This window comes from Eucalyptus grandis, chromosome 5 (genome assembly GCF_016545825.1).
Source record: "Eucalyptus grandis isolate ANBG69807.140 chromosome 5, ASM1654582v1, whole genome shotgun sequence".
Taxonomy (NCBI): Eukaryota; Viridiplantae; Streptophyta; class Magnoliopsida; order Myrtales; family Myrtaceae; genus Eucalyptus; species Eucalyptus grandis.
In genome coordinates, this window is record NC_052616.1 from 62,695,768 (window position 1) to 62,829,834 (window position 134,067).

The 134,067-nt window shown below is 39.9% G+C and overlaps 3 protein-coding genes, 1 long non-coding RNA gene and 1 pseudogene across 8 annotated transcripts; 1 reads left to right on the forward strand and 4 right to left on the reverse strand.

Moving 5' to 3' along the window:
* Positions 1–7,994, reverse strand: part of LOC120286444 — a 12,501-nt pseudogene extending 4,507 nt beyond the window's left edge.
* A 3,671-nt stretch (positions 7,995–11,665) lies between these two features.
* On the reverse strand, positions 11,666–13,993 carry LOC108957193. The gene is made up of 4 exons (XR_005551227.1): positions 13,905–13,993; positions 13,646–13,769; positions 12,484–12,619; positions 11,666–11,753 (listed from the first exon to the last, which is right to left on the reverse strand). It is a non-coding gene; the product is annotated as an uncharacterized LOC108957193 (long non-coding RNA).
* A 25,529-nt stretch (positions 13,994–39,522) lies between these two features.
* On the reverse strand, positions 39,523–54,826 carry LOC104441104 (ubiquitin carboxyl-terminal hydrolase 26-like). 5 transcript variants are annotated; one of them, XR_005551226.1, is made up of 11 exons: positions 54,463–54,826; positions 53,312–53,395; positions 51,937–51,987; positions 50,064–50,793; positions 48,571–48,679; positions 47,456–47,634; positions 46,433–46,717; positions 46,059–46,266; positions 45,571–45,743; positions 40,170–40,685; positions 39,523–40,092 (listed from the first exon to the last, which is right to left on the reverse strand). XR_005551226.1 is itself a non-coding variant. In XM_039312667.1 (10 exons), exons 4-10 carry the CDS (start codon positions 50,486–50,488, stop codon positions 40,637–40,639), a joined length of 1,428 nt encoding a protein of 475 aa, XP_039168601.1. In that variant the 5' UTR covers positions 50,489–50,793; positions 51,937–51,987; positions 53,312–53,395; positions 54,463–54,826; the 3' UTR covers positions 39,523–40,636. The 5 variants fall into 5 exon arrangements, 4 of the variants coding, with proteins under 4 accessions (XP_039168601.1, XP_039168598.1, XP_039168599.1 ...); XM_039312667.1 differs by having other exon boundaries at positions 39,523–40,685; XM_039312664.1 differs by lacking the exons at positions 39,523–40,092; positions 40,170–40,685 and adding an exon at positions 40,798–40,945.
* Positions 54,827–63,610: 8,784 nt separating this feature from the next.
* Positions 63,611–64,845, forward strand: LOC120294110. Its single transcript, XM_039314044.1, has 2 exons — positions 63,611–63,835; positions 64,444–64,845. The coding sequence occupies exons 1-2, from the start codon at positions 63,611–63,613 to the stop codon at positions 64,843–64,845; spliced, it is 627 nt and encodes a 208-aa protein (XP_039169978.1).
* A 2,172-nt stretch (positions 64,846–67,017) lies between these two features.
* On the reverse strand, positions 67,018–68,132 carry LOC120294111. The gene is made up of 3 exons (XM_039314046.1): positions 68,123–68,132; positions 67,294–67,738; positions 67,018–67,126 (listed from the first exon to the last, which is right to left on the reverse strand). Exons 1-3 carry the CDS (start codon positions 68,130–68,132, stop codon positions 67,042–67,044), a joined length of 540 nt encoding a protein of 179 aa, XP_039169980.1. The 3' UTR covers positions 67,018–67,041.
* Positions 68,133–134,067: the final 65,935 nt, after the last annotated feature.

Consider the following 134,067-nt stretch of genomic DNA (forward strand, 5'->3'; position numbering starts at 1 on the left):
CTTGGAAGAGGAAAAAAGAAACAAAAGAAAGCACACCAAGATCCACAGTAATGCATGCATAAGTCAGTTTGCTGGATGAATTCTTCTGGTAGCTTTTTAGCACTTGTAGCAATAAACACAGCAATGCTTCTGGTTATTGTCTCACTGTGAAGTTTTGACAGCTTATAAACACTTACTTAGACATTTCAATATTTGCTCCAATTGGAGAAGGGCCCTAAAGAAAATATAGAAGAATCAGCAGCTACTTAGTCTAATTAAAGATTCCCAACCACATTAACAGGTGGAATATATTAACATGGCAACTGGTATAATGAGTAGGAACACTTAACTTGTGCCCCTAAACAGAGAATATGGTTAATGAGTCCATTGAAGCTACTGATTGTTTGTGGAGGGCTTTTCTCTAATGAATGATAGATCCTCAAATCTGAGACTTAGCACTTAATTTTTTTTGTGTGTATTTTTTTTTGGAAGGGGGAGGGTAGCATCTTAATATCCATAAACCGTGTTCCCAAATTAAAAAAGATGAGTCACTCCTTTTTCCTTCGAGAAGGTGAAAGAATTTGATTGACAAAAGAAAATATTCAAGTAAATAAGGAATGTACAACAGCAATTAAACTGACCACCCAACACTAATTCATAGTAAAATTATAGCAGTTAGGCAAGAGGTAACCTCATGAAAAACAACTAAGTACCTTTGAGAACAATTTCACCCAAGCACTGGCAGACAATCGCTTCAGAGCCTACTTCTGCCATGTGAACTTTTCCATGAGAGCATTGAATGAGAGTGTTATCCAGAACACTGCCAGACATCACAGTAAAGCCAGGAAAATACACATGATGGTAATCCTCCCAAAATGCCATGGATAATGATAAGTAAAATATAAATAGTAACTAAAACCAACTACAGTATCCTGCTTTCCTCTTTTTAATTTTTGGATTGGGCCTTGGGATAGCGATATAGAGTTTTTGAAGGTACCAAATCACGAGTTATCTTCATGAGGGAGGAGTGACTCATGTTTGATTTGTTAAAACCACTTCTTTTAATCAAGTTCATTCTTCAATGTCAATTATCTTTTGACATGGCTCATCAGATCAAACGAGTTGATCATTGTCAAAAAAATTGACATGATAACAAGGTTTTGGTGAAGACTTACCGTTTCATCAGTCCATGATTCCAATAAGAGTCCTACTACTGGTAGAATTCTTCTCCCAGTTGCTACTTGTTTTGTCTGTAAGTTATACTGGAATTTCAAGTACAAATTCTACTTTAAGCAGGTATTTTTAGTCAAATTGGAACTCTACAGTTTTCCTCTCTCCATGGACTAGGATTTCAATAGACCCTGCAAGTACAATGTTCATCTAATTGAGAAGACAGACACTTATCATTCAGTTTTCATCAATTGTTCACTTTTGAGTTGTGTGGCGTGATCATTTCCTCGACTTTCATGCTTAAGAATCCTTGAGTTGATCCTTATTAGTTACTCCATCAGAAATACTGTATACCAAACCCTTCTACTAAGCTTATTGATTGCTTATAATATCCCAACATATTTCATCTTGACTTACTGTTTGAATCCCAGAAGCGGTATTTGTCTCTCTGATTGTAATAGTCAGATTATCAGTCAGATTATCCTACACCATTTTTGGTATGAGCGTATGCTACAAGTCATGGCAACGGATTCAGTGAGTCATTTTTTGTGCACAAAGGAGTAATTACCAACAAGACAGTTCTCTTTATGATCTGATGGCAGATCAAAGTCATTCATAGTCAAATGAGTTCATTTGAAGCTGAATCTCCCAACTTGAATCCACTAATGCTTTTAAAAGGGCCAAAAATGAGCATAATTCAAGGAATGTTAACAAAGAGGTCAATGAAGACGATGATAATCAACATGTAGAACACAACTTGTCAAACAGGCCAGTGTGAAATATAAAGTTGTCCCAGATGTTCAAGTTGAAGAACTAGCCATGCTTGAGAAAGAGTCCTAAGGAAATGTGAAACCAGTCATACTGAGGAAAAGAGCAAGGATGTCGGTGCTTCAGGTCACAAGGAGAACACAAACTCTATGAACTTAATGTACGAATACTGGGGTGAAGAAGTAAGTCGGTATTTAAGAAGGATGCATGTCAGAGTGAAAGGGAGAAGCACATGGCTATGGTGGTGAAGCTAGAGCATCTGTACTTACGGAGGCATAATATTGTCAACCCACAGGCGGAGCCAATTTGCTGATATCCAATAAAAAGGTTCCTCAAATGATTGAACAGGAGCTTCTGAAAGAATTAGGCGCACCTCTTGCCTCCTTTCTTCAATAAGACGCAATGTTGTTTCCTTCCGTAGTTTATACTGGTGGCATGCTTCCACATATGATGCATTCAATTCATCTACCTCATCTCTAAGGTAAGATGGAAGAGAAGTGATATCATTTGATGTGCTGTCCGTGCGTTCAGTTTCTGTATTATTGGCATCCAGAACCATGGATGTCTTCCGGAGATGCACATTGGTTTGCCGCAGATTGTACATAAGCATGTATGCATCAGCAGATGAAAAGATCTCAGAATGTTCTGAATCACCATTTTCTGCAAATTGTGGCAGCACATCTGTAGCATCACCAGCAGCAGAAACTGGCGAAGAGTGCACAAGTGGCTCCTTTTGTGGAGGTTTACTCTTGTGACCTGATGAATCTTCTCCAAATGGGTGATCACCTAAATTTGAGACATGCTCGTCATCAAACTCCCACCACTGCCCTCTTTCTCATCTCTTATATGAGCAATGTAATGCCCACTGTTTACAGCAGTTCCTTTGTGTATCAGGATTGCTGACAAGTCATATATTAAATCAACCTGAGCTGGGTCACATAATCTCTTCCGCATATCAAGTTCCCGAGGAAAAGAAAATGCAGAAGTGATTTTTTCTTTGTTGTAGTCTACAATAACAGAATTAAAATGTATCAACAATAAGTAAATGCAAACTAAGTAAATGCATATACAAGAGAACAAACAATCTATCCTACCACACGGGGAGAGAGAGAGAGAGAGAGAGAGAACCAAGGAATACAGAGACACTATTATCAATTTTAACTATAAGCCAAAATGGAATCTTTACCAAAGAGAAGGGTCAAACACTTGGAGTCATCCAACATCATTGGTTCTAACATTGTTGAGACATCAAGTGTGAGAAGTTACAGGAAGAAATTATTTTCAACAGTTCCAGCTTTAATCTTTCAATAGACCCTATAATGACAAACTGACAAAGCCATTCCCACTCAATGGTGTCTTCTAACACAGACAATCTTACATCAGTGCGATTTTTGTAATAAACTCTTCTCTCAAGTTCCAAAAGTCTAGTTGACTTTCTAGAGACATAATCAAGACAAAAATATATATATATATATATACAAAATATATCTATATACATTGTTGTAATTGTTAAAAAGTACCTTAGGAAGGAAAACATAACGCTTAAGCTGGATATTAAGTACGCGAGGAAGTGTCCGGCTTTATGCTTCGGCTAGCATCAACTCTTGCTTCACAGGATTCACAAAAGTACTGATTTTCCCCATTGAGCTCCTCTACCCGTAGATAATCGTCTAAACTTTCATCCAAACTTTTCAAACCCAACACATTCAGTTCCAACTCATAGAAGTCTTCAATCTTTGAAGAGGCCTCTGAATCTTTCCCACATCTTGAGCAGCTGTAGGCAGAAATTTGGTCCAAAGGCAAATGTCATGGCTTTTGTAACTTAAAGCAATAAGACTTTCAATTATTTTGTGAAAAGTAACTCCTACCACAGCATCCCCTAATGAAAAAATTAAGAATCTCTCCAATTGAATTTATTTCAAACAGAAACATTACAGAAAGGCAAATAAGGCCATATGGCCACGTCACAAGATGCCTACACAAAAACATGCCCGTGGCTTTAGAAAACAGCTTCACAAAATGATTGTTAACATGCAAAGTATCGAATGTATCAAAGCAATGTCAAAGAAAACCAAACACCTGAGAGAAAGGTAACTAGAACAAGCTTAATCAAATGTAACTAAATTACAAGAGTTGAGCAAAAAGAAGCAACTGAAATATTAAAAGAGCTTGAAAAGTATTAATAATTTCACTTTCAATCCCATACATTTATGGTCACTTTCCTTTTTTTTTTCTTTTTTTTTTCATATAGGTACATTTATGCTTACTTTCAAATGATTCTAAAATTTTAACCCTCTAATTGGAAGTCCAAAAAGTTGGGGGATGGGTGAGGAAGAAGAGTGGGTAGAGAGTTAAATTACCTTGTTTAGAAGGGCTAGTGAAAAATAAGGTAAAGATGTAAGGTGTGGGAAAGAATCCATTGCCAACCCCCCCCCCAACAAAAGGTTTCACACCAAATTGAGAATTAACAGATGGAAAAATGGTCGGACACCTTGCCAATTCCTCAAAATGCCCTTGTACTCGCCTCAAATATACACCTTTTTACTAATTCTTATCAGCATGACATTTTACAATCTAGTCAGCGAGAATCATTTAAAACATATCACTCAAGACATTTGGAAAATAAAGAGCACTACAACTTATTCTGCTCACATGTAATTAGCCTGGTTATTCAGGTGTTATTTTATACCTATATCTTCACCAAATCTAGGGGAAAATAGTCATTTGCTACATAAATATTTTCTTTCCTCCCAATTTCTTTTCCTTTCCAAACAAGTCAACTCTCAAATCTTCATCTTTTCTTTACTCCTAATCCTCACCCTTCCAAACAACTTCAAAGGAAATCATTTCTTTCATATATTTCACTTCAAATTTCTTCACTTACATTTTCATTACCTCCCACTTATTTCTTCTGAAAAAAGCACCACGAATAACTTGATCTACACTTTTAGCTTTGCACCATTCTTACAAAAATTGATTTTTAATCATCTGCTCATTGCTGAATGCCATTGCTCTCATGGTTATTTTACTAATTAGACGATGGAGTATAATAGAAAAGAAATAGGAATAACACAACTAAATATCCTTACGTTGTCACATGGGACACACTGCCACGAAAGAGATCTTGAACAATAGTCCTAGGCACAACACTCCGGGAATTGCTGAGGCATCGCTCCAGCAGAGAAAGAAGTAAGGTTAAAAATTCATGGCTATCTTGTTGAACGCCATTATCCAACTCCAGTGTCTTTATAAATGGAGCAGAATCCACAAATGCTCTTTTACTTGAATGAAGCTGAGCAAAGAGCCGGGCAAGCTGATCCAGCACAGGTTGTTTTCTCAGTACATCAACTTCAATGGACAAGACTCCTTTTCGAAAAGTAGTATTCATGTAAAGACATTGAAGGATACTGTTAGCATAGCATGTTGCACCCAAATTAGTTAATCCAGCCGGCGAGTCGAGTGAAGCACGAAGTTCCTTAAACGGGTCCGGACCCAAAGACTGTATAACATCTGACATCTTCTGCCATATTCCAGATTTCCGGCTTCCATTGGGAGATGGAATCAGGCCACAAAAGCAATTTGGGTTATCTTTAGCATTTACTCGGCAGCCCTGGCATACTGGCTTCCCAATATTGTATAACTGGTTTATGTCATCCTGTGTTATTTCACCAGACGCATGAATTTTCCTGCAAAGTATAAAGCAAGGACGACCAATTATTAATGTAAAGAGGCTTGCATAGACGTAAAGTGAGTTCCAATTACCTCAATGTGTCTGAAATCTTGTCAACATCATCGGATGGCTTGGGCTTTTATTTTTACTTCGTGTGGTTGGGCGATTCATGTTTACATACACTAGCTGAAGAAGACATGTAACATGACATCAATTACAGCAAGAGTACCCAGTAAATAAGATCCAGAAATGTGAAAATTGGGGAAACATCATAAAGTCACTGATGCCATTCACTTGAACATGATGCCATTCTCAGCCTAAACTATACATCAACTGATTTCAGGTATCAAACAGATTCGGCAAATAAAGAAGATAAAAACCTTCCAGATGAGGCACTATTACATGGGCATTGGGCAAGGAACAATCAATAGTCGCAAATTTTCATTACATTACATTACAAGCAAGCACCACCAGCAAGGTTGAGAATAATACAAGTCTCACGGCAACCGTAAGCGTGGCAAGCTAAATAGTCATGGCAGGCTAAAATGTCTTGGACTTGCAAGCATGGTTTCTCCCAGACTATTCAGATATTAGGAATGCTAATGAAAGCAAAAAAACCTGATTACACTATCTAGCATAATTGAAAAGCATACCGTTAATGCAAGGGTTGGAAAGAATCCATTCAATTCTTTGAGAGGATCTGTGTGGAATTGAAAATACAAATGAGATATAAACAATGGAATTCTAGGAGTAGCAACAATCAAATAGTTTTTGCTGAATTTTGTTTCAGGGAAATGCGTGAAAACACCACATGGACGTGCATGACATCACCAGGATCAGAACAAACTGCACTCAACTTGTAATCATCCTACATAAATCTTCTTTGTCTATACCAACTTCCCAGCTCGAACATGAACTTGGGTTTCAGACTAGTCCCAATACCCTTGGTATCTCAAGACAAGTCTACTAATTGTCAAAAATTAAAAAAACAGATTCATCCAACTCTTCTCCACATATAATTTCTTACTTCATTTTCTCCTAGTCTAAAAACTTCAACAATGGAATGTATCAGTATAACACCTGTCAAAATGTTCCACGTCATCTGCTTATAAGGTTTCAATAGGCCTTATACACATGAATCCTTCTCCGCATAATGCCTTACATTTTTATATTTTCAGTACTTTTTAACGTGGTATCGTAACCAGACGGATAAATGCACATGTGTGGCTCCCCCTTGGTCTCTTCCGTGTGCCGTTCTTAATTCAATTTGCACATGAGAAGGGTGTTAAAATATTGCATATCCTTGTCTACAACGTTTCCAATTCGCCTTCTATAGGTATAGTCTCATTTCAACTAATGGCTCAAGTTCTCGGTTGGATTTTCTGACATCATGTTAGAGTCAGGCTTCACCCTAGGTTAATTCACGCATGTGGCTTCCCATTTACCATCATCGATTCCACATCAATCAGTCCAGTTCCCACATGAAAGGAGCTATTAAAATATCCGACATTACCTTTTAGTGAGGCTTCAAGGGTTGGTGCTAAGGATTATGAGTAGCAGAATGGCAAACATATGATCAGCAACCACTTTACTTGTCCTCTCTTAGTGCTACGTCGACAGAATTTGGGCTGCACAAGGTCCAAACTTCTAACAAAATTTCTCGTTGGGTAGGATTTAGTGTCACAGAGAGCAAGAGAACGTCGACAGAGAGACTCTTGATGCGGGTCTACCAAAAACGTTCTCTTTCCAAAACCAAAGCACGATTGGGGAGAAGCCACTTCCTCCGCTATGCGAAAAGCAAAACACCAACAATTACAAAGCTTTAACACGGTGCGGGCGTTCGGCAAAACAGGCAATCAATCGTGAAAGGTCTCGCTCATGCGCATCGAATCAAGTAAAACACAAAAATCAAAACCGGCATTCGGCGCAAAACAGCACAACAAAAGGTCGACAGAACAAGGAACCCCGACGGATTACCTCGAGAAATTACCTAAGCTTGGGAGAGCGAATGAGACGCGGGGAGAGAGTATTTAGGGTTCGTAAGCAAGAGGTGGAAGGCCCGGAATCGCACCGGAGCTCGACATTGGATCGACAAGACTCCGCAAGAACCGCGAACCGGCAAAATTCACGGAGACGACGACGACGACGATGGGATTATTGATGGGGGCTGATGGATGAGGGTCGGTCACACACACTCGCCTCGACTGCTGCTGGGATCGTCTGCTGGATGAGAAGCAGGCAGCAGCAGCAGGAAGCAGCAGAAAGAGAGGGAGAAGGCGGAATCGAAGCCGACGACGAGAGGAGACGAGGGGCCGTACTTCCCGCTTTCGTCCGATGGAGGACAGAAGGAGCTTCTTCACTCGATCGATGACGGACACGATACCCCTCCCTCCCTCCTTCAATTTCTCCTCTCTTTTTCTCTTTCTTTTTGTTTTTTCCTGTTTGTAATTTTTCTTCTTGAAAGTCGAAATGCTTTTTAATTGATAGATTGCCAGCACTCGAGAAACGCCCCGTTTGGTTCGATTTTCTTCACCAGTAATTCTAAAAAGGACTGGTGCGTAATAATAAATATATATTAGAACATATGATTAATTTGTTTCCGCAATTCATCTATAAGTATGAGCAATATATCCATCTTATTCATTATTGAATTTGGTAATCTACAATTTTACATCGAATAATCAACTTATATCCTTTTTTGGTGGTAGCATACTAGCATGAGATCATACCAATTGCTCGGATGGATGATCATCATATTAGGATATATGTAACTTGGTCACTCCTAGTTTTTCCTAAATACGCATATCATGTGTTCTTTCGTCTTTTTTTTTTCTCTCTTTTTACCTTAGCAATGCTCTCACTTTTGATTTTCATGAACAACTCCTTGTATACCCTATAATTATTATCTCCAGTAACCATTGAAATAGGTTCACAGGAAAATCCAATTTAACAAAAATAGCCCTCAAAGAACCCACGTGTAATGCAAGGATGTTTATATTATGTTTGGTAATCTTGAATTTTAATCGAATAGAATTCGATATAATACAATAAGAAATCCAAGAATTTTGTTATTTTATATCTAATGTTCATTATAATAATAAAGTCGGATATATTAACATCATATTATATCATATCATGTACGTTATTTGGTATAAAAGCATATTGATATAAATGAACAAAAAAATTTGCAAACAAACATAGTAAAAATCTCTCGTGTCATTCTTGCATACTTTAATTTTATTTACTTATTTTATTTTATTTTCCTATCTTTTTTAATTAATTTATTTTTGATTTCTTTCTTCCCTTTCCATCATTTTCCAATAAAATTTTATCAAATAGTAAACTATACTAATATACCTAAAATACTTACCTAAAATACGTAATGAATATGATAATATATCTATATCTATATTTATATATTGATTTTATAATTATAAAATATAATTAAATTTGAATGTATAAATAAAAATATTATTAAATTAAATAACTATTTTTTTGTAATTTTGAATTTCTTATATTAAATTCAAATATTATTCGTATTGAAATATAATTTTATTTTGTTAATTTAAGAAGTTTGTTATGCGAAAAAATAATTTTCTAATTATGGATATTCAAAATCCTATCCACATTTATTCGACACCTCTCATAGAATAATTATATTATGTCTATATCCCTTTATATTATATTTTATCGTCTTAAGCGGTAGTAATGGAGGGTAGGATAAATTTTATCCCATCCTAAATTTTATACCGTCTACCAAATGTAACCTTATGGTTTAGGGTAATTCCAAGGATATTATGGGTATAGGGGTCAAGGGTTATTTGGATTTATTGAATGCCTAATTAGGCTACGTTTGGTCGTCCAGATTTCTAATCATAGATATGATAGAATATAAAATCTTGAGATTTTCCTATATCCTATCAATTGTTTGGTAAATTGTAGTATTAATATTGGATATATTCACATTATATCATTTATATAAATGGCATATCATTGTAAGTAAACCTAAAATTCATGAACTGAGATGATGAAAATCTTATGCGACACTATTCTCTAATTTATTTTATTTTATTTTTCCTCTCTTTTTAAATTATTTTCTTTATTATTTCTTTTTTTCCCTTCATCATTCTTTAATTTTTTTATCAAATAGTAAACTGTACTAATATACCTAAAATACAAAAATACCTAAAATATGTAATAAATACATACTCAAACTCAATGCAATAATGCACATAATGGGGAAAAATTATAGCTACAGTGCCATTTCACGTTTTTTCTGCACAGTTTTTTTGTTTGAGGCCTTCATCTTGAAATATTATGTAGAGTCGAAAGAAATTTCAGGGGAAAAAGCCCGCAAAAAAGGAGGGATGCCTACCACCCACCTGGGTGGTGTTGCTAGCTTTGGGCCCTCTCCTCCTTGTGAAGGGGAGGGATTCGAATCCCCAGTGCGTCGTAGGGTGATTTAACTGCTAGCGTGAGTGTGGTGGCCACCAACTGCGTCGGCCTGGGTTCTTTCACCTATTTGTTGGCTTTCGGGGTTTCTGGGTTACAAAAAAAAAAAAAAAAGGAGGGATGCCTCATCATCAAGGTTTACCTAGTCAAACTCAATGCAATTGTCACATAACAGGAAAAATGTAGCTATAGTGTTGTTCTTCGTTTTTCTGTGCAATTTTTTTGTCTTGGGTCTTCGTCTCGAAATATTATGCAAACTCGAAAGAAATTTCAGAGAGAAAAGCCGCAAAAAGGGGGAGATGCCGCATTATCAATGTTTGCCTACTCAAACTCAATGCAGAAGTGCACATAATGGGCAAAAAATGTAGGTACAGTGTCGTTCCTCTTTTTTTCTGCGCAGTTTTTTTGTCCGAGGCCGTCATCTCATAAAATTATGGAGAGTCGAAAGAAAATTTGTGGAAAAAGCGCGCAGAAAAGGGGAGATGCCGCATCTACAAAGTTTGCCTACTCAAACTCAATGCAATAGTGCACATAACGGGGAAAAAATGTAGTTACGGTGCCGTTTCATGTTTTTTCTATGCGGTTTTTTTGTCCGAGGCCTTTGTCTCAAAATATTATGTAGAGTCAAAAGAAATTTTGGGGAAAAAGCCGGTAGAAAAGGGGAGTAGCCACATCGTAAAGGTTTGTCTACTCAAACACAATGCAATAATGAACATAATGGGGAAAAAATGTAGATACATTGCCGTTCTTCCTTAATTCTGCGCAGTTTTTTTGTCCAAGGCCTTCGTTTTGAAATATTATGCAGAGTCGAAAGAAATTTCGAAGAGAAAGGACACAGGAAAGGGGAGATGCCGCATCATCAAGGTTTGTCTACTCAAACTCAATGCAGTAGTGCACATACCGGGGAAAAAATGTAGCTACAATGCCGTTTTTCGTTTTTTCAGTGTAGTTTTTTTGTCTAGGGCCTTCGTCTCGAAATATTATGCAAACTTGAAAGAAATTTCGGAGAGAAAAGCCGCAGAAAAGGGGAGATGTCGCATCATCAAGGTTTGCCTAGTCAATAACCTACAACTTAAAAGGATAGTTCAGTGAAAGTATAAAATGTTGAAAAAGCAGCAAATTTCATGAAGCTGAATATCTGAAGGATAGATTGCGAAAGGCAAATGGAAACTCCGGTCTTCAACACTTCCCAAACATTGTTTGTCCAAGATTTCTCTGTAACTGGCCTCCATACATCACTACGTAAAATCATGGATATGGAGATTGGCCTGCATGACCATAAACACTTAATCTATTATGTCAAATAAAATGCATTCTAGTTCAAAATTTGATCAATAAGATATTGAAGAATTTACTTGATGAAAGGAAGAAAACTGAAATTGAGTTCACAAACCTTAAATAAGGTTCTGATTCGTCGTTATCACCCTTGAACTCAAATGGGGTTTCTGGCATTGGCGGCACAAGCCCAGTCCATGTAAGCAATTTCCTTAAAAGCCTTCCACGAGGTCCAGTTGATGATAAGATTTCTTCGTAACGTGTCACTGCCTTTTGGGCCGCAAGCCAGATAGGGAGCTCCTGATTTAACTGTGACCCACTTCAAATGTACCATCAAGGATCTCTAGAAAATCTGCAAGTCAGAAGCTTCTAAAACCCAATGCTTAAACTTCTTTGTCCAATCCTTGATTTCTTCGGTGGAATAAGAACCTTTCAATTTCTGTTTAACACAATAAAATTAAGCCATATTCTCTGAAAGGAGAAAAGCAGATGATGCATTTACGGTAAGGCAGTACAGCTTGACATAAGTAAAGATAATAATAATAATAATAATTTTTTTCACATCTTGAAGCAAATTCCTATAGAAGAATTGCACTATGTAGAATTTACATGTTAAAAAAAGAACCGCATTTCTTAAATTGCAGAACCCGAAGGACGAGCCTCAAAGAACATTTGGGTATGTCCGGTTCACCAAAAATATTACAAACTATCATCTTCTCTTTTCATGGGAAATAATAGGTTACAGGAAGTGCTTGTGACATAATAAAAAGATTGTTTTCGTTAAAAACAAAGAAACTGTAGTCTACTTTCACCTAAAGCTTGGATAACAGGCACAATCAACTTTTCAGAATTTTCAGCACCAAAAGAAGAAAAAAGGAGAAGATTCCTATCAAATTAGTTTTGCTCCAGAACTTCCATCTCAAAACCGTTCTCCTTAATTTTCTCTTTCTGAAACAAGATTCATCTTTCAAAATTTCCAAGCTTCACTCTATATTCTTGATATCCAAAATGTTCTTCAGATTTTATTGTTCTGTAGAAAATAGATTTCCGGCATGAAAGGCATATTTCTATTGAATTAAACCCATACAGCCTTCATTTATATTTAGGCATTCAGTAATGAAAAGATGAGGTCCTTGGGTGTAGAAACATGCTGCAGAGAAAAGAATGACCTCAATCACCCACGCGCCAAGCTTCCCCAATGGTTTTGATATGGTAACGAGAATTCCTTGCAGAAGTTTGGACTGTATGTAATCCAATTTTTCAACTAGCAGTAGGCCCTTCTGCCTCTCAGTTGCATAACCCCGCCTGTATGATATGAGTTGATAATGATAGACTGGAAAGAAAATTTAAGCCAATAGCAAGTCATCCACATAGATTCACTGAAGAGATCACAAATGAGAAAGACAACATCCTCATATAGCATCTTCATATAGCACACTGCTGTAGAGAATTTTCAAATTTTTCTCACAACTAAGGTAAAGATCCATTGACTGCAAACAATATCCAACTGATGTCCTCACTTAGTACAATTAAAAATATCCGACAAACAAAATTTTACTGTCAGTATATTAGTAAAGAAGCTATTTAAGACGTCCAAAAACATTCTTCTTCTTTACTGGACTGTATTAATATAAAAGCAATTAGCAGTACAATCTAAATTTCTTCTACACTGGCAGAGTAAAAATCTAGATAACTTGAGATATAGTGGCAGAGCTCTACGATGGAAACCCAAATTAATAGAAGTATAGCCAAACTTCTCGGTTGCTTTAGTTGTAAAAGAAATTAGCCTCTTATTCCACTAAGTGGGATCAGCAACAACACACTTGTACATGTAGTTATCTGTTTAGCATTACGAATATGCTTTGTATCAGGATTCCACAGTCCCAATTTGTCCAAGCGATTGTATGTAAGAACAGAAGCATGCACTCTCATCTGAGCAGCTTTTTTTTTTTTTTTATCAAATCCAAGCAGCTTCTTCACACGCCTGATAAGCTGATATATAGCAAGAACTCTAGTACATAGTGAGTCAAAGGCAAATAACTGCACAATTCAGTGCTTGCAATCAAAACACATATAGAACAAGAATAAAACAAAATTGACAAAGAGAACACAATATAAGCACCAGAAACAATGGCATGCTGCAATCATATGTCATGTCATCAGCATTGTACATCAGTTGAAACCATGCAACAGTTGGATTACGTTGCAACAAGGTCATTGGAATAAAAAATGTCCAACCGTAATACATCTTCTCAGTAGGCAATTCGAAACTCGGTATAAAGATAGGTGAAAATATCAAACTTTCAGCACCATTATCTGGGATGTGTTTACCTGTAAATTATAGCATTGGCCTTAGAGGCTCTCTTCCATTAAATCGCTAGCCGATAGCTCTTCAAACTGTGCATTGCAAAGAAGTCGCATGAAAGCCCGCTGGAAACGAGTGGCCACAGCAACTCTAACAAAAATGGTCGTTGGGAGTCAGATTTGCCTGAGCATGAACTGGAATAACAAATGAACGGGCGACTCAATGAGAAACTTAATTCACTTGAATTCTGAAGCACGTTTGCTGCTATGTGGCACCATAACTAACCTGGATGGATCACCACCGCATTTCCTCCCATTGTTTACGGAAGAACCAACCAGTTTCTTCAACATAGTAGAGGACATTAGAGGCAATTGCTCCTCAACTTCTATCTTACCCTCCTTGCCTCTCATGGTCGCGTCGGACTTCATCTCATCGGCGACGAGCTCGCTATGCCTCCCATCATCAACCGTTTCCTCCTTTTCCGTGAAACCTGAAATGATGGAATAATCAGCCCGCATGTCTTCTAGAACGACCTTATGTTCAGCATGAATAATGGCGTCCAAACACCTGGGTCGGCGTCCAACGGAAGTAAATGAGTGAGGTAGTACCATCGAGTTTTCGCGATTCGGTTAGGACGGTGAAGATGATGAGTAGAGAGGAAGTCTTACCGAGACACATCGAGGAACTGAAGGGCTTTGTCCGGGTCGTCGAACACGGTCGTCAAAATGGCGTCCAAAAGCTGCGCCTTAGGCCCTGTTTGTTAACTTCTTTATTTTTGTTTATGAACAAAATTTCTGTTTTTTTTTCCAGGAAACAAAAAAAGAACAGAAATATGTTTGTTTGCGTTTTTGTTCCAAATTTATTTTTTTGTTCCCAAGAACACATTTGGAACAGAAACAAGAAACAAGAAACAAGAAAAAGTGTTTCCCTTTTACGGAACAATTTTTAAGAACAAATTTTCTCTCTCTTCTCTTTTTTTTTTCTTCTTTTCTTTTTCTTTTTTTTTGGCCGGTTGCCGACCTCGGCCATGGCCAGCGATCGGCGACCTCGCCGAGCATCGCCGAGCATCGCCGGCCCTTGCGAGGCTCGGCCTCACCGGCCAGCGGTGGCCCGACGAGGCCGAGCCTCGCCGGTGGTTGGGCGAGCTCGGGCTCGCCGGATCTGGTGAGGGCTGAGCTCGCCCAACCAAGGCGAGGCCGAGCCTTGCCGGCGTGGGGCAAGGCCGGGCGAGCTCGGCTCGTCGGATGCGGGCGAGCCCGAGCTCGCCCGGTCAAGGTGTGGTCGAGCCTCGCGCAACCATCGCGAGGCTCGGCCTCGCTATGGTCGGGCGAGGCCGCCGGCCCTCATTGGGCGATCGCCGACCATGGCCGAGGCGGCGACCGGCCAAAAGAAGAAAAAAAGAAAAAAGAAAATAAAAATAAAAATATTAAAAAATTAAAAGAAACAAAAAAAGAACACAAATTTACTAAACATGATTCTGTTTATTTTTTATTTCCGGAACAAGTTTACCAAATGCCTTATTCTCGTTCAAAAATTGTTCACCGGAGTAGAAATAATTTTTATATTTTTGTTCCTGAACAATTTTTGAACAAAAACGTTACCAAACGCGCTCTTAGTGACGAGGATGTACTTTTGTCGGGGACTTGGACGACCCGCTCTGGTTTCGCTTTCTTGTCGTCGTCGTTGTCATAGTAGGCCTCATGCTTCTCCGACGATGAGGGCTCCATCTCGACCGGCAATTCGTGGCATTTGAGAAGGAGGTGAAGGGGACGATGATCAAGGAATATGGGATGAGTAGACATCCTCGGCAAGCGGCGGGACCGCGAAGAGGGAGATGCAGGCGAACGACACGAAGGGAGAACGATGCTGGTTAAGGTTTGACATGATGACATGAGAGAAGACGACGGGGGGAACTCCCCACCCCACGCAGCGAGCTCCTTACTCTTCGGAAATTGGTGTCTCTGGATATCTCTGGTCCGGCGCATATTATTTTATTTTTAAATGCCTTTAGATTTTTCCAAATTTTGTCGTATTTTATTCATCTGGCCTTGGGAACGCATGGAAATTAAAAAAAAAAAAACAAACAAATTAGAGACGCCTCCTTTTGACTCCGTTCCTTCTTTTCCCATTTGACAATTCAATGCGAGTGGTACTTTTATTGTGTTTAACAATAGTTTTTTCAATAACGCCGGGTCCAATGAGCAAAACTTTAAGATTTATACTTCAAATTCGTGACAAGATCATCTTATTGAGCTTTTCAACTTGCTCTAATTGAATTTTAGATGAGAAGCCTATTATAACTTTGTACAGTGGGCATCCATTTGGCTCAATTTTTTTTTTCTTTTGGAAACAATGATCTCCATATATTATTTGCAATTGAACTGAATTTCCAAGGGGATTCTTTGAAAGTATAATTCCTTGCTTTATATACTTTCGGGAACATACACAATAGTCATTGCAAGTCTCCATCTGGAACCATAAAAACAAAAGATAAAAATAGGGAACATAGAAGAAACTTCACATTACCAAACAATCTCTGTTCACTCACTCACACACGCATCGCCCAGAGGGAGAGATCGTGTCGCAGAAAAGAAACTCAATTGCGTCAACTACTTTGATAGCTTCATTTGCATAACATATAGCTGGATTCTAGCTTGTATCTCGCTGCTGGTCTCTCTCATTCATAGTACCAATTTACAATGAGCAGGAACTCGCAGACAGAAGCAGATTGGTGGTAGTTGAATAGTACTGTGGGAAGAGGAGATCTACTTATATGCAGGAATAATCGCGTGGCGCTCTACTTTTGCTAAGCCTAATTCCTTGCAATTTGATACGCAATAGTAGGGAGGACTGTTTATGCTTTAGATAAGGAGGTCGATTGGAAACCGCTGAAAGGGGATTTTTGCACTTTGTTCTTCTAATCTGACAAGGTTAGAATTCTATGAAACCTTCAGGTGTAAAAGTTCAAGAATATTAACTAGTCATATGATCTCATTGAATTTAATCCAACACACAAGTTTCTATCTAAATAATTTCATCGTCCAAGTATAGCGAAGGATTCTACAACCAAACAAAAAAATGAAGGATGGTTTATTCAATTATCTCTGTTTGAGTAGATTGGTGGGCGGGCTGCAACACTCTATCCTATCATCACTCAGACTCATATGTTAAAAACAAAAGGAAGCATATACTTTTTGGAGATAACATACAAATGCCATAATTTTCATACCGTGCACATTCAAGTGCCATATTTTTTTTTTATAACTTGACTATCATAATTAATGTATAGTGCTCATTTAAGTATCATAATTTTTTTTTTCAATTACTTGAGTGTCATATAATTTATCAATTGATCATTTGAGTATCATAACTTTTTAAAAACATTCATCACAAATGTTATACCACGTCGGATTTCTGATATTCAAACATAAGTTTTTAAAAAAAATTTGGCATTGAGCGATTGATTGAAAGTTATGACATTTGAGAGAATCTTTTATAGAAGTTACGGCACTTAATAGTTGAGTACTATGTGAAAGTCATGACACTTATGATGTTTTCATCTTACTTTGGAATAAAATGGAAACAAGGGGGAGGGAAACTTAAGAGAGATTATTAATTTGACTGATTTTGAAGAAATGGTCAAGAGCATCAGTTCAATGTGAGTCTAAAGACGTTAAATTTACCAAGATCAAGAGAGATGCATTTCTCCACGTTATAATAATGCCGTTGTTAAGAAATACGTGAATGAATGAATATTCATTATATTTATCTTATCTAATGTACTTATTATGGTATATTTGTATCATACATTCTAATTCTAAGTACACATCTCTATTCAATGAATGTTTATCTCCCTATCAAATATATATATTATTCAATATATTGACATTAATGATGCATCATTGTTTTATTATAAATATGAGTTTAGTTTTTGTCATAGTAAAAAGTGATAGTGAAAATAAAATTTTCTCCTCTAGCTTTTTCTACTTAATCTCTCTATTCTCTCTATTTTATATTTGCAACGTGATATTTTACAACACGCTATCAGCACGAAGATCTACCAATTAAGTAAGTGATTTTTGCAAGGTAAGTGTTCTATTTGTTTTCATTAATCAACTTATACTTCATCTTTTCCTATCAATTCTTCATTTTTTTCTTGGCCTGAAACCAATTTCAATTTTAAAGGTATCCTTTTGCTCTTAAAGCGACGGTGGATATTTGAAAATCATTCTAATTAATTTAAAGATTTATTTTTGCGAGAATTATGACAAATATTAAAAAGCTCAAATTCCACATTATGAAAGTGAGTGGAAATAATTATCTAGCCTATTGCCTTGACATGGAAATGCACATCCAAGGGCAATGTCTCGCTAATGTAATTACAGGAGTCGGAACCTCAAATGTAAAAGATAAAGCAAATGCATTGATTTTTATTCGTCGTCATTTGTATGAGAGCTTGTAGACTCAATATTTATCCATTCGAGACCCTAAGACTTTGTGGAAGAGATTGAATGATAGGTATGATCATACCAAAACTGCTATCCTCCCTCAAGCACAATATGACTGGCAAAATCTCATATTGCAATATTTTAAATCAGTGTCTGACTATAACTCTGCTTTATTTAATATTGTTTCTCGGCTTGAGTTATGCGGTATTAAGGTCACTGATGTAGAATCGTTAGAGAAAACTTTCTCCACCTTCTATGCTTCGAATATTGTATTGCAACAGCAATACTGGCAGCGTCAATTTGTTACAAACTTTGAATTAATTTCTGTGCTCCTCGTTGCTGAGCAAACTAATGAATTGCTACTAAAAAATCATTATCTTAGACCTACCGGCTCAAAAGTATTGCTTGAAACACATGCTAACTCTAAAAAAAAATGTTGGCCATTTTAAGGGCTATAAGCACGGCAAGAACATAATCTTAGGAGGGATGTCAAGAAATTTAACCGTCTTAGGAAATTTAACTTTGACGTAAATCGTGACAAAGAAAAGAAACCAAAGAATGTGACTAATGAAAGTATTTGCCATCATTGTAACATGACTATGCATAAGTCACTACTTGTTGTATGTCAAAGCACTTTATTGATCTATACTAGGCATCTTTAAAAAATACGGGCAAGCGTAGGAAATCTCATGTCATTGAAATCAATCATACTACCATAACCATTGTTAAGGCCAACAATATCTCTGTCGGTGGGACTCCTCTTGCTCTTGAAGTAGCAAATGCATCCCTATATGTCTCTGATTTCTTTGAGGACTTCTGATTACTTTGATAATGCATCAGATTGGTGGATGACGACTTGGACTTCGAATTTTATGATTCTAATAATTTCTTTTCTAGTTGCTTTTCTTACCTTTTATTGTTCTCTAATGTGGTTATATAATAAAATGTGTTGCGACCTAAATTTCGGGTGCACCACCTAAGTTTAGGCTAATTGACTATTAAGTCTTTAAACTTAGCTTGGGCTCTCCCAAGCCCAAATCAATGCGTGACTTAGGTTCAAGATTTTAACATGCACATGGATTTTATTTAGGAGTCGCCACTAATCAATTTATGGTAAGTCGATTAGACACTTAAGTAAAATAATGAGAGAATTATTTTACTCCTATGAACCGGAGACTAAGGGTACGGGGACTTGGTTATATTAGATTTTTCTAATGCCCTTTCGGTACCATTCTTTTTATTTTCAAAAATGTTTTTGTAGGCAGCATGGATTTATTTTAACCTAAATTTCTATCATGCAATAGGGTGGTCACACGGGTTCTCAGTTATTATTAAACACTCAACGAATAAAATAAATCACATCAAAAGAAATAAACACACGAAGCAAACAACTTTTTGGGTTTTCTTTTATTTCGAATTTAAAACATGCACTTTAACTACATGACCTAATTTTACTAACAAGGTATTTCTAATTAAATGAACCTAATATGCAAACTAATTGACATGCACCTAATATTTTTGTATTTTTATTGAAATTCGGAATTAATAAAAACCCTAATTAAACTATTGAAAAATACATAATTTTCTAATATGTTTTAGGGGTTAACTTGACTTAAACTCTATTCTATCTTAGAAAACTATTTTAAAAGAAAAATGAGATTATTTAAATGTGCAAACATTATTTAAGAGTCTTATCTAAAAAAATTCAATCCTAATTTATTCTAAAAATCAATCTAAAAGTGCAATCCTAAAAATGCAATCCTAATTTAGTAACAAACTCCAATGCAAGATTTGATTTTTTTGATTTTTGATTTTGATTTTTAGTGTTTTTCCAAGATAAGCAACTATATCTAAACAATCAAGATATTCATCTAATGAGAATTAAAATAACCGAAAAATAATCCGTTGTCTCATTGGTTAAATTAATGGTTATTTTAACCCTAAACATCACAACATAGAGTTCAAAATAATTAAAAAATTTATCCGAAATCTTACGGATCAAATTAATAACTATAATGACTTAACAATTAAAATACTATCAAAATGCCCAAAATTAATATAATTAAAAAATAATAATTCGACATCTTACGGATCAAATTAATAATTACAACAATTTTGGACAAGACCCGTGCGGTTAATGCCTACAAGATTCATGAATATTGACATCCAATGCTACAATTTAAATAACTAAACTTAAAAAAAGAAGAAGATAACATAACATAAAATAAGTGAAAAATTAAAATTAAAAATTAAAAATAAGCTACCTAAGGGGGAGGGCAATGACGTTGATGGGATAGCCAAAGAGAGGGTGGCTGGCGTCGGAGCTCCGGCGAAGGGATCGGCGGAGGTGCGGCGTAGCGTGTACAGTGGAGGTGCTCGGGTGCTCACGGTGGAAGTGCAGGCACAACGGAGGGCAGGGGCGAAAGAGGTGTTGACGTTGTGGGTGGAGGTGCGCAGGTAGGCAGTGCGGGCGTCAGGCACTGGTGTCGGGCAATCAGAGGTGTTGGCGTGGACGAAGCTCCGGCGACAAACGGGGCAGCAGCAACGCGACAGTGGCGCGGCAGCGAGCTTTTGCAGGCGTTGAGGACAGTAGCACGGGAGTCGTGGCTGGCTACGGCACTGCTGGCACGGGCAAAGGGACGGAGCGAGCGTCATAGCAGCGACGAGTGAGGCAGCTACGGTTGCAGGGGTGCGGTCGTCGGGGGTGACGAGCGGCAATCGCAAGGATGCTTAGGCGGAGCTCCGGTGTACGGTCAGAACGAGCGGCGGCCTCGGGCGCGGGGGCTTCACGGACAAATAGGGGTAGTGCAGGAGAAGCGGCGGTCGGAGGACGACAAGTGAAGGCATGGCAGATGGAGGCCGGTAGGGAGCGTGGCCAATAGAGGCTAGCAGAGCGCGAGCGTCCGTGTGAGGAAGACAAACAGTAACCTTTTTTTCTCTCTTTTTTTCTCTCTTTGATCTCGCGTCACTCACGTCTCCTCTCACTGTCTCCCTCTCTGCACTCACGTCTCTTCTCTCTCACTCTTTCTTTCTTTTTGACTTTTCACTCCTTTTTTTCTTTGACGAAGAGAAAAAAAAAACCCCATTCTTCACCGTACACGGCCCCTTTCATAGGCAAAAACGTGATCTCCATGGAATTCTTCGTCTCGAAGATTGCTTATAACTTCCCGAACACAAAAATCATTTTTTAATTTCCTCATCTCTCGAATATTCTTTACATATTTCATCGTCTAAAGATAAGATTGCAACTTGATTTTCTTAAATTCCAAAACCCATCGTAATATCATTTCAAATCTCCATTTAGGTATTTTTGTCATTAAAATAAAATGGGCTCGGGCCAATTTGCTCGTTTCATGGGCTTAGTTCGGCCTGCCAAGTTAAAGCTCAGAACAATTAATTTGAACCCATCCACCACCGATCCAATAAAATGTAAAAAATGTAAATTAGAAACAAATGCACCTAAAATCTATATGCAATTAATATTTTTTTCAGTGATAAAATTGACATGTAATTTTCTATGCAATAAATAAATGACCAAATTGCCAAAATTTAGGTGTCAACAGCTGTCCTGCTTTGAAGGTGAGCTCGTAGAGGTTGAATTCAAAGACAAATTGAAACCTAAATTTTAACCATGCACATGCACTTAATGATTTTTTTATCGGGAAATGTATCCCATTTTTTAAAATGCAATTCATATGATGCATGGAAATGCTAATGCAAATGCATGATGTGAAAGGAAAGAACATACCTACAATTACTTACCAGTTAGTGCGGTAGAGCATCTTAAAGTACATGATAAATCCACATTTACCCCACAAGTATTTAGTTTCCACTCAAGTTCCTTGATGAGTCTAACATGTAATGAATTGAGACATCGAGACTGAGAAGAACATTCACATCCAAAGTGAAATGTTCAACAAAAATAATTGAGACATCCAGATCCAGACTGAGATGTCAAGATTTTTTAACTCAATATACCTAGATTCAGATTAAGGTATAACAAGAAAAGTCGAGAAACATTCACATTTAGAGTAAAATGTTTAATGAAAAGAATTAAGACATCTAAATCCAAACTACGACGTCAATATTTTTTAATTCAAAAAAACCTAGATTTAGACTAAGGTATAATGAGAAAGGTCGAAAAAACATTCACGTCCAGAGTGAAATGTTTACATGAAAATAATTAAGATGTCCGATCTAGACCGAGATGTCAAAATTTTTGAACTCGAAATACCTAGATCTAGACTAAGGTATAACGAGAATGATCGAAAAACATTCACATCCAGAGTGAAATGTTTAATGAAAAGAATTAAGACATCTAGATCCAGACTGAGATGTCAAAGGAACCTACCTGGAATATCTTACCTTTAAGGAGGGTAGAGTGATTCAAGATAGTTGGTGTTACATGTCCAGGATCTGTACCTTTCTACGGTTGCCCAGAATAATAACGAGGCTTTGTAAGGAGACTGTTTTCCTAGGACCCGTACCTTTTTACAATCGCTCAGTATGGCAGTGTTTAGTTGTGTTTAGGACCTGTACCTTTCTATAGTCGCCTGAATGGGGAAATTGCTTTTCCAGGACTCGTACATTTCTACGATTGCCTGTTAGAGCAATAAATGTTGTCTAAGACTCGTACCTTTCTATGGTCGCCTAAACACAGATTCATTTTCTCATTGACCCGTACCTTTCTACGGTTGCCTCAACTAAGGTTTTGCTTGGCTAGGACCCGAAACTTTCTTCGGTCACCTTAATCAGACTGAATCTAGAGAAAAATCTTTGGGGGATAGCTCAATTGAGTCAAGTGTCGATGCACTTGAGAGAGAATACCTGTGCAATGATAAGTATTTAAGGTACGGATAGAGATATACTCATCCGATAACATCTCTGATCCTTGGGACACATCTCCTGTAAAACACAAATGTAGGAGAGGCAACATGCATTCACAAATATGCATTAATTCAAGTGAGGTCCATGTGTGATGATTTTTATCAATCTTGCATCACCTAATTTCCATTAGGAAATATTTCAGAAGAATATTCAAATCTGAACACATGAGTGTCATAGATGTGTTAGGTGAGGGATCTTTCGGTTTGAAAGGACTTTTCACTCATCCTCATTAAAAGAGCCTGAGCAATGTCTGAGCAAAAATAATTTTAACCATTGTCATGCCAAACAAGAGTCTGAGCAATGTCACAAGTGGTACGACCTTACCAATCTGAGAGGTCTTTAACGGAATCGTAATGTAGGATTGGTCAACGGCTTATCAAAGGGGACTCTTTGAGTCGAGGTTATTGAAAAATGACATTTCGCAATTGCCTTGGGGTTTACAAGTCAAAAAACATGAGGTAGAAATTGGTTTACGTGCACTTCTTCGAGTGATGCTTCAAACATATGAACTTTTATGTTAATTCAAGTGTCCTAATCTAAAGAGACTTTGCAAAGGACGTAACGTAGGCTTAGCTCATGCGTTGAGAAATGAAAGGATCATTAGGCTTAAAAAGTGTTTGGGGGTCAAAGTTGGTGATCATCTTGACATTTCCACTAATTTTTCTCCACCGTCGAAAATTTCCTTCACATCATAACTCCATTGACTGTAACATTTCAGCATTTGAGTTTTTTAGTACTGCTATGTTACGGATACGACTCACTACATCAAATGTTTGATTCTTTGGGCATTGGCTTTACTTTTACTAAGCACACTGCTTTTTCATGCCTCTTTTTTTTTTTTTGAACTTATTTTCTTTGGGCTCGCGCAGCCTTCATCTTTTATCAACATTGTAAACCATGCTACTTGAGTGGTTTGTTATTCTTGCCTTGCCCCAGTGTGGGGGATGATACCAATTGGGTTTAATGTGAAATGAATTCATAAGCTCAAATGGGCTATACAATAGATAAAAGTGTGTGGGATAGAGGAAGAACTGTTCTTCGTCATTTTAAGGCACTTCAATTATCGTATAAGCTACACTACGAAAGCAATACTCGAATATTGATGCAAGTGTAAGTAAGGAAATTCCTATTATTCATTTCAAATTTTGTCCCAGTGTGGAATGATCCTTGACAGGGATAATTTAGAAAGTTCTTCATGTGTGTGGGCTCAAAGGGCTAAACAATGGATATACATGTAGTGTTTTGGGTAAAAGAAAAAACTGCCTCTCATCACCTCGATTGACGTACCCTTTGCGAGATCACATTTTTCCTCGTAGGTATGGAATTTTTCACACAACTCACTAGGGGTTAGTGTATGAAACAATGTATGGAATATGGTTTGTCTTTCATCATTCCAAAGTATCACATTTGACACATTCAATCTATCTCACACAATTTATTAAGGAAAACATGCAAGATTTGTAATAAATTTGAACTATTGAACTCATTGAAGCAATTTGTTCATCATAAAAATGCTTGCAGTTCAAAACATGATATGACAAATTCAATCATGGTTAATACTTCTTGACAGCATCATAATTAATAGGAGTGAAAAACTCATGACCACCCACTTCTGCCAAGATCAAGGCACCTCCAAGATGTACCTTCTTCACCACATATGGGCCGCTGTAATTTGGAGCAAACTTGCCCCCAGGATGTTCCACCGGAGAATGATAGTCTATTTTTACTTGCCCCAAATCTGTTTTTTCATTGCAAGTACGCTCTAAGCTTGTTGATCACGCATTACGTTTATGATCATTGAATCTTGGTATGCTATTTTCATATGTCCCTTGTCATAGCAAGTTATAGAATTATGTTTTGAGACAAGAAGTAAATGAGTCATACAAACAAACAGGTTTAATCTACTACAAACTTTGGGAATTTTTTTTTTTTAGCAGTGAAATGTTTTTGTTTTCGAATTTTTTTTTTTTGGAGGAAGCATGATAAAGTCCAGCCCTTAGGATTTCTCTGTGGATGATAGTTTCTTTCATGGTTGGATATCGTCATTGGACTGGTTTGGTGTACCCGTCATGCTCTCAAAATTAGAAATAAAATTGTAATTTCATTGAATAGAATCAAATGAATTACATTATTGGAATGGAAAATGCAAACAAGCAAACCCTAGAAACGAAAGCAATAATTGAAATCTTAGAAAGCATGAAATCCTAAAAACTTGAAATCTTAGAGAGCATAAAAAGAGGACTCCTTCGCAGAGGAGTGTGAAGATAAGAATTTCTCCACTTAGTGACAGCACTTGCGCCTCCATCATGGCTGGGCAGAGAATTTTTCTGATTACTATTGAAAGAGAACACCTTTGTATCCAAGAGGTTTTGGATTCAATGCTTGAGGGTGGAACATTCATCAGTTGAATGTCCCAATTCACCATTGTGATAGTCATACTTCTTTGTCGAGTCATAACCATGAATGTTTTTGTGATTAGGCTGCCTCGGCTCACTAGGAAGCAAGCCTTTCTTTCAAACAATTGCCAACACTTGGGATGGAGATCCAGGGAGAGGAGTGAATTACCTTCTATTATTTGCTTGGGCAAACCATTGACAGCCAGTAGTTTGTTGTTGTCTTTGATTCATCTGGATAACCGGGGTGCGATTAATACCTTCTGGGCTATTGGTCACATTCACATCCTCAGCAGCTTCCTTCTCCTTCTTAGTAGAAAACCTTTTATTGGATGACTCAATAAACCATCCTTTCCTTATCCCCATCTAAATTTATTCTCCCACAGGGATAAGCTGATTGAAGCTCTCGACGTATGTGCTAGCCATTCGGTTACGGAATTCAGACATGAGAGTCTTGACAAACAACTTCATCAACTTTTTATTAGTAGGCTCAGGAGTGATTTGAGCTACTAGATTTTGCCATTTTACAGCATACTCCTTGAACGATTCACTTATCTTCTTCTCCATCCTCTCAAGATCTTCTCGGGAAGGTGCAATGTCCTTGTTGAACTTGTACTGCTTGAGAAACACGTTGGCCACTTCATTCCAAGTGTCAAGAAGGTTCACATTCTTCATGACATACTAGCTCAACGCGGGCCCGGTCAAACTCACATGAAATGATTGGATCATGAGGGGCTCATTTTTGACATGTCGGGCCATGCATACATGGTATATTTGCAAGTGGGCTTTTGGGCAAGAAGTACCATCGTACTTTTCGAATTTTGGCATCTTGAACTTGCTTGGCATTTTGACCTTCTCATAAACCGAGAGGCTGAACAGGAGTGAGCTCTGTGACTCTTGCAGTTGTTTCACTTTCTCTTCCAGTTTCGCAAAGCGCTCATCTTGCTCCGTTTTAGAGACATTGACAAGTTTAGCATTTTCTACATTGGTCAGAAATGGGTCATCTTCTAGCTCAGGCGTGTCGTCATCACCCATTTGAGCCTTGTTTGCCTGCTTCGAGACAACTATCTTGGGGAGAGCGGGTGCAAGAATCGAATTCATTTGGAGGGATTGAATTTGAGTTGTTATAAGCTGCATAGAGGCGACTAATTGTTTGAGCTGAACTTCCATGGTGGAAATACGATCGTGCATCTCGGTTTAGTCGGCCATTTTAGCTCTTGATTGAGTAACAATGGGCGAGTGTGGCAGATCTGTTGTCACCTAAAGGGAAGAAATGAACGAAATAAGCACAAAGTGTAAATAGATAGTCAATCCTGACAATGATCTAATCAATTTTTTCGTTTTTCTTTTTCATGAAAAAATTGTACGAGATGGGAATTTCCTAAAAGAGCTAGAAAAATAGACACCCTAGCAAGACCAAATTTCCTAGATATGAATTGAAAACAAATTCTCCAAAGTTTTTGTTATTTTCCAAATAATTCATTGCATGGCAATTTCCTCTTTTCATTTTTGATTTACAAATGAATTAAATCAAAGATTGACCTAGATTGACATAGATGGACTAAAAGTATAAGTAAATTGCATAATATAGGGATAGAAGACTTACTTCACCAAGAAAAATCGATGACAACCACATAGACACACGCATGAAATGTGAAGATCGATTTCTACCTAGATGGCTTAACAAAGTGGAGCTAAGAGGATGATTTGACTGTTGCAATCTCACATTAACGTGTCAGATCCTCCTAACTCCAATCGAATGGAATGCCCAATAATCATGCAGTCTCGTGGATATGGACAAACACATCCGGCACCATGAAAAAAATTTCGGGGAAGAGAAGGTCAACCTCTACACAGCAGTTTTGTTTTGGATGAAGTATCATTCTCAACACCATTCTAAAAATCCTATCGTAGCCCAGGTTCGACCGCAGGTTGTGTGTACAATAGTATAGTGCTAAAAGCAGTAAAACATGCACAACAGTTTAAATGCAAACAACACTTCTAATCAAGAAAAATAAATCATTCATCCCTAACTCCAACCTGCAAGACAAGGGTTAGCAAAGACTACTCCCCTCATACCTTCCATCTGCAAGAACATTTAACACCTTAGAAATGTTAAGGACGAACCTGGTGTCCTCGCTATCAAACAAAAACATTTTTAAAAGAGAAAGAAAAATTGGCCTAAGTCCACTAAGTGTTTTAACGCAAGTCCCTTGCGAAATTGCCAAGCTGTCGCGACCTAAATTTCGGGTGCACCACCTAGGTTTAGGCTAATGGACTACTAAGTCTTTAAATTTAACTCAGGTTCTCTCAAGCCCATACCAATTCGCGACTTAGGTTCAAGTTTTTAACATGCACATAGATTTTATCTAGGAATCGCTACTAATCAGTTTATGGTAGGTCGATTAGATATGGGAGAATTATTTTACTCCTACGAACCGGAGATTAAGGGTACGGGGACACGGTTACACTAGATTTCTCTAATGCCCTTTCAATACCATTCTTTTTATTTTCAAAAATGTTTTTTGCAAGCAGCATGGATTTATTTTAATCTAAATTTCTATCTTGCAATAGAGTGATCATATGGGTGCTCAGTTATTATTAAACACTCAACGAATCAAATAAATCACATCAAAAGAAATAAACACACAAAGTAAACAATTTTTTGGGTTTTCTTTTATTTCGAATTTAAAACATGCACTTTAACTACATGACCTACTTTTACTAACAATCTATTTCTAATTAAATGAACCTAATATGCAAACTAATTGACATGCACCTAATATTTTTGTATTTTTATTGAAATTCGGAATTAATAAAAACCCTAATTAAACTATTGAAAAATGAATAATTTTCTAATATGTTTTAGGGGTTAACTTGACTTAAACCCTATCCTATCTTAAAAAACTATTTTTAAAGAAAAATGAGATTATCTAAATGTGCAAACATTATTTAAGAGTCTTATCTAAAAAAATTCAATCTTAATTTATTCCAAAAATCATCTAAAAGTGCAATCCTAATTTACTAACACACTCTGATGCAAGATTTGATTTTTTTAATTTTTTTTTTAATTTTTAGTGTTTTTCCAATATAAGCAACTATATTTAAACAATCATGATATTCATCAAATGAGAATTAAAATAACCGAAAAATAATCCGTTATCTCACGGGTTTAATTAACGGTTATTTTAACCCTAAACATCACTACATAAAGTTCAAAATAATTAAAAATCTTATCCGAAATCTTACGGATCAAATTAATAACTATAATGACTTAACAATTAAAATACTATCAAAATGCCCAAAAATTAATATAATTAAAAAAATGATCTGACATCTTACGGATCAAATTAATAATTACAATAATTTTGAATAAGACTCGTGTGGTTAATGCCTACAAGATTCATGAATATTGACATCCAATGCTACAATTTAAATAACTAAACTTTTTAAAAAATAAGATAACATAGCATAAAATAAGTGAAAAATTAAAATTAAAAATTAAAAATAAGCTACCTAAGGGGAGGGCAGCAACGTTGATGGGATAGCCGGAGAGAGGGTGGCCGGCGTCGGAGCTCCGGCGAAGGGATCGGCGGAGGTGCAGCGTAGCGTGTACGATGAAGGTGCTCGGGTGCTCGCGACGGAGGTGCAGGCACGCGGAGGGTAGGGGCAAAAGAGGTGCCGACGATGTGGGTGGAGGTGTGCGGGTAGGCAGTGCGGGCATTAGGCACTAGCGTCGGGTGATCAATGGTGCTGGTGCGAATGGAGCTTCGGCGACAAACGGGGCAGCAGCGATGCGATGGTGGCGCGGCAGCGAGCTATTGCAGGCATTGAGGACGGTAGCACGAGCATCGTGGCTAGCTACGGCGCCGCTAGTGCGGGTAGAGGGACGAAGCGAGCGTCGTAGCGGCGGCGAGCGAGGCAGCAACGGTTGCGGGCGCGGTTGTCGGGGTGACGAGCGGCAATGGCAAGGATGCTCAGGCGGAGCTTCGATGTACGGGCAGAAAGAGCGGCGGCCTCGGGTGTGGGGGCTTCGCGGACAAACACGGGTGGCGTGGGAGAAGTAGTGGCCGGAGGACAACAGGCGAAGGCGTGGCGGACGAGGCCAACAAGGGGCGTGGCCAACGAGAGGCTGACAGAGCGTGAGCCTCCGTGCGAAGAAGACAAACAGTAACTTGTTTTTCTCTCTCTCTTTTTTCTCTCTCTGACCTCACGTCACTCAAGTCTCCTCTCACTATCTCCCTCTCTGCACTCACGTCTCTTCTCTCTCACTCTTTCTTTCTTGGGTTAATACCCTAAAAAACCCAAAACTGGCAAATTTACCCCAAACTATTTTTTTGACCATGAAAAATCCCAAATTGGTACACTTGTGACAAATTTACCCCGACTACTATAAAAAAAACTCTAAACTAGTACATTTACGACAAATTTACCCAAAACTAATTTATTCGACTGAAAAAAACCCCAAACTAATAAATTTGTGACAAATATATCTTTGCTAAATTAGATTAATACCACAAACAAATCACAAAAATTGTAAACAGTGACAACGATGCGTAAAATCCTAAAGTGATATACTAGTCAACTGTCACGTGTAATTTAATTTAATAATTTGACTGTAAAATTTAACGAAAACTAACAAAGGGTAAATTTGTCACAAGTGTATCGTTTGGAGTAAATTTGTCAAAGGTATACCAGTTTTGGGTTTTGGTGGTCAAAAAATAGTTTGGTGTAAATTTGTCACAAATGTACCAGTTTGGAATTTTTCAAGGTATTAACCCTTATTTCTTTTTTGACTTTTCACTCCTTTTTTTCTTCAACGAAGAGAAAAAAAAAAAAACCCCCATTCTTCACCGTACACGGCCCATTTTTTAGGCAAAAAATGTGATATCCGTGGAATACTTCGTCTCGAAGATTGCATATAACCTCCCGATCACAAAATCCTTTTTTAATTTCCTCATCTCCTGAATATTCTTTAATGATTTTATCACCTAAAGATAAGATTGCAACCCGATTTTCTTAAATTTCAAAAATTCACCGTAAAATCATTTCAAATCTCCATTTAGGTAATTTTTGTCATTAAAATAAAACGGGCTCGGGCCAATTTGCTCGTTTCATGGGGCTTAGTCTGGCCTGCCAAGTTAAAGCTTAGAACCATTAATTTGAACACATCTACCACCGGTCCAATAAAACGCAAAAAATGCAAATTAAAAATAAATGCACCTAAATCTATATGCAATTAACATTTTTTTTAGGGATAAAATTGACTCTTAATTTTCTATACAATAAATAAATGATCAGGTCATCAAAATTTATGTGTCAACAAAATGCTTATGAACATTATATAATATTTATTAATTTGAAATTTTATTTGACTTTATAACTAATATGCAAATTTTATGATACTTGACACCTGAAGTTGTCAACATAAATGTAAATGGAAAATACCAAGAAAAAGGAAGATGTTTGTTTGTTTGATAGTGCATTAACACATACCATATTTCTTAGTAGACATTTTTTCTCAAGCATGACATTACGTAAAGCACATATCCATACAATATCAGGTCATGTTCCGATCATTGATTATTTTGGGAATGCCACAATTGTTTTGTCAAATGGCACCATCCTGCATATTGAGGATACATTTCTAAGCAATAGATAAAAAAGGAATCTGCTCAGCTTCAAAGATGTACGCCGTAATGGGTACCGTATTGAGATTATTTATGAGCAAGATAAGAAATATATTGGCATTACCTCTTATAAGAAGGGCTTGATAAGCTAGAAGCTTCTTCTATGGGTTTTTATTGTGTTATGATTAAGGCCATTAAAACCTACGCCATTATATCATAGAGATTGGTAAAACCTGATAAGTTTGGACTATGGCATGATCGCCTTGGTCATCCTGTCACTTCAATGATGCGTAGAATAATTCATAATACAAAAAGACACCATTTAAAGAATACAAATTTATTATTGTTCAAGGATTATAATTGTGAAGCTTGTTCACAAGGAAAACTCATTACCAAACCTTCTATAATAAATGTTAATTTTGAATCCCCTTTATTCTTGCAAAGAATTCAAGATGATATTTGTGGATGAATACAACCACCAAGTGGACCGTTTCGATAATTTATAGTACTAGTGGACGTATCATATAGATGATCCCATGTTTGCTTATTATTTTTGTGTAATGTTACATTTGCACGTTTACTTGTGCAGATTATAAAGCTCTTAACATAATTCCATGATTATCCAATTAAAAGCATAAGGATGGATAATGCTAGTAAATTTACATCAAAAAGTTTTGATACCTATTGTGCTTCACTTGAAATTGAGGTTGAGCACCCAGTCACATATGTTCATACTCAAAATGGATTGACAGAATCCTTAATGAGACATATCTAAATCATTACCCGCACTCTACTATTGAGAACGAATCTTAACGATACAGCATGAGGTCATGTTGTTTTGCATGTGGCATCCCTAATAAAATTGCGTCCCACTGCTAGCCTTTTACAATCTCCCATTCAAATGGTTATTGGTTATGAACCAAATATTTCATATCTACGCACATTTTTGCAAGATATCTGAGGTTGCCAAGGAGGATGGTTCCATCCTTGTGTGAAGCTACACAGACTTGGTAGAACTTTTAGGGCAGTTAAATCCAAGCGTGATTACTTGAGGCATCGAAGAAGTTATAATTGGCTCTATTTGTCAAGACTTGCTGCACTTAAAGATTTTTCTTTTATGAAGGTATATCCTCGCTTTACTCTGCATTCATTAGCTCTTCCTTCTGATATTGATGATTAGCACCGAACTGCGACGGAGTTGCTTCACTTTGTAGGCATTGGAAGAGCATGGTTTTCCAATCCCTAATGCTATGGAGTGTAATAGGCATTGTGTGGTTATGTCACTCATCCATGGATATCCCTTGTAAGAACTCCTATTGTTTACGTTCTTTTTATTCCTTGTACTTGGTAAGGGACCACTTATGAATATAGTTACTCTTTCATACATGATTTTTCTTTGGATGTCATTTAGACGCAATTAAGTCAGGTTCACATGTAATGTTTTTCAGTGTAATTTTTAGAGACAATTAACCTCTAGGAATTATACTTTACAGTTCTTTAAGGGAACAATTTACTCTGTGCAAAGTCGGTACATAAAAAAGTTAAGAGTTACTCTTTAAATATGTTATGACTTGTTGCCAAGAGACATAATGACCTATTTTGTCATATACAAACGACATGGGTGAGACCATAAAGTGGGGAAAGGAATGAGAAGGCAACCAGCTTAGGCCGTTGCAGGAACCAAACAATGCTGACTTTTGATCAGATCATGCAGCCTCCATTTGTTTTAAAGTGGAGGATGTTGTGAATGTGCCTATCATCAAGTCACATCATAATATGATATGCACTTCTGTTGATCCGGCTGTTAATATTTCTACTTTGAATCACATTTATATGTTGAAGCTTCTTCCTTCAAAGTTGGACCAAGAAACATTCAGATAACAATGGAATGGTGCTATCTTTTTCCTTTTTTTTAAAGCATTTTTAATGTTATAGGAGAAACAATTGTATTGACAGTTTTCACCCTCATTTTCTTGCTACATATCTTCTTGCATTTGGACCTCTTGAGATGTCATCATGCAAGATTTGATTTTTCACCTTTTTTTATTCTGTAACAATTAGGAGGCATTGCACTTGCTTCCAGGATTTATGTAAGTTTGATATTATCAGGATTTTTAGAACTTAAAATATTAAAATTTGGCCATGCTTCTGGGGAGACGATCTAAGATTTTTAAAATTCAAAAGTAATTTCGTTTGCACAGAGAGTGCTATTGTGCTCCCTCATTAGCATGTCCAAGCCCCTTTTCTTGTATATAACAAAAAATCTCGACCATTTCCCTTGGGTGAAGAACAGAGGACTCTCCTATCCAATCTCTTTTTGAAACTCAAGATCGTTTGGGTAGTCAACCATGAAACTTTTTATCATTGAGAAAATTCTGGAAGAATGAAGAGAGGCTACCTCATTATTTAATTCTGCCTCTTTAGGACACATGTAAAACCTACATGTCAGCACTTCCTTCTAGAGATTGTACATTGGCTGTTGAAAAGTTCTTTTGTGATGAGCTTCTAAGAAACTTTTGTTTCCTAATATTCCTCTCCAGAATCCTGAACATGTTGTGATGATTGTGAGGCTTCTCACTTGCAAGAATGAATCTGTAGCTATCTATAATAATATTAGGTAGCAAGTCCTAGGGCCAAGCTGCTCCATTTGGTATCTCAGCAAAATTTATAATTTAAGCAGCTAGAACTGATGGAGCAGGAAATTGAATGCCACCCCATTACAGAAGCAGAAGAGAATATAGTTCTATTTTGTAAAATGTGAAATAGATTGGAATGTTTTTATGGCCACAGCTGCTAGAGTCAAGCTCTAGGGATTGGAGAATCTGAGAACAAGTATAGTTTATGTAGATGCCCTTTTTTAACTGGAGAATAGAAGCTAATGGTTTCTCTGATTTCCTCTATTTCTGTAACTTGACATTTTTCTTGTGAATTATCTGAGAAATAAAGAAAATCACCTCCCCCTCCAACCCCCAAACCCACCTCTTCGATATGCAACTCCTGGCTAGGTTGCTGTTTTCAATGATGAGATATATATCTTCTACAGTGTGCAGGTATGCGAATTGCAAAGCCCAGAGGTGGTTTTCGAGAGGATTTTAGGTCTCATTGTTCGCCTGGCAGAACACGGCCTCATTCATTGTGATTTCAATGAATTCAATATCATGGTAACTCCGAAGTTACTTTTTTTTTATCATTGCTAGAGTTGCTATGGGATACACACCCACACGAGAGGATAACTTGACACACACTCGCACATGCTAATACAAGGAAATGTAATAGGGATGTTCTCTATAATATATCTTTTTGTATATCTTTGATTTCATGCTTATGAGTTATTAGAACCTGAGATAACCTTAGTGCAATTTTCTCAACAATTTTACATTATTTTCTACCATATTATTAGAAGATTGATTTTCCTCGAATGGTTTCGGTATCACATCACAATGCACCGATGTAAGTGATATTGCAAGCTTCAACTGTTCAGCACAAATTTATATATTAGTCACTCTTCTTTTCAGTGCTAAATTTCTACTATCTGTTTTTCAGGTACTTCGATCGTGATGTTGATTGCATATTTAAGTTCTTCAGCAAGAGGTTGGTGCATTCTAAAACTGCGTCAAATTGTAAAAGTGGTCTTACTTTTTGACCTTTTAGATGATGCAAAAATATAAAATGATGATCTACTTATGCATCATCCTTTGGTACTTATTTCAATCTTGAGTGATGAATGGGTTAGCATTCTTCATCTTGTTCGCCATCACTCCTTTTTTTTTTCTAGGATGGTGGTGAAAATATGATGACTATATAGTGTAATACTCACTGAGGAAATTAGTTTTGAGAAACTTAAGAACTCCGCAACTTTCAAGTGCTTTGATGAAAAAAGTAAGCAGTTTTTGTCAGACGTCTTTTATTGGGAAAGAAAGTTGAATTTTTGTCTTCAAAGGCTCTGACATTCTGTCTCTTCCCCCATTGTTGAGAAAATCAAATGTTTGATTGGAGTAAAGTAAATATTTTGCCATAATAGTAGGCAAGTTACCTGCAAAAGTGCCCAACGCAATATGCATTATTTGTGAGTCCACTTCTTTTCCGATTGATGGAAACGTTGTCCCCGCATTTATTGCTCTTTCCTCTTAAATGTTTTTAGATTACTTATCCTCTCCGTTTTATTTTTCTGTTTGGCCACAATTCATCCGGACTAAAGAGTTCATAATAAAACAGGTTGTCTGATTTGAAAGTTGTTCATCTGAATGAGACATAGGTTTGGTCTTGTGAAAATTGTTTTGTCTGTGAGCAAAATATGTTACAATTTCCTTGTTGGTAGAATCATGTTATTTTGATAATTTGACGTCCGTGCTTTCAAACTTTTATGGCTCCTATAGACGCTTTTTGTTTTTATGGGTGAGATGTTGCATTATATAACACATTTTCAGTTGTTCAACACAATCACGGATCCATTTTTCCTTGTGACAATCTACCACCGGGTTTAATCTCTCTCTTGAAGAGCAGATTGATAATCCTGATAATTCAGAGGAAGATTCAGAAGGAAGCTATAGACCTTGTTTTTATTCAATAAGCAAATCTGTTGGTTTCTGGACAAAAAACTTGCTGCTAGTGGGTTTACTAGAAAAGAGCAAGATGATATGGACAAGGTATAGTAATTCACCTTTTATGACGATGATTTGCAAATCGTTAACATTGTGTCATCCAACTGCTTAATTTGGTGTTAGACCTAGTGGCTGACCATAATTGATTATTTTGGTTCATGCTTGGACCACTTAGGAGTGTGCCTATTTAGTCTTCCAATTCTTGGGATTTGTAACTGGATAACACAGATCTAGTTCCCAGTTTTTGGAAATTCTACCTGCACCATGTTTCTGACTTGATGCTGAAACTTTCTAAGCTTGTTGATTGATTTTGTTTAGATTTGCAAATGCTTAGCCTATCAATCTAACGCAACACCAGTAAGCCTGACACACTAATTAGAGATATGCTAATCTGGTTGTCTTTTCTATTTTCAAGTCCCAATGTAGGATAGTGTCTAGTTGGTAAAAGTCTTTCGAAAAATATTCTATGCTCTATAACTCTTTCGTCTTATTCCTTCCATGGATTTTACTCTGTCATTCTTGGCTTCTGTCAGCTTCTTTTCTCATGATCATCTTCATGCTCTTGCCTGCATTATGGTTCCTGGCTTTGCATGTTTGGTCCTTGATTGGAAGTGGAAGTGGAAGTACTATGGCTAGTATTTTAATTTTTTTTTTCTGTTTTCTTGGAAACATGTGAATGAAAAATTCTCTAACGGGATGAAAAATGGGAGTATATGCTTGTATTCCATCAAAGCTGTAAAATAGAATTTTTCTTTTTCCTTCCAAAGATCTGTGCTTTTGTTAGAATGAATAAATACTGGATACACCAAAATGTCATTTTCAGCTTTGAACTCTTTTTTCGTTCATAACATGCTTTCCATTGTCTTTGTTGTAAAATAATTTCCAGTGTCTTTCCAAACGTGTTTTTGAAGCTGCTGCATTCTGAAATGTAAATGAAAACAGCATATACAAATTTTCTGGAACCAATTACATCTTGCCCTGGAGAATTTTGTGCAACTAGTTGACACATTAATCGAAAGTTCATCCCTAGCGTGTCATTGATTGAGTATTGTAAGTGTGCATTGTCCATGATGTGATATTAACCTTCTCTTATTGGATTCCTTTGATATAGTTTGTCGAAGAAGAAAAGGACCAGGATATATGTTCTGATGATGAAGAAGATAGTGCTGGAATGGATGAAACAATCATGAGAGATGTTGACATTTTGCATCTGTTGGATCAGGTACTAGTATCAGAGCATTTGTTGTGATAGGCCTGAAAATCAACATTGCTGAAACTTTGTGAAACCTATAACATCGGGGCATGAGATTTCCTCTTTTTACTATGTTGTTTGCCGTGCTTTATTTTCAAAAACTGAGCAGATCTTTTAAGACTATTGGAGTACTTGAGTGACTTTTCACCGGAAAAGATGAAATCATGTTTTATATATTCGTTTATGAGAATTTCCTAGTTTGTTTCTCAGATGGTTAACTGGAGGATGCAGCATTAATTTTCTGGCAGTCAGCTGAGATCCACCTTAAAATTTATTTTAAAATCTAATGTGCTTACTCACTCAGTATTATATCCTAATCTTGCTATTTGTATGACCAGCCAGGGCACATTGTAGAAGGAAATGAGGAGGAAATCAAAGAAAATAGACAGAACTGTGAAGGACAACTCAGCGAACCTTGTTGTGAGGCACACTTCAATAAGATAAGTATATATGGTGAAATATTTTAGGCATTGGGTCTGGCTTTCGCCCACTAGCTATGTAGTCTTGGATAGTGCAGCACTTTTGATTATCAACATAAGCATGGAGGTTGAGTAATATGAATCACATTGAAGACATTCTGGCTTATATCTTGAAGTTCGATCTACCTTTGTTGTGTTCTATGATGCTCAGGCCCATTTTGATAGTTTTTGGGCTTGGGTTCCTTGTTTGAGAACCTCTGACTATACTCAAGTGTTTAGCCTTTGTACTTGTGACAAATTTCATAGACAACGATGATGAATAAGCTTTGAAAGATGCCAGCTATCTGCGAAATGAACTTATCTCTCTATGTTCTCCTTTAAAATCCCATTTAATGGCGCCTGATGGAATGGCTAATTCAAGTAAGTTTATGGCTTGAGGTCTTTGAATTAGCAGCTGAGAATTTGGTCTTGTTTGAACTTACAAAAATGAGCTATTCGGAAATTTGCTTCTCAAAATTTTTGCTGCTAAATACATGCGATTTTAGCTTGAGTAATTGTGTTGCTGTCAACTGTTTCTTTCGAGGGGATAATGGACCAGTAAAGTGTTTACTAATTGTTGTGTTTGGTGCTTTTTCACATATGTTTATCAGTGAGTCATCTGTAGTTTATCGAAAATGAAAAGTGAGTTAAGTTTTTCTACGAAGTTTTTTCATAGTCATCACTTATCGTTGTTTATTGCTCTTTCTTGTTAGCTTCAGTAATGAGAGTTTCTTTTCCACCTGGTGCAGGATGAAAGTGAAGAGAATGCGAATGATGCTGAGTTGGTAAAGCGCCTGAACAAGCAGAGATGGTGAGCAATTGCTGCTGTTCATAGAGGAGGGAAGGCCATTGCTTCTAGAAATTCTTACAAGGACAAAGGTGGAAGGTCATCTCACAATTCCAAAATTCAAAAGCAATTAAGCTCTTGGTAGCACACATGGAAGAATTTAGCAGCATGTAGGGGCTGGAGGAAGGTGTGAGTTTAAGACTTCGTATTATAGCATATTTCGCTAGGGAAGATAAAGGAGAATTTTGCTTATTGGAAGTATAGATAGGTGGCTATTTTGCTGCAGAATATGTGTAATAGTCAGTTACCGTCATGATGTTTATGTTTGATCTGTTGTCTCAAACCGCTTTCTTGATTAATCATGAAAGGTTTAAATTAATGGGCAATGATTGTTGAATTATGCACTACTTTTTGTTATTGAAACTATTTTTATAGTTAATGTTTGCAAAATAACTTGGTTTTGCAGCTCCACTATGACGGCAAAAATAGCTTGGGCGGGAATAATTTGAAGCATTGAATCACGATTTATTGATCTTGTAACTCCTTTTGTACTTGTTATAAATTATGCCGAAGAAGATATATGATTGCCCTCTTGAGTTTACTCCATGATCTGCAAGATTGCAACAATGCGCACCAAGAAAATTTCACTTTTTACTATTGACTCATTGCCTAGAAATCGGATTTTGAGTATTAAAAGTCCAAATGTGTGGAACAATTTGACAATCGGAATAAAATTTAGGATATAATATTTATCTTATGTTTGGTGTTCGTTCAAGATTTAAGAGGGCTATAGCATGGGTATAATTATTCTATGGAGAGGTGAGATAAAGGTAAATAAGATTTATAATATCTATAATATAAAAGATTTTTTTTTTCAAAAAAAAAAAATTCTTATTATAAAATTAAAATAATATTGGAAGATAAATACTAGTTTAATTCTGATAAAAAAATTCAAAATAACAAAAAAGCAAAATTCCATTTTTTATTTTATCCTCTTTTTGTTTATATATTTTTATTTATTTCTATCTTATAATATTAATCAATATATAAATATATATTTATTATGAATATTACATATTTTAGGACTTTAGTATTTTAGATATATTACTATAGTTTACTATATAATAAAATTTTATTAGAGAATGATGGAAGGGGGAAAAGAATTAAAAAATATAGGAATTTAAAAAAAATTAGTAAATAAAAATGAAGTAAGTTAGAGAGTGATGAGAGATTTTTATCGTATCTATTGTGCAACTTTTAGATTCATTTTGTATTGACATGTTGTTTATACCATACAATATATATAATATAATGTGGATATATTCGATTTTATCTCTGCGACGAACAATTGATAGAATATAGCAAAATTTCTATATCCTCTAATCTTCTCCTAACTAGAAATCTAAACGATCACATGTAACCTTTTAGAATGAGAAATGACCGTCTTGGAGAAAATAGAGCTTGATGGAAGGTTCATTTTTGTTGACTGTTGTTTGGTGTTTGGTTATGAAATATAATCAACATCGGGGTAGAGAAAGCAGGCCGAGTTTCCCATTTAAGAGGTCTAAAGATGATGAAACATGGAAATTGGAAGGGAATGTTTCAGATGGTTGCTACATCTCTTTTGGTCCCTGGAAGGAAGGATCATATTGGATCTCAGCTTCTTTCGTTGGCTCGCCAAGGGATTGTGAAGTCACTTTGGGGTCCACGGGGAGGGTGGTCGATCGTGTGCTAGTCGCCGACATTCTTGCATTCTTCTTCATTTTTGCATGCTGGGTCCAGACGCTGAGCCCCTCATGTATGTGTTCCTCAAATATAGCCTTCTTGAATGAGCTTCCCATGTTTAACAACCAAGCACGAACATGCAAGTATGCCATCAGTTTCAATATCATGTTGCAGTAAATAGTCATGAACCGTGAGAACGATGTGCCTAGATTGGTCACCTGGGTAACCATCGCATAGAGTGGCAAGGTGCTGTAGCTGCACATGAAGTGAACCAACACCCTGACAACATTGCCTGTAGCTAGCCATTCAGATACATGTGATACTGGTAAGGATAAATCCACATATGAGGAGAAGGAAGAAGGCTTTTACCCTATCACGAGTCTTGGGATTATGAAACCGACTTGTCCCATTATGCACGAGTCAAAACTATATTGAACCTGCCAGGTTTTTTCCCATGGAAGCTCCAGCAAGTAATCGTAAGCACTTATTTTCTTTTGGCAATTCAGCTATTTTTATCCCTTGCACAAATGAAGAAGAAGAAAGTGAGCTCAAAAGCTTTTTGGAAGAGGAGGATATGAATGAGCAGCAGGACAATGCGAGGTCTATGGAACCAGAAATGATCAACAGAAGGTTGAACCACCAAGTCCCCTTCCACGGCTGCATGCTTCTCCGCGACATCTTGCACTAACTGATTTATCACGTGCTCCAGCTTTGTTCCAACAGCAAGGAAGAGCTCGAAAAGGAAATAGAATAACTAAAAATCTGAATCCCACTTATGACTCATTTCTCAAGAGATGTACAATGTGGCTTAAGCAGCCCAATGCCGGGACACGGTTCTACTCACCAAAAAGGGAATGAAAGATATCCAGAAGTATGCATGCCAGCCTGCATAATTGATTGCAACCCCTCATCAGTTATAGTTAAATCCCCCGTTTATAGGATTGGCCTTTAAGCGTTACTTTAGGACTAGAATCGCCACGCCAAAATTGTGTTCAGCCATGTTTTGCTGGGGTAAAAACTACAGTAATGAAAAGTAAACCTTGTTGTATTCATGACGCGTAAATTTGGAAACTGCAATATGCGATTAATGTGGTTTCTCACCATTGAGCAATAAGAAGATGACCACAAATATCCAAAGGTACCAACTGCAATTATAGAAGGAGATGTCAACAGTAGTGGTGCTCCAACGGTTAGCAAAACCAAACGTTTTTTAGGAAATAGAAACAGATAAAAGTAAATAAAGACTAACACCTTACCATAGGTTATTTGCAATGATAGTTGCTGGATATTCTGAGTTAGATGTGATTTAGTTGGGTCATGACATTATTTGAGGGCATATTAGTTGCTAAAATAGTTCATAGATATTCTATTCATTTCTCATCTTTTTTTAGAGTTTGCTATCATTATTTTTAAAGGAAAACGTCAAATGTGGCATGTAGTTGTTGATTTGCTTAATGGTTGTTTCCTCTGGGATGTGGTCTTGAATAAATTTGGCTTAGTTTTAATGTCTGCTTTTCTCAATCACAAACCATATGAATTATTAAACGAACTTGCTTTTTTCTAGATGTGATTGTCAACTTTTTGCTATCTTAGCATGAATGTTATGAATTTGCATAATTTGTTATTATATTTCTACACATCTCAATAAATTTGTTGTTTATTTTCCTTTTAGAATGGATAGAACGAAATCACCAAGCAAAAAAGCATAGAATTATAACTTGAGACAGGAGCACGAGAGTCATAAGAAAGTTGGTACCCTTTTGACATCTTACTTTTTGCCGATTTTTATGCCATTGCCTTTCAAATAAATTTTAGAAAGTTGTCCGATTTGATCAATGTTCATAAATGTGTTCTGAATCTGCTCAAAGGAAAAAAAATGTTTTAAGCATAATTTTTTCATTAATATGTAGATACTTGGTCCCTTATCCAACTAGGTTTCTGTTGCCCGCCTGGCAAAGGTTGGCAGAAAAAATGAGTTGTGATCAACGAGCTGCAATAGAGAGGGTAGGGTTTGGAAGTTTGCTATACATGCCTAATTATAACATCAACAAGGCATTGATAAATGTAATGATAAAGAAATGGAGCTTTGCTATACATGCCTAATACCAATTGAAAAAGACGAGGCTTCATTAGATTTAGAGGATGAATATGTCAATTCTCTCAATAAGAGGAAGATTGCAATGAAAACGCTTGAGGAGAGCTGAATGGCGAGATAGGCTAGGGAGCAAAGTTCATAAGGACGTTTTTGTTATATGCTTTCGGTGTGTTTCTATTTCCAAATTTGGGTCGAGCGGGGGTTATGTCGTACCTCAAAATTTTGGATGCTATAAAAGAATATACCTGGAGTTTGACTTTACTCGAGCATTTGACTATGTGAATAACCGAGAGAAATGAGCATCATAAGACATAAGTTAGAGGTTGTCTTATGTTCCTCAAGATATTTTTTTCATTTAAGCTTTCTAGTTCATCATATATAAAAGTTTTTGAACATTAAGATTTATCACATCATTATTACCTATACAACACCTGCAATCTTTTATTTGTTATTTATTCGATATTAATACATCTTATGAGGATGGTGTAATTTTTTTTTTCATTTTGCACAATTGATATCTCCATTTTTATTGATTTGTGTAGATATAGTCATTTGAGCATTTAGATATGGCTTGGCCTAAATTTCAATTAAACTCCTTGACTTTTCCTGGTACATGCTGACGGAAAGAGAATAAGACAACAACAATATCAAAGATCAATGATGAATTTCAGAAGCTAACAAAAAATAAGATAAATTAAATGAAATGTTTATTATATTGATCATATCTATTTTGACTTTTATCGTCATCTAAAGTAGCGTTATGAGATTGCCTATGGTAATAATTTCCTATCTTAAATGGCATTTCTTAAATTCTTCACTGATTACATGCATTATATAATCTTGGAGCTTCAGCCTACTGCAACTGAGTTGGGAGTTAATATCATCAAATTGGTTTTGGCAGCACGAATTGAGTCCTAAGAGATAGCGCCACCTAATCAGGGATGACGGATCTTCCAATGGACAATATGAATTTAGTTCTATTTTCGTCCAATTTTTCGTCATCCCCAATTGCGTTATTGTCTCTTGGGTTCAATTCATGCTGTCAAAACATTTTTGATGATATCAACTCCCAACTTAATTGTAATAGGCTAAAGCTCTAAGATTATCTAATACATGCGAGTAAAGAATTTAAGAAATGCCATTTAAGATAGGAAATTATCACCATATGCAATTCCATAATGTTAAAATAAATATGATCAATACAATAAACATTCAATTTAATTTATATTATTTTTGGTTATCCTCTTAAATTCATCCTTGATATTTAATGTTGTTGTCTTACTCTCTTCCCATCGGCATATACGGGGAAAAGTCAAGGAGTTCAATCGAAATTTAGGCCGAGTCACATCTAAATGCTCAAATGACCAAATCTACACAATTCAACAGAAATGGAGATATTAATTATGCAAAATAAAAAAAAATTGTACGCTACCCATAAGATATATTAGTATTGAATAAAGAACAAAGAAAAGAACTGTTATACAGATGATAATGATATGATAAGTATTAATATTCAAAAACTTTCATATAGGATAAACTAGAAAACTTAAATAGAAAAATACTTGGAGAAATATAAGACAACCTCTAACTTACCTCTTATGATGCTTCTTTCACTCGGTTATCCACATAGTCAAATGCTTGAGCAAAGCCAAACTCCAGGTATATTCTTTTATAGCATCCAAAATTGTGATGTACGACATAACACCCACTCGACCCAAATTTGAGAATAGAAACACGCCGAAAACATATAGCAAAAACATCCTTATGAACTTTGTTCCCTCGCCTATCTCGCCATCCAGCTCCCCCTCAAGCATATACATTGCAATTTTCCTCTTACTGAGAGAATTGACATTCATTCTCTAGATCTAATGAAGCCTCGTCTTTTCCAATTGTTACTGGCTTTCCATTGACAATGAGGCCCATGATTAATGCCATGTCCATCATCAAAATCTCACCACCATCAACTAAAAAGGCCTTCTCAGAGCTCAATTTCTCTATTAGCATACTTATCAATACCCTATTGATGCTATAATTAGGCATGCACAACAAACTTCCAAATCATACCCTCTTTATTGTAGCTCGTTGATTACAACTCAGTTTTTCTACCGTCTGGCAAAGGCGGGCAACGAAAACCTAGTAGATGAGGGACCAAATATCTACATATTAACGAAAAAACTATGCTCAAAACATTTTTTTTCCTTTGAGCAGATTTAGAACACATTTATGAACATTGATCAAATCCGACAACTTTCTAAAATTTATTTGAAAGGCAATGACATAAAAATTAGCAAGAAGTAAGATGTCAAAAGGGTACTAACCTTCTTATGACTCTCATGCTCTTTTCTCAAGTTATAACTCTATGCTCTTTTACCTGGTGATCTCATCCTATCCATTCTAAAAAGGAAAAGAAATAACCAATTTATTGAGATGTGTGGAAATATAATAACCAAAATGAAACAAACTATGCAGATTCACAACATTTATACTGAGATAGCAAAAAGTTGACAATCACATCTAGAACAAAGCAAGTTCATTCAATGATTTATATGCTTCGTAATTGTGAATGAGAAAAACGACATCAAAACTAAGCCAAATTTATTCAAGACCACATCCTAGAGGAAACAACCATCAAGCAAACCAATAACTACAGTTTGACGTTTTCCTTTAAAAATAAAGACAGTGAACTCCCCAAAAATAATGAGAAATGAATAGAATATCTATCAATTACTTTAGTAACTAATATACCCTCAAACAATGTCATGACCCAACTAAATCACATTTAGCCCAGAATACCAGCAAACTACTATTGCAAATGACCTATATCTCACCCATGAGCGCAATGCCCAAACATGTCAAAAAGATGACGGATCAATGGTTTGCCAATGTAATATTATAGGCAAGCGAAACAACATTTGAATGAAACCAAAATCCTTTTAACTCACCTGCAATAAAGAACATCCAGCATTCGGAAGACATTCGCAGCATTCAAGATATCAATGTGCGATGTTTTGATAAGAGATCGTCATAAATCCCACATAACCCTTACCCACAATGACACTTTTTTTTTTCAATATAAAGTCAAGATGAAATCTAATTGAAACCAAACCTTTATTATTTGTACAGAAATGGCTGCAAACAGCAAACATGAACATATATCGAACAAACTCAAACCGTGGACAGGACTCATAGTAAAGAAATCAGCATACTCTAAACATACCTGAATGTATAGTACTTATCCAAGTTTTGGACAGCAAGCAACTACAACCTATATGCAACTTCATTCACATTTCAATCAACTACATACAATAAGTGTACTGAGGCAAAAAATAAAAAAAATAAAAACAACTTCAACTGGACTTATGCATTATAGCCAAACAATTACAGGCCACATTTCACGTTTTCCTTTAAAAATAATGACAACGAACTCCCCAAAAATGATGAGAAATGAATAGAATATCTATGAACTACTTTAGCAACCAATATGTTCTCAAACAATGTCATGACCCAACTAAATCACCAGAATATCCAGCAAACTATCATTGCAAATGACCTATATCTCACTCATGAGCGCGATGCCCAAACATGTCAAAAAGATGACGGATCAATGGTTTGCCAATGTAACATTATACGCAAATGAAACAACATTTGAATGAAACCAAAATCCTTTTAACTCACCTGCAATAAAGAACGTCCAGCATTCGGAAGACATTCACACTTCTATTGAGAAGGGTGGCAAGCCCAGAAGCCCAATCTCTCCCATAACCCTCCACACTTCTATTGGTATACATTAAAGGTGTGGTATGCAATAAAGGCACACTGCTTTTCCATTCTTCATCTTCTTCCAAGCTCTAATAAACAATTAAAACATCTTTACTCATTCCTAAGATGCAGACACAACATAAATGATCTTTGAAGACAAAGAAACATGCAAAAATTGGACAGCAGGAGCTCAACCTGATATACAGATTTCAAGAGAACAAAACCAAAACAGAGAACTCAAAGAAAGGAGATAAAGATGTTGCAGAGATACAGTATATTGCCTACCCAGGTAAATTACTTGTTTGTGCTTGTGGTGGGTGGATTGGGCCAAAAAGGGGAATGGGGGTATATGCATCGAAGAACCTTCAAGATACCAGAGATTGCAAGATATGGCCGCAAGTTACCTTCTCACATGTCAGCTTATCAATCACGGAATCCAAGGATTCAGGTTCATCACACGACAAAGCGTTCTTGCCACCAGCATTCACATAATTTCTCCATGTTGTGAGCCATACCAAGGGCAACAAGTAATACTCATGATTGGGATGAAGTGGAAAGCTTTTACCAGCAGCTAGCTTCTCATGATTTTCATGCTGCTTGTTCTCCACCGCTCTGCAACCCATGATTAAAAAAATTAACAAACAAGCAAGCAATCAGCTCATATCTTCCAAACAGACAGATGCACACAAAGTGAAGAGACAGCCGCTAGCATGTATGCCCATGAACAGTATCTGTACACACAAATGCAATTAACTGCAATGATGGATGTATAGATGACCTTAGGGAATCTTCTAGGCATGCCACTTCTGAAATTTTCTCACTGCACTGGGAGCACTGCTCCGAGCCAATGGGGAAGCTAGGACAACCCAAAGGATCATCAGGATTCACAGTTACTGCATCTTCATAAAAGAATACCCAAAGATTCTCAGGAACCAGTAAACGCCTAGCACTGGCAGCCTGCTCAGGCATAAGTTGCCCATGAGGACATCTGATTGAAGCTGTAGGTCCTGCATCAGCTTCACTGGGTGCATCTGTGATTTTTCTTTTCACCCATTGTTGTAACCTGGTAAGCATGCCAGATTGATGTTACAATATATCAAGCAGAAGATCCTCTCCTATATTCTGGTGAATCTTCGGTTTGTTTCTAGGCTTAAATAACTTCAAAAAATCTGAGCCAACGTTATTACACAAGAAAAAAGGCTCACATAACTCGGACAGAAAAACTTGCTACGCAGAGAGAGAGAGAGAGAGAGGTACATACTAGGAGTGCCAGGCAATAATTGCTACTAGATAGAAAGGAAGCAATGAGTATCAAGATTTCAAACTAAATAAGTTCTCCACTCACAACACATCAAGGAAGCAACTGCAGATTTCTGCACGACTATTGTACTGGAACTTCGAAGAGAACTACGCCTCACCATCTCAATTTGGAAACAACTCTCTCTACAGCTGATAAGTGAACCTGGAATTGCCTTCTTGAAAAATCAAAGATTGCCAGTTCTTTTAAGTTTGGCACAGGGAAAAAAGGAAGCTCCAACACGTTTTGGGTTCCAAGAATACTACTCATCTTCACATTTGATGAATATGATCTTATGAATTTCTTCAAGGATTCGAAGATACTCAATAACTGGGCCTAGGTAGGATTTATCTGGTCCCAAGCCATAGGTAGTTGACAAGCAACACTCCTTTACTCTATTGTCAAAACATTTTCAACATTTAATTACCCAAGCACTTCTGGCTGGTGACTGGTAATGACAAGGGATCAATAGGGAAGATATAACAGAAAATTACACAACCATACCAGGCCTTTGATACATAGTACGTTCCATCAGTACAATTTCCAGAAAATACAGAATCTGCAAGTTCCTTCACTGTTTTTCTCCGATCCCTATAGCTGTCAGCACAAACCAGTTTGTGTGCCGCCTCTTTTAGGCAGTCCACGCAGTAGTCATCCTTGGCCAGTGCTGGCCCCCCACCATACTGAAAAAAAGAACAGTAGAAAGCAGTTAATATTAACAGCACATTGAAAAGAATTATGAGCAAGAGCTGGAGTTTAGAATGAAATGATAACTGAGCCTCACATGACAGATCACTGACAACAGAGGTGCTGAAGATTGTATCTTGTCTTGACTTAAAATAGTGGAAGCATATATAGGAATCAACTAAGAAAAATCTATTTCGTTGTACACTGCAAAACCTTATTTTATAAGTTTGAGTACAGCTCAGAAAAGGAAAAAAGAAACAAAAGAAAGCACACCAAGATCCACAGTAATGCATGCATAAGTCAGTTTGCTGGATGAATTCTTCTGGTAGCTTTAGCACTTAAGCAATAAACACAGCAATGCTTCTGGTTATTGTCTCACTGTGAAGTTTTGACAGCTTATAAACACTTACTTAGACATTTCAATATTTGCTCCAATTGGAGAAGGGCCCTAAAGAAAATATAGAAGAATCAGCAGCTACTTAGTCTAATTAAAAATTCCCAACCACATTAACGGGTGGAATATATTAACATGGCAACTGGGTATAATGAGTAGGAACACTTATCATGTGCCCCTGACCAGAGAATATGGTTAATGAGTCCATTGAAGCTACTGATGTTTGTGGAGGGCTTTTCTCTAATGAATGATAGATCCTCAAATCTGAGACTTAGAACTTAATTTTTTTTGTGTGTATTTTTTTTTTTTTTTTGGAAGGGGGAGGGTAGCATCTTAATATCCATAAACCGTGTTCCCAAATTAAAAAAGATGAGTCACTCCTTTTCCTTCGAGAAGGTGAAAGAATTTGATTGACAAAAGAAAATATTCAAGTACATCAGGAATGTACAACAGCAATTAAACTGATCACCCAACACTAATTCATAGTAAAATTATAGCAGTTAGGCGAGAGGTAACCTCATGAAAAACAACTACGTACCTTTGAGAACAATTTCACCCAAGCACTGGCAGACAATCGCTTCATAGAGCCTACTTCTGCCATGTGAACTTTTCCATGAGAGCATTGAATGAGAGTGTTATCCAGAACACTGCCAGACATCACAGTAAAGCCAGGAAAATACACATGATGGTAATCCTCCCAAAATGCCATGGATAATGATAAGTAACATATAAATAGTAACTAAAACCAACTACAGTATCCTGCTTTCCTCTTTTAATGTTTGGATTGGGCCTTGGGATAGCGATATAGAGTTTTTGAAGGTACCAAATCACGAGTTATCTTCATGAGGGAGGAATGACTCATGTTTGATTAGTTAAAACCACTTCTTTTAATCAAGTTCATTCTTCAATGTCAATTATCTTTTGACATGGCTCTTCAGATCAAACGAGTTGATCATTGTCAAAAAAGTTGACATGATAACAAGGTTTTGGTGAAGACTTACCGTTTCATCAGTCCATGATTCCAATAAGAGTCCTACTACTGGTAGAATTCTTCTCCCAGTTGCTACTTGTTTTGTCTGTAAGTTACATTGGAATTTCAAGTACAAATTCTACTTTAAGCAGGTATTTTTAGTCCAATTTGAACCCTACAGTTTTCCTCTCTCCATGTACTAGGATTTCAATAGACCCTGCAAGTACAATGTTCATCTAATTGAGAAGACAGACACTTATCATTCAGTTTTCATCAATTGTTCACTTTTGAGTTGTGTGGCGTGATCATTTCCTCGACTTTCATGCTCAAGAATCCTTGAGTTGATCCTTATTACTTACTCCATCAGAAATACTGTATACCAAACCCTTCTACTAAGCTTATTGATTGCTTATAATATCCCAACATATTTCATCTTGACTTACTGTTTGAATCCCAGAAGAAGTATTTGTCTCTCTGATTGTAATAGTCAGATTATCAGTCAGATTATCCTACACCATTTTTGGTATGAGTGTATGCTACATGTCATGGCAACGGATTCAGTGAGTCATTTTTTGTGCACGAAGGAGTAATACCAACAAGACAGTTCTCTTTATGATCTGATGGCAGATCAAAATCATTTATAGTCAAATGAGTTCATTTGAAGCTGAATCTCCCAACTTGAATCCACTAATGCTTTTAAAAGGGCCAAAAATGAGCATAATTCAAGCAATGTTAACAAAGAGGTCAATGAAGACGATGATAATCAACATGTAGAACAACTTGTCGAACAGGCCAGTGTGAAAAGATAAAGTTGTCCCAGATGTTCAAGTTGAAGAACTAGCCATGCTTGAGAAAGAGTCCTAAGGAAATGTGAAACCAGTCATACTGAGGAAAAGAGCAAGGATGTCGGTGCTTCAGGTCACAAGGAGAACACAAACTCTATGAGCTTAATGTACGAATAGTGGGGTGAAGGAGTAAGTTGGTATTTAAGAAGGATGCATGTCAGAGTGAAAGGGAGAAGCACATGGCTATGGTGGTGAAGCTAGAGCATCTGTACTTACGGAGGCATAATATTGTCAACCCACAGGCGGAGCCAATTTGCTGATATCCAATAAAAAGGTTCCTCAAATGATTGAACGGGAGCTTCTGAAAGAATTAGGCGCACCCCTTGCCTCCTTTCTTCAATAAGATGCAATGTTGTTTCCTTCCATAGTTTATACTGGTGGCATGCTTCCACATATGATGCATTCAATTCATCTACCTCATCTCTAAGGTAAGATGGAAGAGAAGTGATATCATTTGATGTGCTGTCCGGCATCTGTATTATTGGCATCCAGAACCATGGATGTCTTCCGGAGATGCACATTGGTTTGCCGCAGATTGTACATAAGCATGTATGCATCAGAAGATGAAAAGATCTCAGAATGTTCTGAATCACCATTTTCTGCAAAATGTGGCAGCACATCTGTAGCATCACCAGCAGCATAAACTGGCAAAGAGTGCACAAGTGGCTCCCTTTGTGAAGGTTTACTCTTGTGACCTGATGAATCTTCTCCAAATGGATGATCACCTAAATTTGAGACATGCTCGTCATCAAACTCCCACCACTGCCCTCTCTTCTCATCTCTTATATGAGCAATGTAATGCCCACTGTTTACAGCAGTTCCTTTGTGTATCAGGATTGCTGATAAGTCATATATTAAATCAACCTGAGCTGGGTCACATAATCTCTTCCGCATATCAAGTTCCGGGGAAAAGAAAATGCAGAAGTGATTTTTTCTTTGTTGTAGTCTACAATAACAGAATTAAAATGTATCAACAATAAGTAAATGCAAAATAAGTAAATGCATATACAAGAGAACAAACAATCTATCCTACCACAGAGAGAGAGAGAGAGAGAGAACCAAGGAATACAGAGACACTATTATCAATTTTAACTATAAGCCAAAATGGAATTCTTTACCAAAGAGAAGGGTCAAACACTTGGAGTCATCCAACATCATTGGTTCTACCATTGTTGAGACATCAAGTGTGAGAAGTTACAGGAAGAAATTATTTTCAACAGTTCCAGCTTTAATCTTTCAATAGACCCTATAATGACAAACTGACACAGCCATTCCCACTCAATGGTGTCTTCTAACACAGACAATCTTATCCAAAATGAAACAAACTATGCAGATTCATAACATTTATGCTGAGATAGCAAAAAGTTTCACAATAACATCTAGAACAAAGTGAATTCGTTCAATGACTCATATGCTCCGTAATTGTGAATGACAAAAGTGACATTCAAACTAAGCCATATTTAATCAAGACCACATCCCAGAGGAAACAACCATGAAATAAACCAACAATTACAGGCCACATTTGATGTTTTCCTTTTGAAAATAATGACAACAGACTCCCCAAAAGTGGTGAGAAATGAATAGCATGTCCATGTACTACTTTAGCAACCAATATGCCCTCAAACAATCTCACGACCCAACTAAATCACATCTGGCTTGGAATATCCAGCAAACCACCAATGCAAATGACCTAAATCTCACTCATAAACGTGATGCCCAAACATGTCAAAAAGGTGATAGATCAATGGTTTGTCAATGTAACATTATAGACAAACGAAACAACATTTGAATGAAACCAAAACCCTTTTAACTCACGTGCAATAAGGTATGTCCAACATTCAGAAGATGTTCAGAGTATTCAAAGTATCAACATGCGATAATTCAACAAGAGATCGTCATAAATCACACATAACCTTTACCCACAATGACACTTTTTTTTAAAAACAAAGTCAAGATAAAATTCTAATTGAAACCAAACCTTCATTATTTGTATGAAAATGGTTAAGAACAACAGACATGAACATATAATGAACAAACTTAAACCATGGACAGCACCCATAACAAAGAAATTAGCATGCTTTGAACATACCCCAACGTATAGTACTTATCCAGCAAGTTATGGACAGTAGGCAGTTCCAACCTATATGCAATTTCATTCACATTTCAATAAGCTATATACAATAAATGCAGTGAGGCAAAAACAAAGTAACTTCAACTGGATTCATGTATTATAGCCAAACAAGTCTTGGGAGATAATGAAGCTAAAACCATAACCTCGACAACATGAAAGTTGGACTAAGACAAACCAACGAGGACGTGCTCTTGATTATCTATGCAAAACACGGTCGAATCAATGTACAAGTGCTTGCACATTATCATGCTTTGCTCTGGAGCAATTCAGCAAATCATGTTCAATTTTTGTGTAAAGAAAATTTTTTGATGAAAGATTTTCGCACATTTGTAAAGAAAACTATTCGAAATCTAATTTTTAAGCCTTTTTCCTAATTTTTTTTAATAGAGGTTTCTTTTAATTTTTTGTTTCTAGAGAATTAATTTTAATCCGAAAATAGGGGCCCTTAGGCCCGGTTCCAATACGGGCTGTGATCTAGTCTCTCATGGGTATGAGCCATGGATATAAATTGGGCCATTATATCAAAGCCCTCTCCTTAAATTATGAATAAACCCAACCCCTTAAAAGAGCAAACTGAATCAACACCTATTATAAATTGAACCAAAGCCTAGACTCTGAAAGTTTCTTGCCCATGACGTGTAAAGCAGATGACATATAGGGTGCGTTTGGTTCGGCATTTGGAAAGCTCATTGGGAAAATGCAAAGCAATTTAGCCTAAAAGGCTTTGGATGACATGCAAAGACTGTTTGGTAAATTATGCTTTGAAAAGCAACTTTGAGAGAAATGTTGTTTAGTAAAAAACACATTTGCAAAACCCATTTGGTGATTAATCTAAATATTTTAATTTTTATTTGTTTAATATTAAAAATAATGTTTGCGACTTTTTAATTTATATTTGACAACAATGTTAAGATAGTGTAAAAAATTTTATTAAAATTAAAATTCCTTTTTTTGCTAAAAAATATCAAATGGAAAAAAATTTACGTGCTCTCTTTCTCAATTACAATAAGAATACACACAGCTCATGTCATGCTTACTGTTAACAATCTGAATAAGGTAGCATTAACTTAATCATCTTCATTTAACAAGGATTGACTGTTATGGCGGACGAGCAATGCACAGAGACATTCATGAATAGCCATCAAACAGAGCAAGAGACCACGAGCTAGAATAAAAGGAATAGGATTCTAATCGATGGACATTTAAGCGAGACAGTCCTAAATTCTTTTACTGCATTTGACAATATCCTTTTCAAAGTTTAAAACTGACAATGTGTGAGGAATGAGAGGAGCAAAGCAATAGCAACCAGAAGGCCCAAACATAAAAAACTCACCGATAATAAATGGAGTCAAATAGTTAACAGTTGTTGAATATATCTGATACTGTAGGTGAACTCAATTTCGTTGGTCGATCAGCTCTACAGCAGCAAATAATACGAGGATTCAGCGGAGGAACACCCAACAAAAGCAGTAAATAAAACAAAGAGAAATCTGCCAATCGCAGAAAACTTAATTAAGTGGCCAAAAAATACCGAAAAGCCATGAATCTATGCTCTCATTCTAATTGAAAGCACACTCACCATTCTGATTAAAGATGATGAAGAGAGAGGGATCCGGTATGACAAGATTCAAATGGATGGTTGCTTTTTTATTTATTTGGCTATTCTTTTCCCTAGAGTGTGAGTTCTCTCCTTTTTGTGGCCCTGTATAATGCAATAGAAAACAGGATCCAAATAAATGCTGCCCAAGATCCATAATAGTAGATTCTATCTTTTATGTCTCTGTACCGTCAAAACCTCTTTATTCTTTCGTCCAAGTCAACTGAAAATGGGAGTGAAGTAGATTGTTATTTTTCTTTTCGTTTCTCTTTTACCAGTTATTTTCAGGCACACGACTTTGTAACGAACCTGAAAAAACCTAGGCTACTCCTTCTAGATTCCTCGTGGTTCTTGGGACTTATGAAGTTATTAACCAAGAGTATCCCTCTTCTAAGTAAGTTTACAATAATAATTAATCACGGGCTAGTGCTAGATATTTCTACATTTCCCACGTAATCCTGGTAAGATGAGAAATCAAGGGCCTTGCAACATCACTTGATCAGAAACTTCACGTGAAGCATTCTCTCTCCATAGGCTTAGAGACACCCAGATGAGGAGAAGAATCAATTGTTACTACGCAATCTACACAAATCTGCAAAGCGGACACTCCTGTAAACTTGGAAACGGCAATAGGGCTAATCTATCACGGGCGAAGAATCAAACGAAATGGAAAAGGAACAGATCGATCTAACGAACAAGGAGCAAACAATCAGATCTGAGAGAAATCAGATCTGAGAGATTTACAGACGGGAAGATCTAACCTGAGAACGGAAACGAGAAACAAAAAAAAAAAAAAAAAAAGCAAACGGATCTCAGATGGAGAGCGACGGAGATGCCAGAGAGAGAGAGAGAGAGAGAGAGAGAGAGAGTTTAAAAGTATTCGTTACCTCGGGGAAGCGATCGAGAGGCTGGGATTTGTGCCGAGGAGACCGCCACTACCCGAACCTCACTACCCACAAGCAGGGGAAAAACGTGCAAGGATGCAGGGAATCGAGAGGAGCCGATGGCCTGAGTGGTCGCGTCGGGGGAGGGAGGAGTCGAATTGAGAGCTGCTGCGTCCTCTGTTTCAGAAGATCGAAGAACAAACCCAGATTTTTCGTCGGCAGATCTGAAGGTGCTGGAGGTCGTCGGCCGGGCCTCTCAGTCGCTCTCTCTCTCTTGTATTTGCTGTGTGTGCCGAGGGGAGAGTGAAGACTGAGGAGGAGAGAGTAGCGGGGGGCTGAGGGGAGAGTGAACACTGAGGAGGAGAGAGCAGCGGGGGCCGAGGGAGAGTGAAGACTGAGGAGGACAGAGTAGCGGGGGCTGAGGGGAGAGGAGCTTTTCTCCCCGGAGAGGAGAGGGAAGTGTGTCCGTGACTCCGTACGGATCTCTGCTGCTGGCAGCTGCTGCCCGTCGCGTGCTTCTGTTCCTCCTTTTCCCTGCGGTTTTCCTTAGGAGTCAACGTTCCCACGCGCTGGGAGGAGGTGGTGTGCACGCGATCCGACGTGGAAGCTGTGGGAGAGCTGCTGTTGGCGCGTGGTAGAGACCGGAAGGAAGTGAGAGTATGGTGAGGAAGCCAAAAGGCTTTTTCTTGCATTATCTTTTCTGGAAAAATATGTAAGACAGACGATGGCGGGAAATTTTCCTCCGGAGGCGATTGGGGAATTTCCCTTGTTTTCTTTTTCCTTTTTGGCCTTTGGGGAGATTAATTAAAATAAATTATCTCCTGACTTGACCGACGACCACCGATTTCTCATATTAGTATTTGTTAATTATCAAAACCACCCTTCAATTCCACCTTCTTTTCAGCTAAAACATGATGAAATTTTTCGCCGTAGTTGATTTTCCTTAGCCTCGTGTTGGTCAAAGCACGTTGGCATTAGGTCAAATTTGAAAAAGTAGAATTTTCCTATTATACTTATAAGATGCCAGTTAGATTTGTACCAAGTATGTGTATCCAACGATGGAATTACAAATTCCAACATTATTTATATGTTATAGTAATCCGAAAACCTTAAAAAAAGAGAAAGTGGTAAATTTCGATTAGGCATGCTGGAGATCAAGTGTATCAAGACTCATTGCAATCAAGTCCATGTGGCTCCACGTTAGAATTGTGCTTATCATACTTGATCAGATATTGATGGTGTGCTTGATCCGCCACTTTCTTGAGCCCTTTTATTTTATTTTTTTTAATAGAAAACAAAAGAAGATAAAAGGAAACAAGGGTTGGTATGCTTGCTACATCCTAGAGTCAATATCAAGCTTAATTTAACTAATTTAGTTGCACGCTAGTGATGGAGTCATATCACATCGCCATCGTCTTTTTCTTTTGATCTTGCCTCTCTTTTCAATCTAGTCCAGAAGAACTTGGGGAAGCTCGGGCTGGTCTTGGGGGGCCTACCCTATAAATCAATTTCTTCAAATCATTTCGAGAACACCTCAAACCATTGAAAAATAAAATGAGATAACAACTGTCACTATCTATCCCGAGACGAAATAGGTTTAAGGATATTGTCTAAAAAATGAACCTACAACCATGATCAAGCACATGCTCTCCCAAATTTATACTTCACGCGACATTAGGGTATTCATAATAATTTTTTGATAATCTAATGGGTCAAGTTCTAAAAATTATTATTGAATATATAAGAGAGAGAGAGAGATTCTATCATCAACTGTAATTACAATATTAAACTGAAAAGGAATTGCTTTTTATAGTTTTTATTTGTACAAGAATCTATATTTTATTAAAATAAAAAAAAAAAGTAGGGTAGTAGTCAGGCAATATATAAATAAATTTTGCGCATCTCAATAGATTCAATTTCCAACAAAATTTGAACCCAAAATCACAAGAAAGAGGAGCAAATTAAATTGCCATGTAAATTATAGGTTCCTCCGTCAACCTTCGAAATGAACAGAACCTTCCATATTTTCACGTTGACAAACTTTTTGTTTTTCATGAAATAAATACACGATCAAAAAAGGAATATTTTTCCATTTTCACGCTCACCGAACTCAAGCAATCTCCACCGTTAAATCCTCCCAAACCAGTTCCTCGAGAAGACACATGGCGCCAGTCCAGCGGCGGCAATCACACGTCCCATTACTTTTGACCAAACGGCCTCGTATCGTAGGAACATGAAGCAGGTATCGATTCTTTATTATCATCATGCGATGTGATTAACAATTGCCTCTATTCCATATTGTGCCTAATAATACTATGTTTCCTGAAAGCTATTCCTCACTTTTGAAGTCCTTAATTACTTGGATAACTTGACGGACGTACTTCGTGAAAATCGTTTTCTGTTTTAGCTGCACATTCTTTTTTATGGTTCCCCAATCAATAACTTGGAGAGCTACTATATGGTTGAAGCATCTGGCCTTTCTTATAACTGCTTTTATGCTTCTGCTTGCTTAATTTGTTGCGGAATTTCTTATTCAATCGAATGGTTCACATGTAGTGAATTATATCCATGATACTTCCATCAATTAATCACTTTTTTTGCATAGAGGAGAAAATAATATTGGGGGGATAGATAATCACTAGCTTTCTATAATTATTGTGCAAATGCCCACTATTTTTTTACGTGATTCTGATTTTTCAAGCTTCTTGCAGCAATACCTCACTCTTCAAACATCATGCTGGCAATCGTTAGTATAAAATTAACGTTAAACGAAGTAATCAGTCTCAAGCAAAAGATTATACAATGTCTCTTTATGAAGCACAAAGGAATGCCTCCCAACCCATAGATGTTTTTCATATCCAAATTTGCAATGCAAGGTCAAAAGAACTCTTTGAAGAATACGAATACCCAAATGACAACCAAGTGACCCAGAGACGTTCACCTGCGTAAGGAGAGGTATCGAGCTGGGGGTTGTGCATGCTTGCATGTGCATACAGAGAACCGTGCATCTTTAAAATCTGTGGAGCAGAAGAAAAGGTCAAGCATCAAATTGGCACTACACGCTTGTATGGCTACAAAGAAATTTTCCATTAATTTGCTATTGTGACTTCCCAGGTTCAACCCCATGGTAACGCAAGGTTGAATGGAAGGGACTACCAAGCCTCAATCCTATGGTAACCCACGTTTTCTCTGGCATAAAAATATCAGCTAGAGCTTGGCCCTTGAAAGGGACCAAAAAACAAGCCAAATCATATTTTCATGATGAGAAATCCAGAATCTAATGGATCTGTGGCTAGTAAATTTATACACTTTTGAGTCATTGATGGTTCGATAAGAACTCTGTGACCAGGACCAATCCTTAGGCTACTCTCTTGATGCTTGAACAGTAAATCTTTGTTGTTTTCCAAATGCTTCAGTGTTGCAGAATTGATGGTTGTGAGATGGGTTGAAAATTTTCAGGTTTTTTTCGACAGGTATGCTGTTATGAAGACTCTCATAAAGAAAATAATGTAGATTTAACCACTTAGCTCTCATTTTGTTGTGCCAAAAGGAACTCCTCGCTTGCTTTTCTGCTAATCTGCTAGCCATCAACCAGTATTTCCTTTTTTGATATTTTTTTCTGTTTTTTTGTTGTTGTACGTACTTATGTCTTTGATAAAAGATGAAATTATCATTAGCTTTCACTTGAGAGTCGAGCCAAAAGAAAAAAATCTCACTTAAGGAACAACCAACACACACCTTGACACATCCAGTCATCCATCGTAACTCTTAAGGAAAAATGGAAATAAAAATATGTTAAAGTCAGAAAGAGTAGAAGATTGCTCCTCTATTTTTGTGTACCCTTTGTGAATTATCTGGTTTTATTACACAATCTGCATGTGTAATCCTCACATATTTAATAGGGAGAACTACAAATGTAACCGCCAGTGGTTATCCATAGCTTTTGAGTTGAAGCTGGAAAAGGTGAAAAATAAATGATGCAAAGATGTTTCTACTTCATCACATAAAATAGGCGGCTAAATCTAACTAAACTTACATTACTTCTCAAATCTTAAGTATGGGCCACAGATTTCATTTATTTGGCACAATAATATTAATTTGTCACTGACATCATTATCATGTGAAATCTTAATCAAAACTGAGGATATCTGAAAGCACTCGGTACATGATCATACAAGCATGCGACCTCACTCCATGAATCCTTATAATTCTACATCGGTGTACTGGGTCCGATGCTGATGGAATCGCTGCTGCTGCTACTACTGCTTTGAGCAAAACATGAATAAAGTAAATAATTTCTATTCTAGGAGTGATATTCAAAATCCCATTCAATGCCCGCAGGTTTTTCTTTTTGTCTCTTTCTCTCCCTCTCTCTCACTGTGGACTTCGAATATATTCGTTCAGCACGAAAATTGGTTGGCACACTGGACTAAGTGAGGGGAGCATCGGCGAGGTAACTCGGCTGCCACTCGCACTGTCGACTGACGTCGGCGGGTCCCTCCAAAGCTGGTTTTTCTCTTCGATGTCCTCCTCTCTCAGCCTTCTGGTGTCTCTCTCTCTCTCCATCTGTAGTAACGCCTCCGTGTTTCCTTGTTTTACTCCTCTGCATTCCCTCTGACCCTGCATGCATGGAAATTTGGTCTCATGCTCTCTTTGATGAATGGAAGGATTCACATGTATTTTTCTTCTCTCTCCTCTTCATGTCCTCCTCCTTCCTGGCACGCCGGTTCATGCGGAATCTCAGCTCATTGATGAATGGAGAGTTTGAAGTAAGTAAATGAGATAAAAGATTGTGGGTCGCAATACCTATTAAACTTTTGTAATGACGTTCCCTTTTGAATTCAAGGAAAACAATTACGTTCCCTGTTTAAAGTTCAAGACCAAAGCAGAAGAAAGTGCTGACAATTACATTTTGTAATGATTCGAATCTCAACTTCCCATCATAACTAGTTTTCTCCAAATCTGTGCTTTGTATGTGATACATTTTAAAATCTCTCTATTGAAAAAGGATGACCAAAAAAGATCATTTAAAAGAAGTTATTTTTGCCGTATGAGAGGACTTTGAACGCGCGCTTGGGAGTTTACGTTCAGATTGGATTGTTTATATATAAAAAATTATTTTGGCCCCTTGGGCTTTAAAATGGTGAGGGTGGCCGGAGGGAGGAGGAGGAGATCAGGAGGAGAGGGAGCCGAGACACACAGAGAGAGAGAGAGAGAGAGAGAGAGAGAGAGAGAAACCAGGAAGAAGAGTCGAGAGGGAGGGGAGAAGGAGCGGTGGCCTTGTTCCTTGGGGCGTCTTCCCAGTGAGGGGGTGTTTCCGACAAACCTGGTTAATCTCACGGTCCCGCCTTCCGTTCCTCCACGCTCTGCCGCAGCACCAACGGCCGCTGCTCTCGACTATGCCTCCTTGATGACGACCCAACGCAATTGGGGGAGCAGCTGCACCGCAAGCCCAGACGAGATCCCAGCTCTTTCAAAAAGAAACAGAGTTAGCTGCGAGTCTTATGTAGCTTAGCTTTGTTGATCTTGCTGTTCAGAAAGAGTTAAGAAATCAGGCTCGGTGGTTTATCTTCATGTGGTCAGCCATTCCATATAGGAACATTAGTCGACAATGTTCAGATTCGCATTACCGGATTGAGTCACTCATTAGGATTGTGAACTTATGATTTTGATATGGTATGTGCCGACCACAAGAAGACAAATCACCGTTAACATCCACAAGAGCAGAAAGTGACTTGTGCATTGAGACTCCTTAAGTTGACTGCAGGAAGACCCTGATTTCTTAATTCTTTCTGAATCAACAAGGTCAACAAAGCTTAGCGCAGTGTCACTTTATAACATTTGCAAGCAATTTAGTGTAATATGCTTTCCCAGTAACCATTATCAAAACCCAAAATTACATACAACAGACAAGGAATAAAACTCCCAAGTTTGACATTCATGTACCCGCACAACCAGGACTGGAGTTGGTTAGAGCGGTGGATGGCAGCCAGGCCATTGGAACTCGAACCTCTGGTTCTGCCAGAAGCACAACATCTGTCGTTCCCTTCTTCCCCTGCTGGTCCTAGTAGGCATTCGGGACCTCCCAGCGTAGCCACCATTGAAGGTGTAGAGAGGAGTGAATAAAACTGGGCCATTGTTTCAAGTGTTTGTTTCTTTGCAACTGTGTGCAACCAAGGCTTCTCACTGACCACTCCTGTTTAATAACTAGTTTATTGTATCCTGAGATTGGTCATGGTGTGATATTTGTAGGCATAAACGAATGATATGTGTGCTTGTAGTTTGCTGTGGATGGCTTTTCTAATCTAATGTTTCTTCTAATTGTTTCTTGATGGATTCTCTTATTTTCAGTTTGGGAAATCAGCAAGCTTTAGTATTTTCGCCATTTGTGTGTGTGTGTGTCTCTCTCCCTCTCCCTCTCCCTATCCTTTTGTGCACTTGGACAATTTCATATCATGGTTCATAACAATGTCAGTGACCAATAGAACTAAGAAAAGTCCCCGCATAGCAAGCCTGTTTTCCGTTGCCATTGAAAGTGGTTGTGACGCGATTCTGTCAAATTGGGTCATTGCTGGATTATCGGGGGCTCCACCTAAATATATCACTTGGAAGAACAATGTGTATTGGCTGTGGGAGAGATAACAAGGGCAGAGGCATCATGGTTCGATTATCTACATTGCTTGAAGAGTCCCTTTCTCGGTCATCCTCATATTTAATGCTGTTGAATCTCATAAGGCACTTAACTGGAGTTCAAATCAACTCTGTGCCTATGCGGCAGGAAACGATTTGGATTTCTCGATAATAAACTTTGGGTTGATTCTCCGTAGATCAGAGAGGGTAATGGGCTGAAATAGAAATCATGATCTTATGGTGAGTTTAAGACTACATATTCAATTTCTAACGACTGTCAAACAAGGTGGTCTAGTATTATGAGTTTGCTGATCAAGTAACTAGATGGTCGTGCCATATTCCAAATGTCGGCTGTCTAATCAATGGAATGAATACGTGGAAGGAGATCAGTGCTATGAAGAACTTGTTGCTGTCCAAAATCATGGTGAATCTTTATGTATTTCATTCACTACGAAAATGTTACTAGGACTATCCAAATAATAGTGTGATTGTCACGCGAGATAACCATTAAAGTCCAACACCGAGTTCCTTTACTCTACGTAGCAATCGACTCATTCACAATAGTTTATGTCAGGAGATGCTACTACAGCATTTGAAGTGATATGCTTCGTTCTGTCAAACCACCACAGGCTCCTTATGTTGAGGACCTGAAAAGTTTCATGCGGCAGGAACCATTTCATAACCACCAAACGAACAAAAATTAAGCTGTCTAGGGTAAAATCCATAAAGAAAATATAGCTGTTCAACACACCTGGCCTTAAACCCCCCCCACCGCATGCTCTCTCCCGAATGGCGAGTTCCTCCCTACCGACTGGGTAGTCCTCTCTCCCGAATGGCGAGTAATCCCTACCGTCTGGGTAGTTTTGCAGATTTCTTCAAGGTAAACTTTCTCTCCACCTTCAAATGGCATACCTAATCATTTCCAGAATGTTCACGATCGAGGCTCTGAAGAAACCCTCCCGAAAAACAAAACCCTAAAACCCCTAAAACCCAAACACCCATTCCATCCCAAATCATTGTTCCTCTGTCAGGATTCGTCAACCCCAAGAACAGAATCCTATAACCCAGCCCTTACTAAATCTTTCCACCCGGTAAGAAGATCCGATTTCTATAGTTCCGGAATATGAATCGAAGCCCCCCTGAGCTCCCTTCAATCGCACTGGGCAAGCTATCCTGTCTTCTGCGGGTGCCACAAGTGTAACAGACCTGGATTGAAACAAATGGCAAGTGAGATTGATGATGAAAAGCATGTTGCAGCATTGTGTAAAAGTCTTGGTACTCTATGGTCCGAGGACGATGTTGTTGAGATTAAAGGTGGTATCTCTGCAGATAAATTGGCTGAATGCAGGAAGACTCTGTTCGGGAAATTACATTCCAAACCACATGTAAATTTTCCAGCCTTCTTCACTACAATAAAGAAAGTTTGGAAGGTGGAGAATGTTACATGTACTGTGATAGCACCAGGATATTTCTCTTTTACATTTCAGTCTGAAGCTGATAAAAAAAGAGTTGTCGACTCGGGGCCGTGGTCTTTCTCTGGAAGTTTACTCGTTTTACAGCAATGCGAACCTGATATTCCCGATCTATGCTATGAATTTACATATTGTGACTTCTGGGTGCACTTCTACGGACTACCACTTGGAAGAGCTACTCATGAATCTATTAGAGATATAGCAGCAAAGCTGGGTGAAGTAGTTGAGGTGAAATTGGATACCAAAGGAAACAACAATTCCAAGTTTGGTAAGGCAAAAGTTAAGATAAATCTAGAGATGCCCCTTAAGACAGGAGTTCTGCTTAATCTGGAGAATAAAAGGCTGTGGGTGGAGTTTAAGTACGAACGACTTCCGAACTATTGTTATTCATGCGGAAAAATAGGGCATTATGCCTCGGATTGCAAAGACATTCCCTATGAAGCCTCGGGGCTAGCAGCAAACTTACCAGGCAGGTTCGGCCATTGGTTACGAGCGGAAGCTCGGGAGCTAAGCCCGCACGGGAAGATCTTCTATGGCAAACAGGAGATACCACCAGATGACGACGAGATTGTGCCTGAGACACCCACAAATTCAGCTCCTGAAACAGATACGTACCAGCAACATCGGAATACAAACCAAACACTAGCCATATGTGAACCGGGCCATGCAGAACAACTAAACACACAGGAGATGAGCCAATCAAATCAGCACTTTCCACTGGTCATTATGGAGGAGAAAGGGCCACAAAAAAGAGGAAGTTGCTGCATTGATAAAGAATCAGCTATGGTGCTATATGAGGAGCAATACAAGGAAGCAGAAATGGAGATGGAGCAGAATATAACAGGGGAAAAGGGGCTGATAAGGCATAAATCCAGATGTTCAAAGGGTTCAAATGCAAAAAAAGGCAAGAGATTTTGCCCGTATGGGGCTCAATCCTCAAGAACACCAGAATTCGACAATACTCAGCTGGTGGAAACTCCTATAAAAGTGGTGGAGAAATCAAGTCAATGGGCTTTGGTGGCTAGCCCTAATAAGCCACCGGTTGATCCATGAAGCTATTGTGCTGGAATTGTCAGGGGTTGGGCACACCCTTGACAATTCAGGCATTAAGGGTCCTAGCGACCCAGGAAAGGCCCAGTATTATGTTTATTATGGAGACAAAAAATCAAGAACTCAAGGTGCAGCGTATAAGAAGGAGGCTGAAATTTCACAATGGCTTTGTGGTGAATCCAGAAGGAATAGGTGGAGGATTGGCTCTTTTCTGGGATGAGCAGGTAAGGATAGACATTGATTCCTTTTCAAGAAACTATATTCACATTCAGTGCCTAATCAAAGAAACACAGCAGCAGATGCATATAACTTTTGTTCATGCTCCTAATGAATTTCAAGATAGAGTAATGTTATGGGAGGCTCTATATCGAAAAAGTTCTACATATCACTCACCCTGGCTTTGCATGGGGGATTTCAACGATATATTGTATCATTGGGAAAAAGTGGGGAAAAAGAGAGCAGAATCTTATCGGATGGCAGCCTTTAGGGATTTCTTGTTTCGATGTTCTTTAATGGACTTGGAGAGCAAGGGATGTGCCTTCACCTGGAAAAACAACAGAACAGAGAACATCTGGTCAAGAAACGTCTAGATAGAGCTCTATGCACTTCAGATTGGAGGATAGCACACCCCAACGCAGAATGCACAGCGTTACCAGCCATAGGGTCAGATCACAGTCCCCTTATTCTATCTTTCGACTCACAAAAGAAAAGAAGGAGGAAGATTTTCAGATACGAAGCATTTTGGTCAACAAATGAAGAGTGTGGGCAAATTGTAAAGAATACATGGGCTGAATTAGAACCCCTGAATCTAGATATGGGTAAAAAATTGCAGATTGTGGCCCAAAAGTTGGGAGAATGGAGTAAAAATAGGACGGTAAATGCAGATATTAGAATTAAGGTGCTGAGAAATGAGCTGCAAAGATTGACAAATAGTGTTGGGAAGGAAAAAGAAAGTGAAACAGCAAAGCAGATAACCCAGGAGTTAGAAAAGCTGTGGAGTCAAGAGGAGATGTATTGGGGAATGCGCTCGAGAATTACTTGGCTCAAGTGTGGGGATAGGAATACTAAATTTTTCCATGCATCAACTATCCAAAGGAGATCCAGAAATAGAATTACCTTGCTGAAAAACGCTGAAGAGGAATGGGTGAATGAGGAACAGTCTTTGAAGGAGATGACAGTCGCTTCTTCAAAAACTTATATAACTCAGTTGGGCCTCGCAACTTTCAGCCTGTAATTCAGCAAATCCCGACCTCAGTTGATGTAAGCATGAATCAACAGTTAATTAAACCAGTCACGATGGAGGAAATTACAGAGGCAATGCAACAACTAGGAGCTACAAAAGCTCCGGGTCCAGATGGACTTAATGGGTTATTCTATTGGGATCATTGGCCACATATTAGCCAGGATATTTTCAACGAAGTGCAGAAGTTTTTTGAGACTGGTTATCTAAATCCTGAGCTGAACAGAACCCAAATCACACTCATCCCCAAAATCTCAAACCCAGAAAAGCTTGATCAATTCCGACCTATAAGCCTCTGCAATTTTGTCTATAAAATAATTTCCAAAGTGTTGGCCAATAGACTTAAACCTGTGCTACCGCAAATTATAGCAGAAGAACAAAGTGCTTTTGTGGGAGGAAGACAAATACAAGATAATATTCTGATAGTCCAAGAAGTACTTCATAAGCTGAGAATTCGGGAAAGGAAAAACAAATTTCAAGCGGTCTTAAAGCTTGACATGCAAAAAGCTTATGACCGAATTGAATGGGACTTCCTTAGAGAATGCTTGCTCAAGAAGGGATTCAGTGAGAAGTGGGTACAATGGGTCACACAGTGTGTTTCAACGGTCTCCTTTAGTGTCAATTTTAACGGTGAGCCCCAACCATTCTTTCAACCTACAAGAGGGATTCGTCAAGGGGATCCCCTATCCCCATATCTGTTTATCCTAGTGGCTGATGTACTATCAAATCTAATGCAAATAGCAGTAGTCGAAGGCACAATCCAAGGAATTAAACTAAACAGTGGCTGCCCTACTCTATCCCACCTGCTCTTTGCGGATGATTCCATCTTCTTCCTCCATGGTACTATCACGGAATGTCAGAATTTGGCGGAAATACTACACCAGTATTGTTTTGCTTCAGGACAGGCCATAAACCTGAATAAATCAGGTATCTATTTTAGTAAGAACTGCCCAATGAATTTAAGGAGGAATATGGCAGCAGAGTTGAGGGTCCCGGAAATAGAAAAAACAGGGAAATATCTGGGGATTCCTTCGGATTGGGGAGGCTCGAAAAAAGATGTTTTTGCCTGGATTTTAGCTCGAGTTAACAAGAAATTAGAAAGCTGGAAGGAACTTTTGTTGACAAGAGCAGGTAAGGAGATATTGATTAAATCAGTAGTGCAGGCCATTCCACAGTATGCAATGTCTATTTTCAAGTTACCGGTGTCAATATGCAAAGCCATAGAGAAAAAGATTGCCAACTTTTGGTGGAGAAATGGGAAAAACACTGCTGGAATTCATTGGAGAAAATGGGAGAGATTGAAACTCAGGAAAAACGAAGGAGGACTTGGATTTAAAGACTTAACAGTTTTCAACCAGGCCATGTTAGGTAAGCAAGCATGGCGGATTTCACAGCAACCTCAGTCCCTATTAAGCAAACTAATGAAGGGCCTATACCATCCACACTGTGAATTTTGGAAAGCTGGAAATGGAACACGACCATCGTGGGGATGGAGGAGCGTTATAGTGGGAAGAAATTCCATAGCACCAGATGTTATTTGGTCTGTTGGCAATGGTCAGAAAATCTCGATAAGAGAGGATAAATGGCTAAAAAGCGGTTTGATTGGAGGACTCGACTACAACAGATGAACCAGGGAAAGTTAGTGCACTCATACAACAGGGGAATGGCATGTGGAACGAAACTATACTTCGAATGATGTTTGATGAACAAAGGGTACAGGAAATACTTGCTATCCCTATTGGGCTCTCAACAACAGAAGATAGATTAGTATGGATGCGCAACAATTCAGGGTCTTATACAGTAAAGAGTGGGTATTTTACAACAAGAGACAGAGCAGTCAAACCACCACTTACATCAAAGAACATCCTCGCATCAAACAAATCCAGATCTATGGAAACATATTTGGCACTCGGACACACTACCCAAAGTGAAACAATTTCTCGGAATATCGCCAAAATGCATTGCCTACTATGGACAACCTTCATCGAAGGAAAATAGTACCTGACCCACTTTGCCCCATCTGCAAGTAGAAGCTGAGACGATCGAACACACTTTGTTGTTATGCCCTTGGACGGCTCAGATTTGGTCATCATCCCCTCTGAAAATCAAAATAACCAGATTAGGGTTAACAAGAATTGATGACTGGCTGTACATGAGGAAAATAGATCCAAAAAGTTCCTCAAAGTTTAATCAGATTGCATCGACCTTGTGGAGTATATGGCAAGACCGCAACAGGTTTATTTTCGACCAAAAGCCCCTCATCCCGAAGCAGACCCTGTTCAGATCAGAGGCATTACAGAGAAACTTTGAAACATGGAATAAAATTGCAACAAAGAAGACAGCAAGTGAGTCCCACACAAACAGTGGCAACCCCCCGAAACCGGGCGTGCTTAAACGAACATAGATGCTTCTTTTGTTCGGAGTGAGGAGAGGGGTACATACGGGACAAGAGATGCTGTTGACAGGGTCGGAGTACAAACATATTTTGCTGCAGCTTGCGCCCGAAGGGCATCCACGGATGAAGAAGAGCATGGGGGCGATAATCTGAACAAAGAAGCTGACTCTTGCGACAGCACGGGATTCACCCACAGCAGCGCAGATCTGAACCGAAACACTGAGATCCCCTTTGCTAGGAGTGAGCGAGGGGAGAGGGGCACATACGGGACCAGATCTATCGATAGGGTCGGTGCAGAAATTTCTTCTACTGCAGCTTGCGTCCACAGAGCATTCACGGATGAAGCAGAGCATGGGGGAGAGAACCCGAACAGAGAAGTCACCTCTTGCGCCTGTAGGGGATTCACCCGCAAAAACGAAGTTGGGAATCGGTATGCCGAGACCCCCTTTGTTAGGCGTGAGAGAGAGGAGAGGGGTGAAAATGAAACCAGATCTGAAATTGATAGGGACAAAGATGATACCTCGGTGATGATGATTGTGGTTGCAGCGAAACAGGATGAGAGGAGAAACCGCGAACGAAGCGGGGCGCAGCGGACGGGAGAGAGCGAGAGAACAAAGCCGCTGCGTGTGCGGGGACTCCGGGCGGACTTGTTGGGGGTTTCTCCAAGATTGTTGCAGCAACTTCAGCGAGAACAAGCGAGGCCGGCGCTCTCCGGAAACCCTAGAATTTTTATCTGATAGAACGAGGGAACTTCACGGAAGTACACACGGACGTCTTACGCTCGTGCGGGCACTTGATTCGGCGAAGACTTCATTGGGAAGTGGCGCCGCTCGTGGACCGGATCAAGGCAAATTTTCACGGGTTTATGGGCCTCACCTTGGCCCATTGTAGCAGAGAAGCAAATAGGCCCGCGGACTGGGTAGCGAAGGCTCATCGACAAAATTATCTCCCGAGAGATTGGGTGACTAATCCCCCGACAGCTTTATTTGACTTGTTATGCGCCGATGTTCTTGATGTATTTTCTCCGAACTCTACTAAGTAAATGAAAAGCTATCGTATTATCGACAAAAAAAAAAAACACACCTGGCCTTTAAAAGGTATGGAAGCGATAATCCGATCAAATGCACTATGCCTATCAGTTGTCCCTAGGACAACGTAATTGCCACCATCATAGATGTCCCCGACCTACAATTCTACGTGCTCAACGTAAAGCAGTACCAAAATTTACTCTTTCTATAATGATTAAACAAATGGAATAAGAACTTCAGGAAAAAAAGAAAAAAAAAAGCATTTATGCATTCAGTGGAATCGCAGCATCCCAGATTTCCTATCTATAACAATCCAGGAGAAATGACTGATTAGTTTCACAAAAAGTTGCAGCTCGTTTTTGAATTCGTAGAAAGATGTTGCTGTTTAGAATCAACGGGTAAAAAAAGTCAAATCTTCATGCTCCACAAAGCACCGGTCACCACTTAGATTGACTCGTTAACCTTAAAACAACAACAAACCGGAAAATCCAACACGACCCAGAAGGTAATTACCTTGCCTCTGGGTTTGGACTTGAGACCGGGGACGGTCAAGTGAAGATTCGTCTTAGAAAGGCAATTCGACATTGAGCTTCTAATACCTTCGGAGACCTCTATGCGGCTGCTGTCGATCAGAGAGCAACGATTAACAATTGCTTCCGGCCTTGACTTTGGCTTGCCATCGCCAATGAACGGGGAGTACAGAAATTTTGAGACCTGGATTTCGCTTTCAACAAAGAAATTGAACTTTGGGGAAGGTGGGTGCTAGATGTTCGATGCCGATCGGTTTCGAGGGCTTCGACAGGGCTTAAGCCCAACAAAAGCTGAGCCATTATGTTTCTCCGACAGAAGGACATCAGGCAGCGACGTGTGACAAGGGGTTTTCTCGCTCGACCCTGTTCCTCAATAAGAAAAAGAAATGTCGGGAAAATTATAAAAAAAATTACTCCGTGTGAGTTTTGCCCCTGAGCAACGTGATAATGTTTGCTTCTTCAGACAATTCTAAGGGCTTTTAGGACTTTTTTGTAAATTGATGATGACATGTATCTATAAATAATCCACCGATTAGGAATGCCAATCTTCTAAGTTTAGGACGCAATTGTATTCTAAATGTGGGACTTGTAATACACCACGGCTAGTTAAGCCCAAGGAAACCCCGAAGAAGATGATATGCCATAATATTTTTTTTTTGGTGAAATGATATGCCATAACTTAATGCTCATGTAAATAGCAATTTAGAATTGATGAGTTAAAAGAGACAAGGCTATTTCATAAATGCCGTTCCGCATCAGTGTTGATTATCATAGTTAAATTGATTTTAAACTATAAATCTTAATCTTTATTTGCTTTTTATTTTTATTTTTCAATTTTAGTCATAACCCTAGTATTCCGTAGATTAAATGCTATTTCAATTTATACATTTTTTGACTTTATGACTCGTGATCTTTTCTAAATGTCTTTAAGGCCATGGATCATAGCAAGCATAAAAATTAATCCTTTTAAGAGTCATCGAAAATAGCAAACACATATTTGTCGTATAATCAAAGACTAGGAGGTCATGAGTCATGAAGTAAAGTAATCTATCAATTGAAATAGCATTTTCCCTCAAATTTTCCATTTTGAGGCCTAAAACAGAGAGCTCGGCAAAAAACAAAATTATCATAAGAAGTTCTTCGACTTTCTTCACTTGATAATGCTTCAAGTAGTGACAGCTGCTAACAACACTTCACTTTTTGTCAAGCTTTATAGGGAACGCCCATTTCCTCGAAACTGTAAAAACAATGAAGAATGGTTAAAGATTCAGAGAATAAAAAAATCAAAATCGAGTCGGTTGGGACAGGATGAGAAAAAGATAGTAACACGATGTGAATTACTCAACTTTTTTTAAATGATCTTTTTGGTCATCCTTTTTCGATAGAAAGATTTTAAAATGTATCGCATACAAAGTGCAAATTTGAAGAAAACTAATTATGATGGGAAGTTGAGATTTGAGTCATCACAAAATAATTTAATTGTCGCCACTTTCTTCTGCTTTGGTCTTGAACTTTAAACAAGGAACGTAATTGCTTTCCCTGAGTTTAAAAGGGAACGTCATTACAAATAGTTTCGCAGGTATTGCGACCCATAATCTTTTATCTCATTTACTAACTTCAAACTCTCCATTCATCAATGAGATGAGATTATTTAATTGTGAAGGGGGTGGTGGGTGGTGTTGCCAGACCCCAAGTCCGATTGAAAGACACGTTGGCGATCAATCTCGAGGTTCTGTAAGCACCGGCGTGCGAGGAAGGAGGAGGACATGAAGAGGAGAGAAGAAAAATACATGTGAATCCTTCCATTCATCAAAGAGTGCATGAAACCAAATCTCCATGCATGCAATGTCAGAGGGAATGCAGAGGAGTAAAACAAGGAAAGACAGGCGTTACTGCAGATGGAGAGAGAGACAGAGAGAGAGAGACGCCAGAAGGGTGAGAGAGGAGGATATCGAAGAGAAAAACCAGCTTTGAAGGGACCCGCCGACGCCAGTCGACAGTACGAGTGGCAGTCGAGTTACCGCGCCGAGGCTCCCCGCTTAGTCCAGTGTGCCAACCAATTTTCATACTGAACGAATATATTCGACGTCCACAGTGAGAGAGCGGGAGAGAGAGACAAAAATGAAAACCTGCTGGCATTGAATGGGATTTTAAACATCCACTCCTAGAATAGAAAGTATTTACTTTATTCGTGTTTTGCTCAAAGCAGTAGCAACAGCATAGGATTCCATCAGCATCGGACCCAGTACACTCGTGTAGAATTATAAGGATCTGGCGTAGAGATCTTACGGTTGTCATGGACTGAGGTCGCATACTTGCATGACCGTGTACCGGGTGCTTTCACATATAATATTCTAGAATTTATATAACATTTAATTATTCTGAAAAGTTTAGAAGTTTCGAGGTTTTTTTATAAAAAAAATAGAGCAAGATTCGCGAATTGCTTAATTTAGATTAAATAAAAACTAAAAGTCAATTTATACAATTTTTAAACGAATCTCTTTTAATCAATAGATCACCCATATAAGGGAGATAGAATATGGATAATTGACATACCCTTGTAAATTATCTTTTCTTGAGTCACGTACCAATAAAAAGGTAAGACTTTTTTCTTACCAACAAAAAAAAAAGGTAAGACTTTTTAAAGGAAATAGAAAATGAATGAACCAATAATGCGTTGGTCAGATTTGTGGTTCTTGTTATCTTATGTTTAAGCCTTGTTAGGAGTAATCCAAGAATAAAATCCTTAATGCACCCGGTCAAGATATGTGAAGTAGGCCGGCACCATCTAACCGGAATGTTCAACTTGAGGCAATGACTAATTATATTACATTTCTTTTAAAACGTTCGGTAATCGTGCTTCTCAACTTATTATAACGACATATCCAAGTAATATAATCTTTAGTCGGAGTGAACCGCATAAACTTTCTTCAAACACGAGGTTAATTCAACGTGGATGGGAATTCTTCGTTAATCAATACAATAGTAGTATTTTTTTTTAATGGCTGTGTAATCATTATACATGGAGCTATTCGTGCCGTTTGACAGGTCTAGGTGATGTACATGCAATTCGTTTAGGAGATATTCCTCCCGTACATGGAGCTCCCGGAAGAACGATAATACGGGACCTTCTTCAGTGCAGGGGATTATGGGTTCGGCCGAGTTGAGTTAACGACCATGCCTATCGATGAATATGTACGAGGCCGACTTGGTTACGTGGTCTATATATGCCAAAATCGGCAAAAGTGTTAAAAAAGTCCTAAATTTTTCATATTTATGCTAATTTAGTCTTAAATCTTTTTTTTTTGCCAATTAAGTCCTAAACATTTTTACGTTGTGCCAATTCAGTCATTTCCGGCCAATTTTGGTTGGATTTTGTTGACGTGGCCTGATTATGCGGCGTGGACAACTTTTAATAATATTTCAATATTTTTATTTTTATTTTTATTATTTATTATTTATATTTTTTCCTTCTCCTCCTTCTTCCTCTAGTCGGTCGCTGGACCTCGGCCAACCCGCCCAGGTGACGGTCGGCGAAGTCGAGGTCGCCACCGGCCGGTCACCAAGGTTCGGCGATCGGCTGGAGGACGAAGGAAGAGAAGGAAAAAAGAAAAAGAAAAAAAAAATAAAAAAATTCAAAAAAATTAAAATATTATTAAAAGTTGTCCACGCAACGCCAATCAAGCCACGTCGCCGGCCGGCGTCTAGTTAGCAAAATCCGACTAAAATTGACCGGAAATGACTAAATTGACACAACGTAAAAATGTTTAGGACTTAATTGACAAAAAAATATTTAGGACTAAATTGGCACAAATGCAAAAGGTTTAAGACTTTTTAAACACTTTTCCCTATCAAAATCTTTGGCCACTTGATTTTGGCATGACATTAGTTGCCAAAATGATAAAAAAAAATCCACTTGTTCTCGAATAAATAGGACGCTCAAATAGCGATGATTAATAAGATGAATCATGTCCATTAATAATTTATTTGCATCGATTATTTTCAGTGATTAATTATAACCCTCCTACCTTGAAATTGCTACATCTCTACGGTAGACCAGTGCATGGCATCGAGCCATATAATTTTTCAGCAAGCTCACTTAGCGTAAGAAGCTAAAACCCACAATAATACCCAACTCGCCCATTCTAAGAAATGTATTCCACATTTCAAGGTATAAATCTTTGATCTCACTGGAAGTACCCAGGCCTCTTCTCCATCGAAGAAAATAGGAGCAATTGCAGGTACTTTCTTTCCTTCATCGTTTCGATAGACGCAAAACAAAGGGAAAATGAGTTTTGTCTGGCGTTTCACCTTTAGAAAGCATTTCTTGGCATTTCTGCAATGCCATGCCTCTGGCCCTCAACCTGTGGATAGTTTGCTTTATGTTCTAATTTAAAGCAATCATCAACCAAATCCAAGGCTGATTAAGCCCAAAAACTGAAGGACCAAAGAGATGTTTACCTTGGGTGCCGCCTTTGGATGTTATGGTAAGAACAACTCCAACTTGAAAACTCCTCTTGTCAAAAAGATTGCGAGCGGATGAACGCATCAAGATACGGAAGAGAAGCAATAGAAATAATAAGGCAGTGTCCACTTAATCTTTTATAACTCTGAAAAGGTCATAATATAAGTCCACTTGAAATAATTGATGCAGCTGCACATGTCCCCCCATAGACTACGTACCACATCTAATTGTTATGCCTGAGGGGAAACACAGCTAATCAGCTGGTTAAAGACCTCGAAGATTTAAAAAAAAAAGAAAAAAAGTCAAAGATGCGACTCCTGGTCAAAACCCTAAACTTTTCCCTGGTATCACTGTACCCACCACTTTTAGGTATGAGAAGACATTAAGAGCCCTAGCTGACGAGAAAATATTAGGTGTGTTTAATATGCCACGTAGGATGGTGCAATAAACCATACACTAATAGACACATGGCAAATTTGGGCCACCTATTAGCCCCCACTTTATTTGTTAACTCCGTCTCTCTCACCTTAACTCTCTTTCCTTCCCTCCGTTTCTGCCCACAACTCTCTCTCCCCCTCTTCTCTCTCTACTTCTCTTTTCTTTCCTCTTGCGTCTGCCATGGTTGGACCTTGAGTTGGCTCATGGCCTTTTCAGGTCGAGGAGGGACGGCACGCTGCTGAATGGAGACTGTGTCGAGCTTCATTTGTGGCAAGATGGCTTAAGGCCAAGCTCGAAGCTCGAGCGCTACCCAAAGCTCCAAGTTTGAGGTCGAGTTCCATGGCCAAAGCGACCATGGCATCGACCATGGCATCGTCCATGGCTGGTTGTGAGTGTCGTCCATGGTGGATGGGAAAAAATTGTTGACATATAAATTTTTGCCAAAAAATCATTTCTGAAAAAATGGGAACTTGTTTTTCCACAAAAATATTTCATGTCAAATTCTTGCATATAGATTATCTAGGTGTTTAGTATTTTTTTTTAAATGGAAGATGTTTTCCTTAAAAAAATTAAAATTAAAAAATATATAAAAAGAAGAAAAAAAAATTGGGGCCTATGATCTAAATGTGACTAGCCAAGCCCGGGAGGTTAGATTGTAATTAAAATGGTAAATTGGGGCCAAAATGCAATTTTTAAAAATTGAGGGACCAATTCATAAATTTTGTAAAATTTCACCTGATCCCTTAAATCATCATCTTGGCCCCCTTTGAGTTGAAATTGAACTTGGGTTAAGTATAATTAATCGAGTCGGGCAAAAAGGATCAAATTGCATTGAATTGGGCATTCTCGGGTAAGAAAATAGCCAACTTTGAGGGACTCTCTTGCAAAATTAGGTGGAGAAAATTGTAAAAAATGGTCAATATCTTAAACTATATACATGGACTTGCTAATTGATAAAAAAACTGCAGCCAAATTGATGGATTAAAGCACTCAAACCAGCTACCAAATCTTAGTCCATAAGTTGGTCTCAATTCGGAGCTGCTGAGTAAGCAACTTGGTGGCCCCATCATATCTTCCTTAACTGCCCAACTAGACTGATCTCTGCATGTGATGGAAGACCATAATTAGTAGCGCATACGAACAAAATTTTGCTAGGGATAAGCTACTAAAAGCACGGAAAAGTCACAGCAAAATCAGTACACTCAACATTTGCAAAATTTGAAAATTTTGGCTAGGTTAGAAAGTGGGTGAACTTCTTAGTTGGTAGGCTTGGCAGGAGGGCAAAAAGCCGATCAAGAGATTCCTTAATGCAGTGGATAAGATCTATGAAGCATGCTCATTTGAGGGATAAGAGGTAGAAGACAAGAAACACGAGAAGGAGCTCACGGTCATTCTCCAAAAACACCTCCAGAAGCAATTCAAGAAAGGGATAATCTAGAAATTCCAGATCAACTTTCAAAGAGAAAAGTAAAATTTTCACAAACTTACAGCCAAAATTAGCCAAAGCCTTCAACTAGAGAGGGAAACTTCATTCAAAGATCTTTCCAACCATAGGTCGCACATCCCAAATGGAGATTGGGAAGACCTCCTAAAGCCCCCCGAAAAAACCCTCCCGGCAGGCTAAGAAACACTGAAATTTTTTCTAAGTGTTGAGCCCGATTGGTCATGAGTGAGGGAAATAGAGTGTTTGTGAGAAAATTGAGAGACAAATGAGGAAAAGCTTGACTTTTACCCCATACTAGAATATATATAGTTTGGTTGGGTGTTAAGTTTTCCAACAAAAAGAGGTATTGGAGTCTAATTTTAGAGGTCAACGAAAATCTTTGTTGTCAGTTCTTTTTTCTGTAGCTCTCATTTCCAGTTTGAAGGAGCCAACTTCCACGTGCCCCCCGATGATAATTTCTTGGTTTCCTTGGCCAAGAACCACTTGCAAAAGAAACTAGAAAGCAATGTAAGTATCTTAGATGTATTTTTGTTCGAGTTTGAATATGTTTTAACCATGGAAAACTAAGAGGAAAACCAACTCGGAAAACTAGATGTATTTTTGAAGCCTCTTCAAGAGTCATACATGTATGACTTGCTACTCCCATTTGCATGTGTTTTCTATCTTCACGAGCTTGATGAATGTTGTATGAAAGTACAAATGATATTGAGGTCAGCTTGGTTTGGTCTTTAAATCCCCGTGTGAACTATGAGATCGTTTAAAACTCTGGCAAAAAAATCAAGCCTATCCACATTGATTCATGGTTAGTTAGTGTGGACTTCGCTTGTGTGCTCCTTGGAGAGGTCGTTTCGACGTGTTCCATTGATCATTCTTTATGATGTTTGTTGCATTTGCAAGTTCATATTACATACTTTCATTTTGATCAAGTGATCTTTTCCGTAGATCTTGCATGTGATGAGTGTCGAGGCTTAAATATGGGTATGCAACATGTTTGTTTGACTTGGGGTTCAAACCCAGATTTCAAAATTAGCTCAACCCACATATTTGAGACCGATTTCAACTTAGTTATTTTGTGTTTTAAGTTATGATTTCTATCTAATCTTATAATCTTGATACTTTAGTTTCACGTGAAATTATTTATGGGTTGGGATTGAACGCCGCAAACATAGCCCGAGGAAGCTGGTTTGGGGTGATTTAATGCACGCCAAGTGTTCGACGAAATGTGCAAACCAAGTTTCAATCTTGAAACGGTCGATTTGAACTTGGTTCTTGTTATATTCATGTACTGGAAAGTTCCATATTAGTATAAATCAGCATATATCGGTTTAGGGAATTATTTTTAAATAAAAATAAAAAAATAAAAAAAATGAAAATTTCAAGAAAATTATAAAAATGATGAATGCTATCAAATTATGATAGAAATGACATCTATGAAATTTTCCTAATTTTAAAAGGTCATTTTCCTAATTTAATGTTATTTTGATATTTTATAATCATTTTTTGTAAATAATTTATTTTGCGTAGATTAAAATTATCTAGAATAATTTCATGCGTATTTAAATTCCCATTTCGCTCATGGGGGTCCTGTCCTGGGACATGATAATAGGGCCATGTAATATTATTTGTTCGACTTGTATCGGGTTTTTTTTTTTTCCCTTTTCCGCATTTATTTTCAAGTCATTTCAATTTCTTGGATGTTTATTTACCGCACCGCTTTTCATTAATTTGAGTGTAAATATCTCTTCTAAATTAGGTCATGATTAGTCTAGATATTAAGGAAAACAACCCTACAAAAATATTTGCGTGTAGCAGTTTTATAAGGATTATAATTGGTAAGCAAGATTGTGTGGTTATTTAAATAAAAAACCTTACAAGTTAGTGGTACCGCAAGGGCTCTAATATAAACATTGGCGTAAACAAGTGCTCGTTTATAGAAATCTCTAGTTGCGTAGGAATCGAGACAAAATTCCCGTATCTTGATTGGTTTCTAGCCGACCCTAATAGGCTAGTGACGACTTCTAGAAATACATAGGTTGTTAAAAACTAAAATACAAAATCCAACGTCGCACGAGGTATGGGCTTGAGAGAGCCCGTGCCTAATTTAAGGCCATTGGTCCGCTTCTTTAGGCAAATACCCCTAAATCTCTTCCTTTTCCCCCGGACGGAAAAAAGGAGGTCGCAACAAAAACGATACCTAGGAACAGGCGAGGACTACCCACGTAATGAAATCGCATTAAATAAGGAAAACAAAGCCAACCCGATACGCTTACGCATCCGTTTACAAAACCCATTTGCTCATTTCCTCCTCCCACGTCCACGTCCGACCCCACCTACTAAGATTCTTCAAGAAAGTTTGGGTTTTTATTTTTCTTTTCATCTCTCCTCATCCATCCATCCGTTCAGTTGTCGTCCGGAGACCATTTGGGAGATGGGTCGATCTTCTTGAGCAAGTCCCTGCGTTCCATGCCCCCGCGTAGGCAGCAACAGCCATGTACGCACATCGGCGTGCTTGTGAGCAGGTCAGCCATGAGCCAACTTGAGCTCGAGCCATGGCAAATGCAAGACGAAAGGAAAGAGATGTAGAGAGAGGGACGCGAGCAAAAACGGAGGGGAGGAGAAAGAGTAAAGGTGAGAGAGATGGAGTGTTAATGGGGGAGTGGAGACTGACGGGTGAGCTCAAATTTGTCATGTGTCCATTAGTGTATGGTTTATTATTATTATTTATTATTTATTATTTTTTGATGACTGAGAGATCTCTGGGACCCCACTTAAGTCGCAAACATCTAGAGATTCGAACTCATTCCCTCGGTGATGAGGTAGTAAAGCTCAACTATCACGGCTACCTATGGGTGGGTGGTTTATTGCACTGTCCTACATGTCATATTAAACACACTTAATATTTTCTCATACCATGAAGGGAAGAAGGAAAATGAGTGTGTCCGTACAGATTTTGGGCGTGGAGATTATTATTAAAACAAATTTATTCTCGATTGTTGTTGTTACTTGGGCCTGGTCTCTTTCTTACTTTTCCAACCGAGGGAATGCGATCTTTCTCATTGTGTCAGGCACCTCCAAAATAGTGGCGTCCTCCATATAGATTTGGACCCTTCATCTTTTTATATGTGAGTCCCGCACGCACACAATATCTAATACATCATTTTAACTAAAATCGTTTATTATCTGTTCTGTTATTATTGTTGTTATTGTATTCGGACCGGCCGGACTCGTTCTTCTCTATCTCTTTTAATTTGAAAGAGAGTTTTTTTTAGGGAGGAGAGAGCTTGGTGTGTGTTCCTTTGCGCGGAGGAAACTCCACCCCGCCCCCCCCAAGGGCGGTGTTGGAGGAGGTTTTTATATGTGTGTCGCCATTTCCTTTTGCGTCTTGGGGTGTTGAGAGGGGGACCGTAGCTTCTTCTTGATGATGGGGATGAGGAGAGGCATGGGGTACGAAAAAAGGGGGAGGGGTGTGGGAAGTCGGCTTCGGCGTGGGGCGTCGTCTTGCCATTTGGGCCCCAGGCCTGCTCGTGTGGGTTTCACGTTGGGCTCGGCCCATGAGGGGCCCGGGGTGCTTGTTGTGGGCCACGCTACCGAAAAGGTGATATTCGACCCGGGTTTTGGGGAAGGGCGTTCGGATCCGAGCGTCTGGAACTCGACCCGACGCTGGTTTTAGTGATGAGCTCGGTAGTTTCCAGCGATCACGCCACCCGAGGACTCCCACCGCGACGTGCAGACTGCAGCTTTGTGGTCGATCTCCCACCACGCCCCGTCCCCTCGTGAGCACGAACCGCCTCTCTCTCTACAGAGTCGAGCCAAAAACGGTGAATGGCACGAGCGAACGCAACGCGTGGGGGTAATCCTAGACTAGATCCGCACGGGGTCACGTAATTGTCAAAACTCGCCCCGCCCCGACGCCGTTTTGGATTCTGGCGGCTCATCCAGCCAATATAATGCACAGAGCTGTATTAGTGCATCGAACAAGCAACCTTTTTTTTTTTTTTTTTATTATCTTTTGCCACTATTTTTAACTATTGAACTGAGTGACATCTAAAAAAAAAAAAAAAAAAACTGAGTGACATCTCATCATTGTTTCACATACCATGTTGACATCATTGAGCAAATGGGTCAGACTTTCGTTAGGACTTCCGGACATCCAAATCGACTTCAATCAATCAGCGATTCCACCTCATATTTAAATATCACATTTTATTTCAAACATTTCTTGAACAAGGGGGTCTAGTGTAGTGAGTTTGCAGATCAAGTAATTTATACGGATGTGCCTTATTCAAAATGTTGGTTGTGTGATCGATGGAATGAATACGTGCAAGGAGAATAGTGCAATAAAGATTATGTTTTCGTAAAAAATAATGATGAATCTCGATATTTTTGATTCACTCATAAAAATATCGTCGGGACTCTTTAAACAGTAATTTGATCGTTGCACGAGATAATCATTGAACTCCAATGCCGAGTTCCTACGCTCTTATGATTTGCGATAGTTTAGATGTAGTGCCAACAATTTTGCCTAATGTGTATACTTTTTGCCATGTTCAATGTTTTGAAAAATGTATTAGGACCTTCTATGCAATTACTATATATATGGTACACATTTACTTTGGAAAGGGTCCTTATTCTCCATGTAGTACGGCACAATCGCAACATATTGATGCAATCGGATCACATGAAAATTTGTCATATTATGTCATCATCAATTTACAAAGAGTCATCCATATATAGGTTCATTAGCCATGTAACCGACACATAAAATATTTTTTCCTTTAGATTGGGTCCAAGTTTATCTTCTTTCGCATCCTTCTTTTGCGGAACTATCTGTGATAATAGACTCATCCCTCCCATCGAAGCTTAACAGAGGATTACTTCTTGAGAGCCAAATTGATTAGCATGCTCCACATTATTACATTACACCATCTTTTTTCTTTTCTAATTTTTGGTGTCGCGTAACGTAAGGACAAAAAGGAGGTCTCCACCAACCGGTCAGGCTTTTTTCTAGGCCTTTTTCGTAACTATTTGAAACTCTCCAGTACGGGTTATACCCTCCCTTAAAATGGTCATCTCATTCGTTGTAGAAGGGCATTTTGGTAATTGTGTGACAATGATAATGTGTTTTTTCCGCTTCAATTTCATGCGGTGATTCGATGCAAATGAAAGACGGGGATGAGCGTGAGATATGCCCAGTGCCACATGAAAAGTGATGAGAGAAATGAGATCGCTCTTGATTAAATTAATCTATTATATGCACTAGATCCGTAGTCCCACTCCTAACTTACGCTCCTCGCTCTATAAGAATCGTGTGTATTTTTCTGGGGGTTGGGCTGTTCGCTTGATTTCGCGCAGCAAAGCACACAGACAAATCAAAGTTCGAAGGTCTCGTTTGCGACGTTAATTTAACGAGTGGCTTAGGGCATTGAACCAGTTACGTCAATGCGTTTTGAAAGTTAGAAAGGTATTTTTGGATGTATTTTTTAGGTGCGATATTACCCAAGCCTTGCTGATCTTTCAAAATACTTGGAAGATTACCTTATCTAACAAAGCTAAAATTGCGGGAGTATAATATCCATTGCTAATGTCTTTGATAAAGGGTGGATTTTTTTCTTCATAATTGATTATTTACACCGAGAAAAGAGAGGAGGAAACATTTGTAATCAACTAGTGAATGTCGTTCGAAATAAGAGAGTGATAATAATCAAGTTTGTTTTTGTTGAATGATGTAATTTGTGCAACACTACGAGCGCATCCTAATTTATGATTATTGTAATCAAATCTCAACCATACGAATTTCTTTTTCTAGCTCTCGTGGTTAATTTTTTTTTTTCATTTGAATTGCAGAAGGTGAGTAGTTTTGACTCTTAGTGATGTTCAAATAATAGTTTGGAGCAGTTAATATATTATAATTGGCTCATGGCTCATTGGCTTAAGCTATTGAAAAAAGATTGATACAACAACCAAAAAAGTTCGCATAGGAAGGGTAATTAAGGTGTTAGATGAAGGCGATTTGGCAATTAATGCTGTAAATCCAAGTATTGCGGGATACATACACTCAGAAGCAGGAGATGCAGTTCTTGAGTTTGATCACGTTCCATCAAAATCTTCTCATTTGCGAAGATCTTTCAGTGCGACCAATTGTTCTCATATGTTTTCTTCTTCTTTGTCAATTTTGTTGCCCGGTGAGATCAAGCCATTGACTAGGGTTTCGTCAATCCGATCAACTCCAATGGGAGGCCCAAGGTGTGCTTTTGTAGCATTCGTAAGGGCAATTGATGAATCTTGGTAAGATTAAGGAGCATTGTGGTTGGAGTTAACTTTCACATCTCATGCACCTGGCATTTGCAAGTTTTCCATAAGAAAACGTTTTTCCAAGCGAGTATTCCAGTATTTATTTATCTTATTGTATGTCCTTCCTGGAAATCTACTGGCTATGCCGGCCCAACTACAAGAAGGAACATGTGAATTAGATATAAATTATTTAAAGATAGCGATGACAATAGTTCGTGCTTGTTAGTAGAATCATAAACTTGACAGTTCACGCACGGTTTAGATTCTTGATTGTGGGGATTGCCCCACTTATGCCTCCAGTTGTTGTCTTTCTCGGTATAACCATTCCAATTTTACTGCCCCATTCATGGAGCCACACAACATCCGAGGTCCAAAGTGCCATCTAATTGTCAAAAGGGGGACCTAAGTTGAGCGGAAGTGTGGCCAGAGGTCCCCAAAACAGGGCTTGGACCAATATCGGAGACTTTTTATTCCTTTGCATCACAAACCAACCTCCACAATGCCTCCGAAAGCATGATTTGCCCTGATAGTGGCGTCGTGTGTATTAGGTGCCTGAAGATGGTTCATGCAGAAGAAAAATATAAATTGGCAACATCCATTTTTTTGGGAATATGACTAATATCATTCGAAAAGAATACTTTTTTTCGTGAATGGTTATATTATAAGTGTCTTTCGTGATCCATTTTTCTACAGGGGAGATCCGAAAGATAAAACGGAAATCCTAATCTATCTGCTTTAACTCATGTCTCATATTGTTTAATATTCTAAAGGCGATATTAATGATGACAAGAGCATCAGTAATGCAACAAGTTCATTACTGTCTAGTGGTGACAGGAGAATGCTATTAAAAAGTGATCAATCATTGAACTTATAAAGTAACATTGAATGAACAAACTAATCACACTTAGTTTTGTTTAGATTATAATTATATAATTATTGTATTAAGGTTTTCGTTATGAGAGCTCGTTTGATGTATAATTTCTCTTGCAAAGACAGAAACCAACCTCGGTTGCCAATCAGGTGACCTTGGAGGTTGGAGCGTCACTCATGGTGGCCGGAGCGGCAGCCCTGTGATACGCCGAGAGTTTCGAGACAGAGCAAGGAGAGAGAGAGAGAGAGAGAGAGAGAGAGAGAGAGAGAGAGAGAGAGAGAGAGGGTGAGTTCCACCATCTCGCTTGTGCCTCGGAGCCTCGAGACCGGAGCAGTCGTGCGCAGTGGTCAGAGAGTAGCTCGCGGTGGTCGTGCGAGAAGGGCAAGAGTGTTTTCAAGAGTCGAGACAAGAGGAAGGAGGAGGAGGAAAGGCCTAGACTGGAGATGAACTTCGAAAAAGAAAGGGCCAAGTTAAGAAAATTCTAGAGCATTCCAAAAGTCTCGAAGGTTAAATGCAAAAGTTTACGTGCTTCTTCTATAAAACTCGGTTGCCATTCAATTCTCATTCCATTCCATTCATGGGTAAAAGAGTTGCGTTACATCACACCATCATCCATCTTGTTTAATAAATATCGAGCCATGATTTGATGTAGATTCGAAAATTATGGCGCCAACAGACCCGATCGTACCTTGATAACCAACTGGCGTACCTTGAACCTACAAAGCAACATTGAGTGAACAAACAGATAACACTTTCCTCTGCCGAGATTATAATTGAACATATATTGTATTAAGGTTTACGTCATGAGAGCTCGTTTGACACATAAGTATTATTAAAAACTGCTTGAGGTTGACGGCTCATAAAGGGGGGCAAATCGGCCGTGTCTCTTCTTCTTTGCTTTTTTTCAAGACAAAAGAAAAGATAATTCTCCAAAACCGAATGATCACTCAAGAAAATATTTTGCATAGAGATCGATGCTCATTCAATGACAAAAATAGGTATAACTTATTTGTCGATGATATTCTAAATATGTAAACTTAGGACACAGTTACAATCGGGGAACCATTTTTCGAGAGATCATTGAAAGTCCGATGGATGTACATCGACTGAGCTCTTACCCCTACACATAATGACAAAAACTTGGGTTCTCCCAATGGCTCTACTCAGGCGGTTATACTCATGATCAGGTCTCCACGTTATATAATATTGCATTTCAATGAGCATGATGAAATGGCAAAACGGGACAGAAGACTAAATTCTGTAGTGACAGAAAGATAAAAAAAATTACCAAAAAAAAAAAGTTTTAAATCTATTACAATGGTGTCACGAAATAAGTAAATATTAAAAGAAACGTAAGTTTGCAATAAACCGAGCCACTATAAAGATCTATGTGTAAAATCTTATCTCTTTGCTCATATTAATCTTTTGCTTGATAGAATTGCACTACGCACCTTGATATTACATGATCCTGCGTATATCATTTATTGCTTATATTCTATTTTACACTTACATAATTCCGCATTTTTTGTTTAGTTTCGTGATATCACCTATTCATCTCCCTTATAATAAGAGAGGGCCAATCTGAATGTTCTACGTATGGTTTTGGACTACATAGATTGTCGAACTGGCCACACCAATGGCCCACATGCACAAAGGTTGCTAAAGCCGCTTTGTCCCGTCGACTGTTCTAGTCACCATCTACCAACTTGGGTGCTCATCTCAAATAATTCATGGTCCCAACCTTCTCAATGAGGAACAACCAAATTGCACTAGATTTTTATCTACCCCACAAAAGAAAGTCACCCTAAATTCATAACGTATAAACTGAACATTTCTATTCGCAGGTTTCACATGGAACTTCTAGGCTTTGTTCGGAAGGGCTCGGTGTGGTAAATTGGAGTAGAAAATACCCAAAAAATTAAAATTTCCCCCTATCTTCCACCTAAAATTTGATGATCTTTTATCAATCGCAATTGTGTGTGATTAAGGACTGAGAGGGTTGAAAATGCGAACATTATCAAAGAGGTGGGCTAAATAATCATCGTTAAGGTAAACAAGTGCATCCGAAGATTTTTATAGTAAAAGAGCAAAGGGGACGCTACCTTTACCACACAAGCGGAGGATTTAACGAACGGCGTATTCTCTTTTCTAGTCAAGAATGCATCAAGTGTATAAACAAATATGTAGTATTTTATTATTATTACGTCCATGATGGGGTGTGATTGGAACGTACCGTTTCACCTTGATACGCTACGATGGAAAGACACCATTTGAAGGGGTGTGATGGAGTCATATAAAAGACTCTAGAAGACAACCGTTGGAATGGTTGGCATAACATATGTTCAGAAAGTTTTCTTCCTTTCTTTCCCCATTCCATTAAAGTAAAGTCGTTCCATTTCTTCTTTACGCATTTACGCCGTGGAAATCGGATGCTTTCCTTGTGATTGCATTTAGACCAATGTGAAGTAATTTTGTACGTGTTTCATTGGCAATTCAACATTTGTTCCAAGGTTAATTGTTGTTTGCGCATCGGAATCAGGTAAGTCGTCTTCTGCTGACTTGAATTCCATCATTGGTATTAGAACCCGGTTGTGATTTCTGTCTTGTTTTCATCGAATTTACTCATTTACCACATGATATCGAGATCAAGAGATTGAATTCTACATTGTTTTGGATGTTTATCACTCGGAATTACAATCTGAATCCTCGAAATATAACCAAAGCGAAGAATGGGTTTAGGGTCGCGCACACCTGTATGGATTTGGCCATTTTTCGGAATATTTTTTCGGCTAAAATCAATTTTTAAATATACAGGGTGAAAGTACTTGTCGAGACGAGTCCAACGGTGGGTCGAACGCCGTCGGAAGATGCCGGACGCGCCCACATGCGCGGCTAGAATTTGCTGCGCGTGGACCTCACGTGCCTGAAGCGCTGCATGTGCCGGTCGGCGAACCGGCGTGTGATGACGTCACTGTGACGTCAGCGCGTGAGCAGCACGCATGCGTCGGCGAAACGGCGCGTGCTGACGTCACGGATGACGTCATTGATGACATCGTCGGCGGTGGTGGTTGGTTGGTGACCCGACTCGAGGCTGACCTGTGACCCGACCTGGAACCAACCTGACCGTTGACTTGTCGACGGGTCGGACCGGCTAGGAGCCGTTTGGCTCTCTGGTGCATGCGCCACACGCGCCGCGCACTCAGGCGGCGCGTGTGGGCTTGTGGAAGCTCTGATTGAGCGTGGTCAGCGGCGTTTGGTTCATATGAGTATCCTCTACACTGTGGTACATTTATTTTGGATATTTGAATTTTATAAATGTATAAAATTGTATACGGAACCCTATGTACGTGTATTTTAAGGTACAAATGCATAGTTTATTCATTTTTTAGCTTGTATTTTCTTAAGTTTTAGGAAATACAGTAGTTGGCCTTTATAAAAATGATATCACATATGTTGAGTAGAGCCTAGTTCGATGGTAGCATGTATATAGTTTAATATACTTGCAGTTTTCTAGTTCCAAGAAAATTCGAATAATGGTAGGAAATCCTTGTTTTTCCATTACATGTTGAATTGCGGTTTAGATTGGAGTTGCAGCATGATTGTTTTTCGTACATTGGTTCAAATCATGCTATGCTTTTGTGTTAATGAAAAAATGTAGAGATTACATGAGGTTATGTAATTATTTTTTCCAAGTGGGAGTTCGTAGGTTGGTAGAATTCGAATGAGTTTTCACCTAGAACTTAAAATTTGTGCAAATTAAACTAATTAATGATAATAGAACAATCGTACATAGAAGTTGATTGTGAATATATTGTACTTTTGCTTCTGTGTCTTTTGTTGAATTATCATTAATTTAGTTTGTTTTTGTTACAAATTAAATATGTGTGTTACTCTAAAAAAAAATGTGCTAGTATTGATTTTGCGTTTATTATGTCAATGTATTATAGCAATTGATTATGGCTTCGACATCCAAGACCATTGTGGTTGACCTCCATAAGGGTGAGGAGCTGAACAGTGATAATTATAATATTTGGCACCGAAATGTTTAGTACATCCTTGAGGAGTAAGAGGTTTTGAAAACCCTCAACCACACCATGGATGAACTTGAGCATGGAACTTGAGCTCAACACAGGGAGAGATCTAGAAGCTTATCAAGCTTAGAAAAAGAAAAATAGCATTGCTTGCATCACATTGCTGAGCTGTATGCAAGATGATCTCATGTGTGAGTTTGAAAGTTTTGATAAAGCTCAAGCTAAGTGGGTTGCCTTGAAAGATAAGTTTGGGGGTACATCTGCCACTAAGCTGAGAAGACTCACCATCAAGTTTGACACATTCCGAAAGCGCCCAAATGTAACAATAAGGCAGTATCTTCGGGAGATGTCAAACATGATTCGTGAGCTGAAGTCGGCATGTCACTCCCTTACTGATGAACATCAAGTTCAGGCTGTTATAAGGTCTTTTCCTGACAATTGGGAGCATATGAAAATCAAAATGACGCATAATGAGAATATTGTCACTTTTGATGAATTAGCGCGTCATTTGGAATTAGAGGATGAGCGCCTAGAGGCTGCGAGATCCTCTACCCATGCTTATGTTACTGAATCGAGTTCGTGCAAAGCTTCGAGCTTCAAGCGCAAAAGGAATTCTCAATTCAATAACAAAGGGAAGAAGACTGATCAGGCACCTAAGAGGGCTAAGACCTTCCAACGCAAGAAGCGTGGTGGAAAGAAGACAAGGCCAAGATGAAGTGCTACAATTGTGACAAAATGGGTCACTTTGCTCGTGAATGAACTGAGTCGAAAGAGGTACCCTATTACTCAATTACTTTAAGTAATGCTTTTGTTTCTAGCACTGTAATGCTTGCTGAATCTCATCCAATGTGGACTGTAGACTCAGGAGCAACAGACCACATAGCTAGAGACCGAGAAGCATTTGTGGAGTATCGTCTGATTCATCTTGGAAGAAGATAGATATATGTTGGGAATAACTTAAGAATTGAAGTGAAGTAAATTAATTTTACGCGGTCGTCGAAACCTATTCCTACATGATGTCCTTTATGTTCCAGATATTCGACGAAACTTGGTCTCCGCAGTTGTTCTTCTTAGCTTAAGTTATGTATTGAATTTGCATGGTGATTGTGTTGACATTTTGTATGGAACAATTTATTATGGTTCATGTCATGTATCGAATGGTTTTATGGTGCTCGACATTGACTATGATCAGTACAATATTAATGTCGATGGTTGTTTTTCTTTAATTGCATCTTCTAATAATGTTGAGATTGATGCAAGTACTTAGCATGTTAGATTAGGTCACATTGGGTTGCATAGAATGCAAAGATTAGCTAGAGAAGGCCTTTTAGGGTCACTCACTAATGTTGATCTACCCGTATGTGAACATTGTCTAGCGGGAAAAGCAACTAGAAAACCATTTGGTAAAGGGACTAGAGCCGAATTTCCATTACAACTCATACATTATAATATTTGTGGTCTTTTGAATGCGAGGGTGAGGCATGGAGCCTCATATTTCATCACTTTCATAGATGACTTCACGCGTTTCGGTTATGTCTTTTTGATCTCCTATAAGTCAGAAGCATTAGACTACTTTAGACGATATATAACGATGGTAGAGAATCAGTTGAACCAAACAATAAAGGCATTGAGAACCGATCATGGACGTGAGTAAGCAATGTAAGGCTCTTTGTGATGAAAATGGAATTGTACAACAATTGACTATTCCTGGTACTCCACAACAAAATGGGGTGGCTGAGAGAAGGAATAGAACCATATTAGAAATTGTTAGGTCTATGATGGTGCAAGCAAATTTACCTATCTCCTATTGGGGAGATGCGTTATTGACTGCTGCCTATATACTTAATCGAGTGCCCTCAAAATCGATCACTTCCACCCCTTATGAATTATGGACTGGTAGGAAACCATACTTGAGTAGTCTACATTCATGGGGATGTGCAGCTTATTTCATGATAATTAGGTCCTAGAAGGAATAAATATATCTTTATAAGATATTCTGAACACTCCAAAGGGTATGTGTTCATAGATGAACAAGCTGATGGAAGTGTGACCAAAATGGAGTCACGAGATGTCACGTTCTTGGAGAATGATTTCCCTAGTAGAGTTGAGATTGATATAGACTTCCAATTATATGAGATAGAAGATCCTAATAACACACCCACTGATGTTGTAGAGGGAAATGAAGATTTACCTCAACATGTAAGATCTAATGGGAGCGTTGCATCGTCTGACGAACTGAATTCAAGAGAAATTCAGTTGCATAAAAGTAATCATAAAAGTATTCCTCGTCGTCGTTTTGAGATTGAAGGGGAAGTATTTATGATTGCTCAGAAAGACGATGCCGAGCCAAAGACTGTTCAAGAGGTTCTCTCATCCTCTGATAAGGAAGAATGGAGAAAAGCTTTGGAAGATGAAATGGAGTCAATGAGGGAAAATCATGTCTAGGACTTGGTTGATCTACCACCTAATCGTAAGGCCATTGGAAACAAATGGGTTTTCAAGATTAAGCAAAGGGTGGATGGATCCATCGAAAAGTATAAGGCTCGCCTTGTGGCGAAATTTTATACTCAACAAGAGGGTATAGACTATGAGGAAACATTTTCACCAATTGTAAGGTTTGCCTCAATACGCCTTATTCTAGCCATCGTTGCACATTTAGACCTTGAATTACATCAAATGGATGTAAAGACATCATTTCTCAATGGAGAATTAGATGAGGAAATCTATATGAAGCAGCTTTTCAGCCAAAAAATGGCATGATGGAAAAATGGAATTTTCTATGGAAAAACAGGGAATTTTCTCTATGTGGAGTCTTCGTGTTCTTGTTTCAGCGGGCCTTCATGGTGCTGTGATGTCCAAAATGATGGGACGGATTGATCGAATGCTTTTGGAAGCCATGTTTCCCAACAGAGTCTTTCCGAGATTCTTGTCGGGCTTTTTAGCCAAAAATGGCCGGAAAGGGAATTTTCTATGGAAAAACAGGGAATTTTCTCTGTGGAGTCTTTGTGTTCTTTTTTCAGTGGGCCTTCAGGGTGTTTGATGTCCAAAATGATGGGATGGACTGATCTAATGCTTTTGAAGCCATGTTTCCCAATAGATTTCCAAATTTGTCAAGGGCTTTTTCAGCCAAAAAATGGCCGGAAAGGGAATTTTCTATGGAAAAACGGAATTTTCTCTGTGGAGTCTTCGTGTTCTTGTTTCAGCGGGCTTCGGGTGGTGCTTGTGATGCCCAAAATGATGGGGCGGATTGATCGAATACTTTTGGAAGCCATGTTTCCCAACAGATTTCCGACTGTCGGGCTTTTTCAGCCAAAAAATGGTCGGAAAGGGAATTTTCTATGGAAAAAAATGGGAATTTTCTCTGTGGAGTCTTCGTGTTCTTTTTCATCGGGTCTTCAAGTGCTTTGTGATGTCCAAAATGATGGGACCGATTGATCGAATGCTTTTGGAAGCCATGTTTCCCAACATATTTCCAACACTCGGGCTTTTTCAGCCAAAAAATGGCCGGAAAGGGAATTTTCTATGGAAAAACAGGAATTTTCTCTGTGGAGTCTTCGTGTTCTTGTTTCATCGGGCCTTTAGGGTGCTGTGATGTGTCCAAAATGATGGGACGGATTGATCGAATGCTTTTGGAAGCCATGTTTCCCAACAGATTTCCGACTATCAAGCTTTTTCAGCCAAAAAATGGCCGAAAAAGAATTTTATGTGGAAAAACAGGGAATTTTCTTTGTGGAGTCTTCGTGTTCTTGTTTCAGCGGGCTTCAAGGGTGCTTGTGATGTCCAAAATGATGGGACAGGATTGATCTAATGCTTTTGGAAGCCATGTTTCCCAACAGATTTCCGACTTTCGGGGTTTTTCAGCAAAAAAATGGCCAGAAAGGGAATTTTCTATGGAAAAATAGGGAATTTTCTCTGTGGAGTCTTCGTGTTCTTGTTTTAGCCGGCCTTTAGGGTGTAGTGATGTCCAAAATGATGGGACAGATTGATCTAATGCCTTTGGAAGCCATGTTTCCCAATAGATTTCCAACTTGTCGGGCTTTTTCAGCCAAAAAATGGCCGAAAGGAATTTTCTATGGAAAACAGGGAATTTTCTCTGTGGAGTCTTCGTGTTCTTGTTTCAACGGGCTATCATGGTGCTGTGATGTCCAAAATGATGGGACGATTGATCGAATGCTTTTGGAAGCCATGTTTCCCAAAGATTTCCAACATAGTCGGGGTTTTTCAGCCAAAAAATGGCCGGAAAGGGAATTTTCTATGTAAAAACAGGGAATTTTCTCTGTGGAGCCTTCGTGTTCTTGTTTTAGCGGGCCTTCAGGGTGCTGGGATGTCCAAAATGATGGGACGGATTGATCTAATGCCTTTGGAAGCCATGTTTCCCAACAGATTTCCGATTGTCGGGCTTTTTCAGCCAAAAAATGGCCGGAAAGGAATTTTCTATGGAAAAACAGGGAATTTTCTCTGTGGAGTCTTCATGTTCTTGTTTCAGCGGGCCTTCGGTGCTGTGATGTCCAAAATGATGGGACGGATTGATCTAATGCTTTTGGAAGCCATGTTTCCCAACAGATTTCCAACTGTCGGGCTTTTTCAGCCAAAAAATGGCCGGAAAACGAATTTTCTAGGGAAAAACAGGGAATTTTCATTGCGGAGTCTTCGTGTGCTTGTTTCACGGGCCTTCGGGTGCTGTGATGTCCAAAATGATGGGACGGATTGATCTAATGCTTTTGGAAGCCATGTTTCCCAACAGATTTCCAACCGTCGGGCTTTTTCAAAAAATGCCAAAAAATGGCGGAAAGGGAATTTTCTATGGAAAAACAGGGAATTTTCTCTTTTCAGCCAAAAAATGGAGTCTTCGTGTTCTTGTTTCGCGGTTCAGGGCGTTCAAGGTGCTGTGATGTCCGAAATGATGGGTCGGACTGATCTAATGCTTTTGGAAGCCATGTTTCGCAACAGATTTCCAATTGTCGGGCTTTTTCAACCAAAAAATGGTCGGAAATGGAATTTTCTATGGAAAAATAGGAAATTTTCTCTGTGGAGCCGTCATGTTCTTGTTTCACCGGGGAATCAGTGCGTTGTGATGTCCAAAATGATGGGCTGGACTGATCTAATGCTTTTGGAAGCCATGTTTCGCAACAGATTTCCAACCGTCGGGCTTTTTCAGCCAAAAAATGACCGGAAAGGGAATTTTCTATGGAAAAACAGGGAATTTTCTCTGTGGAGTCTTCATGTTCTTGTTTCAGCGGGCCTTCAGGTGCTTGTGATGTCCAAAATGATGGGACGGATTGATCTAATGCTTTTGGAAGCCATGTTTCCCAATAGATTTCCAACACGGGCTTTTTCAGCCAAAAAATGGCCGGAAAGGAATTTTCTATGGAAAAACAGGAATTTTCTCTGGAGTCTTCGTGTTCTTGTTTCAGCGGGCCTTCATGGTGCTTGTGATGTCCAAAATGATGGGACGACTGATCTAATGCTTTTGGAAGCCATGTTTCCCAACAGATTTCCGACACGTCGGGCTTTTTCAGCCAAAAAATGGCCGGAAAGGAATTTTCTATGGAAAAAGGGAATTTTCTCTGTGGAGTCTTCGTGTTCTTGTTTCAGGGGCCTTCGGTGTCTGTGATGTCCAAAATGATGGGATGGATTGATCTAATGCTTTTGGAAGCCATGTTTCCCAACAGATTTCCAACTGTCGGGCTTTTTCAGCCAAAAAATGGCCGGAAAGGGAATTTTCTATGGAAAAAATGGGAATTTTCTCTTGTGGAGTCTTCGTGTTCTTGTTTCATCGGGCCTTCAGGGTGTGTGATGTCCAAAATGATGGGTCGGACTAATCTAATTCTTTTGGACGCCATGTTTCCCAACATATTTCCAAATTTTGGGCTTTTTCAGACAAAAAATGGCCGGAAAGGGAATTTTCTATGGAAAAACAGGGAATTTTCTCTGTGGAGTCTTCGTGTTCTAGTTTTGCCGGGCGTTCAGGGTGCTGTGATGTCCAAAATGATGGGACGGACTGATCTAATACTTTTGGAAGCCATGTTTCGCAACAGATTTCCAACTGTCAGGCTTTTTCAGCCAAAAAATGGCCGGAAAGGGAATTTTCTATGGAAAAACAGGGGAATTTTCTTTTTGGAGTCTTCGTGTTCTTGTTTCAGTGGGCTTCAGGGTGCTGTGATGTCCAAAATGATGGGATGGATTCATCGAATGCTTTTGGAAGCCATGTTTCCCAACAGATTTCCGACTGTCTAAGCTTTTTCAGCCAAAAAATGGCCGAAAAGGGTATTTCCTTTGGAAAAACAGGGAATGTTCTCGGTGGACTCTTCGTGTACTTGTTTCAGCGGGCCTTCATGGTGTGTGTGATGTCCAAAATGATGGGACGGATTGATCTAATGCCTTTGGAAGCCATGTTTCCCAACAGATTTTCTACTGTCGGGCTTTTCCAGCCAAAAAATGGCCGGAAAGGGAAATTTCTATGGAAAAACAGGGAATTTTCTCTGTGGAGTCTTCGTGTTCGTGTTTCATAGGGCCTTCAAGGTGCTGTGATGTCCAAAATGATGGGACGGACTGATCAAATGCTTTTGGAAGCTATGTTTTCCAACAGATTTCCAAATGTCGGGCTTTTTCAGCCAAAAAATGGCCGGAAAGGGAATTCTCTATGGAAAAACAGGGAATTTTCTCTGTGGAGTCCTCGTGTTCTTTTTAGCAGGCCTTTAGGGTGCTGTGATGTCCAAAATGATGGGACGGATTGATCGAATGCTTTTGGAAGCCATGTTTCCCAACAGATTTTCCAACTTGTCGGGCTTTTTCTGCCAAAAAATGGCCGGAAATGGAATTTTCTATAGAAAAACAGGGAATTTTCTCTATGGAGTCTTCGTGTTTTTGTTTCAGAGGGCCTTCAGGGTGCTGTGATGTGCAAAATGATGGGACGGATTGATCGAATGCTTTTGGAAGCCATGTTTCCCAACAGATTTCCGAACTTGTCGGGCTTTTTCAGCCAAAAAATGGCCGGAAAGGGAATTTTCTATGGAAAAACAGGGAATTTTCTCTGTGGAGTCATCGTGTTCATTTTTCATCGGGCCTTCAGTGTGCTGTGATGTCCAAAATGATGGGACCGATTGATCGAATGCTTTTGGAAGCCATGTTTCCCAACAGATTTCCCATAGTCGGGCTTTTTCTGCCAAAAAATGGGCGGAAAGGGAATTTTCTATGGAAAAACAGGGAATTTTCTCTGGGGAGTCTTCGTGTTCTTGTTTTGCTGGGCGTTCAAGGTGCTGTGATGTCCAAAATGATGGGACGGACTGATCTAATGCTTTTGGAAGCCATGTTTACCAACAGATTTCCATCTATCGGGCTTTTTCAGCCAAAAAATGGCCGGAAGGGAATTTTCTATGGAAAAACAGGGAATTTTCTCTGTGGAGTTATTCGTGTTCTTGTTTCAGCGGGCCTTCAGGGTGCTGTGATGTCCAAAATGATGAGATGGACTGATCTAATACTTTTGGCAGCCATGTTTCCCAACAGATTTCCAACAGTCGAGCCTTTTCAGCCAAAAAATGACGGGAAATGGAATTTTCTTTGAAAAACGGGGAATTTTCTCTGTGGAGTCTTCGTGTTCTTGTTTCGCCGGGCGTTCAGGGTGCTGTGATGTCTAAAATGATGGGATGGACTGATCTAATGCTTTTGGAAGCCATGTTTCCCAATAGATTTCCAACGTCGGCTTTTTCAGGGAAAAAATGGCCGGAAAAGAAATTTTCTATGGAAAAACAGGGAATTTTCTCTGTGGAGTCTTCGTGTTCTTGTTTCAGCGGGCCTTCAGGGTGCTGTGATGTCCAAAATGATGGGATGGACTGATCTAATGCTTTTGGAAGCCATGTTTTGCAATAGATTTCCAACATCGGGCTTTTTTTAGCCAAAAAATGGCCGGAAAGGGAATTTTCTATGAAAAAATAGGGAATTTTCTCTGTGGAATCTTCGTTCTCTTGTTTCGTCGGGCCTTCAAGGTGCTGTGATGTCCAAAATGATGGGTGGGACTGAACTAATGCTTTTGGAAGCCATGTTTCCCAATAGATTTCCAACTGTCGGGCTTTTTCAGCCAAAAAATGGCCGGAAAGGAATTTTCTATGGAAAAACAGGGAATTTTCTCTGTGGAGTCTTCGTGTTCTTGTTTCAGCGGGCCTTCAGGGTGCTGTGATGTCCAAAATGATGGGACGGATTGATCGAATGCTTTTGGAAGCCATGTTTCCCAACAGATTTCCGGACTATCAAGCTTTTTCAGCCAAAAAATGGCCGGAAAGGGAATTTTCTATGGAAAAATAGGGGAATTTTCTCTATGGAGTCTTCGTGTTCTTTTTTCATCGGGCCTTCAAGTGCTGTGATGTGCAAAATGATGGGACCGATTGATCGAATGCTTTTGGAAGCCATGATTCTCATCGGATTTCCAACACTCGTGTTTTTTCAGCCAAAAAATGGCCGGAAAGGGAATTTTCTATGGAAAAACAGGGAATTTTCTCTGTGGAGCCTTCGTGTTCTTGTTTCAGCGGGCCTTCAGGCTGCTGTGGTGTGCAAAATGATGGGACCGATTGATCTAATGCTTTTGGAAGCCATGTTTCCCAACAGATTTCCAATAGTCGGGCTTTTTCAGCCAAAAAATGGCCGGAAAGGGAATTTTCTATGGAAAAACAGGGAATTTTCTCTTGTGGAGTCTTCGTGTTCTTGTTTCATAGGGCCTTCAAGGTGCTGTGATGTCCAAAATGATGGGACGGATTGATCAAATGCTTTTGGAAGCCATGTTTCCCAATAGATTTCCGAACTTTCGGGCTTTTTCAGCAAAAAATGGCCGGAAAGGGAATTTTCTATGGAAAAACAGGGAATTTTCTCTGTGGAGTCTTCGTGTTCTTGTTTTTCAGCGGGCCTTTAGGGTGCTGTGATGTCCAAAATGATGGGACGGATTGATCTAATGCTTTTGGAAGCCATGTTTCCCAACAGATTTCCAACTGTCGTGCTTTTTCAGCCAAAAAATGGTCGGAAAGGGAATTTTCTATGGAAAAACAGGGAATTTTCTCTTGTGGAGTCTTCGTGTTCTTGTTTCAACGGGCTTCAACGTGCTGTGATGTCCAAAATGATGGGATGGATTGATCTAATGCTTTTGGAAGCCATGTTTCCCAACAGTTCTCTAACACTCGTGTTTTTTCAGCCAAAAAATGGCCGAAAGGGAATTTTCTATGGAAAAACAGGGAATTTTCTTTGTGGAGTCTTCGTGTTCTTGTTTTAGCGGGCCTTTAGGGTGCTTGTGATGTCCAAAATGATGGGATGGATTGATCTAATGCTTTTGGAAGCCATGTTTCCCAACAGATTTCTAATATCGGGCTTTTTCAGCCAAAAAATGGCCGGAAAGGGAATTTTCTATGGAAAAACAGGGAATTTTCTCTGTGGAGTCTTCGTGTTCTTGTTTCATAGGGCCTTCAAGGTGCTGTGATGTCCAAAATGATGGGACCGATTGATCGAATGCTTTTGGAAGCCATGTTTCCAAACAGATTTCCGACTGTTGGGCTTTTCAACCAAAAAATGGATGGAAAGGGAATTTTCTATGGAAAAACAGGGAATTTTCTCTGTGGAGTCTTCGTGTTCTTGTTTAAGCGGGCCTTTAGGGTGCTGTGATGTCCAAAATGATGGGACTGACTGATCTAATGCTTTTTGAAGCCATGTTTCTCAACAGATTTCAACCGTCGGGCTTTTTCAGCTAAAAAATGGCAAGACAGGGAATTTTTTATGAAAAAACCGGGAATTTTCGTTGTGGGTTCTTCGTGTTCTTGTTTCAGCGGGCCTTCGGGTGTGTGTGATGTCCAAAATGATGGGACGGATTGATCGATTGCTTTTGGAAGCCATGTTTCCCAACAGATTTCCAACTGTGGAGCTTTTTCAACCAAAAAATGGCCGGAAAGGGAATTTTCTATGGAAAAACAGGGAATTTTCTCTGTGGAGTCTTCGTTTTCTTGTTTCGCCAAGCGTTTAGGGTGTTGTGATGTCCAAAATGATGGGACGGATTGATCTTATGCTTTTGGAAGACATGTTTCGCAACAAATTTCCAACTATCCGGCTTTTGCAGCCAAAAAGTGGCCGGAGAGGGAATTTTCTATGGAAAAACAGGGAATTTTCTCTGTGAAGTCCTCGTGTTCTTGTTTCATCGGGCCTTCAGGGTGCTTGTGTGATGTCCAAAATGATGGGACGGATTGATCTAATGCTTTTGGAAGCCATGTTTCCTAAAAGATTTCCAACTGTAGGGCTTTTTCAGCCAAAAAATGGTCGGAAAGAGAATTTTCTATTGAAAAACAGGGAATTTTCTCTGTGGAGTCTTCCTGTTCTTTTTCAGCGGGCCTTCAGGGTGCTGTGATGTCCAAAATGATGGGACGGATTGATCTAAATGCTTTTGGAAGCCATGTTTCCCAATAGATTTCCAACTCGGGGGCTTTTTCAGCCAAAAAATGGCCGGAAAGGGAATTTTCTATGGAAAAACAGGGAATTTTCTCTGTGGAGTCTTCGTGTTCTTGTTTCAGCGGGCCTTCATGGTGCTGTGATGTCCAAAATGATGGGACGGATTGATCTAATGCTTTTGGAAGCCATGTTTCCCAACAGATTTCCAACGTCGGGCTTTTTAGCCAAAAAATGGCCGGAAAGGGAATTTTCTATGGAAAAACAGGGAATTTTCTCTGTGGAGTCTTCGTGTTCTTTTTCAGTGGGCCTTCAGGGTGCTGTGATGTCCAAAATGATGGGATGGATTGATCTAATGCTTTTGGAAGCCATGTTTCCCAAAAGATTTCCGACTATCTGGCTTTTTCTGCCAAAAAATGGCCGGAAAGGGAATTTTCTATGGAAAAACAGGGAATTTTCTCTGTGGAGTCTTCGTGTTCTTGTTTCAGCGGGGCTTTCGGGGTGCTTGTGATGTCCAAAATGATGGGACGGATTGATCTAATGCTTTTGGAAGCCATGTTTCCCAACAGATTTCCAACTTGTCGGGCTTTTTCAGCCAAAAAATGGCGGAAAGGGAATTTTCTATGGAAAAAAGGGAATTTTCTCTGTGGAGTCTTCGTGTTCTTGTTTCATCAGGCGTTCAGGGTGCTTGTGATGTCCAAAATGATGGCTGCGACTAATCTAATGCTTTTGGAAGCCATGTTTCGCAACATATTTCCAACTGTCGGGCTTTTTCAGACAAAAAATGGCCGGAAAGGGAATTTTCTATGGAAAAACAGGGAATTTTCTCTGTGGAGTCTTCGTGTTCTTGTTTCATAGGGGCCTTTAGGGTGCTGTGATGTCCAAAATGATGGGACGGATTGATCGAATGCTTTTGAAGCCATGTTTCCCAACAGATTTCCGACTATCGGGCTTTTTCAGCCAAAAAATGGCCGGAAAGGGAATTTTCTATGGAAAAACGGGGAATTTTCATTGTGGAGTCTTCGTGTTCTTGTTTCAGCGGGCCTTAAGGGTGCTGTGATGTCCAAAATGATGGGACAGATTGATTGAATGCTTTTGGAAGCCATGTTTCCCAACAGATTTCCGACTTTCGGGGTTTTTTCAGCCAAAAAATGGCCGGATAGGGAATTTTCTATGGAAAAATAGGGAATTTTCCCTGGGGAGTTTTTGTACTGTTGTTTTGCCGGTCATTTAGGGTGCTGTGATGTCCAAAATGATGGGACAGATTGATCGAATGCTTTTGGAAGCCATGTTTCCCAACAGATTTCCGACTGTCGGGCTTTTTCAGCCAAAAAATGGCGGGAAAAGGAATTTTCTATGGAAAAATTGGGAATTTTCTCTGTGGAGTCTTCGTGTGCTTGTTTCAGTGGGCCTTCAGGTTGCTATGATGTCCAAAATGATGGGTCGGACTGATCTAATGCTTTTGGAAGCCATGTTTCCCAACAGATTTCCAAATGTCGGGCTTTTTCAGCCAAAAAATGGCCGGAAAGGGAATTTTCCATAGATAAACAAAGAATTTTCTCTGTGGAGTCTTCATGTTCTTGTTTCGCATGGCGTTTAGGGTGCTGTGATGTCCAAAATGATGGGTCCGACTGATCTAATGCTTTTGGAAGCCATGTTTCGCAACAGATTTCGAATTGTCGGGCTTTTTCAGCCAAAAAATGGCCGGAAAGGGAATTTTCTATGGAAAAACAGGGAATTTTCTCTGTGGAGTCTTCGTGTTCTTGTTTCAGCGGGCTTCAGGTGCTGTGATGTCCAAAATGATGGGACGGATTGATCTAATGCTTTTGGAAGCCATGTTTCCCAACGATTTCCGACAAGGAATCGGGCTTTTTCAGCCAAAAAATGGCCGGAAAGGGAATTTTCTATGGAAAAACAGGGAATTTTCTCTGTGGAGTCTTCGTGTTCTTTTTTCAGCGGGCCTTCAGGTGTGCTGTGATGTCCAAAATGATGGGACGGATTGATCTAATGCTTTTGGAAGCCATGTTTCCCAATAGATTTCCAACTGTAGGGCTTTTTCAGGCAAAAAATGGCCGGAAAGGGAAATTTCTAACGAAAAACAGGGAATTTTCTCTGTGGAGTCTTCATGTTCTTGTTTCGTGCGGGCGTTCAAGGTGCTGCGATGTCCAAAATGATGGGACGGAATGATCTAATGCTTTTGGAAGCCATGTTTCCCAACAGATTTCCAACTGTCGGGCTTTTTCAGCCAAAAAATGGCGGAAGGGAATTTTCATGGAAAAACAGGGAATTTTCTCTGTGGAGTCTTCGTGTTCTTGTTTCATCGGGCCTTCAGGGTGCTGTGATGTCCAAAATGATGGGACGGACTGATCTAATGCTTTTGGAAGCCATGTTTCCCAACAGATTTCCACTGTCGGGCTTTTTAAGCCAAAAAATGGCCGGAAATGGAATTTTCTATGTAAAAACAGGGAATTTTCTCTTTTCTCTGTGGAGTCTTCATGTTCTTGTTTCATCGGGCGTTCAGGGTGCTGTGATGTCGAAAATGATGGGATGGACTGATCTAATGCTTTTGGAAGCCATGTTTCCCAATAGATTTCCAACTGTCGGGCTTTTTCAGCCAAAAACTGGCCGGAAATGAAATTTTCTATGGAAAAACAGGGAATTTTCTCTATGTGGAGTCTTCGTGTTCTTGTTTCAGCGGGCCTTCATGGTGCTGTGATGTCCAAAATGATGGGACGGATTGATCGAATGCTTTTGGAAGCCATGTTTCCCAACAGATTTCCAAACGGGGTTTTTTAGCCAAAAAATGGCCGGAAAGGGAATTTTCTATGGAAAAACAGGGAATTTTCTCTGTGGAGTCTTTGTGTTCTTTTTTCAGTGGGCCTTCAGGGTGCTGTGATGTCCAAAATGATGGGATGGACTGATCTAATGCTTTTGGAAGCCATGTTTCCCAATAGATTTCCAAATCGGGCTTTTTCAGCCAAAAAATGGCCGGAAAGGGAATTTTCTATGGAAAAACAGGGAATTTTCTCTGTGGAGTCTTCGTGTTCTTGTTTCAGCGGGCTTCGGGTGCGGTGATGTCCAAAATGATGAGACAGATTGATTGAATGCTTTTGGAAGCCATGTTTCCCAACAGATTTCCGACTGTCGGGCTTTTTCAGCCAAAAAATGGTCGGAAAGGGAATTTTCTATGGAAAAAATGGACTTTTCTCTGTGGAGTCTTCGTGTTCTTTTTCATCGGGCCTTCAGGTGTCTTTGTGATGTCCAAAATGATGGGACCGATTGATCGAATGCTTTTGGAAGCCATGTTTCCCAACATATTTCCAACGTCGGGCTTTTTCAGCCAAAAAATGGCCGGAAAGGGAATTTTCTATGGAAAAACAGGGAATTTTCTCTGTGGAGTCTTCGTGTTCTTGTTTCAGTGGGCCTTTAGGGTGCTGTGATGTCCAAAATGATGGGACGGATTGGTCGAATGCTTTTAGAAGCCATGTTTCCTAACAGATTTCCGACTATCAAGCTTTTTCAGCCAAAAAATGGCCGGAAAGTGAATTTTCTATGGAAAAACAGGGAATTTTCTTTGTGGAGTCTTCGTGTTCTTGTTTCAGCGGGCTTAAGGGTGCTGTGATGTCCAAAATGATGAGACAGATTGATTGAATGCTTTTGGAAGCCATGTTTCCCAACAGATTTCCGACTTTCGGGGTTTTTCAGCAAAAAATGGCCAGAAAGGGAATTTTCTATGGAAAAATAGGGAATTTTCTCTGTGGAGTCTTCGTGTTCTTGTTTTAGCCGGCCTTTATGGTGCTGTGATGTCCAAAATGATGGGTAGGATTGATCGAATGCTTTTAGAAGCCATGTTTCCCAGTAGATTTCCGACTGTCGGGCTTTTTGAGCAAAAAATGTCCGGAAAGGAATTTTCTATGGAAAAACAGGGAATTTTCTCTGTGGAGTCTTCGTGTTCTTGTTTCAACGGGCTTCATGGTGCTGTGATGTCCAAAATGATGGGACTGATTGATCGAATGCTTTTGGAAGCCATGTTTCCCAATAGATTTCCGACTGTCGTGCTTTTTCGGCAAAAAAATGGCCGGAAAGGGAATTTTATATGGAAAAACAGGGAATTTTCTTGGTGGAGTCTTCGTGTTCTTGTTTTAGCAGGCCTTTAGGGTGCTGTGATGTCCAAAATGATGGGACGGATTGATCGAATGCTTTTGAAGCCATGTTTCCCAACAGATTTCCGATTGTCGGGCTTTTTCAGCCAAAAAATGGCCGAAAGGAATTTTCTATGGAAAAACAGGGAATTTTCTCTGTGGAGTCTTCATGTTCGTGTTTCAGCGGGCTTCGGGTGCTGTGATGTCCAAAATGATGGGACGGATTGATCCAATGCTTTTGGAAGCCATGTTTCCCAACAGATTTCCGACTGTCGGGCTTTTTCAGCCAAAAAATGGCCGGAAAGGGAATTTTCTATGGAAAAACAGGGAATTTTCTCTGTGGAGTCTTCGTGTTCTTTTTCAGCGGGCCTTCGGGGTGCTGTGATGTCCAAAATGATGGGACGGATTGATCGAATGCTTTTGGAAGCCATGTTTCCCAACAGATTTCCGAAAATGTCGGGCTTTTTGAGCAAAAAATGGCCGGAAAGGGAATTTTCTATGGAAAAACAGGGAATTTTCTCTTTCATGTTCTTGTTTCATCGGGCCTTCAGGTGCTGTGATGTCCAAAATGATGGGTCGGACTGATCTAATGCTTTTGGAAGCCATGTTTCCTAACAAATTTCCAACTGTAGGGCTTTTTCGGCCAAAAAATAGCCGGAAAGGGAATTTTCTATGGAAAAACAGGGAATTTTCTCTTTTGAGTATTCATGTTCTCATTTCACCGGGCGTTCAAGGTTCTGTGAAGTCCAAAATGATGTGTCGGACTGATCTAATGCTTTTGGAAGCCATGTTTCGCAACAGATTTCCAACTGTCGGGCTTTTTCAGCCAAAAAATGGTCGGAAAGGGAATTTTCTATGAAAAAACAGGGAATTTTCTCTCTTCGTGGAGTCTTCATGTTCTTATTTCGGGGGCGTTCGGGGTGCTGTGATGTCCAAAATGATGGGTCGGACTTATCTAATACTTTTGGAAGACATGTTTCGCAACAGATTTCCAACTGCCGGGCTTTTTCAGCCAAAAAATGGCGAGAAAAGAAATTTCCTATTGAAAAACAAGGAATTTTCTCTGTGGAGTCTTCGTGTTCTTGTTTCAGCGGGCCTTCATGGTGCTGTGATGTCCAAAATGATGGGACGGATTGATCGAATGCTTTTGGAAGCCATGTTTCCCAACAGATTTCCGACGGGGTTTTTTAGCCAAAAAATGGCCGGAAAGGGAATTTTCTATGGAAAAACAGGGAATTTTCTCTGTGGAGTCTTTGTGTTCTTTTTTCAGTGGGCCTTCAGGGTGCTGTGATGTCCAAAATGATGGGATGGACTGATCTAATGCTTTTGGAAGCCATGTTTCCCAATAGATTTCCGACTTATCGGGCTTTTTCAGCCAAAAAATGGCCGGAAAGGGAATTTTCTAAGGAAAAACAGGGAATTTTCTCTGTGGAGACTTCGTGTTCTTGTTTCAGCGCGGTTTCAGGCTGCTGTGACGTGCAAAATGATGGGACGGATTGATCGAATGCTTTTGGCAGCCATGATTCCCATCGGATTTCCAACACTCGTGTTTTTTCAGCCAAAAAATGGTCGGAAAGGGAATTTTCTATGGAAAAAAATGGAATTTTCTCTGTGGAGTCTTCGTGTTCTTTTTTCATCGGGCCTTCAGGTGCTGTGATGTCCAAAATGATGGGACCGATTGATCGAATGCTTTTGGAAGCCATGTTTCCCAACATATTTCCAACTATCGGGCTTTTTCAGCCAAAAAATGGCCGGAAAGGGAATTTTCTATGGAAAAACAGGGAATTTTCTCTGTGGAGTCTTCGTGTTCTTGTTTCAGTGGGGCCTTTAGGGTGCTGTGATGTCCAAAATGATGGGACGGATTGATCGAATGCTTTTGAAGCCATGTTTCCTAACATTTCCGACTATCGGGCTTTTTCAGCCAAAAAATGGCCGAAAGGGAATTTTCTATGGAAAAACAGGGAATTTTCTCTTGTGGAGTCTTCGTGTTCTTGTTTCAGCGGGCTTCAGGGTGCTGTGATGTCCATAATGATGGGTTGGACTGAACTAAAGCTTTTGGAAGCCATGTTTCCCAACAGATTTCCAACTGTCGGGGTTTTGCAGCAAAAAAATGGCAGGACAGGGAATTTTATACGGAAAAGCAGGGAATTTTCTTTGTGGAATCTTCGTTGTCTTGTTTCACCGGGGCTTCAGGGTGCTGTGATGTCCATAATGATGAGACGGATTGATCTGAATGCTTTTGGAAGCCATGTTTCCCAACAGATTTCCGACTTTCGGGGTTTTTCAGCAAAAAATGGCCGGAAAAGGGAATTTTCTATGGAAAAATAGGGAATTTTCTCTGTGGAGTCTTCGTGTTCTTGTTTTAGCATGGGCCTTTATGGGTGCTGTGATGTCCAAAATGATGGGACGGATTGATCGAATGCTTTTGGAAGCCATGTTTCCCAACAGATTTCCAACTTTCGGGGCTTTTCAGCCAAAAAATGGCCGAAAGGGAAATTTTCTATGGAAAAACAGGGAATTTTCTCTGTGGAGTCTTCGTGTTCTTGTTTCAACGGGCTTCATGGTGCTGTGATGTGCAAAATGATGGGACGGATTGATCGAATGCTTTTGGAAGCCATGATTCTCATCGGATTTCCAACACTCGTGTTTTTTCAGCCATAAAATGGCCGGAAAGGGATTTTCTATGGAAAAACAGGGAATTTTCTTTGTGGAGTCTTCGTGTTCTTGTTTCAGCGGGCCTTTAGGGTGCTGTGATGTCCAAAATGATGGGATGGATTGATCGAATGCTTTTGGAAGCCATGTTTCCCAACAGATTTCCGATTGTCGGGCTTTTTCAGCCAAAAAATGGCCGAAAGGAAAATTTTCTATGGAAAAACAGGGAATTTTCTCTATGGAGTCTTCATGTTCGTGTTTCAGCGGGCTTCGGGTGCTGTGATGTCCAAAATGATGGGACGGATTGATCCAATGCTTTTGGAAGCCATGTTTCCCAACAGATTTCCGACTTGTCGGGCTTTTTCAGCCAAAAAATGGCCGGAAAGGGAATTTTCTATGGAAAAACAGGGAATTTTCTCTGTGGAGTCTTCGTGTTCTTTTTTCACGGGCCTTCAGGGTGCTGTGATGTCCAAAATGATGGGACGGATTGATCGAATGCTTTTGGAAGCCATGTTTCCCAACAGATTTCCAACTTGTCGGGCTTTTTCAGCAAAAAATGGCCGGAAAGGGAATTTTCTATGGAAAAACAGGGAATTTTCTCTGTGGAGTCTTCGTGTTCTTGTTTCAGCGGGCCTTCAACGGGTGCTGTGATGTCCAAAATGATGGGACGGAATGATAATGCTTTTGGAAGCCATGTTTCCCAACAGATTTCCAACATCGGGCTTTTTCAGACAAAAAATGGCCGGAAAGGGAATTTTCTATGGAAAAACAGGGAATTTTCTCTGTGGAGTCTTCGTGTTCTAGTTTTTTTCGGGCGTTCAGGGTGCTGGGATGTCCGAAATGATGGCACGGATTGATCTAATGCCTTTGGAAGCCATGTATCTCTTCAGATTTCTCACACTCGTGTTTTTTCAGCCAAAAAATGGCCGGAAATGGAATTTTCTTAGGAAAAACGAGGAATTTTCTCTGTGCAGTCTTCGTGTTCTTGTTTCATAGGGCCTTCAAGGTGCTGTGATGTCCAAAATGATGGGACGGACTGATCTAATGCTTTTGGAAGCCATGTTTCCCAATAGATTTCCAACTGTCGGGCTTTTTCAGCCAAAAAATGGCCGGAAATGGAATTTTCTATGGAAAAACAGGGAATTTTCTCTGTGGAGTCTTCGTGTTCTTGTTTCAGCGGGCCTTCATGGTGCTGTGATGTCCAAAATGATGGGACGGATTGATCGAATGCTTTTGGAAGCCATGTTTCCCAACAGATTTCCGACTGTCGGGCTTTTTCAGCCAAAAAATGGCCGGAAAGGGAATTTTCTATGAAAAAATAGGGAATTTTCTCTGTGGAGTCTTTGTGTTCTTCTTTCAGTGGGCCTTCAGGTGCTGTGATGTCGAAAATGATGGGATGGACTGATCTAATGCTTTTGGAAGCCATGTTTCCCAACAGTTCTCTAACACTCGTGTTTTTTCAGCCAAAAAATGGCTGGAAACGGAATTTTCTAGGGAAAAACAAGGAATTTTCTCTATGGAGTCTTCGTGTTCGTGTTTCAGCGAGCCTTCAGGGTGCTGTGATGTCCAAAATGATGGGACAGATTGATCGAATGCTTTTGGAAGCCATGTTTCCCAACAGATTTCCGACTGTCGGGCTTTTTCAGCCAAAAAATGGTCGGAAAGGGAATTTTCTATGGAAAAAAATGGGACTTTTCTCTGTGGAGTCTTCGTGTTCGTTTTCATCAGGGGTCTTCAGGTGTGCTGTGATGTCCAAAATGATGGGACCGATTGATCGAATGCTTTTGGAAGCCATGTTTTCCAACATATTTCCAACAGTCGGGCTTTTTCAGCCAAAAAATGGCCGGAAAGGGAATTTTCTATGGAAAGACAGGGAATTTTCTCTGTGGAGTCTTCGTGTTCTTGTTTCAGTGGGCCTTTAGGGTGCTGTGATGTCCAAAATGATGGGACGGATTGGTCGAATGCTTTTAGAAGCCATGTTTCCTAACAGATTTCCGACTATCAAGCTTTTTCAGCCAAAAAATGGCCGAAAAGGGAATTTTATGTGGAAAAACAGGGAATTTTCTTTGTGGAGTCTTCGTGTTCTTGTTTCAGCGGGCTATAAGGGTGCTTGTGTGATGTCCAAAATGATGAGACAGATTGATTGAATGCTTTTGGAAGCCATGTTTCCCAACAGATTTCCGACTTTCGGTTTTTCAGCAAAAAAATGGCCAGAAAGGGAATTTTCTATGGAAAAATAGGGAATTTTCTCTGTGGAGTCTTCGTGTTCTTGTTTTAGCCGGCCTTTATGGTGCTGTGATGTCCAAAATGATGGGTCGGATTGATCGAATGCTTTGAGAAGCCATGTTTCCCAGTAGATTTCCGACTGTCGGGCTTTTTCAGCGAAAAAATGGCCGAAAGGAAATTTTTTTGTGGAAAACAGCGAATTTTCTCTGTGGAGTCTTCGTGTTCGTGTTTCAACGGGCTATCATGGTGCTGTGATGTCCAAAATGATGGGACGAATTGATCGAATGCTTTTGGAAGCCATGTTTCCCAACAGATTTCTGACTGTCGGGTTTTTCAGCCAAAAAATGGCCGGAAAGGGAATTTTCTATGGAAAAACAGGGAATTTTCTTTGTGGAGTCTTCGTGTTCTTGTTTTAGCAGGCCTTTAGGGTGCTGTGATGTCCAAAATGATGGGTCGGATTGATCGAATGCTTTTAGAAGCCATGTTTCCCAGCAGATTTCCGATTGTCGGGCTTTTTCAGCCAAAAAATGGCCGAAAGGAAATTTTCTGTGGAAAAACAGGGAATTTTCTCTGTGGAGTCTTCATGTTCTTGTTTCAGCGGGCTATCGGGTGCTGTGATGTCCAAAATGATGGGACGGATTGATCCAATGCTTTTGGAAGCCATGTTTCCCAACAGATTTCCAACTGTCGGGCTTTTTCAGCCAAAAAATGGCCGGAAAGGGAATTTTCAATGGAAAAACAGGGAATTTTCTCTGTGGAGTCTTCGTGTTCTTTTTCAGCGGGCCTTCAGGGTGCTGTGATGTCCAAAATGATGGGACGGATTGATCGAATGCTTTTGGAAGCCATGTTTCCCAACAGATTTCCATGTCCAAAATGGGCTTTTTGAGCAAAAAATGGCCGGAAAGGGAATTTTCTATGGAAAAAAAGGGAATTTTCTCTGTGGAGTCTTCATGTTCTTGTTTCGCGGGCCTTCGGGTGCTGTGATGTCCAAAATGATGGGACGGAATGATATAATACTTTTGGAAGGCATGTTTCCCAACAGATTTCCAACTGTCGGGCTTTTTCAGCCAAAAAATGGTCGGAAGGAGAATTTTCAAAGGAAAAACAGGGAATTTTCCCTGTGGAGTTTTCGTTCTCTTGTTTCATCGGGCGTTCAGGGTGCTGTGATGTCGAAAATGATGGGATGGACTGATCTAATGCTTTTGGAAGCCATGTTTCCCAACAGTTCTCTAACACTCGTGTTTTTTCAGCCAAAAAATGGCTGGAAACGGAATTTTCTATGTAAAAACAGGGAATTTTCTCTATGGAGTCTTCATGTTCCTTTTTCAGGCGGGCGTTCGGGTGCTCGATGTCCAAAATGATGGGATGGACTGATCTAATGCTTTTGCAAGCCATGTCTCCCAATAGATTTCCAACTGTCGGGCTTTTTCAGCCAAAAACTCACCGGATATGAAATTTTCTATGGAAAAACAGGGAATTTTCTCTGTGGAGTCTTCGTGTTCTTGTTTCAGCGGGCCTTCATGGTGCTGTGATGTCCAAAATGATGGGACGGATTGATCGAATGCTTTTGGAAGCCATGTTTCCCAACAGATTTCCGACACGTCGGGGTTTTTAGCCAAAAATGGCCGGAAAGGGAATTTTCTATGGAAAAACAGGGAATTTTCTCTGTGGAGTCTTTGTGTTCTTTTTTCAGTGGGCCTTCAGGGTGCTGTGATGTCCAAAATGATGGGATGGACTGATCTAATGCTTTTGGAAGCCATGTTTCCCAATAGATTTCCACTACGTGTCGGGCTTTTTCAGCCAAAAAATGGCCGGAAAGGGAATTTCTATGGAAAAACAGGGAATTTTCTCTGTGGAGTCTTCGTGTTCTTGTTTCAGCGCGGTTTCAGGCTGCTGTGATGTGCAAAATGATGGGACGGATTGATCGAATGCTTTTGGAAGCCATGTTTCCCAACAGATTTCCGACACGGGCTTTTTCAGCCAAAAAATGGTCGGAAAGGGAATTTTCTATGGAAAAAATGGGACTTTTCTCTTGGGAGTCTTCGTGTTCTTTTTCATCGGGCTTCAGGTGTGTGTGATGTCCAAAATGATGGGACCGATTGATCGAATGCTTTTGGAAGCCATGTTTTCCAACATATTTCCAACAGTCGGGCTTTTTCAACCAAAAAATGGATGGAAAGGGAATTTTCTATGGAAAAACAGGGAATTTTCTCTGTGGAGTCTTCGTGTTCTTGTTTAAGCGGGCCTTTAGGGTGCTGTGATGCCCAAAATGATGGGACGGATTGGTCGAATGCTTTTAGATGCCATGTTTCCCAACATATTTCTGACTCTCAAGCTTTTTCAGCCAAAAAATGGCCGAGAAGGGAATTTTCTATGTAAAAACACGAATTTTCTCTGTGGAGTCTTCGTGTTCTTGTTTCAGCGGGCTTAAGTGCTGTGATGTCCAAAATGATGGGACGGATTGATCTAATGCTTTTGGAAGCCATGTTTAGCAACAAATTTCCAACTATCCGGCTTTTGCAGCCAAAAAATTGCCGGAAATGGAAGTTTCTATGGAAAAATAGGGAATTTTCTCTGTGGAGTCCTCGTGTTCTTGTTTTAGCCGGGCCTTTATGGTGCTGTGATGTCCAAAATGATGGGTAGGATTGATCGAATGCTTTTGGAAGCCATGTTTCCCAAAGAGATTTCCGACATGTCGGGGCTTTTTCAGCCAAAAAATGGCCGGAAAGGAAATTTTCTATGGAAAAACAGGGAATTTTCTCTGTGGAGTCTTCGTGTTCGTGTTTCAACGGGCTTCATGGTGCTGTGATGTCCAAAATGATGGGACGATTGATCGAATGCTTTTGGAAGCCATGTTTCCCAACAGATTTCCATAGTCGGGGTTTTCAGCCAAAAAATGGCCGGAAAGGGAATTTTCTATGGAAAAACAGGGAATTTTCTTTGTGGAGTCTTCGTGTTCTTGTTTTAGCAGGCCTTTAGGGTGCTGTGATGTCCAAAATGATGGGTCGGATTGATCCAATGCTTTTGGAAGCCATGTTTCCCAACAGATTTCCGATTGTCGGGCTTTTTCAGCCAAAAAATGGCCGAAAGGAAATTTTCTATGGAAAAACAGGGAATTTTCTCTATGGAGTCTTCATGTTCTTGTTTCAGCGGGCTTCGGGTGTGCTGTGATGTCCAAAATGATGGGACGGATTGATCGAATGCTTTTGGAAGCCATGTTTCCCAACAGATTTCCAACTGTCGGGCTTTTTTAGCCAAAAAATGGCCGGAAAGGGAATTTTCAATGGAAAAACAGGGAATTTTCTCTATGGAGTCTTCGTGTTCTTTTTTTCAGCGGGCCTTCAGGGTGCTGTGATGTCCAAAATGATGGGACGGATTGATCGAATGCTTTTGGAAGCCATGTTTCCCAACAGATTTCCGACACTCGGGGGCTTTTTCAGCAAAAAAATGGTCGGAAAGGGAATTTTCTATGGAAAAACAGGGAATTTTCTCTGTGGAGTCTTCGTGTTCTTTTTTCATCGGGCCTTCAGGGTGTCTGTGATGTCCAAAATGATGGGACGGATTGATCTAATGCTTTTGGAAGCCATGTTTCCCAACAGATTTCCCATAGTCGGGCTTTTTCAGCCAAAAAATGGCCGAGAAGGGAATTTTCTATGTAAAAACACGGAATTTTCTCTGTGGAGTCTTCGTGTTCTTGTTTTATCTGGCCTTCAGGGTGCTTTGATGTCCAAAATGATGGGACAGAATGATCAAATACTTTTAGAAGCCATGTTTCCCAATAGATTTCCAACCTGTCGGGCTTTTTCAGCCAAAAATGGCCGGAAATGGAATTTTCTATGGAAAAACAGGGAATTTTCTCTATGGAGTCTTCGTGTTCTTGTTTCAGCGGGCCTTCAGGGTGCTGTGATGTCCAAAATGATGGGATGGACTGATCTAATGCTTTTGGAAGCCATGTTTCCCAACAGATTTCCAACTGTCGGGCTTTTTCAGCCAAAAAACGGCCGGAAAAGGGAATTTTCTTTGGAAAAACAGGGAATTTTCTCGTGGAGTCTTCGTGTTCTTGTTTCAGCGGGCCTTCAACGGTGCTGTGATGTCCAAAATGATGGGACGGATTGATCTAATGCTTTTGGAAGCCATGTTTCCCAACAGATTTCCGACACTGTCGGGCTTTTTTAGCCAAAAATGGCCGGAAAGGGAATTTTCTATGGAAAAACAGGGAATTTTCTCTGTGGAGTCTTCATGTTCTTGTTTCAGCCGGGCGTTCAGGGTGCTGTGATGTCCAAAATGATGGGTTGGACTGATCTAATGCTTTTGGAAGCCATGTTTCTCAACAGATTTCCAAATTTCGGGCTTTTTCAGCCAAAAAATTGCCGGAAAGAGAATTTTCTTTAGAAAAACAGGGAATTTTCTCTGGAGTCTTCGTGTTCTTGTTTCATAGGGCCTTCGGGTGCTGTGATGTCCAAAATGATGGGACGGATTGATCGAATGCTTTTGGAAGCCATGTTTCCCAATAGATTTCCGAACTGTCGGGCTTTTTCAGCCAAAAAATGGCCGGAAAGGGAATTTTCTATGGAAAAATGGGAATTTTCTCTGTGGAGTCTTCGTGTTCTTTTTTCAGCAGGGCCTTTCAGGTGCTGTGATGTCCAAAATGATGGGACCGATTGATCGAATGCTTTTGGAAGCCATGTTTCCCAACATATTTCCAACGGTCGGGCTTTTTCAGCCAAAAATGGCCGGAAAGGAATTTTCTATGGAAAAACAGGGAATTTTCTCTGTGGAGTCTTCGTGTTCTTGTTTCAAGGGCCTTTAGGGTGCTGTGATGTCCAAAATGATGGGACGAATTGATCGAATGCTTTTGGAAGCCATGTTTCCCAACAGATTTCTGACTGTCGGGGTTTTTCAGCCAAAAAATGGCCGGAAAGGGAATTTTCTATGGAAAAACAGGGAATTTTCTTTGTGGAGTCTTCGTGTTCTTGTTTCAGCGGGCCTTCAGGGTGCTGCTTGTGATGTCCAAAATGATGAGACGGATTGATCTGAATGCTTTTGGAAGCCATGTTTCCCAACAGATTTCCAACTGTCAGGGTTTTTCAGCCAAAAAATGGTCGGAAATGGAATTTTCTTTGGAAAAATAGGGAATTTTCTCTGTGGAGTCTTAGGGTTCTTGTTTCACCGGGCCTTCAGGGTGCTGTGATGTCTGAAATGATGGGACAGATTGATCGAATAATTTAGGAAGCCACGTTTCCCAACAGATTTCCGACTGTCGGGCTTTTTCAGCCAAAAAATGGCCGGAAATGGAATTTTCTATGGAAAAACAGGGAATTTTCTCTGTGGAGCCTTCGTGTTCTTGTTTCAGCGGGCCTTCAGGCTGCTGTGGTGTGCAAAATGATGGGACGGATTGATCGAATGCTTTTGGAAGCCATGATTCTCATCGGATTTCCAACACTCGTGTTTTTTCAGCCAAAAAATGGCCGGAAAGGGAATTTTCTATGGAAAAACAGGGAATTTTCTCTGTGGAGGCTTCGTGTTCTTGTTTCAGCAGGCCTTTAGGGTGCTGTGATGTCCAAAATGATGGGACGGATTGATCGAATGCTTTTGGAAGCCATGTTTCCCAACAGATTTCCGACACTCGGGCTTTTTCAGCCAAAAAATGGCCGGAAAGGAATTTTCTATGGAAAAACAGGGAATTTTCTCTGTGGAGTCTTCGTGTTCATTTTCAGCGGGCTAGGGCCTTCAAGGTGCTGTGATGTCCAAAATGATGGGACAGACTGATCTAATGGTTTTGGAAGCCATGTTTCCCAACAGATTTCCGACTGTCGGGCTTTTTCAGCCAAAAAATGGCCGGAAAGGGAATTTTCTATGGAAAAACAGGGAATTTTCTCTGTGGAGTCTTCGTGTTCTTGTTTCAGCGGGCCTTCAGGCTGCTGTGATGTCCAAAATGATGGGACGGATTGATCGAATGCTTTCGGAAGCCATGTTTCCCAACAGATTTCCAACTGTTGGGATTTTTCAGCAAAATAATGGCTGGGAAGGGAATTTCTAGGGAAAAACAGGGAATTTTCATTGTGGAGTCTTCGTGTGCTTGTTTTGACGGGCGTACAGGGCGCTATGATGTCCAAAATGATGGGACAGATTGATCTAATGCTTTTGGCAGCTATGTTTCCCAACAGATTTCCAACTGTCGGGCTTTTTCAGCCAAAAAATGGCCGGAAAAGGGAATTTTCTATGGAAAAACAGGGAATTTTCTCTGTGGAGTCTTCGTGTTCTTGTTTCGTCGGGCGTTCAAGGTGCTGTGATGTCCAAAATGATGAGATGGACTGATCTAATACTTTTGGCAGCCATGTTTCCCAACAGATTTCCAACAGTCGAGCCTTTTCAGCCAAAAAATGACGGGAAATGGAATTTTCTTTGAAAAACGGGGAATTTTCTCTAGGGAGTCTTTGTGTGCCTGCTTCGTCGGGCGTTGAGGGTGCTGTGATGTCCAAAATGATGGGATGGACTGATCTAATGCTTTTGGAAGCCATGTTTCCCAACAGATTTCAAACTGTCGGGCGTTTTCAGCCAAAAAATGGCCGGAAAGGGGAATTTTCTTTGGAAAAACAGGGAATTTTCACTGTCGAGCCTTCGTGTTCTTGTTTCAGCGAGCCTTCAAGCTGCTTTGGTGTGCAAAATTACGGGACGGATTGATCGAATGCTTTTGGAAGCCATGATTCCCAACAGATTTCCAACTGTCCGGGTTTTTCGAGCAAAAAATGACCGTAAAGGGAATTTTCTATGGAGAAAAAGGGAATTTTCTCTATGGAGTCTTTGTGTTCTTTTTTCAGTGGGCCTTCAGGGTGTAGTGATGTCCAAAATCGTGGGATGGAATGATCTAATGCTTTTGGAAGCCATGTTTCCCAATAGATTTCCAACTGTCGGGGTTTTTCAGCCAAAAAATGGCCGGAAAGGGAATTTTCTATGGAAAAACAGGGAATTTTCTTTGTGGAATCTTCGTTGTCTTGTTTCACCGGGCTTCAGGGTGCTGTGATGTCCATAATGATGGGACGGATTGATCGAATGCTTTTGGAAGCCATGTTTCGCAACAGATTTCCGACACTCGGGCTTTTTCAGCCAAAAAATGGTCGGAAAGGGAATTTTCTATGGAAAAAATGGGAATTTTCTCTGTGGAGTCTTCGTGTTCTTTTTTCATCGGGCCTTCAGGTGTGCTTTGTGATGTCCAAAATGATGGGACCGATGATCGAATGCTTTTGGAAGCCATGTTTCCCAACATATTTCCAACTAGTCGGGCTTTTTCAGCCAAAAAATGGCCGGAAAGGGAATTTTCTATGGAAAAACAGGGAATTTTCTCTGTGGAGTCTTCGTGTTCTTGTTTCATAGGGGCCTTTAGGGTGCTGTGATGTCCAAAATGATGGGACGGATTGATCGAATGCTTTTGGAAGCCATGTTTCCCAACAATATTTCTGACTATCAGGCTTTTTCAGCAAAAAATTGGCCGAAAAGGGAATTTTCTATGGAAAAACAGGGAATTTTCTCTGTGAAGTCTTCGTGTTCTTGTTTCAGCGGGCCTTCAGGGTGCTGTGATGTCCAAAATGATGGGACAGATTGATCTGAATGCTTTTGGAAGCCATGTTTCCCAACAGATTTCCACTTTCGGGCTTTTTCAGCAAAAAAATGGCCGGAAAGGGAATTTTCTATGGAAAAATAGGGAATTTTCTCTGTGGAGTCTTCGTGTTCTTGTTTTAGCCGGCCTTTATGGTGCTGTGTGATGTCCAAAATGATGGGTAGGATTGATCGAATGCTTTTGGAAGCCATGTTTCCCAACAGATTTCCAACTGTCGGGCTTTTTCAGCCAAAAAATGGCCGGAAAGGAATTTTCTGTGGAAAAACAGGGAATTTTCTCTGTGGAGTCTTCGTGTTCTGTTTCAACGGGGCGTTCATGGTGCTGTGATGTCCAAAATGATGGGACGGATTGATCGAATGCTTTTGGAAGCCATGTTTCCCAACAGATTTCCAACACTTTTCTTTGTCGGGCTTTTTCAGCCAAAAAATGGCCGGAAAGGGAATTTTCTATGGAAAAACAGGGAATTTTCTTTGTGGAGTCTTCGTGTTCTTGTTTTAGCAGGCCTTTAGGGTGCTGTGATGTCCAAAATGATGGGTCGGATTGATCGAATGCTTTTGGAAGCCATGTTTCCCAACAGATTTCCGATTGTCGGGCTTTTTCAGCCAAAAAATGGCCGAAAGGAAATTTTCTATGGAAAAACAGGGAATTTTCTCTGTGGAGTCTTCATGTTCTTGTTTCAGCGGGCTTCGGGTGCTGTGATGTCCAAAATGATGGGACGGACTGATCAAATGCTTTTGGAAGGCATGTTTCCCAACAGATTTCCAACTGTCGGGCTTTTTCAGCCAAAAAATGGCCGGAAAGGGAATTTTCTATGGAAAAACAGGGAATTTTCTCTGTGGAGTCTTCGTGTTCTTTTTTCAGCGGGCCTTCAGGGTGCTGTGATGTCCAAAATGATGGGACGGATTGATCGAATGCTTTTGGAAGCCATGTTTCCCAACAGATTTCCGAACACTTGTCGGGCTTTTTTAGCAAAAAATGGCCGGAAAGGGAATTTTCTATGGAAAAACACGGAATTTTCTCTATGGAGTCTTCATGTTCTTGTTTCGGCGGGCGTTCAGGGTGCTGTGATGTCCAAAGTGATGGGACGGAATGATGTAATACTTTTGGAAGCCATGTTTCCCCAACAGATTTCCAACACTGTCGGGCTTTTTCAGCCAAAAAATGGCCGGAAGGGAATTTTCTAAGGAAAAACAGGGAATTTTCTCTGTGGAGTCTTCGTGTTCTTGTTTCATCGGGCGTTCAGGGTGCTGTGATGTCCAAAATGATGGGACGGACTGATCTAATGCTTTTGGAATCCATGTTTCTCATCAGATTTCCAACAGTCGGGCTTTTTCAGCCAAAAAATGGCCGGAAAGGGAATTTTCTATGTAAAAACAGGGAATTTTCTCTGGGAGTCTTCATGTTCCTATTTCAGGGGCCTTCAGGTGTGCTGATGTCCAAAATGATGGGATGGACTGATCTAATGCTTTTGCAAGCCATGTTTCCCAACAGATTTCCGACTGTCGGGCTTTTTCATCCAAAAAATGGCCGAAAGGAAATTTTCTATGGAAAAACAGGTAATTTTCTCTGTGGAGTCTTCGTGTTCTTGTTTCAGCGGGCCCTCATGGTGCTGTGATGTGGGACGGATTGATCGAATGCTTTTGGAAGCCATGTTTCCCAACAGCTTTCCGACTGTCGGGGTTTTTTAGCCAAAAAATGGCCGGAAAGGGAATTTTCTATGGAAAAACAGGGAATTTTCTCTGTGGAGTCTTTGTGTTCTTTTTTCAGTGGGCCTTCAGGGTGCTGTGATGTCCAAAATGATGGGATGGACTGATCTAATGCTTTTGGAAGCCATGTTTCCCAATAGATTTCCGACACTTTCGGCTTTTTCAGCCAAAAAATGGCCGGAAAGGGAATTTTCTAAGGAAAAACAGGGAATTTTCTCTGTGGAGACTTCGTGTTCTTGTTTCAGCGCGCTTTCAGGCTGCTGTTATGTCCAAAATGATGGGACAGATTGATCGAATGCTTTTGGAAGCCATGTTTCCCAACAGATTTCCGACTGTCGGGCTTTTTCAGCCAAAAAATGGTCGGAAAGGGAATTTTCTATGGAAAAAAATGGGAATTTTCTCTGTGGAGTCTTCGTGTTCTTTTTCATCAGGCCTTCAAGGTGTGCTGTGATGTCCAAAATGATGGGACCGATTGATCGAATGCTTTTGGAAGCCATGTTTTCCAACATATTTCCAACATGTCGGGCTTTTTCAGCCAAAAAATGGCCGGAAAGGGAATTTTCTATGGAAAAACAGGGAATTTTCTCTTGTGGAGTCTTCGTGTTCTTGTTTCAGCGGGCCTTTAGGGTGCTGTGATGTCCAAAATGATGGGACGGATTGGTCGAATGCTTTTAGAAGCCATGTTTCCCAACATATTTCTGACTCTCAAGCTTTTTCAGCCAAAAAATGGCCGAAAAGGGAATTTTATGGAAAAACAGGGAATTTTCTTTGTGGAGTCTTCGTGTTCTTGTTTCAGCGGGCTATAAGGGTGCTGTGATGTCCAAAATGATGAGACAGATTGATTGAATGCTTTTGGAAGCCATGTTTCCCAACAGATTTCCGACTTTCGGGGTTTTTCAGCAAAAAAATGGCCAGAAAGGGAATTTTCTATGGAAAAATAGGGAATTTTCTCTGTGGAGTCTTCGTGTTCTTGTTTTAGCCGGCCTTTATGGTGCTGTGATGTCCAAAATGATGGGTAGGATTGATCGAATGCTTTTGAAGCCATGTTTCCCAACAGATTTCCGACTGTCGGGCTTTTTTCAGCCAAAAAATGGCCGAAAGGAAATTTTATGGAAAAACAGGGAATTTTCTCTGTGGAGTCTTCGTGTTCGTGTTTCAACGGGCTATCATGGTGCTGTGATGTCCAAAATGATGAGTCACACGGAACTAATGCTTTTGGAAGCAATGTTTCTCAACAGATTTCCAACAATTGGGGTTTTTCAGCCAAAAGATGGCCCAAAAGGGAATTTTCTATGGAAAAACTGGGAATTTTCTTTGTGGAGTCTTCGTGTTCTTGTTTTAGCAGGCCTTTAGGGTGCTGTGATGTCCAAAATGATGGGTCGGATTGATCTAATGCCTTTGGAAGCCATGTTTCCCAACAGATTTCCGATTGTCGGGCTTTTTCAGCCAAAAAATGGCCGAAAGGAAATTTTCTATGGAAAAACAGGGAATTTTCTCTGTGGAGTCTTCATGTTCTTGTTTCAGCGGGCTATCGGGTGCTGTGATGTCCAAAATGATGGGACGGATTGATCCAATGCTTTTGGAAGCCATGTTTCCCAACAGATTTCCGACTGTCGGGCTTTTTCAGCCAAAAAATGGCCGGAAAGGGAATTTTCAATGGAAAAACAGGGAATTTTCTCTGTGGAGTCTTCGTGTTCTTTTTTCAGCGGGCCTTCAGGGTGCTTGATGTCCAAAATGATGGGACGGATTGATCGAATGCTTTTGGAAGCCATGTTTCCCAACAGAAAAGCAAAAAATGTCCGGAAAAACAGGGAATTTTCTCTGGAGTCTTCATGTTCTTGTTTCAGCAGGGCCTTCGGGTGCTGTGATGTCCAAAATGATGGGACGGAATGATCGAATGCTTTTGGAAGCCATGTTTCCCAACAGATTTCCAACTGTCGGGCTTTTTCAGCCAAAAAATGGTCGGAAGGGAAATTTTCAAAGGAAAAACAGGGAATTTTCTCTGTGGAGTCTTCGTGTTCTTGTTTCATCGGGCCTTCAGGGTGCTGTGATGTCCAAAATGATGGGACGGACTGATCTAATGCTTTTGGAAGCCATGTTTCCCAACAGATTTCTACCACGTCGGGCTTTTTCAGCCAAAAATGGCCGGAAATGGAATTTTCTATGGAAAAACAGGGAATTTTCTCTGTGGAGTCTTCATGTTCCTATTTCATCGGGCCTTCAGGGTGCTGTGATGTCCAAAATGATGGGATGGACTGATCTAATGCTTTTGGAAGCTACGCTTCCCAACAGATTTCCAACTGTCGGGATTTTTCAGCCAAAAAATGGCCAGAAATGTAATTTTTTATTGAAAAACTGGGAATTTTCTCTCTGGAGTCTTCTTCGTGTTCTTGTTTCAGCGGGCCTTCATGGTGCTGTGATGTCCAAAATGATGGGACGGATTGATCGAATGCTTTTGGAAGCCATGTTTCCCAACAGATTTCCGACACGGGCTTTTTCAGCCAAAAAATGGCCGGAAAGGGAATTTTCTATGGAAAAACAGGGAATTTTCTCTGTGGAGTCTTTGTGTTCTTTTTCAGTGGGCCTTCAGGGTGCTTGTGATGTCCAAAATGATGGGATGGACTGATCTAATGCTTTTGGAAGCCATGTTTCCCAATAGATTTCCAGACACTCGGGCTTTTTCAGCCAAAAAATGGCCGGAAAGGGAATTTTCTATGGAAAAACAGGGAATTTTCTCTGTGGAGTCTTCGTGTTCTTGTTTTTCAGCGGGCCTTCAGGGTGCTTGTGATGTCCAAAATGATGGGACGGATTGATCGAATGCTTTTGGAAGCCATGTTTCCCAACAGATTTCCGACTCGTCGGGCTTTTTCAGCCAAAAAATGGTCGGAAAGGGAATTTTCTATGGAAAAAAGGGACTTTTCTCTGTGGAGTCTTCGTGTTCGTTTTTCATCGGGCCTTCAGTGTGCTGTGATGTCCAAAATGATGGGACAGACTGATCTAATGCTTTTGGAAGCCATGTTTACCAACATATTTCCATCTGTCGAGCTTTTTCAGCCAAAAAATCGCCGGAAAGGGAATTTTCTATGGAAAAACAGGGAATTTTCTCTGGGGAGGCGTCGTGTTCTTGTTTTGCCGGATGTTCAGGGTGCTGTGATGTCTAAAATGATGGGACAGACTGATCTAATGCTTTCGGAAGCCATGTTTCGCAACAGATTTCCGACTATCAAGGGCTTTTTCAGCCAAAAAATGGCCGAAAAGGGAATTTTCTGTGGAAAAACAGGGAATTTTCTTTGTGGAGTCTTCGTGTTCTTGTTTCACCGGGCTTCAGGGTGTTGTGATGTCCAAAATGATGGGACGGACTTATTTAATGCTTTTGGAAGCCATGTTTCCCAATAGATTTCCAACTTTCGGGCTTTTTCAGCAAAAAAAAGGCTGGAAAGAGAATTTTCTATGGAAAAATAGGGAATTTTCTCTGTGGAGTCTTCGTGTTCTTGTTTCACCGGGCGTTCAGGGTACTGTGATTTCCAAAATGATGGGTAGGATTGATCGAATGCTTTTGGAAGCCATGTTTCCCAACAGATTTCCAACTAGTCGGGCTTTTTCAGCCAAAAAATGGCCGAAAGGAAATTTCTATGGAAAAACAGGGAATTTTCTCTGTGGAGTCTTCGTGTTCTTGTTTCAACGGGCTATCATGGTGCTGTGATGTCCAAAATGATGGGACGGATTGATCGAATGCTTTTGGAAGCCATGTTTCCCAACAGATTTCCAACTTTCGGGCTTTTCAGCCAAAAAATGGCCGGAAATGGAATTTTCTTAGGAAAAACGAGGAATTTTCTCTGTGCAGTCTTCGTGTTCTTGTTTTAGCAGGGTTTCAGGATGCTGGGATGTCCGAAATGATGGCACGGATTGATCTAATGCCTTTGGAAGCCATGTTTCCCAACAGATTTCCAACTTGTCGGGCTTTTTCAGCCAAAAAATGGCCGAAAGGAAATTTTCTATGGAAAAACAGGGAATTTTCTCTGTGGAGTCTTCATGTTCGTGTTTCAGCGGGCCTTCGTGGTGCTGTGATGTCCAAAATGATGGGACGGATTGATCCAATGCTTTTGGAAGCCATGTTTCCCAACAGATTTCCACTGTCGGGCTTTTTCAGCCAAAAAATGGCCGGAAAGGGAATTTTCTATGGAAAAACAGGGAATTTTCTCTGTGGAGTCTTCGTGTTCTTTTTCAGCGGGCCTTCAGGGTGCTGTGATGTCCAAAATGATGGGACGGACTGATCTAATGCTTTTGGAAGCCATGTCTCCCATCAGATTTCCAACTGTCGAGCTTTCTAAGCAAAAAATGGTCGGAAACGGAATTTTCTATGGAAAAACAGGGAATTTTCTCTATGGAGTCTTCGTGTTCTTGTTTCAGCGGGCCTTCAAGGTGTTGTGATGCCCAAAATGATGGGACGGACTGATCTAATTCTTTTGGAAGCCATGTTTCCCAACAGATTTGCAACTGACGGGCTTTTTAAACCAAAAAATGGACAGACGAGATTTTTCTATGGAAAAACAGGGAATTTTCTCTGTTGAGTCCTCGTGTTCTTGTTTCATCGGGCCTTCAGGGTGCTTTGTGATGTCCAAAATGATGGGACGGACTGATCTAATGCTTTTGGAATCCATGTTTCCCAACAGATTTCTAGCTGTCGGGCTTTTTAAGCCCAAAAATGGCCGGAAATGGAATTTTCTATGTAAAAACAGGGAATTTTCTCTGTGGAGTCTTCATGTTCCTATTTCGGCGGGCGTTCAGGGTGCTGTGATGTCCAAAATGATGGGACGGACTGATCTAATGCTTTTGGAAGCCATGTTTCCCAATAGATTTCCAACTGTCGGGCTTTTTCAGCCAAAAAATGGCCGGAAATGGAATTTTCTATGGAAAAACAGGGAATTTTCTCTGTGGAGTCTTCGTGTTCTTGTTTCAGCGGGCCTTCATGGTGCTGTGATGTCCAAAATGATGGGACGGATTGATCGAATGCTTTTCGAAGCCATGTTTCCCAACAGATTTCCAACTGTCGGTGTTTTTAGCCAAAAAATGGCCGGAAAGGGAATTTTCCATGGAAAAACAGGGAATATTCTCTGTGGAGTCTTTGTGTTCTTTTTCATGGGCCTTCAGGGTGCTGTGATGTCCAAAATGATGGGATGGACTGAATTAATGCTTTTAGAAGCCATGTTTCCTAAAAGATTTCCAACTGTCGAGTGTTTTTAGCCAAAAAATGGCCGAAAATGGAATTTCTATGGAAAAACAGGGAATTTTCTCTGTGGAGTCTTCGTGTTCTTGTTTCAGCGGGCTTCGGGTGCTGTGATGCCCAAAATGATGGGACGGGTTGATCGAATGCTTTTGGAAGCCATGTTTCCCAACAGATTTCCGAACTGTCGGGCTTTTTCAGCCAAAAAATGGTCGGAAAGGGAATTTTCTATGGAAAAAATGGGACTTTTCTCTGTGGAGTCTTCGTGTTCTTTTTTCATCAGGCCTTCAGGTGCTGTGATGTCCAAAATGATGGGACCGATTGATCGAATGCTTTTGGAAGCCATGTTTCCCAACAGATTTCCGACTGTCGGGCTTTTTCAGCCAAAAAATGGCCGGAAAGGGAATTTTCTATGGAAAGACAGGGAATTTTCTCTGTGGAGTCTTCGTGTTCTTGTTTCAGTGGGCCTTTAGGGTGCTGTGATGTCCAAAATGATGGGTCGGATTGTTCGAATGCTTTTAGAAGCCATGTTTCCCAACAGATTTCCGACTGTCGGGCTTTTTCAGGCAAAAAATGGCTAGAAATGGAATTTTCTTTGGAAAAATAGGGAATTTTCTCTGTGGAGTCTTCGTGTTCTTGTTTCAGCGGGCTTAAGGGTGCTGTGATGTCCAAAATGATGAGACGGATTGATTGAATGCTTTTGGAAGCCATGTTTCCCAACAGATTTCCGACTTTCGGGTTTTTCAGCAAAAAAATGGCCGGAAATGGAATTTTCTAAGGAAAAATGAGGAATTTTCTGTGTGGAGTCTTCGTGTTCTTGTTTTAGCCGGCCTTTATGGTGCTGTGATGTCCAAAATGATGGGTAGGATTGATCGAATGCTTTTGAAGCCATGTTTCCCAACAGATTTCCAACTGTCGGGCTTTTTCAGCCAAAAAATGGCCGGAAAGGAAATTTTCTACGGAAAAACAGGGAATTTTCTTTGTGGAGTCTTCGTGTTCTTGTTTCAACGGGCTTCATGGTGCTGTGATGTCCAAAATGATGGGACGGATTGATATAATGCTTTTGCAAGCCATGTTTCCCAACAGATTTCCAACACTCGTGTTTTTTTAGCCAAAAAATGGCCGGAAAGGGAATTTTCTATGGAAAAACAGGGAATTTTCTTTGTGGAGTCTTCGTGTTCTTGTTTTAGCAGGCCTTTAGGGTGCTGTGATGTCCAAAATGATGGGTCGGATTGATCGAATGCTTTTAGAAGCCATGTTTCCCAACAGATTTCCGACTGTCGGGCTTTTTCAGCCAAAAAATGGCCGGAAAGGGAATTTTCTAAGGAAAAACAGGGAATTTTCTCTGTGGAGTCTTCGTGTTCTTCTTTCAGCCCGGTTTCTGGCTGCTGTCATGTGCAAAATGATGGGACGGATTGATCGGATGCTTTTGGGAGCCATGATTCCCATCGGATTTCCGACACTCGTCTTTTTTCAGCCAAAAAATGGCCGGAAAGGGAATTTTCTAAGGAAAAACAGGGAATTTTCTCTGTGGAGTCTTCGTGTTCTTTTTTCAGCGGGCCTTCAGGGTGCTGTGATGTCCAAAATGATGGGACGGATTGATCGAATGCTTTTGGAAGCCATGTTTCCCAACAGATTTTCTGTCCTAAAGGGAATTTTCTCTCGGGAGTCTTTTTCTTGTTTCGCAGCCAAAAAATGATGGGACGGAATGGGAATTTTCTATGGAAAAAAATGGTCAAGGAAATTTTCTCAAACGGAATTTTCCCGTGGAGTCTTCGTGTTCTTGTTTCATCGGGCCTTCAGGGTGCTTTGTGATGTCCAAAATGATGGCACGGACTGATCTAATGCATTTGGAAGCCATGTTTCCCAACAGATTTTCTACTGTCGGGCTTTTTCAGCCAAAAAATGGCCGGAAATGGAATTTTCTATGGAAAAACAGGGAATTTTCTCTGTGGAGTCTTCATGTTCTTGTTTCATCGCGGGCGTTCAGGGTGCTCTGATGTCCAAAATGATGGGATGGACTGATCTAATGCTTTTGCAAGCCATGTCTCCCAATAGATTTCCAACTGTCGGGCTTTTTCAGCCAAAAATGGCACGGAAATGAAATTTTCTATGGAAAAACAGGGAATTTTCTCTGTGGAGTCTTCGTGTTCTTGTTTCAGCGGGCCTTCATGGTGCTGTGATGTCCAAAATGATGGGACGGATTGATCGAATGCTTTTGGAAGCCATGTTTCCCAACAGATTTCCACTGTCGGGCTTTTTTAGCCAAAAAATGGCCGGAAAGGGAATTTTCTATGGAAAAACAGGGAATTTTCTCTGTGGAGTCTTTGTGTTCTTTTTTTCAGTGGGCCTTCAGGGTGCTTTGTGATGTCCAAAATGATGGGATGGACTGATCTAATGCTTTTGGAAGCCATGTTTCCCAATAGATTTCCGACTTGTCGGGCTTTTTCAGCCAAAAAATGGCCGGAAAGGGAATTTCTATGGAAAAACAGGGAATTTTCTCTGTGGAGTCTTCGTGTTCTTGTTTCAGCGGGCTTCGGGGTGCTGTGATGCCCAAAATGATGGGACGGGTTGATCGAATACTTTTGGAAGCCATGTTTCCCAACAGATTTCCGACTGTCGGGCTTTTTCAGCCAAAAAATGGTCGGAAAGGGAATTTTCTATGGAAAAAAATGGGACTTTTCTCTGTGGAGTCTTCGTGTTCGTTTTTCATCAGGTCTTCAGTGTGCTGTGATGTCCAAAATGATGGGACCGATTGATCGAATGCTTTTGGAAGCCATGTTTTCCAACATATTTCCAACATCGGGCTTTTTCAGCCAAAAAATGGCCGGAAAGGGAATTTTCTATGGAAAAACAGGGAATTTTCTCTGTGGAGTCTTCGTGTTCTTGTTTCATGGGCCTTTAGGGTGCTGTGATGTCCAAAATGATGGGACGGATTGGTCGAATGCTTTTAGAAGCCATGTTTCCTAACAGATTTCCGACTATCAAGCTTTTTCAGCCAAAAAATGGCCGAAAAGGGAATTTTATGTGGAAAAACAGGGAATTTTCTTTGTGGAGTCTTCGTGTTCTTGTTTCAGCGGGCTATAAGGGTGCTGTGATGTCCAAAATGATGAGACAGATTGATTGAATGCTTTTGGAAGCCATGTTTCCCAACAGATTTCCGACTTTCGGGGTTTTTCAGCAAAAAAATGGCCAGAAAGGGAATTTTCTATGGAAAAATAGGGAATTTTCTCTGTGGAGTCTTCGTGTTCTTGTTTTAGCCGGCCTTTATGGTGCTGTGATGTCCAAAATGATGGGTAGGATTGATCGAATGCTTTTAGAAGCCATGTTTCCCAGTAGATTTCCGACTGTCGGGCTTTTTCAGCCAAAAAATGGCCGAAAGGAAATTTTTTGTGGAAAACAGGGAATTTTCTCTGTGGAGTCTTCGTGTTCGTGTTTCAACGGGCTATCATGGTGCTGTGATGTCCAAAATGATGGGACGGATTGATCGAATGCTTTTGGAAGCCATGTTTCCCAACAGATTTCCAACTAATGCTTTTGGGTTTTTCAGCCAAAAAATGGCCGGAAAGGGAATTTTCTATGGAAAAACAGGGAATTTTCTCTGTGGAGTCTTCGTGTTCTTGTTTTAGCGGGCCTTCAGGGTGCTGTGATGTCCAAAATGATGGGACGGACTGATCTAATGCTTTTGGAAGTCATGTTTCCCGATAGATTTCCATTTGTCGAGCTGTTTCAGCCAAAAAATGGCCGAAAAGGAAATTCTCTGTGGAAAAACAGGGAATTTTCTTTGTGGAGTCTTCATGTTCGTGTTTCAGCGGGCTATCGAGGTGCTGTGATATCCAAAATGATGGGACGGATTGATCCAATGCTTTTGGAAGCCATGTTTCCCAACAGATTTCCGACTGTCGGGCTTTTTCAGCCAAAAAATGGCCGGAAAGGGAATTTTCAATGGAAAAACAGGGAATTTTCTCTGTGGAGTCTTCGTGTTCTTTTTTCAGCGGGCCTTCAGGGTGCTGTGATGTCCAAAATGATGGGACGGATTGATCGAATGCTTTTGGAAGCCATGTTTCCCAACAGATTTCAAACTGTCGGGCGTTTTCAGCCAAAAAATGGCCGGAAAGGGAATTTTCTCTGTGGAGTCTTCATGTTCTTGTTTCGCGGGGCGTTCAGGGTGCTGTGATGTCCAAAAGGATGGGACGGACTGATATAATACTTTTGGAAGGCATGTTTCCCAACAGATTTCCAACTGTCGGGCTTTTTCAGCCAAAAAATGGTCGGAAGGAGAATTTTCAAAGGAAAAACAGGGAATTTTCTCGTGGAGTTTTCGTGTTCTTGGTTCATCGGGCGTTCAGGGTGCTTTGTGATGTCCAAAATGATGGGACGGACTGATCTAATGCTTTTGGAAGCCATGTTTCCCAACAGATTTCTACTGTCGGGATTTTTAAGCCTAAAAATGGCCGGAAATGGAATTTTCTATGTAAAAACAGGGAATTTTCTCTGTGGAGTCTTCATGTTCCTATTTCAGGCGGGCGTTCGGGTGCTGTGATGTCCAAAATGATGGGATGGACTGATCTAATGCTTTTGCAAGCCATGTCTCCCAATAGATTTCCAACTGTCGGGCTTTTTCAGCCAAAAAATGGCCGGAAAAGGAATTTTCTATGGAAAAAAAGGGACTTTTCTCTGTGGAGTCTTCGTGTTCTTGTTTCAGCGGGCCTTCATGGTGCTGTGATGTCCAAAATGATGGGACGGATTGATCGAATGCTTTTGGAAGCCATGTTTCCCAACAGATTTCCGACTGTCGGGGTTTTTTAGCCATAAAATGGCCGGAAAGGGAATTTTCTATGGAAAAACAGGGAATTTTCTCTGTGGAGTCTTTGTGTTCTTTTTTCAGTGGGCCTTCAGGGTGCTGTGATGTCCAAAATGATGGGATGGACTGATCTAATGCTTTTGGAAGCCATGTTTCCCAATAGATTTCCAACACTCGGGCTTTTTCAGCCAAAAAATGGCCGGAAAGGGAATTTTCTATGGAAAAACAGGGAATTTTCTCTGTGGAGTCTTCGTGTTCTTGTTTCAGCGGGCTTCGGGGTGCTGTGATGCCCAAAATGATGGGACGGGTTGATCGAATACTTTTGGAAGCCATGTTTCCCAACAGATTTCCGACTTGTCGGGCTTTTTCAGCCAAAAAATGGTCGGAAAGGGAATTTTCTATGGAAAAAAATGGGACTTTTCTCTCGTGGAGTCTTCGTGTTCGTTTTTCATCAGGTCTTCAGTGTGCTGTGATGTCCAAAATGATGGGACCGATTGATCGAATGCTTTTGGAAGCCATGTTTTCCAACATATTTCCAACAGTCGGGCTTTTTCAGCCAAAAAATGGCCGGAAAGGGAATTTTCTATGGAAAAACAGGGAATTTTCTCTGTGGAGTCTTCGTGTTCTTGTTTCAGCGGGCCTTCAGGGTGCTGTGATGTCCAAAATGATGGGACGGATTGGTCGAATGCTTTTAGAAGCCATGTTTCCTAACAGATTTCCGACTATCAAGCTTTTTCAGCCAAAAAATGGCCGAAAAGGGAATTTTATGTGGAAAAACAGGGAATTTTCTTTGTGGAGTCTTCGTGTTCTTGTTTCAGCGGGCTATAAGGGTGCTGTGATGTCCAAAATGATGGGACAGATTGATTGAATGCTTTTGGAAGCCATGTTTCCCAACAGATTTCCGACTTTCGGGGTTTTTCAGCAAAAAATGGCCGGAAAGGGAATTTTCTATGGAAAAATAGGGAATTTTCTCTCTGTGGAGTCTTCGTGTTCTTGTTTTAGCCGGCCTTCTTTATGGTGCTGTGATGTCCAAAATGATGGGACGGATTGATCGAATGCTTTTGGAAGCCATGTTTCCCAATAGATTTCCGACACTCGGGCTTTTTCAGCCAAAAAATGGCCGAAAGGAAATTTTCTATGGAAAACAGGGAATTTTCTCTGTGGAGTCTTCGTGTTCTTGTTTCAACGGGCTTCATGGTGCTGTGATGTTCAAAATGATGGGAGGGATTGATCGAATGCTTTTGGAAGCCATGATTCCCATCGGATTTCCACACTCGTGCTTTTTTCAGCCAAAAAATGGCCGGAAAGGGAATTTTCTATGGAAAAACAGGGAATTTTCTTTGTGGAGTCTTCGTGTTCTTGTTTTAGCAGGCCTTTAGGGTGCTGTGATGTCCAAAATGATGGGTCGGATTGATCGAATGCTTTTGAAGCCATGTTTCCCAATAGATTTCCGATTGTCGGGCTTTTTCAGCCAAAAAATGGCCGAAAGGAAATTTTCTAGGGAAAAACAAGGAATTTTCTCTATGGAGTCTTCGTGTTCGTGTTTCAGCGAGCCTTCAGGGTGCTGTGATGTCCAAAATGATGGGACAGATTGATCGAATGCTTTTGGAAGCCATGTTTCCCAACAGATTTCCGACTGTCGGGCTTTTTCAGCCAAAAAATGGCGGGAAAAGGAATTTTCAATGGAAAAACAGGGAATTTTCTCTGTGGAGTCTTCGTGTTCTTTTTTCAGCGGGCCTTCAGGGTGCTGTGATGTCCAAAATGATGGGACGGATTGATCGAATGCTTTTGGAAGCCATGTTTCCCAACAGATTTCCGACACTCGGGCTTTTTGAGCAAAAAATGGCCTATGGAAAAACAGGGAATTTTCTCTGTGGAGTCTTCATGTTCTTGTTTCATCGGGCCTTCAGGTGCTGTGATGTCCAAAATGATGGTACGTACTGATCTAATGCTTTTGGAAGCCATGTTTCCCAACAGATTTCCAACTGTCGGGCTTTTTCAGCCAAAAAATGGTCGGAAGGGAATTTTCAAAGGAAAAACAGGGAATTTTCTCTGTGGAGTTTCGTGTTCTTGGTTCATCGGGCCTTCAGGGTTCTGTGATGTCGAAAATGATGGGTCGGACTTATCTAATGCTTTTGGAAGCCATGTTTCCCAACAGATTTCTAACTGTGGGGCTTTTTAGCCTAAAAATGGCCGGAAATGGAATTTTCTATATGAAAAAACAGGGAATTTTCTCTGTGGAGTCTTCATGTTCCTATTTCAGCGGGCGTTCAGGGTGTTGTGATGTCCAAAATGATGAGATGGACTGATCTAATGCTTTTGCAAGCCACGTTTCCCAACAGATTTCCGACTGTCGGGCTTTTTCAGCCAAAAAATGGCCGGAAATGGAATTTTCTATGGAAAAACAGGTAATTTTCTCTGTGGAGTCTTCGTGTTCTTGTTTCAGCGGGCCTTCATGGTGCTGTGATGTCCAAAATGATGGGACGGATTGATCGAATGCTTTTGGAAGCCATGTTTCCCAACAGCTTTCCGACTGTCGGGGTTTTTTAGCCATAAAATGGCCGGAAAGGGAATTTTCTATGGAAAAACAGGGAATTTTCTCTGTGGAGTCTTTGTGTTCTTTTTTCAGTGGGCCTTCAGGGTGCTGTGATGTCCAAAATGATGGGATGGACTGATCTAATGCTTTTGGAAGCCATGTTTCCCAATAGATTTCCGACTGTCGGGCTTTTTCAGCCAAAAAATGGCCGGAAAGGGAATTTCCTATGGAAAAACAGGGAATTTTCTCTGTGGAGTCTTCGTGTTCTTGTTTCAGCGGGCTTCGGGTGCTGTGATGCCCAAAATGATGGGACGGACTTGATCGAATACTTTTGGAAGCCATGTTTCCCAACAGATTTCCAACTTGTCGGGCTTTTTCAGCCAAAAAATGGTCGGAAAGGGAATTTTCTATGGAAAAAATGGGACTTTTCTCTGTGGAGTCTTCGTGTTCTTTTTCATCGGGCTTCAGGGTCTGTGATGTCCAAAATGATGGGACCGATTGATCGAATGCTTTTGGAAGCCATGTTTTCCAACATATTTCCAACATCGGGCTTTTTCAGCCAAAAAATGGCCGGAAAGGGAATTTTCTATGGAAAACAGGGAATTTTCTCTGTGAAGTCCTCGTGTTCTTGTTTCGTCGGGCGTTTAGGGTGCTGTGATATCCAAAATGATGGGACGGACAGATCTAATGCTTTTGGAAGCCATGTTTCCTAAGAGATTTCCAACTGTCGGGCTTTTTCAGCCAAAAAATGGTCGGAAAGGGAATTTTCTATGGAAAACAGGGAATTTTCTCTGTGGAGTCTTCATGTTCTTGTTTCGTCGGGCGTTTAGGGTGCTGTGATGTCCAAAATGATGAGATGGACTGATCTAATACTTTTGGCAGCCATGTTTCCCAACAGATTTCCGACTTTCGGGGTTTTTCAGCAAAAAATGGCCGAAATGGAATTTTCTATGGAAAAATAGGGAATTTTCTCTGTGGAGTCTTCGTGTTCTTGTTTTAGCCGGCCTTTATGGTGTGCTGTGATGTCCAAAATGATGGGTGGATTGATCGAATGCTTTTGAAGCCATGTTTCCCAACAGATTTCCACTGTCGGGCTTTTTCAGCCAAAAAATGGCCGAAAGGAAATTTTTGTGGAAAACAGGGAATTTTCTCTGTGGAGTCTTCGTGTTCTTGTTTCAACGGGCTATCATGGTGCTGTGATGTCCAAAATGATGGGACGGATTGATCGAATGCTTTTGGAAGCCATGTTTCCCAACAGATTTCCAACGTCGGGGTTTTCAGCCAAAAAATGGCCGGAAATGGAATTTTCTAAGGAAAAACGAGGAATTTTCTCTGTGGAGTCTTCGTGTTCTTGTTTTAGCAGGCTTTCAGGATGCTGGGATGTCCGAAATGATGGCACGGATTGAACCAATGCCTTTGGAAGCCATGTATCTCTTCAGATTTCTCACACTCGTGTTTTTTCAGCCAAAAAATGGCCGAAAGGAAATTTTCTATGGAAAAACAGGGAATTTTCTCTGTGGAGTCTTCATGTTCGTGTTTCAGCGGGCTATCAGGGTGCTGTGATGTCCAAAATGATGGGACGGATTGATCCAATGCTTTTGGAAGCCATGTTTCCCAACAGATTTCCGACTGTCGGGCTTTTTCAGCCAAAAAATGGCCGGAAAGGGAATTTTCAATGGAAAAACAGGGAATTTTCTCTGTGGAGTCTTCGTGTTCTTTTTTCAGCGGGCCTTCAGGGTGCTGTGATGTCCAAAATGATGGGACGGATTGATCGAATGCTTTTGGAAGCCATGTTTCCCAACAGATTTCCGACATCGGGCTTTTTGAGGATGGAAAAATTTTCTATGGAAAAACAGGGAATTTTCTCTGTGGAGTCTTCATGTTCTTGTTTCGCGGGCCTTTAGGGTGCTTTGTGATGTCCAAAATGATGGGACGGAATGATATAATACTTTTGGAAGCCATGTTTCCCAACATATTTCCAACTCTCGGGCTTTTTCAGCCAAAAAATGGCGGAAGGAGAATTTTCTAAGGAAAAACAGGGAATTTTCCCTGTGGAGTCTTCGTGTTCTTGTTTCATCGGGCGTTAGGGTGCTGTGATGTCCAAAATGATGGGACGGACTGATCGAATGCTTTTAGAAGCCATGTTTCCCAACAGATTTCCGACTGTCGGGCTTTTTCAGGCAAAAAATGGCTAGAAATGGAATTTTCTTTGGAAAAATAGGGAATTTTCTCTGTGGAGTCTTAGGGTTCTTGTTTCACCGGGCCTTCAGGGTGCTGTGATGTCTGAAATGATGGGATGGACTGATCTAATGCTTTTGGAAGCCATGTTTCCCAATAGATTTCCAACTGTCGGGCTTTTTCAGCCAAAAAATGGCACGGAAATGAAATTTTCTATGGAAAAACAGGGAATTTTCTCTGTGGAGTCTTCGTGTTCTTGTTTCAGCGGGCCTTCATGGTGCTGTGATGTCCAAAATGATGGGACGGATTGATCGAATGCTTTTGGAAGCCATGTTTCCCAACAGCTTTCCGACTGTCGGGGTTTTTTAGCCAAAAAATGGCCGGAAAGGGAATTTTCTATGGAAAAACAGGGAATTTTCTCTGTGGAGTCTTTGTGTTCTTTTTCAGTGGGCCTTCAGGGTGCTTTGTGATGTCCAAAATGATGGGATGGACTGATCTAATGCATTTGGAAGCCATGTTTCCCAATAGATTTCCGACTGTCGGGCTTTTTCAGCCAAAAAATGGCCGGAAAGGGAATTTCCTATGGAAAAACAGGGAATTTTCTCTGTGGAGTCTTCGTGTTCTTGTTTCAGCGGGCTATCAGGGTGCTGTGATGCCCAAAATGATGGGACGGGTTGATCGAATACTTTTGGAAGCCATGTTTCCCAACAGATTTCCGACTGTCGGGCTTTTTCAGCCAAAAAATGGTCGGAAAGGGAATTTTCTATGGAAAAAAATGGGACTTTTCTCTGTGGAGTCTTCGTGTTCGTTTTTCATCAGGTCTTCAGTGTGCTGTGATGTCCAAAATGATGGGACCGATTGATCGAATGCTTTTGGAAGCCATGTTTTCCAACATATTTCCAACATCGGGCTTTTTCAGCCAAAAAATGGCCGGAAAGGGAATTTTCTATGGAAAGACAGGGAATTTTCTCTGTGGAGTCTTCGTGTTCTTGTTTCAGTGGGCCTTTAGGGTGCTGTGATGTCCAAAATGATGGGACGGATTGGTCGAATGCTTTTAGAAGCCATGTTTCCTAACAGATTTCCGACTATCAAGCTTTTTCAGCCAAAAAATGGCCGAAAAGGGAATTTTATGTGGAAAAACAGGGAATTTTCTTTGTGGAGTCTTCGTGTTCTTGTTTCAGCGGGCTATAAGGGTGCTGTGATGTCCAAAATGATGAGACAGATTGATTGAATGCTTTTGGAAGCCATGTTTCCCAACAGATTTCCGACTTTCGGGGTTTTTCAGCAAAAAAAATGGCCAGAAAGGGAATTTTCTATGGAAAAATAGGGAATTTTCTCTGTGGAGTCTTCGTGTTCTTGTTTTAGCCGGCCTTTATGGTGCTGTGATGTCCAAAATGATGGGTCGGATTGATCGAATGCTTTTAGAAGCCATGTTTCCCAGTAGATTTCCGACTGTCGGGCTTTTTCAGCCAAAAAATGGCCGAAAGGAAATTTTTTGTGGAAAACAGGGAATTTTCTCTGTGGAGTCTTCGTGTTCGTGTTTCAACGGGCTATCATGGTGCTGTGATGTCCAAAATGATGGGACGAATTGATCGAATGCTTTTGGAAGCCATGTTTCCCAACAGATTTCTGACTGTCGGGGTTTTTCAGCCAAAAAATGGCCGGAAAGGGAATTTTCTATGGAAAAACAGGGAATTTTCTTTGTGGAGTCTTCGTGTTCTTGTTTTAGCAGGCCTTTAGGGTGCTGTGATGTCCAAAATGATGGGTCGGATTGATCGAATGTTTTAGAAGCCATGTTTCCCAGCAGATTTCCGATTGTCGGGCTTTTTCAGCCAAAAAATGGCCGAAAGGAAATTTTCTGTGGAAAAACAGGGAATTTTCTCTGTGGAGTCTTCATGTTCGTGTTTCAGCGGGCTATCAGGGTGCTGTGATATCCAAAATGATGGGACGGATTGATCCAATGCTTTTGGAAGCCATGTTTCCCAACAGATTTCCGACTGTCGGGCTTTTTCAGCCAAAAAATGGCCGGAAAGGGAATTTTCAATGGAAAAACAGGGAATTTTCTCTGGGAGTCTTCGTGTTCTTTTTTCAGCGGGCCTTCAGGGTGCTGTGATGTCCAAAATGATGGGACGGATTGATCGAATGCTTTTGGAAGCCATGTTTCCCAACAGATTTCCGACTGTCGGGCTTTTTGAGCAAAAAATGTCCGGAAAGGGAATTTTCTCTGTGGAGTCTTCATGTTCTTGTTTCGCAGGGTGTTCAGGGTGCTGTGATGTCCAAAATGATGGGACGGAATGATATAATACTTTTGGAAGGCATGTTTCCCAACAGATTTCCAACTGTCGGGCTTTTTCAGCCAAAAAATGGTCGGAAGGAGAATTTTCAAAGGAAAAACAGGGAATTTTCGCTGTGGAGTTTTCGTTCTCTTGGTTCATCGCGCGTTCAGGGTGCTGTGATGTCCAAAATGATGGGACGGACTGATCTAATGCTTTTGGAAGCCATGTTTCCCAACAGATTTCTACCTGTCGGGATTTTTAAGCCTAAAAATTGCCGGAAATGGAATTTTTTATGTAAAAACAGGGAATTTTCTCTGTGGAGTCTTCATGTTCCTATTTCGGCAGGCGTTCAGGGTGCTCTGATGTCCAAAATGATGGGATGGACTGATCTAATGCTTTTGCAAGCCATGTCTCCCAATAGATTTCCAACTGTCGGGCTTTTTCAGCCAAAAACTCACCGGATATGAAATTTTCTATGGAAAAACAGGGAATTTTCTCTGTGGAGTCTTTGTGTTCTTGTTTTATCTGGCCTTCAGGGTGCTTTGATGTCCAAAATGATGGGACGGATTGATCGAATGCTTTTGAAGCCATGTTTCCCAAAATTTCCGATGGGGTTTTTAGCCAAAAATGGCCGGAAAGGGAATTTTCTATGGAAAAACAAGGAATTTTCTCTGTGGAGTCTTTGTGTTCTTTTTCAGTGGGCCTTCAATGTCCAAAATGATGGGATGGACTGATCTAATGCTTTTGGAAGCCATGTTTCCCAATAGATTTCCGATTTTTTTTCAGCCAAAAAATGGCCGGAAATGGAATTTTCTAAGGAAAAACGAGGAATTTTCTCTGTGGAGTCTTCGTGTTCTTGTTTCAGCGGGCCTTCGGGTGCTGTGTGATGTCCAAAATGATGGGACGGGTTGATCGAATACTTTTGGAAGCCATGTTTCCCAAACAGATTTCCGACGTCGGGCTTTTTCAGCCAAAAAATGGTCGGAAAGGGAATTTTCTATGGAAAAAAATGGGACTTTTCTCTGTGGAGTCTTCGTGTTCGTTTTTCATCAGGTCTTCAGTGTGCTGTGATGTCCAAAATGATGGGACCGATTGATCGAATGCTTTTGGAAGCCATGTTTTCCAACATATTTCCAACAGTCGGGCTTTTTCAGCCAAAAAATGGCCGGAAAGGCATTTTCTATGGAAAAACAGGGAATTTTCTTTGTGGAGTCTTCGTGTTCTTGTTTCAGCAGGCCTTTAGGGTGCTGTGATGCCCAAAATGATGGGACGGATTGGTCGAATGCTTTTAGATGCCATGTTTCCCAACATATTTCTGACTCTCAAGCTTTTTCAGCCAAAAAATGGCCGAGAAGGGAATTTTCTATGTAAAAACACGGAATTTTCTCTGTGGAGTCTTCGTGTTCTTGTTTCAGTGGGCTATTAGGGTGCTGTGATGTCCAAATTGATGGGTCGGATTGTTCGAATGCTTTTAGAAGCCATGTTTCCCAACAGATTTCCGACTGTCGGGCTTTTTCAGCCAAAAAATGGCCGGAAAGGGAATTTTCTATGGAAAAATAGGAAATTTTCTCTGTGGAGTCTTCGTGTTCTTGTTTTAGTGGGCCTTCATGGTGCTGTGATGTCCAAAATGATGGGTACGGATTGATCGAATGCTTTTGAAGCCATGTTTCCCAATAGATTTCCGACACTCGGGCTTTTTCAGCCAAAAAATGGCCGGAAAGGGAATTTTCTATGGAAAAACAGGGAATTTTCTCTGTGGAGTCTTCGTGTTCGTGTTTCATCGGGCCTTCAGGGTGCTGTGATGTCCAAAATGATGAGACCGATTGATCGAATGCTTTTGGAAGCCATGTTTCCCAACAGATTTCACATAGTTGGGGTTTTTCAGCCAAAAAATGGCCGGAAAGGGAAATTTCTATGGAAAAACAGGGAATTTTCTCTGTGGAGTCTT

Coding starts and splice junctions, on each gene's coding strand:
- LOC104441104 (XM_039312666.1), bottom strand. CDS start 50,488: ATGCTGCTGGTGATGCTACAGATGTGCTGCCACATTTTGCAGAAAATG. Junction 45,744..46,058: donor ATAAGCTGACATGTGAGAAG/GTAACTTGCGGC, acceptor ATTGTTTATTAG/AGCTTGGAAGAAGATGAAGA. Junction 40,946..45,570: donor CTGGACGTTCTTTATTGCAG/GTGAGTTAAAAG, acceptor CTATAATTGCAG/TTGGTACCTTTGGATATTTG.
- LOC120294110 (XM_039314044.1), top strand. CDS start 63,611: ATGAAGCTATTGTGCTGGAATTGTCAGGGGTTGGGCACACCCTTGACA. Junction 63,836..64,443: donor CTCTTTTCTGGGATGAGCAG/GTAAGGATAGAC, acceptor AAAAAATTGCAG/ATTGTGGCCCAAAAGTTGGG.
- LOC120294111 (XM_039314046.1), bottom strand. Junction 67,127..67,293: donor TCAACAGCATCTCTTGTCCC/GTATGTACCCCT, acceptor TGATCTGAACAG/GGTCTGCTTCGGGATGAGGG.